General features: G+C 44.2%; 1 protein-coding gene across 1 annotated transcript; it reads right to left on the reverse strand.

Annotated features, from left to right (window-relative positions):
* Positions 1 to 24,495: 24,495 nt before the first annotated feature.
* Positions 24,496 to 78,430, reverse strand: skor2 (SKI family transcriptional corepressor 2). The gene is made up of 9 exons (XM_072252111.1): positions 78,368 to 78,430; positions 75,647 to 77,438; positions 74,924 to 74,990; positions 74,183 to 74,257; positions 72,133 to 72,198; positions 68,943 to 69,017; positions 66,940 to 67,007; positions 39,570 to 39,662; positions 24,496 to 24,860 (listed from the first exon to the last, which is right to left on the reverse strand). The coding sequence occupies exons 2-8, from the start codon at positions 77,399 to 77,401 to the stop codon at positions 39,600 to 39,602; spliced, it is 2,169 nt and encodes a 722-aa protein (XP_072108212.1). The 5' UTR covers positions 77,402 to 77,438; positions 78,368 to 78,430; the 3' UTR covers positions 24,496 to 24,860; positions 39,570 to 39,599.
* Between the last annotated feature and the right edge of the window lie 65,749 nt (positions 78,431 to 144,179).

The raw sequence follows: 144,179 nt of genomic DNA on the forward strand, positions 1-144,179 counted from the left end.
AAAGCTGGCAGCTATTGGTGAAACTGCCGGCCCAACACTTCTGTACCTTACAATAGAAAGTAAAACTCTGTTTTAAAACGAAACTGTGCCATGGGATGAATACACAGCATAGCAGAGTATCTGACTGACGATTTAAACTGAAACTAACTGCGTCACCAGGGGTCTACCCTCATATACCTGGTGAGAACAGGTCATCACGTGACCTCACATCGACAGGAAAATTACTCATGTGACCTCCGCAAGACCATTACATCATCCTCATAAGACGGTCACAAGATATCCATGAAGTATGTAACAAAAGGAAATTTATAGATCAGTTAGCCTGACCTCAGTGGGTGGAAAGATGCTAGGTTAATTGTTAAGGATGAGGTTATGGAGTACTTGGTGACACAGGACAAGATAGGACAAAGTCAGCATGGTTTCCTTCAGGGAAAATACAGCCTGATGAACCTGTTGGAATTCTTTGAGGAGATTACAAGTAGTACAGATAAAGGTGCCACACATGAGGCACACGAGGCAGTGGATTTTCAAAAGGCCTTTGACAAAATGCCACGCATGAGGGTGCTTAGCAAGTTAAGAGCCCATGGTATTACAGGAAATTTACTAACATAGTTAGAGCATTGTCTGATTGGTAGGAGGCAGGGAATGGGAATAAAAGGATCCTTTTCTGGTTGGCTGCCAGTGACTAGTGGTGTTCTGCAGTGACTGGTGTTGGGACCGCTTCTTTGTGTGCTGTATATAAATGATTTAGATGATGGAATAGATGGCTTTGCTGCCATGTTTGCAGATGATATGGAGATTGGTAGAGGGGCAGGTTGTGTCGAGGAAATAGGTAGGATGCAGAAGGACTTAGACAGATTAGGATAATGGGCAAGAAAGTGGAAAATAAAATACAATGTTGGAAAATGCATGGTCATACGCTTTGGTAGAAGAAAAGAATTGTGCAGTCTATTTTCTAAATGGGCAGAAAATCCAAAAATCAGAGATACAAAGCGACTTGGGAGTCCTTGTGCAGAATACCCTAAAGATTAGATTGCAGGTCGAGTCATTGGTGTGGAAAGCAAATGCAATGTTAGCATTCATTTCAAGAGGTCTAGAACAAAAGTGCAGGGACGTGACGCTGAGGCTTTATAAGGCCTCACCTTGTGTATAGTGAACAATTTTGGGCCCCTCATCTTAGAAAAGATGTGCTGGCATTGGAGAGGGTCCAGAGGAGGTTCACAAGGATGATTCCAGGAATGAAAGGGTTATCATATGAGGAACGTTTGTTGGCTCTGGGCTTGTAGGTGCTGTACTTTCAATGGATGATGGGAGATCTCATTGAAAGACGTGGTAAGGATTTTGTCATGGTTGGGGAGTCTAGGACAAGAGGGCACAGCCTCAGGATAGTGGGGCATCTGTCCTTTTAAAACAGAGACGTGGAGAAATTTCTTTAGCCAGAGGGTGGTGAATTTGTGGAATTTGTTACCACAGGCAGCTGTGGAGCCCAGATTGTTGGGTGCATTTAAGGCAGAGTTTGATAGGTTCTTGATTGGCCATGGTATCGAAGGTTACAGAGAGAAGGCCAGGAGTGGGGTTGAGGAAGGAAAAGGGATCAGCCATGATCGAATGGTGGAGCAGACTCGATGAGCCAAATTTCCTTATTCTGCACCAATGTCTTATGGTCTTGATGGGGGACAGTAGTGTATAGGGACTGAGCATCCAATGTGAAAATGAAGTGGTTAGGGTCAAAGAATTAAAAGTTGTTGCGGAGATTGAGAGCATGTGGCAGATGAAGCTGGGAATGGACTGAACCAAGGGGAGTGGAATGGAACTGAGATATGAGGAAACGAGTTCAGTGGGGCTTGAATAAGCAGGGACAATGGGCCTACCCGGACAGTCTGGTTTGTGGATGATGGGCAGGATGTAGAAATGGGCAGTACGGGGTAAGGGAACTATGAGTTTGGTGGCAGTGGGTGGGAACTCTCCAGAGTTGACGAGTCAGTGATGGTGTCAGAGACAGTTTTCTGATGGAGTGGAGAGGGAGCTACTTCAAGGGGCAGTATGAGGAGGTGCCTGTGGGTTGTCTCCTGGCCTCAGTAAGGTAGAGGTCAGTGCGCCACACTACAACAGCACCCCGTTTGTCTGCAGGTTTGATGGTGAGGTTGGGATTGGTGTGGAGAGAGTGGAGAGCAGACCGTTTGGAGAGGGTGAAGTTGGAACAGGAGAGAGGAGGTGCTGAAGTTGAGCTGGTTGATGTTTGCAATTTGAGCTGAAAAGATCCAGAGCAGGTAGAGGTCCAGAGCAGTGCAACCAAGAAGGGGAAGACGGTTGAGGATGACTGTTTATTCATCTCCATAGATGCTGTCTGACCTGCTGAGTTCCTCCAGTATTTTGTGTGTTTTGCTCTGGATTTCCAGAATCTACAGAATCTCTTGTGTTTATGATTTGCTGCTGCACCACAAAATCTCTTCAAGGGATGCCTACCCTGAAGAAGTTTAAATCTTTTCTTCGACAGGAGTTCAGTGAGACCCTCCCTCATTGCTCCCCCTCTGTGATCTCTGCTGCCCTCTGGCCCTTTGACCATCTGCTCACCCAGACCTGTTACCACAGCTGCACATCCTTCCTGGGACCTTGTCTTTTCTGTCGCCTTGTTCCACGTGGCTTTCAGGTCCCTTTTTTTGTCACCTTGTTCCGCATGGTTTCCAGATCCGCTTTCCGTCACCTTGTTCCACGTGGCTTCCAGATCCGCTTTCCGTCACCTTGTTCCGCGTGGCTTCCAGGTCCGCTTTCCGTCACCTTGTTCCGCATGGCTTCCAGGTCCGTTTTCAGGCTTCTCGCTTCAGACCCACTGAGGACCCCAGGTTGACATTCAATTTACGTGTCACCCCTTCCACCATGCGAAGGTAGCAGGTGGCCCTGTCTCGGTCCCTGCCACACTCCAATCCTCTCTTTCCTCCACCTATCATGGACCTCCCTGATATTTTCTCCTTTGCCCGATTCACGGTTTCAACCGCCAGTTTGTTTGCCTTCCTCACGTCCAGCAAGGATTGGAAGATCGCCCAACCCCAGACTGCAGATCCCTCTGCCTCCCACCTGGACCTCAATTCCATCAAGCACCCCCAGATTACGGATCTCATCGGCTCTATTCCTGGTCCTAATGTCTCTGGACACCACTATTGCCAACACCAGATCCAATGACCCCAAGCAGATCTGAAACTTGGACCACTGCCATCAGTGCTGGTTCCTACAACTCTGGACACTTTCAAACTGTGCAACCTTTAGCCTGGAGCTTGACCACTAGCACCTCCAGGCCGAGACTTCACACACTGCCACAGGACACCAATTCTACTCTTCCCCCACCACTTTCAGGACTGACCTTCAGCTCTTGGGTCCTCGGAACCTCCATCTTCCTCTCACTCCGCTCCCTGAACACCCCAATCTTCCTCTCCCCTCTCATCCCAGCTCTAATCCTTGCCTTTTTCTCTGACCTTTCCCCCTCTGAGGTAGAATGTTCTGCCCTCAGTAAGGGCCTCACCTTTGTGCCCCTTCGCCTGCACCTCAGTGAGTTCCACGCCCGCCACAATGGCAAACTCTTCTTCGTCGCCACCATCTCCAAGCCTACTCTTTGGCAAGGATTTCACACCCTGCGCTGATGACCCCTTCTCCTTTGATCTATTTGAATGTGTGTCTCTCACCTCTTTCTTTCCAATATTTGGGGAAGGCCATAGTGAATCTTCAGTCTTGCAAATGATCCCTTGCTGTACTTGGTCAATCCGGACTTATCACATTCCTGAAGTGATGTTCGCAGTTCTAATCATTGTTACCAATTAATTCTCTACCTATCTGCTCTAAATCCACCCTCTATGGTACTCCTTTGATAGGGGTCGAGCATGGCTGTTACGTCCAAGCTGTTTGCATGACATGCAACTCGGAGCAGGAGGGATAAAACACCTTTATCAAAGTGAGGTTCATGAGCGTGATCCTGGGAATGGAAGGGTTAATGCATGGCTCTGGGCCTATACTCTCTGGAGTTTAGAGTTTAGAGGCCACAGTTTAAGAATAAGGAGTAGGCCATTTAGAACGGAGTTGAGGAAAAACTTTTTCACCCAGAGAGTGGAGGATATATGGAATGCTCTGCCCCAGAAGGCTGTGGAGGCCAAGTCTCTGGATGCTTTCAAGAAAGAGATGGATAGAGCTCTTAAAGATAGTGGAATCAAAGGTTATGGGGATAAGGCAGGAACTGGATACTGATTGTGGATGATCAGCCATGATCACAGTGAATGGCGTTGCTGGCTCGAAGGGCCGAATGACCTACTCCTGCACCTATTGTCTATTGTCATAGTTAATGACATAGTTAATTCAGAAACAAAGGTTCTGAACTTAAAGAGGGGTAACTTTGAAGGTATGAGACATGAATTAGCTAAGATAGACTGGCAAATGACACTTAAAGGATTGACGGTGGATATGCAATGGCAAGCATTTAAAGATTGCATGGATGAACTACAACAATTGTTCATCCCAGTTTGGCAAAAGAATAAATCAAGGAAGGTAGTGCACCCGTGCCTGACAAGAGAAATTAGGGATAGTATCAATTCCAAAGAAGAAGCATACAAATTAGCCAGAAAAAGTGGCTCACCTGAGGACTGGGAGAAATTCAGAGTTCAGCAGAGGAGGATAAAGGGTTTAATTAGGAAGGGGAAAAAGATTATGAGAGAAAACTGGCAGGGAACATAAAAACTGCCTGTAAAAGCTTTTATAGATATGTAAAAAGGAAAAGACTAGTAAAGACAAATGTAGGTCCGCTACAGACAGAAACAGGTGAATTGATTATGGGGTGCAAGGACATGGCAGACCAATTGAATAATTACTTTGGTTCTGTCTTCACTAAGGAGGACATAAATAATCTTCCAGAAATAGTAGGGGACAGAGGGTCCAGTGAGATGGAGGAACGTAGCGACATACATGTTAGTAGGGAGGTAGTGTTAGGTAAATTGAAGGGATTAAAGGGAGATAAATCCCCAGGGCCAGATGGTTTGCATCCCAGAGTGCTTAAGGAAGTAGCCCAAGAAATAATGGATGCATTAGTGATAATTTTTCAAAACTCTTTAGATTCTGGACTAGTTCCTGAGGATTGGAGGGTGGCTAATGTAACCCCACTTTTTAAAAAAGGAGGGAGAGAGAAACCGGGGAATTATAGACCGGTTAGCCTAACGTCGGTGGTGGGGAAGCTGCTGGAGTCAGTTATCAAAGATGTGATAACAGCACATTTGGAAAGCGGTGAAATGATCGGACAAAGTCAGCATGGATTTGTGAAAGGAAAATCATGTCTGACGAATCTCATAGAATTTTTTGAGGATGTAACTAGTAGAGTGGATAGGGGAGAACCAGTGGATGTGGTATATTTGGATTTTCAGAAGGCTTTTGACAAGGTCCCACACAGGAGATTAGTGTGCAAACTTAAAGCACACGGTATTGGGGGTAAGGTATTGGTGTGGGTGGAGAGTTGGTTAGCAGACAGGAAGCAAATAGTGGGAATAAATGGGACCTTTTCAGAATGGCAGGCGGTGACTAGTGGGGTACCGCAAGGCTCAGTGCTGGGACCCCAGTTGTTTACAATATATATTAATGACTTGGATGAGGGAATTAAATGCAGCATCTCCAAGTTTGCGGATGACACGAAGCTGGGTGGCAGTGTTAGCTGTGAGGAGGATGCTAAGAGGATGCAGAGTGACTTGGATGGGTTGGGTGAGTGGGCAAATTCATGGCAGATGCAACTTAATGTGGGTAAATGTGAAGTTATCCACTTTGGTGGCAAAAATAGGAAAACAGATTATTATCTGAATGGTGGCCGATTAGGAAAAGGGGAGGTGCAACGAGACCTGGGTGTCATTATACACCAGTCATTGAAAGTGGGCATGCAGGTGCAGCAGGCGGTGAAAAAGGCGAATGGTATGCTGGCATTTATAGCGAGAGGATTCGAGTACAGGAGCAGGGAGGTACTACTGCAGTTGTACAAGACCTTGGTGAGACCACACCTGGAGTATTGTGTGCAGTTTTGGTCCCCTAATCTGAGGAAAGACATCCTTGCCATAGAGGGAGTACAAAGAAGGTTCACCAGATTGATTCCTGGGATGGCAGGACTTTCATATGAAGAAAGACTGGATGAACTGGGCTTATACTCATTGGAATTTAGAAGATTGAGGGAGGATCTGATTGAAACGTATAAAATCCTAAAGGGATTGGACAGGCTAGATGCAGGAAGATTGTTCCCGATGTTGGGGAAGTCCAGAACGAGGGGTCACAGTTTGAGGATAAAGGGGAAGCCTTTTAGGACTGAGATTAGGAAAAACTTCTTCACACAGAGAGTGGTGAATCTGTGGAATTCTCTGCCACAGGAAACAGTTGAGGCCAGTTCATTGGCTATATTTAAGAGGGAGTTAGATATGGCCCTTGTGGCTACGGGGATCAGGGGTTATGGAGGGAAGGCTGGTGCAGGGTTCTGAGTTGGATGATCAGCCATGATCATAATAAATGGCGGTGCAGGCTCGAAGGGCCGAATGGCCTACTCCTGCACCTATTTTCTATGTTTCTATGTCTATAATTGGGGGGGGGGGGTGTGGATCTCATGAAACCTATTGAATTATTGAAAGGCCTAGATAGAGTGGATGCGGGGAAGATTTCCCCCACATCTGGAATCTGGAGTTTATTGCCCTAGACGGCTGTGAATGCCAAGTCATTGGGTATACTTAAAGCAGAGGTTGATAGGTTCTTCATTAGCAACCTACAGGGAGAAAGAATGAATGAACAAATGAAATTTATTTTGGTCAGTACAAATATAACAAAAAGCATCATTTTCAACGATGATTTCATAAGACAAAATTACAACGAAAAAAACAGATACTCTTTAAAACAGACCGAAAAGGTGTAGGCTGAAGCTACAGCTTATTATGCCTACCTCTCTTACTTATTCAACATATTTGGTGTCAATCATCACATCAAAACAAAAAATTTCATAATCTTTTAACACAAAATCCAATTCCAAGTATCATTTATTTACATTACTCCCATTCATTTTAAATCATGTATTTTATATTTGTTCATTAAATTAAATGGAGTTGAGAGGAATAATAAGTCAACCATGATGGAATGTCAGAGCAAACTCGATGGGCCAAATGGCCTAATTCTGCTCCCTATGTCTTATGGCCTATTTCTTATTGTAACTCGTTGTGATTTTATGTGCTGAACTGTACTACTGCTTCAAACCAGCAGATTTCACGTCGGAGTGTAAATCCATGACAATTAACCTGATCCAGGCTGGCTGCTGAGCCAACTCGAAGCGGTCACATAGAAAGCTGGATTAAAGGAGGAGAGGGTGTCATTACTGGTCAGTACTCAGGCAGGAGAACTCGTCACTGAGGCGTTATAGATGGAACTGAGGAATAAGTAACGTATGACCATGTTAGGCATTATGTTAATAGGATATTATAGATCATACATTAATGGGATTATATTATAGATCAGCCAACAATCCATGGGATTAGAGGAGCAAATTTTTAGAGAGATCACGGACTGTTGCAAGAAAGATAAGATTGTGATAGTTGGCGATTTTAACATTCCATATATTAATTGGGAATCCTGCACTGTAAAAGGACTAGATGGGATAGAGTTTGTCAAATATATTTAGGAAAATTTCCTTAATCAGTATGTAGGAGGGGTGATTGATAAGTTTGTGGCCTAACATAGAAGGAGTCAATTTTAGAAAACCTAGCACATTTATTTTCCAACATGATCCCCTCCTACATTTACACACTTAGTCCAGCCTTCGTGGAGCATACAGATCCCTTCTTTGTAGAAGTCGGTATCTTGAACCTCCAGAAAATGTCCATAGCAGGGGTGATTGATACATTTGTGGCCTAAGGTAGAAGGAGATGAGTTATACAGCTTGTTACATGCACATGCAGTTCAACTCTGAGTGATTATGCAGAAAGTTTGAAATTAATAACTCATCTCCTTCTACCTTAGGCCATAAAATTATCAATCACCCTGATCTCAAAAAATGTTAAACTTTTTAGTTTAATTTATCAAAATTATTTATTTAAACCTTCATTAAGTGATCCTACATTTCTCCTTTGGAGGAATAAAGGAGTTTATTCTTGTATGGATCTGTTCCAAGATGGCCGATTGATGTCTTTTGAGAAATTAGTAACTAAATACTCTCTCTCATATTCACATTTCCTGCAATATCTTCAGGTCAGATGCTTCTTACAAGAATATTTAAGTAATTTCCCCATATATATATATATATATATATATATATATATATATATATATATATATATATATATATAGGATTCTGACCTGTTAGATATTATTTTAAAAATGACCCCTTTAGTGAAAGGTTTTATTGGGAACATTTATAATTTATTGTTACAACAGCACAATTACCCTTCACTTAAGATTAAGCAAGATTGGGAGAGAGAGCTTAACATGACCTTGATAACCGAGGATTGGTTGCGAATTTTGAAGTTGGTTAACTCCTCTTCGATCTGCGTCAGTCACTCTTTAATTCAATTTAAAATTGTACATCATTACTGTTTGACAAAGGAGAGACTGTCTAAAATGTCTCCAAATATTCATAGTCAGTGATAGATGTAAAACTGAGACAGCTATATTGACACATGTTTTGGTCGTGCTCTGTATTGAAACAGTTTTGGAAATCTATTTTCTCTACAATTTCTAAAGTTTTAAAAATTAATTTACAACCTAATATATTGACAGTTTTGTTTGGTATAATCCCTCAATATATTCATGGTATTTCTCTATCAGACCAACGTGCAATTGCATTCATTACATTATTGGCCGGAAGGGCTATTTTGTTGAAACGAAAAGATGTCTCTGCTCCCACTTTGATACAATGGTTCTCTCAGGTGATGTTATGTCTTAGTTTGGAGAAAATCAGAAGTTGAACTTTTGATCCTCGATTTGATTTTGAGAAAAGGTGGGGTTCATTTGCCTGCTACTATCATCTGATTTGAGTTAATTAATATGGCTTCCTTCTGATTTTTGTTTAAATGGATTTGAGTTGGCAGATTGATGTTTCTCTTTTTTGGAAGCTTGTATGATGTATAGCTCTGGGGTTGTGCTCCCAATGGGGTTTTTTTTTCCAGCAACACACATCAAAGTTGCTGGTGAACACAGCAGGCCAGGGAGCATCTCTAGGAAGAGGTACAGTCGACGTTTTGGGCTGAGACCCTTCGTCAGGACTAACTGAAGGGTAGCTGTTTCTTCAGTTAGTCCTGACGAAGGGTCTCGGCCCAAAACGTCGACCGTACCTCTACCTAGAGATGCTGCCTGGCCTGCTGCGTTCACCAGCAACTTTGATGTGTATTGCTTGAATTTCCAGCATCTGCAGATTTCCTCGTGTTAGGGTTTCTTTTCCTCTTAGTTAGTAGGGGTTCTTTTCTTTCTTTCAAAAAAATATTCAACACTTTATTTTTCTTAGTATTGATATATCACTTAGCTTTGTTAATCAGTTATTTGCCAATTTAATTCTTTGTACATATTGACTTGATTACCTTAATGTATTTTTTGTTGATCTTTAATATTAATAAAAAAGACTTTAAAAATGCAATGAAATCAATCACCCTGATGCATTATCAACTGATGAGTTATTAACTTCAAACTTTCTACAAAATCACTCGAGTTGAACTGCATGTGCATGTAACGAGAGCCGTATAACTTATCTCCTTCTACCTTAACCACAAATGTATCAATCACCCCTGCTGTAGACACCTTCTGGAGGTCCAAGATCCGTATGCTCCACAACTGCTGGACTAAGTGTGTAAATGTAGGAGGGGACTATGTTGAAAAATAAATGTGCTAGGTTTTCTAAAATTGACTCCTTCTACCTTAGGCCACAAACTTATCAATCACCCCTCGTAGAAGTCCCAACTAGGGAGAATGTGATACTAGGTCTCCTATCAGGGAGTGAACAGGGCAGGTGACAGATGTTTGTGTGGGTGAACACTTTGCATCTGGTGATCATAATGCCATTAGTTTCAAAGTAAATATGGAAAATGTCCTCAGGTTGAGATCCTGAATTGGAGAAAGGCTGGTTTTGTTAGCACCAGAAGGGATCTGACAAGTGTATATTGGAACAGGCTGTTTTCTGGCAAAGGTGTACTTGATAAATTTCATGACATATGCCAATGATACTAACCCTGGTTCTGACTTGGCAAGTGGGAGCCTTCAAAAGTGAAATTTTGAGAGCACAGACTTTGTATGTTCCTCTCAGAATAAAAAGGCAAGGACAACAAGTTTAGGGAACTTCCATTTCTGAGAGATATTGAGGTCCTGGATAAGACCAGAAAGGAGATGCATTGCAGGTAAAGGCAGGTAGTTTACAGAGTGTTTATGTAGTACAAGAAATGCAAGGGAACACTTAAGGAAACCGGGAGGCTAAAAGGAGGCATGAGGCTGGTCCAGTTGACAAGGTGAAGGAAAATCGTAAGGGCTTCTACAGCTAGTGAGAAGATAGAGGATTGGAAAACTTTTGAAAACTTGCAGAAGGAAACTATAAAGGTCATTATGAAGGAAAAGATGAATTATGAAAGGAAGCTGGTGACTAATATCAAAGATACCAAAAGCTTTTTAAAATATATAAAGGATAAAAGCGAGTTGAGGGTAGATATAAGACCAATACAAAATGACACTGGAGATATTGTAATGAGACACGCAGAGGAACTGAATGCATATTTTGCACCAGTCTTCACAGTGGAAGACACCTGCAGTATATCGGACATTCAAGAGTCTCAGGGAAGTGAAATTTGTGCAGTGAAAATTACAGCTGGGAAGGTGCTCAGGAAGCTTAATGGTCTGAGGGTGGATAAATCTCCTGGACCTGATAGGATGCACCCCCAGGTTCTGAAGGAAGTAGCTGGAAAGATTGCAGAGGGATTGTAAATGATCTTTCAAGAATCAATAGATTCTGGCATTGTACAGGATGACTGGAAAATTGCAAATGTTACTCCGCTGTTTAAGAAGGGTGGGAGGCAGCAGAAAGGAAACTATTGACCTATTAGCCTGACCTCAGTAGTTGGGAAGTTGTTGGAATTGATTGTTAGGGATGAGATTACAGAATACCTGGAATCACATGACAAGATAGGCCAAAGCCAGCATGGTTTCCTGAAAGGAAAATCCTACCTGACTAGCCTACTGCAATTCTTTGAGGAAATTACAAGCAGGGTAGACAAAGGAGATGCAGTAGACGTGGTGTACGTGGATTTTCAGAAGGCCTTTGACAAGGTGCCGCACATGAGGCTGCTTAGCAAGATAAGAGCCCATGGATTTATAGAGAAGTTACTAGCATGCGTGGAGCATTGGCTGATCAGCAGAAAACAGTGGGAATAATTCTATTCTATTCTGGCTGGCTGCCGGTTACCAGTGGAGTTCCACAGGGGTCAGTGTTGGGACCGCTGCTTTTTACAATTTACATCAATGATTTGGACTGCAGTATTAATGGTTTTGTGGCTAAATTTGCCAATGATACAAAGATAGGTGGAGGAGCAGGTAGTACTGAGAAAACAGAGAGCCTGCAGAGAGACTTAGATAGTTTAGGGGAATGGGCAAAGAAGTGGAAATTGAAATACAATGTTGGAAAGTGTATGGTCATGCACTTTGGTGGAATAAACAAACAGAGAGACTATTATTTAGGTGGGGAGAGAATTCAAAATGCAGAGATGCAAAGGGACTTGGGAGTCCTTGTGCAAGATACCCTAAAGGTTAACCAGCAAGTTGAGTCGGTTGTGAAGGCGGCAAATGCAATGTTGGCATTCATTTCTAGAGGTATAGAATACATGAGCAGGGGTGTGATGTTGAGGCTCTACAAGGCCCTCATGAGAACACAGAGTATTGTGTGTAGTTTTGGGCTCCTTATTTTAGAAAGGATATACTGACTTTGGAGAGGGTTCAAAGAAGATTCACAAGAATGATTCCAGGAATGAAAGGGTTACCATATGAGGAGCATCTGGCAGCTGTTGGACTGTGTTCCCTGGAGTTCAGGAGAATGAGGGGGTTCTCAGAAAAACATTCCAAATGTTAAAAGCCCTGAACAGATTAGGCTCAGGTCAGTTAGGCCCTTGAGTACAGAGCTAGGACTCCTCCTTACAGCACAGGGCCAGGACCTTTCCTAGGGTGCAAGGCCAGGATGCTTTCACCAGGCCAGGATGCTTACTGAGACACAGGGCCAGGATGACTGTCAAGGTAAACCACTGAGGAAACTATTAGGGATTCAGATGGAGGGGTAGGGAACAGTACAGCATCAGGGTTAACAGCAAAGACAGCCTAGCTTACCCAGAGGAAAGGACAGATCCAATCATAGGGTAATGGCAAGGACAACCTGACTTACCCGACAGAGGCAGGGACAGGAAGGGAGCTCAATCCAGAGTGGCTCCAAGTCTCAGGGCAGCCAGCAACCTTGGCTGGCTACAGAAACAGCTAAATCCATAACACAATGACTGCTCCAACTAGAGACAAGGCTCCATGAAGCAGTGGTCCTCCAACCAGGCCTAGAGATCACAAAGGGCTGGTCTAGCCTTCCACCAGCAGGTTACTCCAAGAGGATACTGACAAGACAAACCAGCACCCACACTCGAACCCAGGGCCACTTATACTCCCAGCCCCAAGACAAGCATCAGGTGCATATGATTAAGCCCAACTGAAACAAGGGACAGCCGGAAGACCCGGAGTCCACGGACCGGACCGTGAACTGGAACACAGACTTCACGGACTGGACCATGACACAAAGATAGACAGGTTCTTGATTAGCCAGGGCATCAAAGGGTATGGGGAGAAGGCAGGGGAGTGGGGATGACTAGAAGAATTGGATCAGCCGATGACTGAATGTCAGAGCAGAGACGATGGGCTGAATGGCCTACTTCTGCTCCTTTGGTCTTATATATTAAAGAGCAAAAGGATTGCAAGGGACAAAATTGGATTAGAGATTGGCTTTATGGGAGAAGCCAGAGAGTGCCTCTCTGACTGGAGGCCTGTGACTAGTGGTGTGGAGTAGGGATCAGTGCTGGGTCCACTGTTGTTTGTCACCTATATCAATGATCTGGATGACAATGGGATGGTGAATAGGCAGTTCGTGCAGAGCACCCCTGTGGCCAGTCCCCTCAATAGGTATACTGTTTTGGATACTGTGGTGGGTGATGCCCTCCCAGGGGAATGTCACGGAGATCAGTTTACTGGCACTGGACATGGGTGTGAGGGGCAGAAGGGAAAGAGGGAGAAGAGGGGAGCTGTGGTGATAGAGGACTCAATAGACAGGAGATTCTGTGGATGTGAACAGAGCACCCGGATGGTATGTTGCCTCCCAGTGCCAGGGTCAGGGATGTTTCAGATCGTGTCCACAACATTTTGGAGAGGGAGGGGAGCAGTTGGATGTTTTGGTACCAATGACATAGGAAGGAAAAGAGGCCCTGAAGAAAGAATTTAGAGAGTTAGGTAGAAAGCTGAGAAGCAGGACATCCCAGGTAGTAATTTCTGGATTGCTGCCTGTGCAATGTGCCAGTGAGGGTAGAAACAGGATGATTTGGCAGAGTAACATGTGGCTGAGAAGCTGGTCCAGGGGGCAGGGCTTCAGGTTCTTGGATCATTGAGATCCCTTCTGGGGAAGTATGATCTGTACAAAGGGATAGGTTGAACTTGAACCCGATGGTGCCCATTATTTCCATGGACAGGTTTGTTAGAGCCATTGGGGAGGGTTTAAAATAATTTGTCGGGGGGTGGGAACGTGAGTGAAGGGACTCAGGATACGACAGATTGTTAAAAAGCAAAGATAGCGTGCAGTCAGACTGTCAGAAAGGGCAGGCAGATGATAGGACAAAACTGCAGCCATCAGGGTGAGGGTCAGTGCATTAGGGATGCAGAATCAAAAAGGGTAGCAAATACAGTACTCAAAGTCTTATATCACAATGCACAGATTATAGAAATAAGGTGGATGATCTTGTTGCACTATTACAGATTGTCAGGGATGATGTTGTGGTCGTCACAGAATCATGGCTGAAGGATGGTTGTAGTTGGGAGCTGGATGTCCAACTGCAGGAACCATAAAGTTGTGATAGTAGGTGATTTTAATTTTCCACATATTGATTGGGTCTCCCATACTGTTAAAAGTCTAGACAGGTTAGAGTTTGTAAAGTGTGTTCAGGAAAGTTTTCTATATCAATATATAGAGGTACCAACTAGAGAATGCAATATTTGATCTCCTATTAGGAAACGAGTTAGGGCAGGTGATGGAAGTGTGTGTAAGGGGAACACTTTGGTTCCAGTGATCATGACACCATTAGTTTCAACTTGATCATGGATAAAGATAGATCTGGTCCTCAGGTTGAGGTTCTAAACTGGAAGGCGGCCAAATTTGAAGAAATTTGGCTTTCTTCCAAAGCGTGGATTGGGGCAGGTTGTTCTCTGGCAAAGATGTGATTGGTAGGTGGGAAGCCTTCAAAGGAGAAATTTTGAGAGTGCAGAGTTTGTATGCTCCTGTCAGGATTAAAGGCAAAGTGAATAAGAATGAGGAACCTTGGTCCTCAAGGGATATTGCAACTCTGATAAAGAGAGAGATGTATGAAATGTATAGGAAACAGGGAGCAAATAAGGTGCTTGAGTACATTTGTATAAAAAGTGCAAAAAAAACTTAAGAAATCAAGAGGGCTAAAAGAAGCCACAAGGTTGCTTTGGCAGTCAGGGTCAAGGATAATCCAAAGAGCTTCTACAGGTATATTAAGAGCAAAAGGATAGTAAGGTATAAAATTGGTCCTCTTGAGGGTCAGAATGGTTGGCTATGTATGGAACCAAAAGAAATGGGGGAGATCTTAAATGGGTTTTTTTAGCATCTGTATTTACTAAGGAAACTGGCATGGAGTCAATGGAAATAAGGCAAACAAGTAGTGAGATCATGGAACCTATACAGATTGAGAAAGAACCGGTGCTTGCTACCTTGAGGCAAATCAGAGTAGATAAATCCCCAGGACCTGACAGGGTATTCTCTTGGACCTTGAAGGAGACAAGTGTTGAAATTGCAGGGGCCCTGGCAGAAATATTTAAAATGTATCTATGGGTGAGCTGCCAGAAGATTGGAGGATAGCTCATGTTGTTCCATTGTTTAAAAAAAGGCTCTAAAAGTAATCCAGGAAATTATAGGCCAGTAAGTTTCATGGCGGTATCATAATGGGGGTGTTGGAAACAGACCCAAATGAAAGACACAGACACTGAAGTCCAAGGAACAGGACTTGACTAGAGTAGGGACGAGACAGGATATAGACAAGGAGCAGGGACAGGAACGCAGACTTGGGCTCAGACCTGGACAAGACAGGGAACCCAGACAAGGAACTATGCACTAGGAGCCTGGGCTCCGAGCCAGAGACTGGACAAAGACCCAGAACCTGGTTCTTGCCTCAGGCTCAGGCCCCAGAACCAGGCAAGGACATAACATGACTACAGGACAGGACATAGCTGGGGTCTGGAGGCTTGGGGCTACAGGCTTGGCTCTAGAGGCTTGCAGGCTGCAGGCTGGGGTCTTGGCATGCAGAGGCCAATAACTCAGAGGCTGGAGCTCAGAGACAGACTGGGACCTGTACATCAACATAGAGCCAGGACTCATCTTTAACACAACACTAACATGAGACTGGACAGAACATAGACATTGAGCCACAACTTATCCTTAGACAAGCCAGGACTTTATCTCCACACCAAGGTGGAACAGGTCCCTCCATCAGGTAATAGCAGAACAGCCAGGCTTACCCAACAGAGGTGAGGACAAGACAAGACAGTTCCCTCAGCAGGGCAACAGCAGAACAGCCTGACTCACCCCACAGAGGCGAGGCCAAGAAGGGACAAACACCAAAGAACAACAGATAGTTCCATCTCTGCATCAGGGTTACTCCAAGTCACAGTTACAGCCAGCAATCTAGGCTGGCTATGGGAACTGCCAGATCCCTACCTAGCTCAGAGTGGCTAACAGCCACTCAACTGGCCCAGGAAACAGCCAAATCCATACTGCAAAGACAGCAAGGCTCCATGAAGCAATGGTTCTCTAACACAGCCTAAAGATGGCAAGTGGCCACTCTAGCCTTCCACCAGCAGGTTGCTCTCAGGGGATCTTGACAAAACAAACTAACAGCTCACACTCAACCCCAAGGCTACTTATATTCCAAGCCTCAAGATGGGAATCAGGTGCCTATGATTAACTCAACCAAAACAAGGGACAGCTGGAAGACCAGGAGTCCTGAGTCCATGGACCGGACCATGAACCGGAATGCGGACTTCATGGACCGGACCATGACAGTCAATAGAAGGTATATTATTGGAAGGAGTACTAAAAGATAGGATCTACAAGTATTTGGATAGACAGGGACTTATTAGGGAGAGTCAACCTGGCTTTGTGTGTGGTAGGTCATGTTTAACAAATCTATTAGAGTTTTTCACGGAGGTTACCAGGAAAGTGGATGAAGGGAAGGCAGTGGATGTTGTCTACATGGACTTCAGTAAGGCCTTTGACAAAGTCTCGCATGGGAGGTTAGTTAGGAAGATTCAGTCGCTAGGTATACATGGAGAGGTAGTAAATTGGATTAGACATTGGCTCAACGGAAGAAGCCAGAGAGTGGTAGTGGAGGATTGCTTCTCAGAGTGGAGGCCTGTGACTAGTGGTGTGTCACAGGGATCAGTGCTGGGTCCATTGTTATTTGTCATCTATATCAATGATCTGGATGATAATGTGGTAAATTGGATCAGCAAATTTGCTGATGATACAAAGATTGGAGGTGGAGTGGACAGTGAGGAAGTTTTTCAAAGCTTGCAGAGGGATTTGGACCAGCTGGAAAAATGGGCTGAAAAATGGCAGACAAGTGTGCGGTATTGCACTTTGGAAGGACAAACCAAGGTAGAACATATAAGGTAAGTGGTAAGGCACTGAGGAGTGCAGTAGAACAGAGGGATCTGGGAATACAGATACAAAATTCCCTAAAAGTGTCGTCACAGGTAGATAGGGTCGTAAAGAGAGCTTTTGGTACATTGGCCTTTATTAATCAAAGTATTGAGTATAAGAGCTGGAATGTTATGGTGAGGTTGTATAAGGCATTGGTGAGGCCGAATCTGGAGTATTGTGTTCAGTTTTGGTCACCAAATTACAGGAAGGATATTAATAAGGTTGAAAGAGTGCAGAGAAGGTTTACAAGGATGTTGCCGGGACTTGAGAAACTCAGTTACAGAGAAAGGTTGAATAGGTTAGGACTTTATTCCCTGGAGTGTAAAAGAATGAGGGGAGATTTGATAGAGGTATATAAAATTATGATGGGTATACATACAGTGAATGCAAGCAGGTTTTTTCTACTGAGGCAAGGGGAGAAAAAAACCAGAGGACATGGGTTAAGGGTGAAGGGGGAAAAGTTTTAAGGGAACATTGGGGGGGCTTCTTCACAGAGGGAGTGGTGGGAGTGTGGAATAAGCTGCCAGATAAAGCGGTAAATATGGGCTCACTTTTAACACTTAAGAAAATCTTGGACAGGTACATGGATGAGAGGTCTATGGAGGGATATGGTCCAGGTGCAGGTCAGTGGGACTAGGCAGAAAATGGTTCGGCACAGCCAAGAAGGGCCAAAAGGCCTGTTTCTGTGCTGTAATGTTCTTTGGTTCTATAGTTATATGTTGTATTGGAGGAATAGGAAGGTAGGCAGATGGGGTGGTGTGGCTCTGCTGGTAAAGAATGGCATCAAATCATTAGAAAGATGTGACATAGGAGCAGAAGATGTTGAATCCCTGTGGGCTGAGTTAAACTGCAAGGGTAAATCGACCCTGATGGCAGTTATATACAGGCCTCCTAATAGTAGCTGGGGTGTGGACCACAGATTACAATGGGAAATAGAAAAGGCATATCAAATGGGCAATGTTATGATAGTCATGAGAGATCTTAACATGCAGGTAGATTGGGAAAATCAGGTTGGTAATGAATCTCAAGAAATTGAGTTTGTTGAATGTCTACATGATGGCTTTTTAGAGCAGTTTGGCATCTAGTCTACTAGGGGATCAGCTATACTGGATTGGGTGTTATGTAATGAACCAGAGGTGATTAGGGAGCTTAAGGTAAAGGAACCCTTAGGAGAAAGTGATCACAATACTAGTGAGTTCAACTTGAAATTTGATAGGAAGAAAGTAAAGTCTGATGTAGCAGTATTTTAGTGGAGTAAAGGAAATTACAGTGGTATGAGAGAGGAATTAGCCAATGTAAAACGGAAGGAGATGCTGGCAGGGATGACAGCAGAGTAGCAATGGCGTGAGCTTCTGAGAAAAATGGGAGGGTGCGGGAATAATGTTTCAAAAATGAAGAAATACTCAAGTGGCAAAATAGTACGACTGTGGCTGACAAGGAAAGTCAAAGCTAATGTAAAAGTAAAAGAGAGGGCATACAACAAAGTAAAAAATAGCGGGAAGGTAGAGGATTGTGAAGCTTTTAAAAACCTACAGAAAGCGATGTTAAGAATCATTAGGAGGGAAAAGATGAAATATGAAAGCAAGCTAGCAAACAATATCAAGATGGAAAGAAAAACTATTTACAAAAATATAAAAGAGAAATGAAATTGGATATAGGACTGCTAAAAATGAGGCCAGGGAAATGATAATGGGCACCAAGGAGTTCACAGCTGAACTAAATGAGTATTTTGCATCAGTCTTCACTGTGGAAGACACTAGCAGTGTGCCAGGTGTTGAAGGGTGTGAGGGAAGAGAAGTGGGTGCAGTTACTATTACAAGAGAGCAGGTGCTCAGAAAACTGAAAGACCTAAAGCTCCATAAGTCACCTGGTCAGATGAACTGCACCCTAAGGTTCCGAAAGAGGTAGCGGTAGAGGTTGTGGTATTAGTAATAATTCTTCAAAAATCATTAAACTCTAGCATGGTTCAGGAGGACTCAAAAATTGCAAATGGCACTCCACTCTTTAGGAAAGGAGGGAGGCAGCAGAAAGGAAATTATAGACCAGTTCCTGACCTCAGTAGTTTGGAAGGTACTGAAGACCACTATTCAGGATGGGGGTTTGGGGTATTTGGAGGTCCATGATAAAATAGGCCAAAGTCAGCAAGGTTTCTAAAGGGGGTGCAGTGGATGTATATTTGGATTTTCAGAAGGTCTTTGACAAGGTGCCACACATGAGGTTGCTTACCAAGTTAAGAGTCCATAGTATTACTGGAAAGTTACTAAAATGGTTAGAGCATTGACTTTTTGGTAGAGGCAGCGAGTGGGAATAAAAGGATCCTTTCCTGGTTGGCTGCCAGTGACTAGTGGTGTTCCACAGGGGTCGGTGTTGGGACCATTTCTTTTTATGCCGTATTTAGATGATGAAATAGATTGCTTTGTTTCCAAATTTGCAGATGATAAGAAGATTGGTAGGTTGGGGAGGTAGTGTTGAGGAAACAGGAACAGAAGGACTTAGACAGATTTGGAGAATGGTCAAGAAAGTGGCAAACAAAATGCAATGTTGGAAAATACATGGTCATGCACTTTGGTGGAAGAAATAAATCTGCAGACTATTTTCTAAATGGGGAGAAAATCCAGGAATCTGAGATGCTGAGGGACTTGGGGGTCCTTGTGCAGAACAGCCTGAAGGTTAACTTGCAGATTGAGTTGGTGGTGAGGAAGGCAAATGTAATTTAGCATTCATTTCACGAGGTCTAGAATATGAGAGCAGGGATGTGATACTGAGGCTTTATTAAGCACTGGTGAGGCCTCACTTTGAGTATTGTAAACAATTTTGGGCTCCTTATCTAGGAAAAGATGTGCTGGCATCGGAGAGTGTCCAGAGGAGGTTCACAAGGATGATTCCAGGAATAAAAGGGTTATCATACGAGGAATGTTTGATGGCTATGGGTCAGTACTCACTGGAATTTAGAAGGATGAGGAAGGATCTCATTGAAACCTTTTGAATGTTGAAAGGCCTAGACAGAGTAGATGTCTAAAGGATGTTTCTCATGTTGGGGGAGTCTAGGACGAGCGGGCACAGCCTCAGTGTAGAGGGACATCCATTTAAAACAGAGATGCAGAGAAGTTTCTTTAGCCAGAGGGTAGTGAATTTGTGGAATTTGTTACCATAGGCAGCGGTGGAGCCCAGATCATTGGGGTCTTGATTGGCTGTGGCATCAAAGTTTATGGGGAGAAGGCCAGGGAGTGGGGCTGAGGAGGGAAGAAAGGATCAGCAGTGATTGAATGGCGGAGCAGATTTGATGGGCCAAATTGCTTAAATCTACTTCTATGTTTTATGGTCTTATAATGTGGTTAACTGGATCAGCAAATTTATGGATGACACCAAGACTGGGGGTGTAGTGGACAGTGAGGAAGGCTATCAGAGCTTGCAGCAGGATCTGCATCAGCTGGAAAAATGGGCTGAAAATTAGATTAGATTAGATTAGATTCAATTTATTGTCATTGTGCCGAGTACAGATACAAAGCCAATAAAATGCAATTAGCATCTGACCAGAAATGCAAAGAGTAGTGTTACTTACAAAATAATTGCGAATAAAAAGTGCAACAGCACACAAATATAAAAGTACTGAGACAGTACAATAAGGATGCAATACTGCTTAGCGCTGTGATGTGAGGTTCAGCAGGGTCACAGCCTCAGGGAAGAAGCTCTTCCTGTGCCTGCTGGTGCAGGAATGGAGGCTCCTGTAGCGCCTACCGGATGGGAGGAGAGTAAAAAGTCCATGGTTAGGGTGAGATGCATCCTTGATAATGCTTTTCGCCCTGTCCAGGCAGCGTTTATGGTAGATGTTCTCAATGGTGGGCAATTGGGTGCCGATAATCTGCTGGGCAGTTTTCACCACACGCTGGAGTGCTTTGCGGTCTGATACGGGACAATTGCCATACCACACTGAGATGCAGTTGGTTAGTATGCTCTCAATGGTACAGCAGTAAAAGTTCGTCAGTATCCTGGGACAGAGTTGAGCTTTCTTGATGCTCCGCAGGAAATAAAGGCGCTGTTGCACCTTTTTGATCAGGATGGAGGAGTTCAGGGACCAGGTGAGATCCTCGGAAATGTGGACGCCAAGGAATTTGAAGCTTGATACATGCTCCACTACAGCTCCGTTGATGTAGATGGGGACGTGAGTGTGGCTCCTAGCATGCCTGAAGTCCACGATGATCTCCTTGGTCTTCTGGGTGTTAAGGGCCAAGTTGTTGTTGGCACACCATGCGGCCAGGTGCTGGACTTCGTCCCTGTAGGCCGTCTCATCATCCCTTCTGATCAGGCCAACCACCATGGTGTCATCTGCGAACTTGATTATGGAGTTAGAACAATGTACAGGAATGCAGTCATAGGTGAAAAGGGAGTACAGGAGAGGGCTCAGCACACAGCCTTGAGGCACGCCGGTGTTCAGGGTGATAGTGGAGGAGGAGAGGTTGTCTAACTTAACTGATTGGTGTCGGTTAGTCAGAAAGTCCAAGGTCCAATTGCAGAGGGACGAGCTCATACCAAGCTGGCGAAGTTTGGCGATCAGCTTGGAGGGGATCACAGTATTGAATGCCGAACTAAAGTCAATGAACAGCATTCTGACGTAAGAGTTGGGGCTGTCCAACTCTTGACGTGGAATTTAGTGCAGAGTGTGAAGTTTTGCACCAACCAGGGTAGGTCTTACAGAATGAGCAGTAGGGCAATGAGGAGTGTGGCAGAATAGAAGGATCTGGGAATTCAGATCCATAATTCCTTGAAAATGGCTTCACATGTAACTAGGGTCATCAAGAAAGTCTCTGGCATGTTGGCCTTCATAAATCAAAGTACTGAGTATGGGAGTTGGGATGTTATGTTGAAGTTGTGTAAGAAAACGGTGAAGCCTAATTTGTGGTCACCTGCCTACAAGAAAGGTATCAATAAGATTGAAAGTGTACAGAGAAAATTTACAAGGCCGTTGCTGGGACCGGAGGACCTGAGTTACAAGGAAGGGTTAAATAGGTTCGGATTTTATACCCTGGAACATGGAAAATTGAGGAGAGTTTTGATAGGGGTATACATCATTAATGACTTTATACCCTGGAATAGATGGTTGAGAGGGGTTTGGAGGGCAATGTCCTGGTGTGGGTTGATGGGACTAGGCACAGTAATTGCTCAGCACAGTGAAAATGGGCTGAAGGGCCTGTCTCTGTGCTGTGCTGTTCCATGCTGTCATTCTGTGTATGTTCAGCCAGAATCGAATGGTAGAGCAGACTTAATGGGCCAAATGGCCTAATTGTGCTCCAATAGTCCATGGCCTATGATCTTCCATAATTTACTGAGTCTAAGTCACGAAGAAACTCCAGCAGGTAATAAACCAGAACAGATCCGAGACAGCTGACCGAAAACAACAAGGAAGCAGTAATCACAACTGTCAATTGTGAGATTGAAAAAGATATAAATATTGTCATGAGAAAAATAATAACCATGATGAAAATCAATAAGGAAACAAAAGCTTGAACTTCAGAAGATAAAAGTGAGAAAAATATGGAACTAGAGCAAAGATGAATACATTTGAATTGATAATAACCGCTGGGCGATACGGGAGGGTAGCTGTTTACGGGACACTATTACAGTTTATGCTGTCAGAGTTCCGAGTTCAATTCTAATGTCATCCGTTAGGAGCTTGTACGTCCTCCCTGTGACTGTGTGGGCTTCCTCGCACTGTCCAGATCAGTATGTTAATTGGCCATTGTAAATTGTTCTGTGGTTACATGAGGAATAAATTGCTGGGTTGCTGCCAGTACAACCCGTAGGCCAGGTACAGGAGTGTATCTCTAAATAAAACTTTAAAAATTAATTTTTAAAGCCGAGATCAGAGTTCATGGTAAGTACGGTATACCTTCATTAAAATTCTGGGCGTAATTTGTTGGCGGCAGAATGTGTGGCCCCCATTTTCTGATGTACATACGATAAATAAATCTGAATCAAAAAAATAATGAGGTGGGAATGGTGAACCCTCTGTGCTTAATGAGTGTTAAAAGTGTGTGCAAGGTGAAAGGTGTGCACATTATTTGGAAAAGTATACCAAACGTGTATTTTGAATGCAGACGGGAGGGCTATGGTCTGGTGCAGGTCCACGGAATTTGGCAGATTAATAGTTTGGCATGGGTTAGATGGGCCAAAGGGCCTGTTTCTGTGCTGTCCTGCTCTATGACTCTCTGACACTGTGCAGGAAAGGAATTGAATAAACAAAATACAGTTGGAAAGGTGATGTGGATATGGATTGAAACTATCAAATGCTGTATCAAGAAATAACTACTGTATGTATTCCTTTAATAACTTACTTATTGAACACTTTCATACAGATAATGTAGTTCAATGTGTTTTAGAGTGAGATAAAAGTACAAATATGAAAATAAAATTAAAAAATTAAAATAAACATAAAAATAAAAGACAAAATGTTAGTTTAAAGCAAGAAGCTGGTGCTGTAGAGTGTCAACTGAGTCTGCATCCCTTACAGTTTTAGGTATTGAGTTCCACCTGGGTTCTCCATCAATTGTCTTTGGAGGGAGATGGTTTAAGTTGAAGAGACCAGCAGGGGACCTGAGAGCTCGAGCAGGACTAAAAAAACAAAATTGCTTCTGTGATGTACAACACTCCGAACCCAGGCCATCAAGAACTTTAAAAACAGGTAAGAGAACTTTAAAATCATTTCTAAAAGATTCAGGAGCACAAGCAATATCGGAATAATTAAAATGGATAAACAAAAGTTGATTGATAATAAATAGATAACCTGCTTCTTACACACAGATACCATTAGAAAGATACAAACTGAGGAATCTATACAATCATCCCATTTTCTAAGGGTTGCATGTAGGATGGTGACTTTTCTCATTAATATTTACAATTTACAGTAGGTACATCATTTTTACAGAAGCAGAATTACCGATGTATTTCACTTCTACATCCCGAGACAATGCACTGCCTTCACTACAGTGACTGGTATTTCCATAGGTTTTATTTACATTCCAAATTAATTAGGCAGTTGCACAGTCAAGATTTAAATACATTTTAATAATAACAGTAATATTAAATACACCCAATATTTAGAGCCAAAATATCTGAAGTGATAGAGGATACTCTTATTTAACCATTAATAAATTAAACAGGCAAAAGCAAAAGAATTGGATTCAAGATGTTTCTTTCCTACGTTTTCGAATTGTGGAGCCGACTCGATGGGCCAATGGCCTAATTTTGTTCCTAAATCATATGGACTTATCAAACAGTGTTTCTGTTGCTCGTTTCCTTCTTGGGCCCAATCCAGTTCTGATACACAAAACAAGAGTTCAGTTTACAGGATTTTTCCCAGAGGATTGTACAATGAATCAGGCAATCGTCTTTCTGGTCTGCACTCGTGCACACACGCACGTATACATGGTACGTCATTCATCCATAAGGTTCACAGACTCTTCAACGAGTTTACCATCTCCTCAAGTAGATCAATAATCTCTTAACAGTGGTTTAACAATCTTCCTCAGAGTGATGCCAACAGTCTTCCGTGTATTGTTGTCAGTAACCACTGCTAGTACCCTTAAAACAGACGTGACAATTTTCTTAAAATGGGCTCACCTTCTTTCTTTACATGAGAAAAAATATCTAAATGTAAGCACCATTGACGTGAAACCAGTTACAGCGGGTTCTCCTTGCTACTAACAGACTTTGAACTATTGGGAATCATTGGTTGAGTATCTTTCATTGAGTTTGAAAATGCAGATTAAGTCTCATTTCCAGTGCTTTGTCAGGTTGCTGTTCCGATGTTGAGCATTTGTACCTGCAACCTTGCCCAGTGGCTACAGCTTACACCATTCAAGAGTCAAGATTCAAGGTTGTTTGATGTCATTTCCTGCACACAAGCATAAAGGAGAATGAAATAATTGTTATTCCAGATCCAACTCAGCACAAAAAAACCCACAATAAAATAAAGAACACAATAATGGGTTAATATGAAAGGGTTAACATATGGGGAGCGGTTTGATGACTCTGGGCTTGTACTCACTGGAGTTTAGAAGAATGAGGGAGGATCTCATTGAAACCAGCCAAATATTAAAAGGTCTGGATAGACTGGACGTGGAGAGAGAATGCTTCCTGTAGTGGGGGAGTCTAGGACTTGAGGACACAGTGGCACTGACAAGCTCCTGCAGCCCGGACCTGGAACACCTGTCGGTGAAGTGTCGTCCCTACTATCTGCCACGGGAATTCACCTCGGTCATACTGACAGAGTGTAGCCAAGTTTCCATCAAACTCAATATATAAGTTTGCTGATGACACAACAATTGTAGGCCATATCTCGGGTAATGATGAGTTTGAGTACAGAGAGGAAATTAAGAACCTGGTGGCATGGTGCGAAGACGATAACCTATCCCTCAACATCAGCAAGGTGAAGGAATTGGTTGTTGACTTCAGAAGGAGTAGCGGACTGCACGACCCAACTTACATCGGTGGTGCGCAAGTGGAACAGGTCAAAAGCTTTAAGTTCCTCGGGGTCAATATCACAAATGACCTGACGTCGTCCAACCAAGCAGAGTTCACTGCCAACAAGGCCCACCAGCGCCTTTACTTCCTGAGAAAACTAAAGAAATTTGGCCTGTCCCTTAAAACCCTCACTAATTTTTATAGATGCACCGTAGAGAGCATTCTTCTAGGGTGCATCACAACCTGGTATGGAAGTTGTCCTGTCCAAGACTGGAAGAAGCTGCAGAAGATCGTGAACACAGCGCAGCACATCACACAAACCAATCTTCCGTCCTTGGACTCACTTTACACGGCACGCTGTTGGAGCAGTGCTGCCAGGATAATCAAGGATACGACCCACTCAGCCAACACACTTTTCGGCCCTCTTCCTTCTGGGAGAAGGCTCAGGAGCTTGAAGACTCATACGGCTAGATTTGGGAACAGCTTCTTTCCAACTGTGATAAGACTGCTGAACGGATCCTGACCCAGATCTGGGCCGTAACCTCCAAATATCCGGACCTGCCTCTCGGTTTTTTTGCACTACCTTATTTTCCATTTTCTATTTTCTATTTATAATTTAAATTTTTAATATTTACTAATGTTTACTATTTTTAATATGTTTAATACTTAATATTTGTAATTCAGGGAGCGGGAAGCGCAGAATCAAATATCGCTGTGATGATTGTACGTTCTAGTATCAATTGTTTGGCGACAATAAAGTATAAAGTATACAGTATAAAGAATAGAGGGACGTCCATTTAGACAGAGATGAGGAAACATTTCTTTAGCCAGAGGGTGACGAATCTGTGGAATTCATTGCCACAGATGGTTGTGCAGACCAAGTCATTGGGTATAGCTGAAGGAGAGGATGATAAGTTCTTAATTAGTCTGGGTGTTAATGATTGCAGGGAGAAGACAAAAGAATGGGGTTGAGAGGGATAATAAATCAGACATAATAGAATGAGGAGCAGACTCAATGGTTGAATGGCCTAATTCTGTTCCTAGATCTAATATTATTAATTATTAATAAATAACAACAGCTTCTTACCTCATCTCCTCACATGCCTATCACCTCCCCCAGGTCCCCTTCCGCTTCCCCTTTTCCCACGGTCTTCTCTTCTCTTCTATCAGCTTTCCTCGTCTCCCGCCCTTTACCTTTGCCACCCACCTGCTCTCACCTATCACTTTCCAGCTGTCCTCCTGCCTCTCCCCACACCTTCAGGTTCTGATGCCTTCCCCCTTCCTTTCCAGTCCTGAAGAAGGGTCTTGGCCAAAACATCAACAGTTTATTTATTTCCATAGATGCTGCCTGTCCTGCTGAGTTCCTCCGGAATTTTGTGTGTGTTGCTCTGGATTTCCAGAATCTGCAGAATTTCTTGTATTATTTAAAAACACAATAAATATAAATAGGTAAGATAGCTTATATACACAGATTGATTGTATGTCCATAAAGTGACACTAGGCACAGGAGTGTCAGTACATAAGGTGACAGACTGGAAATGATAAAGTAGTGGTGATTGGGGATGTGGAGGGGTGGGTTAGTGGGTGGAGGTGTTGATCAGCCTCACTGCATGGGGAAGGAACTGTTTTTGAGTCCGGTGGTCCTGGTGTGGATGCCGTGTAGCCTCCTCCCTGATGGGAGTGGGACACACAGTCCATAAGCAGGGTGGGTGGGATCCTTCATGATGTTACTGGTCCTTTTCCAGAACCTTTCTGTATTTATGTCCTTGATAGTGAGTAGGCTGGTGCTGGTGATGTGTAGGACAGTTCTGAATACCAATTCAATGAATAGTTCTGTCATTAAGAGGAATAGATAGAATGGACAGCCAGCACCTCTTCCCCAGGGCACCACTGCTCAGCACAAGAGGACGTGGCTTTAAGGTAAGGGGTGGGAATTTCAAGGGGGATATTAGAGGAAGGTTTTTTACTCAGCGAGTGGTTGGTGTGTGGAATGCACTGCCTGAGTCAGTGGTGGAGGCAGATACACTAGTGAAGTTTAAGAGCCTACTAGACAGGTATATGGAGGAATTTAAGGTGGGGGATTATATGGGAGGCAGGGTTTGAGGGTTGGCACAACATTGTGGGCCGAAGGGCCTGTACTGTGCTGTACTATTCTATGTTCTATATGCTACAGCAAAAGCAAAACAAAGAGTAGACATAGAATAAGAGAACACTGGTTTATAATGGAACAAAACTGCCCTAGTGAAGAGAGTGATCAGTCAACTTCCAGTAGCTATTGAGTTCTGCTCTGTTATTTACACAGAATAACTAATGGATGTTTCATTGACGTTACAGACTGACGGTGACATTTTCCTACACAACAGTGATTACTAAACTTCAGAAAAAATTATGGTATGGATTGTTTTAGTAAACATCTCCTTTACACTAGCAGTGTACCAGAGGTTTGTCACTGTCAGGGAGTAGGAGTGAGTGCCATTGTTATTACAAAGGAAAAAGTGCAAGGCAGACTCAAAGGTCTTAAGGTGGATAAGTCACCTGATCCAGATGGACTACATCCCAGAGTCCTGAGAGAGGTTGCTGAAGAGATAACGGATGCATTGGTCATGATCTTTCAATCTTGGTCTGGAAAATTACAAATGTCTCTCCAAGGGAGGAAGGTAAAAGAAAGGAAATTATAGGCCAATTTGCCTAACCTCAGTGGTTGGGGAAGTGCTGGAGTCTATTATTAAGGATGAGGTTTCAGGTACTTGGAGACTAACGATAAAATAAGTCAAAGTCAACATGATTTCTGTAAAGGGAAATCTTGCCTGACAAATCCCGTTAGAGTTCAGAGCAGTGGGACTTGGGATTCCTCGTACAGGGTTTCCTAAAGGTTAACTTGCAGGCTGAGTCGCTGGTAAGGAAGGTAAATGCAATGTTAGTGTTCATTGCAAGAGGAATAGAATATAAAAACAAGGATTAAGTGTTAAGGCTTTATAAAGCACTGTTGAGGCCTCAGTTGTATTGTGAGCGGTTTTGGGCCCTTTATCTAAGAAAGGATGCGCTGTCATTGGAGAGAGTCCAGAGGAGGTTCATAAGAATGATTCCGGGAATGAAAGAGATCACGTATCAGGAACCTTTGATGGCTCTGGCCCTGTACTTGTTGGAGTTTAGAAGAATGAGGACGATCTCATTGAAACTTATCAAATATTGAAAGGTCTGGATAGATTGGATGTTGAGGGAATGTTTCCTGTATTGGGGGAATCCAGTACCAGAGAGCAAACCTCAGGATTGAGGGATGTCCATTTAGATGAGATATGAAGAAAAAATTCTTTCACCAGTGGGTGGTGAATCTGTGGAATTCTTTGCCACAGACAGATGTGGAGGCCACGTTATTGAGTATATTTACAGCAGAGGTTGATAGGTTCTTGATTAGTCAGGGTGTCAAAAGTTACAGGGAAAAGGGAGGAAAATTGGATTGAGAGAGATAATAAATCAGCCATGATGGAATGGTGAAGCAGACTCGATGGGCAGGATGGCCTAGTTCTGCTCCTAGGTATTATGGCTTTTACATTGGCAACCAACTCTATTATGCATCTCCGTTACATTGGTTAAACATTCTAGTACGCATATCCATTACAGCCCACCAATTCTAGCACACATCTCCTTTACATTGGTTAGCCATTCAAGCATGCATCTCTTTACATTGGCGACCAATTCTAACACTCATCTCCATTACATTGGCTATGAATTCCAGTACACATTTTCTACATGCTGGCTACTAATATAGAACACATCTCCTTTACATTGGCTACCAATTCTAGTACACATCTCCTATATGCTGGTTTCTAATTCTAGTACACATCGCCTTTATGTTGGTTGTCAGTTCTAGCGTGCATCTCCGATACATTGACTACAAATTCTCGTATGCATTTTGAATGTTGCCCACCAATTCTAGTACACATCTCCATTATGTTGGATATGAATTCTAGAATGCACCTCCTTACATTGGCTAATACACATTCCACTATGTTGGCTATCAATTCTAGAAAACATCTCCATTAAATTGGTTACCAATTCTAGAACACATCTCTGTTACATTCACTATCAATTCTAGTACACACCTCCTTTACATTGGCTGTCAATTCAAGTATGCACCTTTATGCTAACCACCATTTCTAGTACACATTTTCTTTACATTGGCGACCAATTCTGGAATGTACCTCGTTTACGTTTCCTGCCAGTTTCAGTACATATCTCCTTTACATTGGCTATCAATACTGGTACACATCTCCTTTAAGCTGGCTGCCAGTTCCAGTACACATCTCCTTTACATTGGCTACCTATTCTAGTACACAACACCTTTAAACTGACTGCCTATTCTAGAACACACCACATTTAAGCTGGCTACCAGTTCTAGTACACATCTTCTTTACGCTGGCTACCTTTTCTAGAACACATCTTGTTTACATTGTCTACCAATTCTGCACATAACTCCTTTACACTGTCTACCAATTCTAGTGCACATTTTTTTACATTGGCTACTAATTCTAGTACACACCTTCCTTATGTTGGCTATCAATATTAGTTTAGCCCAAGGAGGGAGGGATAGAAGCTGATTTGTGAGATGGGATTTTCTGCTTTCTGAAACATGTAGACTCAGAAAGTTAGCACCCTTCACGTGTGATCTACAGTGCAAACTGGATATTAATCTCTCTCATCACAAATACCAGGAAGGGTGTGGTAAATTCAAGGACATAATGTTATTAGTGCTCAAACCTGGCTCACGAGATGTATCTAACTGAAGACAAAGTGTGAGTGGGGAAGTAAAGGGGTTGTAACCTGGCTCTTGCCTCTCATTTTAAGGGATTATTTCTAGGGGGCTCCAATGCCCAGCAAGTGGACAAGTGTCTTATGTAGTCTCTTTTACCATAGACAGTAACTTGCATTTCTATAGCACCTCTGGAACACTAAATGTATGGCATAGTTGCATAGTGGCTGGAGTGATGCTTTACAATGCCAGCAAACGGGCTTCAGTTCCTGCCACTGTCTATAAGGACAACACAAAATAATCTGCAGATGCTGTAAAAGATCAAAGCAACACTTTCAGTACGCTGGATGATCTCAGCAGGTTGGGCAGCATCAGTCAGAAATGATGAGTCGACGTTTCGGGCCGGAGCCCTTCGTCAGGACTGAGGAATGAAAGATGGGGAAGGATTTGAAGAATGCTTGTAGCGTCAGTTGAAAAACCAGTAATTTGAAAGACAAAGGGGTGGGGGAGGGGAAGCAATGACATCATAGCCCTGAAAACAATGGGTGGTAGAAGAAGGAGGCTGAACCATGAGGGAGCTGGGGGAGGGGTAGAGTGAAATAGGGATAGGGGAAGGGAGGGGAAGGGAATTACCGGAAGTCTATGTTCATACCAAGGGGCTGGAGACTACCTAGATGGTATATGAGGTGTTGCTCCTCCAACCTGAGTTTAGCCTCATCATGGCAGTAGAGGAGGCCATGTATGAATATATATGAATGGGAATGGGAAGCAGAGTTGAAGTGGGTGGCTACCGGGAGATCCGGTCTGTTGTGGCGGACGGAGTGGAGGTGCTCGACGAAGCGGTCCCCTAATCTGCGTCGGGTTTCGCCGATGTAGAGGAGGCCGCACCGGGAGCACCGGATGCAATAGATGACCCCAACAGACTCACAAGTGAAGTGTTGCCTCACCTGGAAGGACTGCTTGGGGCCCTGAATAGTTGCAAGAGAGGAGGTGTAGGGACAGGTGTAGCACTTACGCTTACAGGAATAAGTGCCGGGTGGGAGATCCGTGGGGAGGGATGTGTGGATCAGGGAGTCGCAGAGGGACCGATCCCTGCGGAAAGCGGAGAGGGGTGGAGAGGGAAAGGTGTGCTTAGTGGTGGGGTCCTGTTGAAGGTGGCAGAAGTTGTGGAGGATAATGTGCTGGATCCGGAGGCTGGTGGGGTGGTAGGTGAGGACAAGGGGAACTCTGTCCCTGTTGTGGTTGCGGGAGGATGGGGTGAGGGCCGAAGTGCGGGAAATGGAGGAGATGCTGGTGAGGGCATCATTGATGACGGCAGAAGGGAAACCACGATCCTTAAAGAAAGATGACATTTGAGATGTCCTGGAAAGGAAAGCCTCATCCTTGGAGCAGATGCGGCGGAGACGGAGGAACTGGGAATAGGGAATGGCATTTTTGCATGTGACGGGGTGGGAAGAGGTATAGTCGAGGTAGTTATGACAGTCAGTGGGATTGTAGAAGATGTCAGTGGACAGTCTGTCTCCAGAGATGGAGACTGAGGCATCGAGAAAGGGGACAGAAGCGTCCGAGATAGAGTAAGCGAATTTGAGGGCTGGGTGACTACACCTCATATGACTACATTGGTGCTGCTTCCTGCACCCATGCTGAGCTCGTCAATTTCATCGACTTTACTTCAAACTTCCACCCAGCCCTCAAATTCACTTACTCTATCTCGGGTACAGAATCTTTATGTTCCTGTTAGCTTAAAAAGAAAGGTTAAAAGTTTGAGAGAGCCATGGTTTTCAAGGGATATTGGAAACTTGGTTTGGAAAAAGAGAGATACCTACAATAAATATAGGCAGCATGGAGTAAATAAGGTGCTCGAGGAATATAAAGAATGTAAAAAGAATCTTAAGAAAGAAATTAGAAAAGCTAAATGAAGATTCGAGGTTGTTTTGGCAAGTAAGGTGAAAATAAATCCCAAGGGTTTCTACCATTATATTAATAGCAAAAGGATAGTGAGGGATAAAATTGGTCCCTTAAAGAATCAGAGTGGATGGCTATGTGAGGAGCCAAAAAAGTTGGGGAGATTCTGAATAATTTCTTTTCTTTGGTATTCACTAAGGAGAAGGATATTGAATTGTGTAAGATAAGGGAGACAGATAGGGAAGTTATGGAAACTATGATGATTAAAGAAGAGGAAGTACTGGCGCTTTTAAGGATTATAAAAGTGGATAAGTCTCCGGGTCCTAACAGGATATTCACTAGGACCTTGAGGGAAGTTAGTGTGGAAATAGCAGGGGCTCTGACAGAAATATTTCAAATGTCATTCGAAATGGGGATGGTGCCGGAGGATTGGCATATTGCTCATGTGGTTCCATTGTTTAAAAAGGGTTCTAAGAGTAAACCTAGCAATTATCAGCCTGTGAGTTTGACGTCAGTGGTGGGTAAATTGATGGAAAGTATTCTTAGAGATGGTGCTTATAATTATCTGGATAGACAGGGTCTGATTGGGAACAGTCAACATGGATTTGTGCGTGGAAGGTCATGCTTGACAAACCTTCTTGAATTTTTTGAAGAGGTATTAGGAAAGTTGACGAGGGTAAAGTGGTGGATGTTGTCTATATGGACTTCAGTAAGGCCTTTGACAAGGTTCCACACAGAAGATTAGTTAGGAAGGTTCAATCGTTAGGTATTAATATTGAAGTAGTAAAATAGATTCAGCAGTGGCTGGATGGGAGATGCCAGAGAGTAGTGGTGGATAACTGTTTGTTAGATTGGAGGCCGGTGACTAGTTGTGTGCCTCAGGGATCTGTACTGGGTCCAATGTTGTTTGTCATATACATTAACGATCTGGATGATGGGATGGTAAATTGGATTAGTAAGTATGCAGATGATACTAAGGTAGGTGGAGTTGTGTTTCACGAAGTAGGTTTTCAAAGCTTGCAGAGAGATTTAGGCCAGTTAGAAGAGTGGGCTGAAAGATGGCAGATGGTGTTTAATGCTGATAAATGTGAGGTGCTACATTTTGGTAGGACTAATCAAAATAGGACATACATGGTAAATGGTAGGGCATTGAAGAATGCAGTACAACAGAGGGATCTAGCAATAATGGTGCACAGTTCCCTGAAGGTGGAATCTCATGTGGATAGGGTGGTGAAGAAAGCTTTTGGTATGCTGACCTTTATAAATCAGAACATTGAGTATAGGAGTTGGGATGTAATGTTGAAATTGTACAAGGCATTGGTAAGGCCAAACTTGGAGTATTGTGTACAGTTCTGGTCACCAAATTATAGGAAAGATGTCAACAAAATAGAGAGAGTACAGAGAAGATATACTAGAATGTTATCTGCGTTTCATCACCTAAGTTACAGAGAAAGGTTGAACAAGTTGGGTCTTTATTCTTTGGAGCGTAGAAGGTTGAGGGGAGACTTGATAGAGGTATTTAAAATTATGAGGGAGATAGATAGAATTGACGTGATTAGACTTTTTCCACAGAGAGTGGGGGAAGATTCAAACGAGGACATGAGTTGAGAGCTAAAGGGCAAAAGTTTAGGGGTAAATTGAGGGGAAACTTCTTTACTCAGAGAGTGGTAGCTGTGTGGAACGAGCTTCCAGCAGAAGTGGTTGAGGCAGGTTCAATGTTGTCGTTTAAAGTTAAATTGGATAGATATATGGACAGGAAAGGAATGGAGGGTTATGGGCTGAGTGCAGGTTGGTGGGACTAGGTGAGAGTAAGAGTTCGGCACGGACTAGAAGGGCCGAGATGGCCTGTTTCCGTGCCGTAATTGTTATATGGTTATATGGTTAATAAATCAGCCATAATGGAATGGTGGAGCAGCCTTGATGGGCCGAATGGCCTAATTCTACACCTATGTCTTATGTATTTCCACATCCCAAAGACGTATGGGTCAGGGTTAGTAAGTTGTGTACCTGCTATGCTGGCAACACTTGCGGGCTGACCCAGCACAACTTTGGATAGTTGGTCATTGACACAAACGACACATTTCATTCTATGTTTCAATCTTTCGATGAACGTACCTGTCACTAAAGCAGCTAACCTTTACATAACTTGAAGTTACTGAGCAGGTGCTTAATCAGGTGGAAGAGGAACAGAGACAAATTTAGTTTCTGGGTGATCAGAGTCCAAAACACAGGCTTTAACACTTTCAGAACCAGAGTCAGGTTTAACCCTAACCCTACTGCATTTTTAAGGAATATATGCTGAAGGCCATACATGAGGCTGCTAACTAGATAAGAACCCATGGGGTTACAGGAAAGATTCAGCATGGATGAAACGGTAGTTAATTGGCAGGAGCAAAGAGTGGGATAAAGGGGGCCTTTTCTGGTTGGCTGCCAATGACTAGTAGTGTCCCATGGGAGTCTGTGTTGGGACTGACTCTTTTTATGTTATATGCCAATGACTTGGATGACAGAATTGATGGCTTTGTGGCCAATTTCACAGATGATACAAAGATAGCTGGAGAGGCAGACAGTGTCAAGGAAACAGGGAATCTGCCGAAGGACTTAGATGGATTGGAAGAATGGGCAAGGAAGTGGCTGATGGAATGCAGTGTTGGGAAATGTATGGCCATGCACTTTCGTAGAAGGAATAAAGGTGTAGACCATTTTCTAAACAGGGCAAAAACTCAAAAATCAGAGACAAAGAGACTTGAGAGTTCTCGTTCAAAGCAGACTCTTTGGGCCAAATTGTCATATTCTGGATATGGACAGTGTTCCAAAGATTAGCTCCTTGGTGGTGTGAGGATGCGAATTCAAACAGAGCATGATGCAGCACGGACTGAAGAAACACCAGAGTTTGCTGGCACTGTTGGACTGGAGCACAGTCACAATGGTTGGGTATTCAAGTTACACAATGGCAGCTGGGAAACAATTTCAAGTATTTAAATAAATGAGGTGATGTGTGACGGGCAATGGTGTGAAACCCAGGAAAGGATCTGCATTCATCACTACAGACCCTCACCATCTGTGACATGCCTTTTCATTATGACCATTGGGGAATACCCTGACTCAGTATTTCAGGAACAGCTTCTTCCACTCCACCATCTTATTTCTGAATGGTCCACACAATCGATGAACCGCTCTATTGAACTTCTTTTGCATTATTTCTTTATTTTTGTAAACTATAATAATTTGCTTGGACCAGGCCCTCATGTTGTGGTGTTGCCTGTTGTAGCTGCCCAGGAGAGCTGGGTGTCTGTGCAGGTTTGGGAGTTGGCCCCTCCTGTTGGTGCTACCCTCCAGTGTTTGCTCGGTACTGCTCTCCAGTGTTTGCTTGGTACTGCCCTCCAGTATTTGCTCGGTACTGCCTTCCTGTGTTTGCTCGGTACTGCCTTCCTGTGTTTGCTCGGTACTGCCCTCCAGTGTTTGCTCGGTACTGCCTTCCTGTGTTTGCTCGGTACTGCCCTCCCGTGTTTGCTCGGTACTGCCCTCCAGTATTTGCTCGGTACTGCCTTCCTGTGTTTGCTCGGTACTGCCTTCCTGTGTTTGCTCGGTACTGCCCTCCAGTGTTTGCTCGGCACTGCCTTCCTGTGTTTGCTCGGTACTGCCTTCCTATGTTTGCTCGGTACTGCCCTCCAGTGTTTGCTCAGTACCGCTCTCCGGTGTTTGCTCGGTACTGCTCTCCAGTGTTTGCTCGGTACTGCCCTCCAGTGTTTGCTCAGTACCGCTCTCCGGTGTTTGCTCGGTACTGCCCTCCAGTGTTTGCTCGGTACTGCCCTCCAGTGTTTGCTTAATGGAAGACCAGCTGCATCAGACCAATATCCCATGCATAATTAATTGACACACCATAACACTCAGGGACTTGGGCTCTCTCTATATATATCATGTGCGTTGAACGACAATTAAACGAACTTATTTTTATGTCTTTGCACAGAACAGCTGCTGCAAAACAACAAATTTCATGTCAGTGATCATAAAGCTGACTCTGATTCTGCCTTTGAGCATCACTGTGGGTGTGGTTACACAGAAACAAAAAACCTACAGCACAATACAGGCCCTTGGGTCCACAAGGTTGTGCCGAACATGTCCCTACCTTAGAAATTACTAGGGTTACCTATAGCCCTCTATTTTTCTAAGCTCCATGTACCTATCCAAAAGTCTCTTAAAAGACTTTGTCGTATCCACCTCCACCACCATTGCCAGCAGCCCATTGCACGCACTCACCACTCTCTGAGTAAAAAACTTACCCCTGACATCTCCTCTGTACCTACTCCCCAGCACCTTAAACCTGTGTCCTCTTGTCACAACCATTTCAGCCCTGGGAAAAAACCTCTGACTATCCACACGATCAATCCTCTCATCATCTTATACACCTCTATCAGGTCACCTCTCATCCTCCATCGCTCCAAGGAGAAAAGGCCGAGTTCATTCAACCTATTCTCATAAGGCATGCTCCCCAATCCAGGCAACATCCTTGTAAATCTCCTCTGCACCCTTTCTATGGCTTCCACATCCTTCCTGTAGTGAGGTGACCAGAACTGAGCACAGTGCTCCAAGTGGGGTCTGACTAGGGTCTGATACAGCTGCAACATTACCTCTCGGCTCCTAAATTTAATTCCACAATTGATGAAGGCCAATACACTGTATGCCTTCTTAACCACAGAGTCAACCTGCGCAGCTGCTTTGAGTGTCCTATGGACTCGGACCCCAAGATCCCTCTGATTCTCCACACTGCCAAGAGTCTTAACATTAATGCTATATTCTGCCATCATATTTGACCTACCAAAATGAACCCCCTCACACTTACCTGGGTTGAACTCCATCTGCCACTTCTCAGCCCAGTTTTGCATCCTATCAATGTCCCGCTGTAACCTCTGACAGCCCTCCACATGACCCCAACACCGCCAACCTTTGTGTCATCAGCAAACTTACTAACCCATCCCTCTACTTCCTCATCCAGGTTATTTATAAAAATCACAAAGAGTAAGGGTCCCAGAACAGATCCCTGAGGCACTCCACTGGTGACTGACCTCCATGCAGAATATGACCCGTCTACAACCACTCTTTGCCTTCTGTGGGCAAGCCAGTTCTGGATCCACAAAGCAATGTCCCCTTGGATCCCATGCCTCTTTACTTTCTCAATAAGCCTTGCATGGGGTACCTTATCAAACACCTTGCTGAAATCCATATACACTACATCTACTGCTCTTCCTTCATCAATGTGTTTAGTCACATCCTCTAAAAATTCTTTCAGGCTTGTAAGGCATGACCTGCCCTTGACAAAGCCATGCTGACTACTCCTAATCAGATTGTGTCTCTCCAAATGTTCATAAATCCTACCTCTCAGGATCTTCTCCATCAACTTACCAACCACTGAGGTAAGACTCACTGGTCTATAATTTCTTGGGCTATCTCTACTCTCTTTCTTGAATAAAGGAACAACATTCGCAACCCTCCAATCCTCCGGAACCTCTCCCGTCCCCGTTGATGATGCAAGAATCATCGTCAGAGTCTCAGCAATCTCCTCCCTCGCCTCCCACAGTAGCCTGGGGTACATCTCATCCGGTCCTGGCGACTTATCCAACTTGAACACTTTCCAAAAGCTCCAGCACATCCTCTTTCTTAATATCTACATGCTCAAGCTTTTCAGTCTGGTGCAAGTCATCACTACAATCACTAAGATCCTTTTCCATAGTGAATACTGAAGTAAAGTATTCATTAAGTACCTTTGCTATTTCCTCTGGTTCCATACACACATTCCCACTGTCACACTTGATAGGTCCTACTCTTTCACATCTTATCCTCTTCCTCTTCACATAGTTATAGAATGCCTTGGGGTTTTCTTTAATCCTGTTCGCCAAGGCCTTCTCATGGCCCCATCTGGCTCTCCTAATTTCCTTCTTAAGCTCCTTCCTTTTAGCCTTATAATCTTCTAGATCTCTAACATTACTTAGCTCTCTGAACCTTTTGTAACCTTTTCTTTTCTTCTTGACTAGATTTATTACAGCCTTTGTACACCACAGTTCCTGTACCCTACCATAACTTCCCTGTCTCATTGGAATGTACCTATGCAGAACTCCACACAAATATCTCCTGAATATTTGCCATATTTCTTCCGTACTTTTCCTTGAGAACGTCTGTTTCCAATTTAAGCCTCCAGTTTCCTGCCTGATAGCCTCATCATTCCCCTTGCTCCAATTAAATGCTTTTCTAACTTGTCTGTTCCTATCTCTCTCCAATGCAATTGTAAAGGAGACAGAATTATGATCACTATCTCCAAAATGCTCTCCCACTGAGAGATCTGACACCAGACCAGGTTCATTTCCCAATACCAGATCAAGTACAGTCTCTCCTCTTGTAGGCTTATCTACACATTGTGTCAAGAAACGTTCCTGAACACACCTAACAAACTCCATCCCATCTAAACCCCTTGCTCTAGGGAGATGCCACTTGATATTTTGGGAAATTAAAATCTCCCATCACGACAACTCTGTAATTATTACACCTTTCCAGGATCTGTTTCCCTATCTGCTCCTCAATATTCCTGTTATTATTGGGTGGTCTATAAAAAACACCCAGTAGAGTTATTGACCCCTTCCTGTTCCTAACCTCCACCCACAGAGACTCCATAGACAATCCCTCCATGGCATCCACCTTTTCTGCAGCCGTGACACTCTCTCTGATCAACAGTGCCACGACGCCACCTCTCTTGCCTCCCTCCCTGTCCTTTCTCAAACATCTGAAGCCTGGCACTTGAGTTTTTGTTTTGTCACCACTACTGGTCAATGGTGAAACTGACCCATCCTCTCCCACTGGCGACCCAAATACATCCACCACACTGCACGTCAATGGCAACATCTCTGTCTCCGTGACAACTGATTTGGCTGACAATGAAAGCGGGTTTCCTGTGGCATGTTACCATAGCGATTAGCCCAACGCATTACAGTGCCAGCGACTTGGGTTCAATTCTCAGTGCTGCCTGTAAGGAGTTTGTACATTCTCCCCATGTCAGTGTGAAGTTCCTCCAGGTGCTCTGGTTTCCTTCCACAGTCCAAAGGCACACGGACTAGGGTTTGGAAATTGTAGACATGCCACTGCAGAAGAATGGTGAGCTTGCAGGCTGTCCTTGCACTGTATTGGTTGTTGACACAAAACAACAAGTTTCGCTGTTCGTTTCGATGCGTATGTAACAAATAATTCCAATTGCTTTAAAGATTCTCTTTAAAATGATAAAAAATGAGGGAAGTGCATATTGAAGGAATCATTCAGTCTGAGGCATCTGAATGTATTAGTGTGTTAGTATAGGCTTCATTGTGGCCGAGGCATCCCTCACTTTGGGAATTGTGTTGATAGTTTGAGGGCTGCCAATGCCCCAACCCTCCGACAGTTAAAGGTAACTGCCGTGGCAATGATTCTCGGTAAAATCTCATCCTCTCATTCTGTACTGACCTGAAACTTCTCTCCAGTTCATTGGATCATTTAACTTTTATTCATCTGCGTGCCGAGCCTCTCCTTCCTCATCAGAGTTGCTGCATAGGGAATCTGGAAGACGGGGAAAGAGAGGGGATGAGTGAGACATAAAATGAGGAAATTGGTGACACTTAGAGCGAATTGTGGGCTAATTTGGAGCATTGTGTGCAGTTCATGTCACCTACCTACTGGAATGATGTCAATAACCCCATAAGACCATAAGATATAGGAGTAGAATTAGGCCATTGACCCATCGAGTCTGCTCCGCCATTTAATCATGGCTGATCCCTTTTTCCTCCCTCCTCAGCCCCACTTCCCAGAGGATAAAATGTAGGAGCAGTTCGTGGCGGTGTAAAAGAGCTTTGACCAGTGGCCAGGGTTGATTAGTAAGAGCAAATTAAAGGAAGGTAGGGGAAGGAGCAGCGGTCATCGTCGCGATTGGACATAGAGTGGTGACCTTAAGGCTTTAGCTCTTCCAGGTATCAGTGAGGAGAGGCTTCACTCGGAGGAAACAAAGGAAAGAAAAGCTCAAGTTTCCAGGCAGGATAGTGCAATGCTCCTCCTGTGACAATGAACACGCAGAGAGACCTCTAGTGTCCCTGATGACCACAACTGTGAGAAGTGGATCCAAATGCAGCTTCTAACAAACCGCATTAAGGAGCTGGAGCTGGAAACAGGTGAACACGAGATCATTCGGGTGGCTAAATGGGTGATAGATAGGACATACAGAAAAAACAAACGAGAAAATCTGCAAAAGCTGGAAATCCAAAGCAACATACAAAATGCTGGAGGAACTCAGCAGGCCAGGCAACATCTATGGAAAAGAGTACAGTTGACATTTTGGGCCAAGACCCTTCAGCAGGAGCTAGCCAATAATATTAAAAAGGATACCAAATGTTTCTTCAGATACATTAAGTGTAAATGAGAGGTGAGAGTGGATATTAGACCGCTGGAAAATGATGCTAGAGAGGTATACTTTATACTTTATTGTCGCCAAACAATTGATACTAGAATGTACAATCATCACAGCGATATTTGATTCTGCGCTGGATTACAAATATTGAATATTAAAAATAGTAAAAATTAGTAAATATTAAAAATTTAAATTACAAATCATAAATAGAAAAATGGAAAGTAAAGTAGTGCAAAAAAACCAAGAGGCAGGTCCGGATATTTGGAGGGTACGGCCCAGATCCGGGTCAGGATCCGTTCAGCAGTTTTATCACAGTTGGAAAGAAGTTGTTCCCAAATCTGGCCGTATGAGTCTTCAAGTTCCTGAGGCTTCTCCCAGAGGGAAGAGGGACGAAAGTGTGTTGGCTGGGTGGGTCGTGTCATTGATTATCCTGGCAGCACTGCTCCGACAGCGTGCGGTGTAAAGTGAGTCCAAGGACAGAAGATTGGTTTGTGTGATGTGCTGTGCCGTGTTCACGATCTTCTGCAGCTTCTTCCAGTCTTGGACAGGACAACTTCCATACCAGGTTGTGATGCACCCTAGAAGAATGCTTTCTACGGTGCATCTACAAAAATTAGTGAGGGGTTTAGGAGACAGGGGTCTCGGCCTGAAACGTCGACTGCACCTCTTCCTAGAGATGCTGCCTGGCCTGCTGCGTTCACCAGCAACTTTGATGTGTGTTGCCAAAATTTTTTGGTTTTCTCAGGAAGTAAAGGCGCTGGTGGGCCTTCTTGGCAGTGAACTCTGCTTGGCTGGACCAAGTCAGGTCATTTGTGATATTGACCCCGAGGAACTTAAAGCTTTTGACTTGGTCCACTTGCACACCACCGATGAAAATTGGGTCATGCGGGCCGCTACTCCTTCTGAAGTCAACAACCAATTCCTTCATCTTGCTGACGTTGAGGGATAGGTTATTGTCTTTGCACCATGCCACCAGGTTCTTAATTTCCTCTCTGTACTCAAACTCATCATTGCCCAAGATATGGCCTACAATTGTTGTGTCATCAGCAAACTTATATATTGAGTTCGATGGAAACTTGGCTACACAATCATGGGTGTACAGTGAGTACAGCAGGGGGCTGAGTACACAGCCTTGTGGGGCACCGGTGCTCAGAGTGATTGTAGAGGAGAGCTTGTCCCCTATTTTTACAGCCTGGGTCCTGTCTGTGAGGAAGTTGACGATCCAGCTGCACATCTGAGTACTTAGGCCCAAGTTCTGGAGCTTAGGAATCAGTTTATTTGGAATGATGGTATTAAAGACAGAGCCTTACGTATACATCTTTATTCTCCAGGTGTTCTAAGGAGGAATGTAGGGCCAGAGAGATGGCATCTGCCATTGACCTGTTGCTCCGGTAGGCGAATTGCAAAGCGTCGAGGCTGACCGGTAGGCTGTGGTTGATGTGTGCCATAACCAATCTCTCGAAGCACTTCATAGCAATTGATGTCAGAGCCACAGATCGATAGTCATTCAGGCATGCCACCTTGCTCTTCTTCGGCACTGGGATTATCGTTGCCTTCTTAAAACATGAGGGGATCTTAGACAGAAGCAAGGAGCAGCTGAAGATGTCAGCAAACACTCCAGCTAGCTCGCTTGCACAGGCCCGGAGAACCTGTCCTGGGACGCCATCTGGGCCTGTCACCTTCCTTGGATTTATCTTCAGGAAAGTCCTTCTAACGTCCTCCCCGGTGACGATGAATCTCGATGCCACCAAGTCTGGTTCATCCTAGAGGGAGCGGGACGCTCCTCTTCTGTTCGAATCTTGCGTAGAGTATGTTAAGTTCGTCAGGAAGAGAAACACCACAGTTATTGATATTCCCAGCCTTTTCTTTGCACCCTGTGACCTCATTTAGACCCTGCCATAGTCTACTGGCATCCCTCTGGTTAGCCTGGGCTTCCAACTTGCCTCGATATTGCCTCTTGGCGCCCTTAATGACTTTCCGGAGTTCACGCCTGGATTCCGTGTAGCGACTGGTATCCCCGGACCTAAAAGCCGCAGCTGTAGCCTTTAAAAGGGATTTGACCTCATAATTCATCTAAGATTTCCGGTTAGGGAATACCCGGATCGTCTTGTGAGACACACAGTCCTCTGTGCATTTCCAAATAAAGTCCGTGACAGCTGAGGCATACTCATCGAGGTTAGCTGCTGAGTCCTTGAAAACTAACCAGTCTACCGATTCAAAGCAGTCACGGAGGACCTCATCCGTTTCCTCCAGATGAGTAATGGGGGACATCACTGTGGAATTAACTAGCAGTATGGTGGAAGTTCCAGGTGTCAGGGGTCATGAAGAGTGTGAAGTTACATTACTAGAGAGAAGGTTCTTGGGAAACTGAAAGGTCTGAAGGTGGATAAGTCACCTGGACCAGATGGTGTACACAAAAGAGATCTGAAAGAGATGGCTGAAGAGATTGTTGAGTCATTAATAATAATCTGATAAAATCTCCTGATTTAAAAATAGTAAAAATTAGTAAATATTAAAAGGTGTGACTGCGAGTGAAACGGGTAGTGGGATCCAAGAGACAGTGCTGGAGGAGCCTCAGCGAGCCTAACTGGGGCACTGTAGTTCAGGGAGCCATTCAAAAGGGAGGAAGAAGAGAAATGCAGTGGTAATTGGGGGATAGTATAGTCAGGGGAATAGACAGAATTCTCTGTCGTGAGAATAGAGCGTCGTGAAGGCTGTGTTGCCCGCCTGGTGCCTGGGTTCAGGACATCTTATCTGACCTGCAGAGAAATTTTCAGTGGGAGGGGTAAGATCCAGTTGTCGTGGTCCATGTGGGTACCAATGACATAGGTAGAACAAGGAAAGAGGTTCTGCTGAGGGAATTTGAGCAGCTAGGGACTAAATTAGAAAGCAGAAACAAAAAGGTAGTAATCTCTGGATTCATGGGAAACTGGCACCAGTATTGGGGGAGGAGGGAGCTGTACCATTGGGAAGGGCTCCACCTGAACCGTGATGGGACCTGGATCTGAGTGAATTGCGTAACTAGGGCTGTGGATAGGGCTTTAAACTAAATAGTAGGGGGCTGGGTTCAATAGATTGGAGAAGTATGGATAAAATAAAAAAGAAAGTGTGGATAAAGATAAAGAAACAACAAAAGATAGAAAAGAGAAAAGTAAGAGTGGAGTGAAGAAAAGTCACGTGCAAAAGAATAAAAGATTACAAGATTTTAAAAGCACAATGTGTGTAAGGGCACTTTATTTGCCCGTAGTATTCGAAACAAGGTCAGTGAACTTGTGGCACAAATCACTGTAAAGACCTATGATTTAGTGGTCATTACAGAAACATGGTTGCAGGGTAGAGATGATTGGAAACTAAATTTAAGGATATCAGGTAATACAGAAGAATAAGCAGGAAGGTAAGGGAGGTGGGGTAGCGCTCTTGATTAAAGATGAGACCAGGGTGATAGTGAGAGATGATATAAGATCCAAGGAGCAGGATTCTGAATCCATCTGGGTAGAGATTAGGAATAGTAAAGGGAAAAAAAATCACAGGTGGGAGTTGTCTATCGGCCACCGAATAATAACATTACAGGGACACAAGCAATAAACAGAGAAATAGCTGAGGCATGTAAGAATGGAACAGCAGTTATCATGGGGGACTTTAACTTGCACGTAGATTGGGTGAATCAAGTTGGTCGAGGCAGTCTTGAGGAGGACTTCATAGAATGCATCCATGATGGCTTTCCTGAACAGCATGTTACTAAACCTACAAGGGAATGTGTTATCTTAGATCTGGTCCTGTGAAATGTGGCAGGTAAAATTAGTGATCTTGTAGTTAGGGATCCTCTTGGAAAGAGTGATCAAAATATGATTGAATTTCTCTTACAAATGGAGGGTGCAATTGTTCAATCTAAAACGAAGTGTATTATGCCTAAACAATGGAGACTACAATTGGATGAGGGAGGATTTGGCTAGTGTAGACTGAGAACACAGGCTATATGGTGGGACAGTTGAGGAACAGTGGAAGGCTTTCAAAGAGATTTTTCAACAAAAGTATATTCCATTTAAAAGCAAGGACAGTAAGGGTGGGGAGAGCCAGCCTTGGATAACTAAGGAAATAAAAGAACTAAAAGCTCATGCATAAAAAATCACCAACAGTAGTGGGGAAATGAAGATTGGGGAAACTTTAAAAAGCAACCAAGTACCACTAAGCATGCAATAAAGAAAGGGAAGCTAGATTATGAAAATAAACTAGCACAAAATATAAAAAATAGAAGTGGAAAAGGGTGGCTAAAGTGAATGTAGGTCTCTTGGAGGATGAGAAGGGGGGATTGATATTGGGTAATGAGGAAATAACTGAGGCTTTGAATGACTATTTTGTGTCAGTCTTCACGGTGGAGCACAAACCTAAGACGACGAAGAGAGATATTATGGATGCGGTGGGAGGTGAGGACCTTGATACAATAGCTATCACTAAAGAGGTAGTGCTGAGCAAACTTATGGGCCTGAAGATAGATAAATCCCCTGGTCCTGATGGAATGTATCCCAGGGTACTGAGAGAAACGGCAGAAGTTATAGGAGAGGCTTTGGTGACGATTTACCAAAATTCTCTGGACTCTGGACAGGTCCCAGCAGATTGGAAGACGGTGAATGTCACGCCACTGTTCAAAAAGGGATGTAGGTAAAAGACAGGTAACTATAGGCCAGTTAGTTTAACACCTGTATTTGGGAAATACTTGAAGCAACCCTTAATAGTTTCTTTTTTATTTGTTATTATTGTTTCTTTTTTATTTTGTTTGTATTTGCACAGATTGTTGTCTTTTGCACACTGGTTGTTTATCTGTCCAGTTGGGTGCAGTCTTTCATTGACTTTATTCTGGTTCTTGGATTTACTGTGAACGCCTGCAAGAAAATGAATCTTGGGGCACATGGTAACATATATGTACTTTGATACTAAATTTACTTTGAACTTGGAACTTTGAGGTAGGCACGTGGATGATAGAAAAATGGAGGGCTATGTGGGAGGGAAGGGTTAGATTGATCTTAGCGTAGGTGGAAGGATTGTTACAACTTTGGGCTGTGCTGTAGTGATCTATGTAAACAAGTTATGATGGTGGTGCCTAATTTGGTTCCCCGGTGATGAAGTCATTCTGAAGAATTGCCACTGCTGTAATGCGGGCGGTTACCGGGTCTGTAGGGTATGTGATTTTGAGGTGAAAAACAGATGAAGCTGATCTGAATCTTTCCCATCCATCACCACCCAGCAGCTGGTAAGTACCTCACTGCCAAAGTCAAAGTCAAGTTTATTATCAGATGCACAAATACACGTGTGCGCAAGTGTAATGAAAACCCTCCTTGCAGCAGTGTGACTGGCATATCTCAAAGTATATTTATTGTCAAAGTATGTATATGTCACCATATACAACCGTATATATCTATATCTTATTGCATTCCACAGTTTTTACTGTCATGTATTGCAATGTACTGCTGCCACAAAACAAATTTCATGACACGCAGAATGCCAGTGATACTAAACCCGACTCTGATTCTGAAATACAATAGAATTTATGAAAAACTACGCTTATACAAAGGCTAACAGACAACCAATGTACAGAGGAGAAATTGTACAAATAAAAAAATACATTAATAATGTCAAGTACACAATGTTCATAGAAAAATTATGAATTACACATAAAATATCCATGTTTTCACATGGAAGGACACAATCAGAGCATCCACTGCAGTATAAGGTGGTCAGATTGTTCCTGCGCGGGGGAGTAATTAGAGTTAAGCAGGTGGGGTCAGGGGTCATAAACATTTCCCCACTCTGGCCTCTAACCTCTTCTCTTTCCTCACCTGCCTGTCACCTCCCCCTGGTGTCTCCTCCTCCTTCCCTTTCTCCCATGGCTCACTCTCCTCTCTGATCAGATTCTTTCCTCTCCAGCCTTTTACCTTTCCCATCTATCACCCCCCAGATTCTTACCTCAAACCTTTCCCCCACCCAGCTGGCTTCACCTATCACCTGCCAGCTTGTCCTCTTCCCCCTTCCCCTACCTGCTTATTTTGACATCTTCCCTCTTCCTGTCCAGTCCTGACGAAGGGCGTCAGCCCGAAACATTGACGCTTTCTTTCTCTCCACCGATGCTGCCTGACCTGCTGAGTTCCTCCAGTATCTGGTGTGGTGAAGAGTCAGATGGGCGAGCGGATACAAACAACTAATACAACAATATCCTGTGCACCTCTCTCCAGGAAACAAAATCTGGCAGATGGGCAGGTGGCCAGATTTTTAAAAAAGGTGGGGTTTCCGTACATGTTTTATCCATGGCTGCAAACATTCAATTCACGTTAATTACTCTTTAATAAAATCTGTGAACATAGAACATTGAAGTACAGCACAGGACTACGCCCTTCGGCTCACAATGTCGTGCTAAACCATTTAAATTTGTAATCAAATGGCTAACTAAACTAATCTTTTCTGGCCACACAATATCCATACCCTTGCTTTTCACTCATATTCATCTGCCTATCTAAACATCTCATTAAAGTCTCTAATGTATCTGCCTCTACCAGCACCCCAGGCAGCCACCACTCTCTGTGTGAAAACCTATCCCTCACATCTCCAGTGAAGTAACCATCATTACCGCAGTGGTGTTTAGGCTGGGGCCCAAGCTACTTCCAAGGCTGTATGGTGAAACTCGGGTGTACCAATAATAAAGAGATTGGCACTTCACGGGAAACGTTGAAAGGGCTGTGAGATCTCTTGTGTCCTAATGAACTTCCACATCTGAACCAGTAAGAATTAACTGGACTCCCAGTCTGGCTGTGTGAAAATTGGGATGCTTCTCAAAGTTCAAAGTAAGTTTATTATCCAACTACATATGAGATTCATTTTCTTGCAGGCCTTTACAGAAAAAAAGAGGAACACAAGGAATAGAGCTTATGAAAAACTGCATAAATAGACAAAGCCTGAAGCATTGTTGAGGATCCCTACCACCCACCCCACAATCTCTCTGACCCACTACCATCAGGAAGGAGGTACAGGAGCATCAGGACTGGGACTGTCAGACTGGGTAACAGCTTCTTCCCTCAGGCTGTGAGACTAATGTATACTTTGTCACTACAGAGAGCTGTTCACTCTTTACTTGTGCTGTGTGCTACATACATTTTGAATTATATTCTATTAATTTACTTATGGTAATATTTTGGTTTAAGTCTGTGTGTGATACATGTTTTGTGGGTGCACTGTGGTCCAGAGGAACATTGTTTCGTTTGGTTGGATATGTATACAGTCAGATGACAATAAACTTGAATTTGAATTTAAAGACTGACAAACATATGTGGAAAATAAGGAAAACTGTGCAAATAATAAACAACACTGAGAACTTGAGTTGTCAAGTCCTTGGAAGTGAGTCTGTAGCTTGTGGGATGAGCTCAGTGTTGAGTGAGTGAGGTTGAGAAAGTGAGTCTGTAGTTTGTGGGATGAGAGTGTTGAGTGAGTGAGGTTTTCCACACTGGTTTATTTATTTATTTAGAGAGACAGCAGGGAACAGGCCTTTCCGGCCCAATGAGCCACACGATCCACCAATCCCCGGATTTAAACCTCGCCCAATCTTAGCACAATGCACAATGACCAATTAACCTGCTAACTGGTACGTCTTTGGACTGTGGGAGGGAACTGGAGCGCCCGGAGAAAACCCTCGTATTCCACGGGGAGGATGTACAGACTCATTACAGAGGACTTTGGGATTGAACTCTGAACACCAATGCCCTGAGCTGTAATAGTGTCACAATAAGTTGTAACAGCATTGCACAACAAATTAGAAGGAAATGGTTTTAATTCCACTGTCCTGACAATCAACACTGATGTGTACAACAAGCTAAAAGGAACACAAATGAACTCACTAACATAATACATTTGAAAAGCCATAACGCCAGAAGAAATAGGAGCAGAATTAGGCCATTCAGCCCATCAACTTTGCTCTACCATTTCATCATGGCTGATCCATTTCCCTCTCACCCCAATCTGCCATCTTCTACCCATATCCCTTCATGTCCTGACTAATCAAGAGTCTATCAACCTCTGCCTTAAATATACCCAATGAATTGACCTCCACAGCTGCCTGTGGCAATGAATTCCAAAGATTCACTCCCCTCCTCATCTCTGTTCTAAAATGACTCCCCTCTATTCTGAGGCTGTGCTCTCTGGTCTTAGACTCTCCCACTACAGGGAACATCCTCTCCACATCCATTCTATTGAGGCCTTTCAACATTCAATAGATTTCAATGGGGTCGCCCCTCATTCTTCTAAACTCCAGTGACTACAGGTCCAGAGCCATCACATGCTCCTCATATGTTAACCTTTTCATTCCTGGAATTAATCTCATAAACTTCCACTGGACCCTCCCAAATACCAGCGACATCCTTTCTTCAGATAAAGGCCCAAAACTGCTCACAATAGTCCAAGCGTGGTTTGGCCAGTGCCTCAGTAACGTTACACACAATTTCTTAATGTTTTCATCCCAATGCTACACACTAATGTGCTTAGACAAAGTTTACTTTTACATCTCTAGAATTCCAACTGTACAAAAGACTAGAAAATATAAACCAAGAGAATCATAGCTGCATCCAACCTTATGAATAAAGATATTATACTTAGATACATTATGAACATTTAAGAAACTCTTAGATGGGCAGACAGACACCAGAAAAGTGGAGGGCTATGTAGGAGAGAAGGGGTAGGTTGATTTTAGAGTAGGTTAAAGGGTTAGCATTATATCATGGGCCGAAGGGCCTGTACTGCTCTACGTTCTATTATGAAAACAAAGTTTTAAATGCTGATCAATTTTCCTGGTTAATGGCAAATTTAAAATCTGACAACATCGAAACATCTTTCAGAAACCAGAGTAACACACACAAAATGCTGGAGGAATCCAGAAAATTAAGCAGCACCTACAGAGGCTAATAAAGAGGCGACATTTTGGGCTGAGCTCCTTCATCTGGACTGGAAAGGAAGGGAGAGGAGGCCAGAATAAGAAGGTGGTGGCATCGACTGTTTATTCATTTCCATAGACGCTGCCTGACCTGCTGAGTTCCTCCAGCATTTTGTGTGTGTTGCTCTGGATTTCCAGCATCTGTAGAATCTCTTGTGGACCAGATGAACTATATCCTAGAGTCCTGAGAGAGGTTGCCAAAAGATAACGGGTGCATTGATCATGATCATTCAAGAATCACTTGATTCTATCATGGTCCCAAATGACAGGAAAGTTGCAAATGTCACTCCACCCTATAAGAAGGGAGGAAGGCAAAAGAAGGTAAATTATAGGCCTCATGCAAGACTCCCAGAAGATTAATTTACAGGCTGAGTCTGTGGTAAAAAAAGGCAAATGCAATGTTGGCATTTATTTCAAGGGCAATAGAATATAAAAACAAGGAGTTAATGCTGAGGCTTTATAAGACACTTAGAGTATCGTCAAAAGTTCTGTGCCCCATATTTCAGAAAGGATGTGTTCTCCTTGGCCAGAGTCCAGAGGAGGTTCATGAGGATGATTCCAGGAATGAAGGGGTTAACATATGAGGAGTGTTTGGCAGCTTTGGGTCTGTACTCACTGGAATTTAGAAGAATGCAGGGGGATCTCATTGAAACCTACCAAATGTTGAAAGGACTAGAAAGGATGGATGTGGAGAGGATGTTTCCTATGTCAGGGGTATCCAGAACTAGAGGGCACAGCCTCAAAACTGATGGGCAACCTTTTAGAGCAGAGGTAAGGAGGAATTTTTTTTAGCCAGAGTAGTAAACCTGAGGAACACTCTGCCACAGACTGAGGAGGATACCAAGTCCATGGGTATATTTAAGAGGAAGTTCATAGGTTCCTGATCAGTCTGGGCATCAAAGGATATGCCGAGAAGGCAAGTGTGTGGGGTTGATGGGATCCGGGATCAGCCGTGATGGAATGGGGGAGCAGACTCAATGGGCTGAATGGTCTAATTCTGCTCCTCTGTTTTATGGAAACCAAACATGTGTTTTCAGGGCCAGAGGTTGTACTCAAATGGCTAAATATTCTGATGTGGGAACTGTGCTGCTGAACGTTATTGTCATTCATGTGAGAAAAGGTTTATTATGCCAGAAGTTACAAGAAGGGCTGCATTTTAATGTCCTCAACATCATCCTCCCCAGCCACAAGGAAACCAGCCTCCCCAGCAACAGGGACACCTTCAAAAGGCAATGCCTCAAAAAGGCAGCATCCATCATTAACGACCCCATCACCCAGGACATGCCCTCTTTTCATTGCTACCATCAGGGAGGTACAGGAGCCTGAAGGCACACACTCAGTGATTCAGGAACAGCCTCTTCCCCTCTGACATCAGATTTCTGAATGGACAATGAACCCATGAACACCACATCACTATTTTTCCCTCTTTTTGCGCCACTTACTTAATTTATTTTTAGACACATTTATTACAGTTTTTATTGTTATGTATTGCATTACACTGCTGCCGCAAAACAACAAATTTCACAACCTAAGCCAGTGCTGTTAAACCTGATTCAGATTCACTATTTGGCAAATCACCCATCCTCGCACGGTAACTGTTATCTGGGTAGATGTTGATAGAAGTACTGCCCATAAGCTATTGCACTTCATTTTCATTTTTAAATCTTTTTTATTAATTATTATTGAAAATCAACAAAAAACATTAAAGTAATCAAGTCAACATGTCAATAAGTACAATAAGAATTAAATTATCAAATAACTGATTAACAAAGCTAAAAAATATATATCAATAATAATAAGAAAAAACATAATGTTAAAACTATTTTTTTGGGGAAAAAAAGAAGGAAAAAAGAACCCCTACTAACTAAAGCAAAAAAAACTCTACAAACAAAAAAAAATGAAAAAAACAATTGGGAGCACAACCCTGGAGCTATACGCCATACAAGCTTCCATAAAAGAAAAACATCAACTTGCCAACCAAATCCATTTAAACAAGAATCAGAAGGGGACCACCTTAATTAACTCCAATCAAACGATAGTAGCGGGCAAAAGAACCCCACCTTTTCTCAAGTCAAACCGAGGATCAAAAGTTCGACTCCTGATTTTCTCCAAACTAAGACTTAACATCACCTGAGAGAACCATTGTATCAAAGTGGGAGCAGAGGCATCTTTCCATTTTAATAAAATAGCCCTTCTGGCCAATAATGTAACAAATGCAATTACATGTTGGTCTGTTATAGAAATACCATGAATATATTGAGGGATTTTACCAAACAAAACTGTCAATTTATTAGGTTGTAAATTAATTTTTAAAGCTTTAGAAATTGTAGAGAAAACAGATGTCCAAAACTGTTTCAATACAGAACACGACCAAAACATATGTATCAATATAGCCGTCTCAGTTTTACATCTATCACACTGACTATCAGGGTCTGGTCAGGGAGAGTGAGGAGTTGATAGAGAGGAGTTGCAGGCAGGTGGTCATGCCGGGGCCACGGGAGGCAGACAAGTGGGTCACGGTTAGGAGGGGGAAGGGGAAGAGTCAGGTAATAGGGAGTACCCCGATGGCTGTACCCCTTAACAATAGGTACTCCTGTTTGAGTACTGTTGGAGGGGACAGCTTACCCGGGGGAAGTGACAGTGGCCATGCCTCCGGCACAGAGTCTGGCCCTGTAGCTCAGAAGGGTAGGGCAAGGAAGAGGAGGGCAGTTGTGATAGGGGACTCGATAGTAAGGGGGTCAGATAGGCGATTCTGTGGACGCAGTCCAGAGACCTGGATGGTAGTCTGCCTCCCTGGTGCCAGGGTCCGGGATATTTCTGATCGTGTCCAAGATATCCTGAAGTGGGAGGGTGAGGAGCCAGAGGTCGTGGTACATATAGCTACCAATGACATAGGTAGGAAAAGGAATGAGGTCCTGAAAGGAGAATATAGGGAGCTAGGAAGGGAGTTGAGAAAAAGGACCGCAAAGGTAGTAATCTCGGGATTACTGCCTGTGCCACGCGACAGTGAGAGTAGGAATGCGATGAGGTGGAGGATAAATGCGTGGCTGAGGGATTGGAGCAGGGGGCAGGGATTCAAGTTTTTGGATCATTGGGACCTCTTTTCGCGCAGGCATGACCTGTACAAAAATGACGGGTTACACTTGAATCCTAGGGGGACCAATATCCTGGCAGGGAGATTAGCGAGGGCTACTGAGGTGACTTTAAACTAGAATGGTTGGGGGGTGGGAATCAAATTAAAGAGGCTAGGCGTGAGGAGGTTAGTTCACAACAGGGGGATGGGAACCAGTGCAGAGAGACGGGGGTGTAAAGTGAGGGTAGAAGCAAGAAGTACTAAGGAGAAGAGTAAAAGTGGCAGGCCGACAAATCCAGGGCAAGCATTAAAAAGGGCCACTTTTCAACATAATTGTATAAGGGCTAAGAGAGTTGTAAAAGAGCGCCTGAAGGCTTTGTGTGTCAATGCAAGGAGCATTCGTAATAAGGTGGATGAATTGAAAGTGCAGATTGTTATTAATGATTATGATATAGTTGGGATCACAGAGACATGGCTCCAGGGTGACCAGGGATGGGAGCTCAACATTCAGGGATATTCAATATTCAGGAGGGATAGACATGAAGGGAGGGGAGGTGGGGTGGCATTGCTGGTTAAAGAAGAGACTAACGCAATAGAAAGGAAGGACATAAGCCGGGAAGATGTGGAATCGATATGGGTAGAGCTGCATAACACTAAGGGGCAGAAGACGCTGGTGGGAGTTGTGTACAGGCCACCTAACAGTAGTAGTGAGGTCAGAGATGGTATTAAACAGGAAATTAGAAATGTGTGCAATAAAGGAACAGCAGTTATAATGGGTGACTTCAATCTACATGTAGATTGGGTGAACCAAATTGGTAAAGGTGCTGAGGAAGAGGATTTCTTGGAATGTATGCGGGATGGTTTTTTGAACCAACATGTCGAGGAACCAACTACAGAGCAGGCTATTCTGGACTGGGTTTTGAGCAATGAGGAAGGGTTAATTAGCAATCTTGTCGTGAGAGGCCCTTTGGGTAAGAGTGACCATAATATGGTGGAATTCTTCATTAAGATGGAGAGTGACATAGTTAATTCAGAAACAAAGGTTCTGAACTTAAAGAGGGGTAACTTTGAATGTATGAAATGTGAATTAGCTAAGATAGACTGGCAAATGACACTTAAAGGATTGACGGTGGATATGCAATGGCAAGCATTTAAAGGTTGCACGGATGAACTACAACAATTGTTCATCCCAGTTTGGCAAAAGAATAAATCAAGGAAGGCAGTGCACCCGTGGCTGACAAGAGAAATTAGGGATAGTATCAATTCCAAAGAAGCAGCATACAAATTAGCCAGAGAAAGTGGCTCACCTGAGGACTGGGAGAAATTCAGAGTTCAGCAGAGGAGGACAAAGGGCTTAATTAGGAAGGGGAAAAAAGATTATGAGAGAAAACTGGCAGGGAACATAAAAACTGACTGTAAAAGCTTTTATAGGTATGTAAAAAGGAAAAGACTGGTAAAGACAAATGTAGGTCCCCTACAGACAGAAACAGGTGAATTGATTGTGGGGACCAAGGACATGGCAGACCAATTGAATAATTACTTTGGTTCTGTCTTCACTAAGGAGGACATAAATAATCTTCCAGAAATAGTAGGGGACAGAGGGTCCAGTGAGATGGAGGAACTGAGCGAAATACTTGTTAGTGGGGAAGTGGTGTTAGGTAAATTGAAGGGATTGAAGGCAGATAAATCCCCAGGGCCAGATGGTTGGCATCCTAGAGTGCTTAAGGAAGTAGCCCAAGAAATAGTGGATGCATTAGTGATAATTTTTCAAAACTCGTTAGATTCTGGACTAGTTCCTGAGGATTGGAGGGTGGCTAATGTAACCCCACTTTTTAAAAAAGGAGGGAGAGAGAAACCGGGGAATTATAGACCGGTTAGCCTAACGTCGGTGGTGGGGAAACTGCTGGAGTCAGTTATCAAAGATGTGATAACAGCACATTTGGAAAGCGGTGAAATCATCGGACAAAGTCAGCATGGATTTGTGAAGGGAAAATCATGTCTGACGAATCTCATTGAATTTTTTGAGGATGTAACTAGTAGAGTGGATAGGGGAGAACCAGTGGATGTGGTATATTTGGATTTTCAAAAGGCTTTTGACAAGGTCCCACACAGGAGATTAGTGTGCAAACTTAAAGCACATGGTATTGGGGGTAAGGTATTGATGTGGATGGAGAATTGGTTAGCAGACAGGAAGCAAAGAGTGGGAATAAACGGGACCTTTTCAGAATGGCAGGCGGTGACTAGTGGGGTACCGCAAGGCTCAGTGCTGGGACCCCAGTTGTTTACAATATATATTAATGACTTGGATGAGGGAATTAAATGCAGCATCTCCAAGTTTGCGGATGACACGAAGCTGGGTGGCAGTGTTAGCTGTGAGGAGGATGCTAAGAGGATGCAGAGTGACTTGGATAGGTTGGGTGAGTGGGCAAATTCATGGCAAATGCAATTTAATGTGGATAAATGTGAAGTTATCCACTTTGGTAGCAAAAATAGGAAAACAGATTATTATCTGAATGGTGGCCGATTAGGAAAAGGGGAGGTGCAACGAGACCTGGGTGTCATTATACACCAGTCATTGAAAGTGGGCATGCAGGTACAGCAGGCGGTGAAAAAGGCGAATGGTATGCTGGCATTTATAGCGAGAGGATTCGAGTACAGGAGCAGAGAGGTACTACTGCAGTTGTACAAGGCCTTGGTGAGACCACACCTGGAGTATTGTGTGCAGTTTTGGTCCCCTAATCTGAGGAAAGACATCCTTGCCATAGAGGGAGTACAAAGAAGGTTCACCAGATTGATTCCTGGGATGGCAGGACTTTCATATGAAGAAAGACTGGATGAACTGGGCTTGTACTCGTTGGAATTTAGAAGATTGAGGGGGGATCTGATTGAAACGTATAAGATCCTAAAGGGATTGGACAGGCTAGATGCAGGAAGATTATTCCCGATGTTGGGGAAGTCCAGAACTAGGGGCCACAGTTTGAGGATAGAGGGGAAGCCTTTTAGGACCGAGATTAGGAAAAACTTCTTCACACAGAGAGTGCTGAATCTGTGGAATTCTCTGCCACAGGAAACAGTTGAGGCCAGTTCATTGGCTATATTTAAGAGGGAGTTAGATATGGCCCTTGTGGCTACGGGGGTCAGGGGGTATGGAGGGAAGGCTGGGGCGGGGTCCTGAGTTGGATGATCAGCCATGATCATAATAAATGGTGGTGCAGGCTCGAAGGGCCGAATGGCCTACTCCTACACCTATTTTCTACGTTTCTACGTTTCTATCAACATTAGGAAATATTTTAGACAGTCTCTCCTCTGTCAAATAGTAACAATATACAATTTTAAATTGAATTAGAGAGTGACTGGCACAAATCAAAGAAGAGTTAACTAACTTCAAAATTCGCAACCAATCCTCTGTTATCAAGGTCATGTTAGGATCTCTTTCCCAATCTTGCTTAATCTTAAGTAAAGGATAATTGTACTGTTGTAATAGTAAATTATAAATTTTCCCAATAAAACCTTTCACTAAAGGATTCATTTTTAAAATAATATCTAACAGGTCAGAATCTTTTATATATGGAAAATTACTTAAATATTGTAAGAAATGTCTGACGTGAAGATATTGCTATTGCACTTCCATAATGAGAGACAAACAGAAAGGTGAGATTCTCAGGATAACACCAAAATCAGTGTTTAACAAGTTCACAAGGTAGCAGAGAACTCCTGCTTCCAATACTGACCGTAAAGGTCTTCAGGGTGTGATGAATATCTTTTAAAGCTAGAAATGTACTGCTACATCTTCACTAGTGACTATAATCCTGACAGCAGAGTACAGAACTGAAGGTGTGCTATACCATTTTGATACATTCAATGGCTACTTTATTAAACCATAAGACCATAGACAAAGGAGCAGAAGTCGGCCGTTCGGCCCATTGAGTCTGCTCCGCCATTTTATCATGAGCTGATCCATTCTCCCATTTAGTCCCACTCGCCTGCCTTCTCACCATAACCTTTGATGCCCTGGCTACTCAGATACCTATCAATCTCTGCCTTAAATACACCCAATGACGGCCTCCACTGCTGCCCATGGCAACAAATTCCATAGATTCACCACCCTCTGACTAAAAAAATTTCTTCACATTTCTGTTCTGAATGGGCGCCCTTCAATCCTTAAGTCATGCCCTCTCGTACTAGACTCCCCCATCATGGGAAACAACTTTGTCACATCCACTCTGTCCATGCCTTTCAACATTTGAAATGTTTCTATGAGGTCTCCCCTCATTCTTCTAAACTCCAAGGAATACAGTCCAACAGCGGACAAACGTTCCTCATATGTTAAACCTCTCATTCCCGGAATCATTCTAGTGAATCTTCTCCTTACCCTCTCCAACGTCAGCACATCCTTTCTTAAATAAGGAGACCAAAACTGCCCACGGTACTCTAAGTGAGGCCTCACCAGCGCTTTATAGAGCCTCAACATCACATCCCTGCTCCTATACTCTATTCCTCTAGAAATGAATGCCAACATTGCATTCGCCTTCTTCACCACCGACTCAACCTGGAGGTTAACCTTAAGGGTATCCTGTACGAGGACTCCCAAGTCCCGTTGCATCTCAGAACTTTGAATTCTCTCCCCATTTAAGTAATAGTCTGCCCGTTTATTTCTTCTGCCAAAGTGCATAACCATACACTTTCCAACATTGTATTTCATTTGCCACTTCTTTGCCCATTCTTCCAATCTATCCAAGTCTCTCTGCAGACTCTCTGTTTCCTCAGCACTACCGGCCCCTCCACCTATCTTCGTATCGTCAGTAAACTTAGCCACAAAGCCATCTATTCCATAATCCAAATCGTTGATGTACAATGTAAAAAGAAGCGGCCCCAACATGGACCCCTGTGGAAAACCACTGGTAACCGGCAGCCAACCACAATAAGATCCCTTTATTCCCACTCTCTATTTCCTGCCAAACAGCCAACGCTCTATCCATGTATGTAACTTTCCCGTAATTCCATGGGCTCTCATCTTGTTAAGTAGCCTCATGTGTGGCACCTTGTCAAAGGCCTTCTGAAAATCCAAATATACAACATCTACTGCATCTCCTGTACACCTGCATATCTAATCAGCCAATCATGTGGCAGCAACTCAATGCATAAAAACATGCAGACGTGGTCAGGAAGTTCAGTTGTTGTTCAGACCAAACATCAGAATGGGGAAGAAATGTGATCTAAGTGACTTTGACTGTGGAATGACTGTTGATGCCAGACGGGGTGGTTTGAGTATCTCAGACACTGCTGACCCCCTGGGATTTTCACGCACAAAAGTCTCTAGTGGTTACAGAGAACGTGCAAAAATCAAAAAGCATCCTGTGAGTGGCAGTTCTGTGGGCAAAATTGCCTTGTTAATGAGAGAAGAATGGTCAGACTGGTTCAAGCTGACGGGAAGGCGACAGTAACTCAAGTAACCACATGTTACGACAGTGGTGTGCAGAAGAGCATCTCTGAATACACAACATGTCGAAGCTTGAAGTGGATGGGCTACAGCAGCAGAAGACCATGAACATACACTCAGCACCCATTTTATTATGTACAGTGGGTAACTAACAAAGTGGCCACTGAATGTATATAATGTATAGGATGAAATAGACCATAAGGCCATAAAACCATAAGATATAGCAGCAGAAGTAGGCCATTCAGCCCATCGAGTCTGCTCCGCCATTCAATCATGGGCTGATCCAATTCTTCCAGTCATCCCCACTCCCCTGTCTTCTTCCCATACTTGTCTCATCTCAGTTATGTTCATCATATCACAGCAGGTTTAATCAGGTGGCCATGACCTGGGTTTTTAGTTAGACACACAGCATGGTATCAAGGCCTTCCAGCTCAACAAACACGTGCTGCCCAACCACACCCAGTGGCCTACTAACCTCGATGTCTTTGGGATCTTAGGAAGCCGGAATGCCCAGAGGAATCCAACATGGGGAGAACGTGCAAACTCCTAGCAGGCAGCTAACCACCATGTTACCATACAACCCAGTTTATCGCCTCAGTCTGAAAGTGGTTAACATACGAGGAGTGTCAAATGGCTCTAGGCCTGTACTCGCTGGAATGAAGGAGAATCTCATTGAAACTGGTCAAATATTGAAAGTCCCAGATAGAGAGGATGTGGAGAGGATGTTTTCCGTGGCGAGGGAGCCGCGGATCAGAAGGCACATCCTCAGAATAGACAGACATCCATCTGGATTTGGGATGAGGAGGAATTTCTTTAGCCAGAGTGGTAAATCTGTGGAATTCATTGCCACAGCCGACTATGCAGGCCAAATTATTCAGTGTATTTAAAAACAAACAAGAGAAAATCTGCAGATGCTGGAAATCCAAGCAACACACACAAAATGCTGGAAGAACTCAGCAGGCAAGACAGCATCTGTGGAAAAGAGTAAAGTCAACGTTTTGGGCCGAGGCCCTTCTCAGCCCGAAACATTGACCGTACTCTTTTCCATAAATGCTACCTGGCCTGCTGAGTTCCTCCGGCATTTTGTCTGTGTTGAGTGTATTTAAAGTGGAGTTTGGTAGGCTCTTGATTAGTCAGGGCGTCGATGGTTATGGGGAGAAGGCAGGAAAATGGGGTTGAGAGAGAAAGATATCAGCTATGATGGAATGGTGGAGAAGACTCGATGGGCTGAATGGCCTGATTCTGTTCTTATGCTTCTTGCTCAATGGCTCGTCAGTGTGTTTCTCCCTCTTCTTCCTATTCAGACTTTCAAGACTCCTTGGGTTAGTGAGAACTGGACTTGCATCTTACCTAAAAAACTGATTCATATCTCCAAAAATGTATCTATTTGCTCAGTTACAGGAAAATACAAAAGGAAATACTCATAAGGATGAGGCAGAATACTGGTCTAGATGGCCCGAAGGGCCTGCTTTCATGTTGTTGTGCTCTACGAGTCTATAAGTCATTACGCAGTTCTTTCAGCATCTGTGGCTTTGACAAATTTCTATAGATACACAGTGGAGACTGTCTTAACTGGAGATTATTCTAAATGTACTTCCAGCATTCTGTGTGGTTTGCTTTGGATCTCCAGCATCTATAGAATTTCTCACTGGCTGCCTCACAGCCGGTTGGGAACACACCAATGCCCGAGAGTGGAAAATCTGATAAGCAGTAGTGGACATGGCCCAGCTCATCACATTCTCTGCCGTAGTGCTCTAAAGTAGTGGACACCTCTGTAACTCCCTCTGCAACCGGATCCTCGGCTTCCTAACCAGAAGACCACAATTTACAGGTTGAGTCTGTGGTAAGGAAGGCAAATGCAGTGTTGGTATTTATTTCAAGGGGAATAGAATATAAAAGCAAGGATATAATGCTGAGGCTTTATAAGACACTAGTCAGGCTGCACTTAGAGTATTGTCAACAGTTCTCGACCACTTATCTCAGAAAGGATCGGAGAAACTCCAGAGGAGGTTCATGAGGATGATTCTGGGAATGAAGGGGTTAACATATGAGGAGCGTTTGGCAGCTTTGGGCCTGTACTCACTGGAATTTAGAAGAATGCATGGGGATCTCATTGAAACCTATCGAACGTTGAAAGGACCAGATAGGGTGGATGTGGAGAGGATGTTTCCTTTGGTGGGGGTGTCCAGAACTAGAAGGTGTTGCCTCAAAATTGAGCGGCAACTCTTTGGTACAGAGGTAAGGATGAACTGTTTTAGCCAGAGAGCAGTAAATGTGTGGAATGCTCTGCCACAGACTTAGGTGGAGGCCAAGTCCGTGGGTATATTTAAGGAGGAAGTTCATAGTTTCTTGATCGGTCAGGGCATCAAAGGATATGGCGAGAAGGCAGGTGTATGAGATTGAGTGAGATCCGGGATCAGCCATGATGGAATGGCGGAGCAGACTCGATGGGCTGCCAAACGCTCCTCATATGTTAACCCCTTCATTCCCAGAATCATCCTTGTGAACCTCCTCTGGACTCTCTCCAATGACAACACATCCTTTCTGAGATATGGGGCCCAAAACTGTTGACAATACTCCAAGTGTGGCTTGACTACTGTCTTATAAAGGCTCAGCATTATCTCCTTGCTTTTATACTCTATTCCCCTTGAAATAAATACCAACTTACGTTTGCCTTCTTTACCACAGACTCAAGCTGTAAATTAACCTGGGAATCTTACACGAGGACTCCTAAGTCCCTCTGCATCTCTGATGTTTGAACCTTCTCCCCATTTAGATAATAGCCTGCAGTATTGTTCCTTTTACTAAAATGCATGATCATACATTTCCCAACACTATATTCCATCTGTCACTTTTTGCCGTTTCTTTCAATTTGTCTAAGTCCTGCTGCAATCGCATTGCTTCCTCAGCACTACCTACCCCTCCACCTATCTTCATATCATCCGCAAACTTTGTCTCAAGGCCATCAATTCCACTATCCAAGTCATTGATTAACAATGTAAAGAGCTGCAGTCCCAATACTGATTCTTAGCCATTCCTCTATCCATGCCAGTATCTTTCCTGTAATGCCATGGGAATTTATCTTGTTAAGCAGCCCGCGTGTGTGGCACCTTATCAAATGTCTTCTGAAAATCCAAGTAAATGACATCCACTGCATCGTCTTTATCCACTCTGCTTGTTACTCCTCAAAAACTCTAATAAATTTGTCAGGCAAGTTTTCCCTTTACAGAAACCATGCTGACTTTGACTTATTTTATCATTAGTCTCTAAGTACCTCGAACCTCATCCTTAATAATGGACTCCAACACTCTCCCACCACTGAGGTTAGGCTAACTGGTCTATAATTTCCTTTCTTTTGCCTTCCTCCCTTCTTAAAGAGTGGAGAGACATCTGCAATTTTTCAGTCCTCTGAAACCAAGCCAGAATCAAGTGATTCTTGAAAGATCATGACCAATGCGTCTGTTATCTCTTCATCAACCTCTCTCAGGACTCAGATGTAGTCCATCTGCTCCAGGCGACTGACCCACTTTAAGACCTTTGAGCTTTCCTCGCACTTCTTCCCTTGTAATAGCAATGGCACTCACTCCTGCTCCCTGACACTCACGGACCTCTGGCACACTGCTAGTGTCTTCCACAGTGAAGACTGATGCAAAGTACTTATTCAGTTCATCTGCCATTATTTTCTCCCCATTACTACCTCACCAGCATCATTTTCCAGTGGTCCAATATCAACTTCCACCTCCCTTTTACTCCTTATACAATAGTATGCTGCTTTATATTATTTGCTAATTTTCCCTCATATTTCATCATTTCCCTTCTTATGGCTTCTACAGCTGTCTTTTTTTGGGTTTTAAAAGCTTCTCAATCATCCAACTTCCCACTCACATTTGCTACCTTATATGCCCTTTCCTTGGCTTTTATGCAGTCCTTAACTTCCTTTGTCAGCCACGTTTGCCTACCCCTGCCATTTGACAACTTCTTCCTTGTGGGACATACCTATCCTACGGCTTGTGAACTATTCCCAGAAACTTCAGCCATCTCTGTTCAGTCGTCATCCCCGCCAGTATCCTCCAGTCCTCCTGGGCAAGCTCCTCTCTCATGCCTCTGTAATTCCCTTTATTCCATTGCGATACTGATACATGTGAGTTATGCTTCTCCCTCTCAAAATGCAGTATGAATTCAAACATATTATGATCACCGCCTCCTAAGAGTTCCTTTGCATTAAGATCCCGAATAAGATCTGGGTTATTACACAACACCCAATCTATGATAGCCTTTCCCCAAGTAGGATCAAACACAAGCTGCTCTAAAAATCCATCTCATAGGCATTCAACAAATTCCCTCTCTCGCGATCTGACCCCAACCTGATTTTCCCAACCCCCTTGCATATTGAGGTCCCCCATTACAATTGTGACATTACCCTTATTCCAGCTGCCTTTGCAATCTGAACCCCATATCTTTCTACTATTTGGAGGCTTATATATGATTCCCATAATGTTTTTTCACCCTTGCAGTTTCTTAACTCCACCCACAAAGATTCAACATTCTCTGACCCTATATCACCTCTATTCTAAAGATATAATTCCATCTCTTACCAGCAGAGCCACACCACTGCCTATGTCTTCTGCCTGTCCTTTCAATACAAAGTATATCCTTTGATGTTAAACTCCTGCGCACTCAGCGATTCGGGAACAGCTTCTTCCTCTCTGTCATTCAATATCCAAATGGACATTGAATTCATGAACATCACCACTCTTTGAAAAATTCTGATTTTCCACAACTCTTCCACACGTGCTAGCGAGGGCAAGAATAGTAGGATCAGGCAGATGAATGCGTGGCTGAGAGACTGGTGCTGGGGGCAGGGCTTCAGATTCTTGGATCATTGGGATTTCGTCTGGGGGAAGTATGACCTGTTCAAAAAGGACAGGTTACACCTGAACCCGAAGGGGACCAATATCCTGGCAGGAAGGTTTAATAGAGCTGTTAGGGAGGGTTTAAACTAATTTGGCAGGGGGATGGGAACTGGAATGACAGAGTGGAGGAAGGGGAAAACAGAAATAAATCCAAGATAGTGAGCAGTAAAGATGTCAGGAAAGACAAGCAGGTGATGGGGCAAATTTACAGCCATTGGGATGAGTTGCAGTGCAATAAAGTTGTAGTGCAATCAAAGCAAAAAGTACTAAATACTGGTCTTAAGGTGTTGTACTTAAATGCACGCAGCATAAGGAATAAGTTGGATGATCTTGTCGTACAGCTACAGATTGGCAGGTATGATGTTGTAGCCATCACTGAGACCTGGCTAAAGGATGCATGTCTCTGGGAGCTGAACGTCCAAGGATACACGGTGTATCGGAAGGATAAGTAGGTAGGCAGAGAGGGTGGTGTGGCTTTATTAGTAAGAAATGATATTAATCAGTAGAAAGAGGTGATATAGGATTGGAAGGTGCAGAGTCTTCATGGGTTGAACTAAAAAATTTCAGGGGTAAAAGGACCCTGATGGCAGTTATATACAGGCCTCCAAACAGCTGCAGTGAAGTGGACTACAAATTACAACAGGAAATAGAAAAGGCTTGTCAGAAGGGCAGTGTTATGATAATTGTGGGGGATTTTAACGTGCGAGTGGATTGGGAAAATTAAGTCGGCACTGGATCTCCAGAGAGAGAATTTGTAGAATGTCTGCGAGATGGCTTTTCAGAACAGCTTGTTGTTGAGCCCACTAGGGGATCGGCTGTACTGGATTGGGTATTGTGTAATGAACCGGAGGTGATTAGAGGGATTGAGGTGAAGGAACCCTTAGGAGACAGTGAGCATAACATGATTGAGTTCACTGTGAAATTTGACAAAGAGAAGCCGAAATTCCATGTATCAGTATTTCAGTGGAGTAAAGGAAATTACAGTGGCATGAGAGAGGAATTGGCCAAAGTTGACTGGAAAGGGACACTAGTGGGAAGGACGGCAGAGAGCAGTGGCTGGAGTTTATGCGAGAAGTGAGGAAGGTGCAAGACAGATATATTCCAAAAAAGAAGAAATTTTTGAATGGAAAAAGGATGCAATCGTGGCTGACAAGAGAAGTCAAAGCCAAAGTTAAAGCAAAGGAGAGGGCATACGATGAAGCAAAAATTAGTTGGAAGTCAGAGAATTGGGAAGTTTTTAAAAGCTAACAAAAGGAAACTAAGAAGATCATTAAGACGGAAAAGGTGAACTATGAAAGGAAGCTAGCAAATAATATCGAAGAGGATATTAAAAGCTTTTTCAAGTATATAAAGAGTAAAAGACAGGTGAGAGTAGATACAGAACTGATAGAAAATGATGCTGGAGAAATTGTAATGGGAGATAAGGAGATGGTGGAGGAACTGAACGAGTATTTTGCATCAGTCTTCACTGAGGAAGACATCAGCAGTATACCGGATACTCAAGGGTGGCAGGGAAGAGAAGTGTGCACAGTCACAATTACAACATAGAAAGTACTCAGGAAGCTGAATAGTCTAAAGGTAGATAAATCTCCTGGTCCAGATGGAATGCACCCTCATGTTCTGAAGGAAGTAGCTGTGGAGATTGCGGAGGCATTAGCAATGATCTTTCAAAAGCCGATAGATTCTGGCATGGTTCCGGAGGACTGGAAGATTGCACATGTCACTCCGCTATTTAAGAAGGCGGCAAGGAAGGAAAAAAGAAATTATAGACCTGTTTGCTTGATATCAGTGGTTGGGAAGTTGTTGGAGTCGATTGTCAAGGCTGAGGTTACGGAGGCATATGACAAGATAGGCAGAACTCAGCATGGTTTCCTTAAAGGAAAATCCTGCCTGACAAACCTATTACAATTTTTTGAGGAAATTACAAGTAGGCTAGACAAGGGCAATGCAGTGGATGTTGTATATTTGGATTTTCAGAAGGCCTTTGACAAGGTGCCACACATGAGGCTGCTTGACAAGAGCCCATGGAATTACGGGAAAGTTACATACGTGGATAGAGTGTTGGCTGATTGGCAGGAAACAGAGCGTGGGAATTAAGGGATCCTATTCTGGTTGGCTGCCAGTTACCAGTGGTGTTCCACAGGGGTCCGTGTTGGGGCCGCTTTTTTTTACTTTTTACATCAACGATTTGGATTATAGAATCGATGGCTTTGTGGCTTAGTTTGCTGATGATACAAAGATAGGTGGAGGGGCCGGTAGTGCTGAGGAAACAGAGAGTCTGCAGAGAGACTTGGATAGATTGGAAAAATGGGCAAAGAAGTGGCAAATGAAATACTATGTTAGAAAGTGTATGGTTATGCACCTTGGCAGAAGAAATAAACGGACAGACTATTATTTAAATGGGGAGAGAATTCAAAGTTCCGAGATGCAACGGGACTTGGGAGTCCTCGTGCAGGATACCCTTAAGGTTAACCTCCAGGTTGAGTCGGTGGTGAAGAAGGCGAATGCAATGTTGGCATTCATTTCTAGAGGAATAGAGTATAGGAGCATGGATGAGATGTTGAGGCTCCATAAAGCGCTGGTAAAACCTCATTTAGAGTACTGTGGGCAGTTTTGGTCTCCTTATTTAAGAAAGGATGTGCTGATGTTGGAGAGGGTAAGGAGAAGATTCACTAGAATGATTCCGGGAATGAGAGGGTTAACATATGAGGAACGTTTGTCCGCTCTTGGACTGTATTCCTTGGAGTTCAGAAGAATGAGGGGAGACCTCATAGAAACATTTCGAATGTTGAAAGGCATGGACAGAGTGGATGTGGCAAAGTTGTTTCCCATGATGGTGGAGTCTAGTACGAGAGGGCATGACTTAAGGATTGAAGGGTGCCCATTCAGAACAGAAATGCAAAGAAATTTTTTTTGGCAAAGGGTGGTGAATCTATGGAATTTGTTGCCACGGGTGGCAGTGGAGGCCAAGTCATTCGGTGTATTTAAGGCAGAGATTGATAGGTATCTGAGTAGCCAGGGCACCAAAGGTTATGGTGAGAAGGCGGGGGAGTGGGACTAAATGGGAGAATGGATCAGCTCATGATAAAATGGCAGAGCAGACACGATGGGCCAAATGGCTGACTTCTGCTCCTTTGTCTTATGGTCTTAAGGTCTAACTTACAGTACCTTAATTTAACTATTTTATATAGATACAGTATATATCGTTTATCATGTATTGCATTGTACTGCAGCTGCAAAGTTTATAAATTTTATGGCATATGCTCGTGAATTTAAAGCTGATTCTGATTCTGAAATGGACAAGTCTATCACATCCTGTGCTGTTGTGCTCCATGACTGTGAGTCTGTGAGTCTGAACGGTGAGTGTGTGAATTAATGCAGGAGGGCAACAATCACAGGACACAGATTTTCTCTTCAACGGGAGTTCAGTGAGGCCCCCTCAATGATCTCTGCCGCCCCCGACCCCTGACTCTTCGACCACATGCTCACCCAGACTCGCTACCACACCCACACCTTCTAGCTACTCTCCTTCTCTCCCCAGCTTCTTATTCTGTCATCCTCCCCTTCCCTTTCCAGTCCTGATGGAGGTCCTTGGCCCACAATGTCAACTGTTCATTCCTCTCCGTAGATGCTGCCTGACCTGTTAAGTTCCTCCAGCATTTCTGTGTGTGTTGTTATAGTGTAATGTCCTTTTTCAGACTCAATGGACCAAAAGGCCCAAGGCCTTGATGGACTGAATGGCCTATTTCTGCTCCTATATATGGTTGTATTGTCTGTTCCTTTCAGTCCAGATGAAAGAATGTCTCACAGCCTCACTGATGCTATCCCTCTGCTTGCAAAACTAGTAAGAACCAGATTTGTACCTTATCTAAAATACTGATGGATACCTCCAGAAAGGTGTCTACTTGCTCAATTACAGGTAAGTACCAAACAGAATATCATAAGCTAGTGATGAACGGTTGCAGGAAGATCACAAGTGGCAAAACATCAAGGTTACTCGCCAAGGGCACATAGTGAAACAGGTAGTAAAGCTTCAGCTCACCATCTGAAGTTGTTGAACCATTTCTTCCCGATACGCCAGCTCTCGCTTCATTTGGTCCTGGAAGTTATCTGATGAACAGGTAGACAGAAAATGCAAAATCATGGTTCAGATACACCCCGGACTCATGCACATGATTGTAATAACCTCTCCATGTTTGCTACATCACAAGTCTTGGTTCTAATCATAATGTATCATTTCTTAATGCATGCATTACTAAATGACAATAAAAGAGGACTACGTCTTCATAATCTAATCCCATAAAACCATATTGTCCATCATTTCTTCCATTCAACATTTGAAAATATATCCTTACGCACAAAAAAACTAAAACCTATCATTCTCTACTCAGTGGCCACTTTATTAAGTAAAACTGCTCATTAATGCAAATATCTAATCAGCCAATTATCTAGCAGCAACTCAATGCATAAAAGCACGCAGACATGGTCAAGAGGTTCAGTTGTTCAGACCAAACATCAGAATGGGGAAGAAATATGATCTAAGTGACTTTGACTGTGGAATGATTGCTGGTGCCAGATGGGGTGGGTTGAGTATCTCAGAAATTGCTGATCTCCTGGGATTTTCACGCATAACAGTCTCTAGAATTTACAGAGAATAGTTTGAAAATCAAAAAAAAGTGAGTGGCAGTTCTGTGGGTGAAAATGCCTTGTTACTGAGAGAGTTCAGAGAAGAATGGCCAGACTGGTTCAAGCTGACAGGTAGGCAACAGTAACTCAAACAACCACACATTACAACAGTGGTGTGCAAAAGAGCATCTCTGAATGCACAACATGTCGAACCTTGAAGTGGATGGGCTACAGCAGCAGAAGACCATGAACATACGCCCGGTGGCCACTTTATTGGGTACAGGAGATATCTGCCATGTGGCCACTGAGTGTATTTCTACGCCTTTCAAATACTATGACATGCCTATCATTACACAGAAACAGTAGACATTGCAACCCTATTACCAACGCTGATCATGCATGGGTGGGCACCACGGTGTGTACAATTGCAGGAAACAGCTGAGAAACACATTTTCAGAAGGGAACACATGTTATTTCAGTACAAAGGAAATGTACAAAGGTGTTGCAGGGACTTGAGGACCTGAGTTATAGGAAAGATTGAAAAGGTTCGGACTTTATTCTCTGGAGTGTGGAACAAGGAGAGATGTAAGGTCTGGGAATACAGATCCATAATTCATTGAAAGTGGTGTCACAGGTAGATAGGGTCATAAACGAAGCTTTTGCCATTTTGGGCTTCATCAATCCATGTATTCAGTACAGGATTTGGGATGTTTTGTTGCAATTGTATAAGGCACTGATGAGGCCTAATTTAGAGTATTATGTGCAGTTCCGGTCACCTACAGGAAAGATATACTGTAAGTAAGATTAAAGCAGTGTTGAGAAAATTCACTAGGATGTTGCTGGGGCTTGATGACCTGAGTTACAGGGAACAGTTGAATAAGTTAGGACTTTATTACCTCAAGTGAAGGACAATAAGGGGAGATTTGATAGAGGTAGACAAAATTATGAGAGGTACAGATAGGGTAAAGATAAGCACGCTTTTCCCACTGGGGTTGGGTGAAGCTAGAGCTACAGACCATGGGTTAGGGGTGAAAGGTGAAATATTTAAGGGGAACATGAGGGGAAATTTCTTCACTCAGAGGGTGGTGCGAGTGTGGAATGAGCTGCTAGCGGAATGGCGGATATAGGTTCAATGTCAACATTTAGATAGGTACGTGGATGAGAGGGGTATGGAAGGTTATGGTCCAGGCGCAGGTTGATGGGATTAGAACGGTCTCTTTCCGTGCTGTAGTGCTCTATAACCCTGTGACTCTACCAATGTACATTTTTAATGTATGTGTCACAGTTATATAATGAGTTGGACTGCAGTATTCCGCCTAGTCCAGACCCCTGTGAAACAACCCAACTTAACACACTAAACCGAATGCAAGAGAAGGGAAAAGAATCATTTCTTACTGACAACAGTGAAAGGTGCGTTACCCTTTAACGCCTGGAACTCTTGCTCTAACCTCCGCCTCAGATCGATCTGTTCCAACAAAACTTTCTGAAGTTCTTCTAGACAAAATAAACATAAATTTGATGTAACGATAAGTAAAAGAACCAGAACCGCTGAGGTTCAGTAACAGCTTCATCCCCCAGGCTGTTAGGTTGGTTAACACTCCACTCCCCACTCCCCACACCCCCACACCCCTCACCCTACTTCCCACACCCCGCTCTCCAGCTCAGAGACACACTCTCATCCTGCACTGGTCACGTTCGATCTTTTATCGGTGCTGTGTCACGTTTATATGACCGCTCGCTTATTATAATAGTGTCAGTAACTATTGTCTTATTGTCTTACATAAATATGCAGCTCACACCAGATGGTGCAGTGCTCCCACCATACCAGACAATGATGCAGCCAGTTAGAATGCCCTCCATGGTGCATCTGTGGAAATTTGCAAGTGTCTTTGGTGACATACCAAATCTCCTCAAACTCCTATTGAAGTATAGCTGCTGGTGTGCCTTGTTTGCAATTGCATCAGTATGTTGGGCCCAGGGTAGATCCGCAGAGATGTTGACACCCAGGAACTGGAAACTGCTCATTCTTTCTACTTCTGATTCCCGAGTAGGGAATGTTGTGTGTGTTCCTTCACCTTACCTTTCCTGAAGTCCACAATCAATCCCTTGGTCTTACTGACGTTGAGTGAAAGATTGTTGCTGTGACACCACTCATCCAACTCATCTGCCTTGCTCCTGTACGCCTCCTTGTTCACATCAGAAATCCTGCCTACAATAGTTGTGTTGTTGGCAAATTTGTGGATGGTGTTTGAGCTGTGTCTAGCTCCAGAGTGGCGAGTGTGTTGTAGAATACTGGGCTGAAGACACATGCTTGAGGAGCACCACTGTTGATTGTCAGTGAGGTGGAGACATTGTCTCTGATCTGCACAGATTGCGGTCTCTTGGTGAGGAAGTCAAAGATGCAGTTGCAGAGGGAGATACAGAGGCCCGGGTTTTGGAGCTTGTTCATTAGACTGTGCTGAATGCTGAACTGGAGTCAATACACACCAGCCTGCCATGAGTATTACTATTGTCCGGGTGATCCAAGGCCAAGTGGAGAGCCGTGTGTGTGTGCTTTCAGAATCAGAATCAGCTTTAATATCACTGCCATATCTTGTGAAATTTGTTGGTTTGCTGCAGCAGGACATTGTAATATATAATTATAATAATCTATGAATTACAATAAGAAATATACTTTTAAAAATTTAATTAAACTGGTGGAAAAAGAGAGCAAAAAAACTCTGCACCTTTGCCCTAGAGGAAAAGTGTTTCTTTAAGCTGTATAAATGTATGGTTGAATGAGAATAAACACGAACTTGAAGTTCAAGTTTATTGTCATCTGCCTGTACACATGTACAACTGAGTGAACCAATGTTTCTCCACACAAATCATAGATATTACACAGCACATAAACTGAAATATTCCCATAAATAAGTTAATAAAAATATAATTCAAAGTGTATGTAGTGTGCTGCATAGGTAAACAGTAAACAGCTGTAAACATGATATTGTCTGTTGTTGATATCAATTTTGCACAACCATCCCCATCTTCCCACCAATCAGAAGCTGTCATTGTAATTCGCAAACGTACGCTTCGAACGTAATAAATAGGAGGTCAATCCTTTTCCTCTGCAGATTTATCTTTTGCATTTTCTATTCTCTCTGCTCTTTGCAAATGCATTAGGTGTTCATACATTTGCTCAGCGGATGTAAGATAGGTCAGTCACAGCTGCTATACATCTCACCACTTCCTTCATTCCTACCTAAACCTTCAGGCCATGAACCCCTAACCTTTGATTCCCTTCTTAGTTGTCACCAATATCTGCCTGATGTCTTTAATTTTGCTTACACCTCTGGTGTCAGTGCAGGTTCAGGTTTCGTAGTTCTCACCAACAGGTCTGCACAGTTAGCTCTCGCCCATAGCAAATTAAAACGGTCAAACATAGGAGCAGAATTAGGCCATTCAGCCCATTGAGTCAGCTCCAGCATTTCATCATGGCTCATTTACTATCCCTCTCAACCCCATTCTCCTGCCTTCCCCCTGTAACCTTTGACACCCTGATTATTGAAGAATTTATCAACCTCCACTGTTAAAAACAATTTTAATTTATCCCAATAATTAACCAAGTTATCTAGACAATTCTGTGATTGAGTACTTTGCAACTCTGGGACACTGTGATTACCGTTGGACAATGGGTTCTAGTGGAAACATTAGTGGGACACATGGCCGTTCTCAATGACGGAATATTTTTTGCATCAGGATGGTAAACTTCAAATGAACTCCCAGCAAATATTCCCTAATGATATAGATATTTAGGGAATATTTACAACATGGTTGCATCACAGCCTGGTATGGAAACACCAAAATGCCCTTGAACAGAAAAATCTAAAAAGTAGTGGATATGGCCTTGACCTTCATAGGTAAGACCCTCCCACTACTGAGCACACCTACATGGAGTATTGTTGCTGGAAAGCAGCATCCATCATCAGGGACTCCCACCATCCGACCATGATTGCTTCTCACTGCTGCCATCAGGAAGGAGGTACAGGAGCCTCAGTTCTCACACCACCAGGTTCAGGAACAGTTATTATCCCTCAACCATCAGGATCTTGAACCGGAGGGGATAACTTCACTCACCACAACACTGAACTGTTCCCTCAACCTATGGACTCACTTTCAAGGGCTCTTCATCTCATGATCTTGACATTTATTGCTTGTTAGTTATTATTATTTGCTTTATTTTTGTATTTGCACAGTTTCTTATCTTTTGCTCACTGGTTGTTTGTCCATCCTGTACAGTCCTTCACTGATTCTGTTGTGTTTCTTGTATTTACAAGGAAATGAATCTCGGGGTTGTATATGGTGACATATATGTACCTTGATAATACATTTACTTTGAACTTTGACATAACCTGTGACACAGCAATCCCTGGCAATTACATCTGGTATTGATACAGGGTATTACACACACTATAAAATGCAGGATATTCTTAGATAAATACTATGTGCGTGTGTGTGTGTGTGTGTGTGTGTGTGTGTGTGTGTGTGTGTGTGTGTGTGTGTGTGTGTGTGTGTGTGTGTGTGTGTATGTGTGTGTGTGTGAGATCACACATTTATTGGACATCTTTACCTTTCTCCATATTTGCCACATCTGTTTTGATTGAAACTCGAGCTGTCGTTTCTTGTTCGTGGTCAACTGTCAAATAAACACATAACACATAGCCTGGGAACTTTTTCTAAAACAAGAAATAAACAGATAACGCTGAAAATACTCTGCAGATCGGGCGGCGTCCGGGATGAACAGAGAAACAGAGTCTAAGTTTCTGACGTAAGGATTTTGCCGAGGGATCTTCAACCGGAAATTTAACCGTTTAACAGAGACCGCTTCTCTCCCGTTTTAAAAGTCAGATTTCCAGCATCTGCGGGATCTTATTTTATTCGGTTTGCAAACCAAGGTCGCACTTTTTGGAATGTGAGGCTTAAAACCGAAATTGCGTTTTTTTTTAAACATCCGTCTGGTAGAACTGTTCCATTAAAGCGTTAATTGCGTTTATCCACTCGCAGGTGTAAAATAAAATAGATATCCTACATGATCAATTTATCAAGTAAACCGCTGTTTTAAATAAAATGGGTTGTGATGCGGATATGTGAGCGACTCCTCCCCCTAATAAGAGCAAAAAGCTTGTGTATTTTTTTTTGTGTGATCATTCTGAACCCTCGATTCTTTCATCTGACAGGCAAATTTGCAGACATTGCCCCGGGACAGCAGCCTCGTTTGACAGTCAATTAACCGTGAATCGACAATGCCAAACGAGTTTGCATTACATAAATGGCAAATTAGATTCTTTTTTTCTTTCTCCCCTACAACAGATACCTCCCCGGCTCAGTGGCATCAGAACTTCTAATCACGTCCTTTGCTGTCTTAGGTAAAGCCCTTGGCGACATTTAGCAATACGAAAAGGTGGATTCATTTAATTTGTTTAAGATAATAAAGGGGTTTTTGTAATGTACTGTATGCGAGGCTCATTATGAAGTAGATGATATGAATGTTGATGGCTGTCATAAAATACCTTTATTATCTCTGCTGACAAATAGTAAAATCCAACGAGCTTCGTATAACAATTCTTCTGAAGGAGACGATTATGACATTATTTTACTTATTGTAAAATATTACTTTCTTAAGGGTGTTCATTTGATTTTCTTCTTTTCAATCTATTCTAATGTACCGTTGGTATGCGCGGCGTTATAATTACATCTGATGATCCGGCGATTTCGCTTGTCCTTATTGTAAACTCGGATCAATTTAGTTAATCTCGGTTCGTTTGCAATCTTATCCTTTGAGCATCGTAAAACCATAAGACCATAGTAGCAGAATTAGGCCATTCAGCCCATCGAGTCTGCGGCACCATTCCATCATGGCTGATTTATTATCCCACTCAACGCCATTCTCCCGCCTTCTGCACGTAACCTTGGACGCCCTGACTAATCAAGAACCTATAAATCTCTGCTTTAAATATACCCAATGGCTTGGCCTCCACGACCGTCTGTGGCAATGAATCCCATAGATTTACTACCCTCAGGCTAAAGAAATTCCTCCTCATCTCTGTTCTGAATGGATGTCCCTCCATTCTGTCCTCTGGTCCTAGACTCCCCCAGCAAAGGAAACATCCTCTCCACATCCACTCTATCTGTGTCCTCTAGTCCTAGACTCCCCCACTATAGGATACATCCTCCCCACATCTGTGCCCTCTGGTCTTGGACTCCCCCAGCAAAGGAAACATCTTCTCCACGTCCACTCTATCTGTGTCCTCTGATCCTAGACTCCCCCACTATAGGAAACATCCTCTCCACATCCAGTCTATCTATGCCCTCTGGTCCTGGACTCCCCCAGCAAAGAAGACATCCTCTCCACATCCACTCTATCTGTGTCCTCTGATCCTAGACTCCCCCACTATAGGAAACATCCTCTCCACATCCAGTCTATCTGTGTCCTCTGGTCCTGGACTCCCCCAGCAAAGAAGACATCCTCCCCACGTCCACTCTATCGATATCTTTCAATATTCGTTATTTTATCGTTCTCAGTATTCCTTTTGAATTTGATATTTGCAGAACAATTTCGGGAATTTATTACCCCTTAGTTGTTTTAACATGAAATCTAGTTATTGCCTGGTCTCACTCACCTCTCGGTTCCCGCCAGAATCCTAGCCCCGGGCTGTCGGGTTCGTCCGCAACAGCGTCTTGATGTTTCGTCTCATCTGGAACACGGAGTAAACGTTAACATAGCGCAGAGACGGAAATAAAGGGGTGAGAAGAATTAACCACTTAAACAAGACTAGATCGAAAACGAAACCTAGGGGAAGTTCAAAGTCTATTTATCATCAAAGCACACGCTTGTCATCATATACAACCCCGAAGCTCGTTTTCTTGCGGGCATTCAGGGTTAATACAAGAAACACAATAGAATCAATGAAAAGCCGCACGTCACAAGACGGACAAATAATTTTCCGACACAGTCGGGGTTGCTGATTCTGAAGTAAAATAGGAACAGAGATGCTGATAAAGAACAGAGAACGCTAAAAACATGGAGACGCAAATTAATATAAAGAATTTTTGATTAAACTTTCGTTCCACGCTTCCGCTTTGAAAATGGAACAAGATGTTTCGCTGTTCCAAGGTTTCAGAATCAGGTTTAATATCACTGACATTTGTCCTGAAATATGATGTTCTGCGGCAGCACTCCAATGCAATACATAAAAATAAAAAACTATTCTACAATCAGAAATATATATTAAAATTAAGTAGTGCAGAATAATAATAAAAAACTACATTACAATAAGAAATCCACATATTTAAATTAAATTAAGTTACAAAGAGAGCATGTAATTTTCATGATTTATTTAAACAAACTATTCTTCACTTACTAGGAAAATTGCCTTCGCTCTTTTTCGAAAAGAGTGAATGTTTTTTGCCCCCATTTTTAAGTGCCTGCTGCGAAATAACCAAACGAAAGGAGTATTAGCCTGGTCTGAAACTGACAGAACGCCACGGTTAATTAGACAGGAAATCGTGGCGTTAACCTCTCTCTGTTCGTTGCAGTTGCAGCGAAGACGACACTAATGAATAATTATTAAAATTCCCAGGAAAGAGATAACATATACCTTTTGCAAAAGGCAAATTAAACGGACACGATCTGTGCAGTCACAGATACTACACAGTGAATCGAGTTGTGGAATAGAATTTGGATTTCTTGGAGATGATCGTCGTTCGCCGCACCTCTCGTGTATATTTTAAAACCATAAGGCATAGGAGTAGAACTAGTTCAGTCGAGCCATCACGGCTGATTTATTATCCTTCGCAACCCCACTTCTCTGCCTTCTCCCCGTAATCTTTGACGTCCTGACTAATCAAAAACCTCATCAACCTCTGCTTTAAATATACTGAATGGCCTGGCCTCCAAAGCCGTCTACGGCAATGAATTCCAGATTCACCTCCATCTGGCTAAAGAGGTTTCTCCTCATCTTTACTCGAAATGAACGCCCCTCTACTCTGAGGCTGTGCCCTCGAGACCGAGACTCCCCTCACTATTTTAGCCCAAAGCCGTGTTCAAGTAATAACGAGGTAAATAGATGAAATTTGATATTTACATCTTTGTAACTCGGCTCCTCCAATGGCGTTGGGTCGCAGGGTGTGGAGGCCCTTTTATTGGCTGGGTCTTTAGTCGCCTCCGTGGCTGCCTCTAATTTGGAGGTGGGAGAAGTGGTCTTGTCCTTGCTGTCTGCGGCCCGGCTGTCCTGTTGTAGACCGCTCTGGGGGAAATGGCCGGGGCCGGGGGCGGTGGCGCCCTCCTGCCCGTCCCCAGAGAGCTTGCTGGTCTCCACGTCCACCTCCGGTTCCTCCTCGCTCTCCACGCTGTCGCTGTGGTAACTGCAGCTGGTTCCCGGGGAAGGGTGTCGCTCCGACCCGAAGTCCTCCGGGTTGCCGGGCAGTTTGGTTTTGACCACGGGCCTGAAGGCCGACAGGTAGTTCTGCTTCCTGGCCGTGAATGTAGACACGTCTAACAGTTTCACCCTGCCACTGTCGGCCGCCAGCCTATGTTCTGGCGTGCCGCGATGGCTTAAGCTATCGCCATCAAACAAGCTGTCCCTGGGACTCGCCAGGCCCCCACCTTCGTTCTGGTCGGAGAGATCAAGGAAAGCTTGCCTCAAATTCGGGGAATCTCCGGCTGATGTGATCGAGCTGGGCTGGGGCTGGAGGTAGGTTGGCACCGGGATGCCGCCGGCCGCCCTCGGGGGCCAGAACATACAGAGCGGCGGATAAAAGGCGTCCTTTCTACCGGGCCAAAGAAGGCCCGAAAGCCCGTTTGGCTTCTGCCCGCCGGAGAGAGCATCTCCGTCCTCCTTCTTCTGACACAGGCCAAAGGCAGGGAATGTATAAGGGCTGGGGAAGAGGGAGGCCGCCGGGAATTTCTGCAGCATCCCAAATCCTTTGCTGGGGACCGGGATCACTGGATAACTCCGCAGGGCTTTCCGCGAGGAGATGCCGCTTCTCTCTTCGTCGTCCTCGGTGAACCTGGTCCTCTTTTGGGAGAGATCCGGGGACATCATGTGAGTGATCACGCTGCTGACCGCCTTCTCCGAGCCCAGGGCGCCGCAGTGTCCGGGCAAAGCTCTCTTCCGGCTGCCCCCGTTAAACATGGCTTTAACGTCTTCCCAGGCGTAGGTCAGGTCTTGCGGGGGGCTTTTATCGGTCAGCTTAAGGTGCCGCCTCCACGAGTTGAAGTTGGCCGCGTCGGGCTGGGTGTACTTGGCGTCTGGTGTGCGGTGAGAGTGGAAGATGAACTTGTTTGGGGAGAAGTACATATTGCAATAGGAGCACTTGATGCACTTGGCCCTAGAACTGTTATAACGGGCGGGGACGAAGCTACCCCTACTGCCCCAAGCACACTCATGGCTGACATCAAAGGCGAAGTTATCGGGGAGTTTCGGGGGCCTGTTCTCACCTAGAAAGGACTTGCACAGTCTCTCGGCCTCCCTCTTGGTGATCATCCCGCATCTCCTCGACGAGATGGGCATGGCGCCGGCCCTGCGCAGGATCTCCAATTGGACGGGCGTGCACTGGACGCAGGTTATCCCCAGGGCCACCCGCCGGTTGTGGATCTCGTTGTAGCTGTAGTTCTTCAGCAGCGTGTTGGAGATCTGGGCCAAGCACAGCCTCTCTTGGTTGTCGATGATGAGCGACACGATAGGCACCCCGTACAGTATGACCTGCCCCACTTGGTTGGGTTTCATGGGCATGTGAGGGGACCTCTGCTGGCTTAGCGGATCTTGCTCAAAGGAACCGGCCGGACCTGTGAGTGCAACTTCCGTGGATCCAGGCAGGGGCGTAGAGGTGTTTTCCATAGTGGCGACGATGATCAACCAGAGCCTCTCCTTGTACCTGCGATAACAGAACATCATTAACACAGAACCGCGACCGTCTCAGCTTGCGGTTACATCAATATTACAACACACCTTGTAATAGGTAGCATCGATCATAGTGTGGCTCCTGGCGAAGGTACTTAACACAACGAGCGACTCAATGCAGACGCGTTGCTAACAAAATTGCAACATCTTTTTATATTAATCAATATTTTGTATCGGCTTGTCAAGAACTGATAAATAGTTTTCTGATCTAATGTAATCTCATCATTATTATTATTAATGTTTCATAAATTACCAAACATAAAAAGTGATCTTAACACAAAACGTCTCCGTTTCTCGTCCGATTCATTAATTAAAAGAGGCAGGAACTCGTTCCGATTCGACACAGCGCATCCCGTCTCCAAATGATGACCGGCGCGATCGTTTTTTTTTAAACAGCCCCTTTAAGGACACGGATAGTCATAAGCAAATGATCGCCGCAAGGAAGCGAGTCGGCGCTCACACTTAATGAGAGAACCGCGCTGCGAGGTAGCCGGTGAATCGAAAAGGGCGACGTGTCCACTTGGAGGGTCCGGAAGCTGGAAGCGAAAGGTGCCGCAGAAGGGAAGGTACCGAGACAGCAGATCTGAGAGGGGGAGAGAGGAGGGAGGAGAAAGAGTGAGTGAGAGAGAGAGAGAGAGAGAAAGAACGATAGAGATAAATAGAGAGACGGAGAGATAGACAGGTAGAGACAGATAACAAAAATACATTTGTAGAGTTTACAAGGAAATAAAGCGGAGTGCAGGAAATGGATTGGCGATAATATGGTGGTTACTTGGCCTGATGGGTTCATAATCAAACATAACGAACAGAAAATAGAAACCCCGTTTTCTCCTTCCAGTTAGATTCATTAACCATTTACTATTTACAATTAGTATACATATTATATTTTTAAATACACGTTACCTTCGTTAAAAATATGCAGATTGCCTGTCACACGAACATCGTGGCCTCAGCTGCGATTGCCCCCGACCTCCCTTTAACCCCGCTCACGCCTTTGCAAATCCTGGCGTGTTCGGCCGCTGTTTCGAGGCGCATCCCCGAAGCGGCGGCAGTCGGGGGGCTGTTGTGGACCGTGCGGGAGCGAAGAGTTTAAAGCGTTGCAGGGAGCGCCTCGGCTGAGTGTTTCAGTATGAACTCTCAGTCCTGCCGCCCAACAGCAATTATCACAGCTGCTAACGTCACTCCCTGACTGACACTGGATAAATGGTCTTTGCAAGTACCTAATAAATTCACAGACTCCCAAACGTCAGGCTTCAGGCTACGGAGTTTACCTTTACAACGTTCCATACAGCACAGAAACACCCAATTGAGTTCAGTTTACTTAACACCTTCTCCATATCATTAGAAGGCCAACTCGGATTATTAAAGTATAACCAATATGAAATCTACACCCATTAGCCGAGAATTATCTCAACCGTGCGATAAATAACGCGCGTTGTTATATATTATACACATTATAATTTACCCTCATTATGGACAGTAATTTGAATGCGTTTGCCCTGCATGTCAAGATCGTCTTTATCTTTTCGTGTTTATTTACAAGAAATACGCGCTTTTACGAAACTAATTTGAAAAATTATAGGCGAAAATATCAGACCTCAATCATCTGATGCCGAGACCAGGACACTATAACATTTAGCGAGGCAGAGTAAACCGACTTAGACACGTTTCTTATCGCGTTTGGACTGAAATACTGCAGTTTATACTCGATATTTAACAACCTTCGTAAATATATATTGCCATAAAAGATTGGGAACTCTCCTTCTCCGTAGCATGCTCGTCCGTACATTCGTCCCAGTTATTTAATGGCATTTAGTGCGCGGTACTGTATAAGGTATGTTACAGTGAAGAGATAGATTGTACATTTTACATTTGCTGTTATCGCAAAACAGTACTATATATTACGCTCATTGCGGACATTAATTTATTTGCATTTTTCTTAAATGTCAAGGTTTTCTTTATCTATCTAACCATCTGTCAGTCTGTCTGTCTAGCTATCTCAAGATTCAAGATTCTTTAATGTCATTTCCAGGACACAAGTGTAAAGGAGAATTAAATAATTGTTACTCTGGATCCGATGTAGCCCAAAAGAAACCACAACAAGAGAAAGAACACAATAATAATAATAAAAGACACAATAAATATAAGATAATTTATACACACAGATTGATTGTATGTCCATAAAGTGACGCTCGGCACAGGAGTGTCCGTACATACGGTGACTCTGACAGGAAATGATAAAGTCGTGGCGCTAGATGGACGGACGGACAGATAGACAGATGTTGTCCTGTGATAGGACTTGTTTAACCAACGTGAAAGCCTTTGGGTAAGTGGAGAGTTTAGATACACGTTCGTTTTGAGTTAGTTCCCCAATAGGTACAAACAATGTTCTGGACTTTAGTAGCTCTTTTATAGCCGCGAACGGTCAAGAACACCACCCTGCGCCTAATTCGTGTCAGGGCATAGTCAAATCAAACAGGTTATTCCATAGGAAGAAAACTGTGTAGAGAAATGCAGGAACGTTAGGAAAGCCCCGATATTCCGGAAAGTGATCGCGCTATTAAAGTGTCGGCGAGCAGAGGCTAGTCTAACCGCGAACAGTCGAATAGCGAGGGAGCAAATGAGCGGGATCCATGGACGATGAAAAAGACTCGCGGCTCACTATGGCCGGGGGTTCGGGACAGCCGCAGGAATAATCACAGAATTATGTTATGCAAACAGACCTGAAAAGGAAACGTAAGTAAACTTTATCTAAATCTGAAAAGTTGTATCTCAACATTCACCAAATCTCATCCAAGCGCTGTGGAAAACCGGTGTAATTTCGCGAGACTGGTTATAAGACTGGGAAGGTATTTGCTTGTCAGGCATTCAGATCACCATCCGTCGGCTTCGGCCCTCTATATCTACAATTTATTAGTTTCTTTTTTAAAGGGAGGCCGCCCAGAACCCCGGACCAACACAAGCGTTTACACCCGAGGATCCTTCCCGTACGGACTGAGTTCAAACGGCATCCCGCCTTACAGGACACATATTTTATTTCATCTCCCTGCCAATATTAAGCTCTGACCTGAAGGAAAGCCATGTTGTATGTTTAGACCGAAAAAAATATATATCTAGCCGTTAACTTTCGACGCCTCTGCCAAGTTCAGATTCAGTTTATTCCCATCCAACCTGACCGATGTATATCGCCAAACGAAACAGCGTCCTCAGGGACCCAGCTGTCCCTATAACTCAGACACACAAAATAGAAAGTAATATTATCACCAGTAAATTAACAAATAATAAGGCGCATATACACGATACCAGTTAAAAAATAAACGGTATATCAGCACTGGCGCTTCATACGTGACGAGACCTGGGCGATGTCAGCGTGTTCAGTAGTCTTACGGCCTGGGGGTAGAATCTTAGGGCCAGTACTTTTGCGGAGAGGTTCCGTCGCTTGTACTACAAACAAATTTCGCGTTGTACGCATTACCTTAAGCAGTGAAAGCGATAATTGAAAAATGTAAGGGGCACATAGTAAATCTAAATTATGCCGATGGTGGAGCGAGTGTTAGTCATCTCTCCAGCAGTGTCAGATAATTTAAACTGTATTCATATGAAGTATTTAAGGAATATAATCTCGTCAAATGTTTCGCTGTTGATATAAACTATTTAAATAGGGTTAGAAACAGATCCCGCAATCTTTATTTGTCGGATTATGGTTGTCCATCTGACGATCGGAAATTTAACAGCGAGCATCCACGTGCATTCCAAAGAGACGCCAGATTTTAGAGGGGAGAAGGCTTATTGGAAGAGAGTCCCAGAGGCGAATAGGGAGAAAGAAAAGGGTGAGCTGACCACCAGCAAAGAACGCGGTAATTAATAATCAGGAATTCAGGCTTGTTAAAATCCCTTTGTCTTTTCGCTGCTTTCGGATAGTTTACGTTGTGATATTAGTAACACTTGTCATTAGGTGTAACTAACGTTACTAATAACGCAGGGGTATGAAACTGCAATATTAGTTTTATTCAAATACGGTAATAACGATTAAAATCAACTGTAATACTCTCGACTGTTGCACCAAACACAATCTCATACCCAATTTTTCAGATTTATTTATTTTTCCAGGGTCAGGTTTAGATAGATGGTGATGTCAGGGTAAGGCTATCTGAACGACCCTTTCAGCGTGCTGTTAAACAGAGCACATTGCGGAATATTATTTTCTCTCTGTTAAGTAAATGCTGATTCTAGCAGATCTCTCTCGCTTCGCTGTATCTCTCAAATGTTCCCGACCAGATCCGAAACGCTGTAAACGTTTGCTTTTTACCCCCACCTGTTCGCCACCATCTAATGAAATCGAAGCCAATGAGACAGATTTGCAAATCGAAGTCAGTTTGGTAGAGTGGGAATAATTAATGGATGGAGCTCTAATTATTGCCTCCTCTTTAATTATTCAAATGTCTTCGCTTTCTCATCGTCGTCACTAGCAAAACTCCGCTTGCCAGTCTCTCCGAGTTCCGCTGTCCCACATACAGAAGGTGCTCGCTTGCGCCGTACACTCTTTAACCCTTTTATGTCCGCGAACTATGTTTTCAATCATGGATCAATATATATGGTCATATACAATTACATGTATGAGAAATTTGCTGTTCAGAGTTCAAAATAAATTCTTCATCAAAATACATATATGTCACCTAATACAACCCAAAGATTTATTTTCTTGCAGGCATTCATGGTAGAACAAACAAATACAATAAATCAATGAAAAACTGCATACAAAGACTGACAGTCAATGTGCAAAAGTAGACAGATTGTTGAACAAGTAATTAATAAATACATTGATAAACAAACAAACAAACAAATAAACAGCTAACTAACTAAATAACTAACATCGAGAACATGAGTTGTAAAGTCCTTGAAAGTGAATCTGTAGGTTGTGGAGTCGGTCAGTGTTAGGGTGAGTGAAGTTATCCACGCTGGTTCAGGAGCCTGATGGTTGAGGGGTGATAACTGCCCCTGAACCTGGTGTTGTGTGACCTAAGATCTGCGTTGGCGCGACATGCAACTTTTCAACAATTATAAAGAATAAAAAAAACATATAAAATCAAGTTGGATGTGAAAGAATGGATATGGAATAAGATGTGTATAAATACATCAATATCAATGTGGTTGGAATAGCCGGCATTTCTGTGCTGGCGAAAAGGAAACGGAAACAGGGAAGTTTCTAAAGCAGTAATTTAAAGTATTCACCCCATGCATGCTAGTGACATTATGAAGGATCCCACCCACCCTGCTCATGGACTGTTTGTCCCACTCCCATCAGGGAGGAGGCTACATAGCATCCACACCAGGACCGTCACAGACCAGGTGAGGAGGGCGAGTATATGATGGCAGATGATAGAGGATCAGGTGAGGGGGGAGGGGATGGTGTGAGTATATGACAGCAGATGATAGAGGACCAGGTGAGGTGAGGGGAGGGCGAGTATATGATGGCAGATGATAGGTGAGACCAGGTGAGGGGGAGGGGATGGTGTGAGAAGCTGGTAAAGGGTTGGAGAAGAAGGAATCTGATTGAAGAGAGTGGACTCTGGGAGAAAGGGAAGGTGGAGAGGTACCGGGGGAGGTGATGGGTGGGAAAGGTAAAGGGCTGGAGAAGAAGGAATCTGATAGAGAGAGTGGACCCTGGGAGGAGGGGAAGGAGGAAGGGAATCATCGGGAGGTGATGAACAGGTGACGTTAAGAGAAGGCGTGCGATGATAACCGAATGGGAAATGGAAAATGAGAGAAAATATTTTCTATTTAGCTTCTGTTATTAATTGGAATGAACGACGATCTTTTCAATGGAGAAGAGTAAACAGTAGACATTTCAGACCGACACCGCTCATCAGGCCTGACGCTGACGAATCTGTGATACAATTTTCATAATTATCTTCTGCACCCTACGCAAGACATTGATGATCTTCCGAAAACGTAACACGGAAAATGGAACACAACGCTGTGTTTTATAAACGTTGATTTTGTATAGCTTGACAACCTCTTGCATGATCTTCAGAGTGTTTGTATAATCACGTCTGATGATGATTTTATTTCAGTCCGACACAGATTTACTGATCACGTGCACATCGAAGCGTGCAGTGAGATGCGTGGTTTATGTTATCACAACCCCGGGGTGTGCCGAGGGCAGCCCACAAGTGCGTCTACATGTCCGGCAAAACAACACAGAACTCGGCAAGCAACGAAACAACAATCTCCACTATTCTGAGTTGTCAAATATTAAATCTGTGAAATAAATATCTAAATCCGAGTCATTAATACGTATTCAAAAGAGCGCTCGTGCCATGACCAACTTCCCTCCGAAAATCAAATCCTCGCCTCTAACATTACCTTTACGCTGCGCATCCACACAATCACAGTCCAGTGAATCGGACCGGGCATTATGTATACTAATTAATTTTCAGCAGCATTTTACTCATTTATTTACAGATAAAGAGCGGAACAGCCCCTTTCGGCCCTGCAGGCCGCGCCGCCCAGCAACCCACCAATTTAATCCCAGCCTAATCACGGGACAAGTTACAATGACCAATTAACCTACTAACCGGTGCATCTTTGGACTGTGGGAGGAAACCGGAGCATCCGGAGGAAACCCACGTGCACACGGGAAGGACGTACACACTTTCCTGCAGAGGATGCTGAAATTGAACCAGACCCCAAGCCCCCCAGCTGCAGCAGCGTCGCGCCGGGCCGCGCTAACGGCTACGGTACTGTGACGCTTCTCTGTAACATATCTACAGATGCCGCACCTACTGCATGTACTAGAATTATTCCAGATGGGCAACTGAACACCATTAAATGGAAATGGAATGTTTATGGTTTCTAAATTTAGAAGTAATCTGACAAATTAAACTCAATAACTTTTGCCCGCGGTGCAGAGCCAGAACTTACACCATGGTTCAGTAGAGGGCCTTCAGCCCACTATAGCGTGCCGACTTTTTAACCCACTCTAAGATCAACCTAACCCTTCTCTCCCACGCAACTCTCTATATTCTATCATCTAAGAGTTTCTTAAAAGTCCCTAATGTATCTGCCTCTACCACCAGCCTGGCTGCACGTTCCGCACACCCACCACTCTGTGTAAAATATCTGCCTCTGATATTCCCCCTAGACTTTCCTCTAATCATCTCCAAAATTATGCTCCCTCGTATTAGCGATTTCTGCCTGGGAAAATGTCTCTGGTTCTCTACTCTGGTTATCTATGCCTCTTATTATCTTATACATCTCTATCAAATCACCTCTCATCCTCCTTTGCTCCAAAGAGAAAAGGTCTAGCTCACTCAACCTTTCTCCATGAAACATACTCTCTAATCCAGGCAGCATTCTGGTAAATCACCTCTGCACCCTCACTCTGAATGGACATTGAAACTATCAACATTCCCTCAGTATTTTTCTTTTTTCCCCCATTACTTTATTAATTTGATTATATATATTTACTATTATTAGTTATAAAACTAATTTATAGTTTTTTATTACGTATTATGTATTGCGAAGTACTAACTACTGGGCAAAATAACAAATTTCACGACATTTGCTAGTGATATTAAACCTGGTTTTGGTTCTGATTCAGAACGGACGCAATTGGGATACGCAAAGAGGTGGTGCTGAGCGCACTGGTGGCCTGAAGATAGAGAAGTCCCCGGTCCTGATGGACCACCCAGGGTACTGACAGAAATGGCGGAAGTTAGAGTAGAGACTTTGGTGATGATTTGCCAAAGTTCTCTGGACTCTGGACGGGTCCCGCACAAGTGGAAGACGGCGAATGTCACACCACTGTTCAAAAAAGGATGTAAGCAAAAGGCAGGTAACTATAGGCCAGTTAGTTTAACATCTGTAGTTGAGGAAAATGCTTGAAGCTATCATTAAAGAAGAAATAACGAGGCATCTGGAAAGAAATGGATCCATCAGGCAGACACAGCATGGGTTCAGCAAAGGCAGGTCCTGTTTGACAAACTTACTGGAGTTCTTTGAGGATATAACGAACGCAGTGGGTAGAGGGGAACAGATGGACGTTATTTCCTTGGATTTCCAGAAGGCGTTCGATAAGGTGCCACATTAAAGCCTTATCCATAAGATAAGGATGCATAGAGTTGGGAGTGATGTATTAGCATGGATAGGGGATTGGTTAACCAATAGAAAGTAGAGAGTTGGGATACATGGGTGTTACTCTGGTTGGCAATCAGTGGTGACTGGTGTGCCGCAGGGGTTGGTGCTGGGTCCGTAACTGATCACGATATACATTAATGATCTGGAAGAGGGGACTGAGTGTAGTGTATCTAAATTTGCCGATGATACTAAATTGAGTGGAAAAGCAAATTGTGCAGAAGATATGGAGAGTCTGCAGAGAGATATAGATAGGTTAAGTGAGTGGGCAAGGGTTTAGCAGATGGAGTACAATGTTGGTAAATGTGAATTCATCCATTTTGAAAGGAAAAATGGAAGATCAGATTATTATTTAAATGGTAAAAAATTGCAGCATGCTGCTGTGCAGAGGGACTTGGGAGCTTGTGCATGAATCACAGAAGGTTGGTTTGCAGGTACAACAGGCAATCAAGAAGGCAAATGGAATGTTGGTCTTCGTTGCTAGAGGGATTGAATTTAAGAGCAGGGAGGTTATGCTGCAACTGTACAGGGTACTGGTGAGGCCGCACCTGGAGTACTGCGTGCAGTTCTGGTCTCCTTACTTGAGGAAGGATATACTGGCTTTGGAAATGGTGCAGAGGAGGTTCACCAGGTTGATTCCAGGGATGAGGGGTTTAGACTATGAGGAGAGATTGAGTCGCCTGGGACTGTATTCACTGGAATTCAGAAGAATTAGAGGAGATCTTGCAGAAACATATAAAATTATGAAAGGGATAGATAAGATAGAGGCAGGAAAGTTGTTTCCACTGGTAGGTGAGACTAGAACTAGGGGACTTAGTCTCAAGATTCGGGAGAGTAGATTTAGGACGGAGATGAGGAGGAACTGCTTTTCCCAGAGGTTGGTGAATCTGTGGAATTCTCTGCTCAATAAAGCAATGGACGCTGCCTCAGTAAGTATATTTAAGACAAGGTTGGATAGATTTTTGCATAGTAGGGGAATTAAGGGTTATGGGGAAAAGGCAGATAGGTGGAGATGAATCCATGGTCAGATCAGCCATGATCTTATTGAATGACGCGACAGGCTCGACAGGCCAGATGGCCGACTCCTGCTTCTATTTCATATGGGTTCTTATGTCCCAAGTATGGTCTAAATAGAATTTTATTTTCCTGGGGTGGTCTCTGAGAATGGAAGGCGACTTGTTCTCAGTCATGTGGACCGCAGACTCTGCCGCAGGTGGGACAGACTCTCCCACAGGTGTGATGGTTGGACAGGTGGGGCAGGTGGTACTAGGTGAGGCTGGAGGGTGCCGTCCCACTGAAGACCCCGAGGGTCCCGGGACCATCCTGACTAGTCCTCCTCTCCATTATCAACGGCCTTGCTTCAGTTCAGAATCAAATTCGTCCTTGTGGCTGCCTGTAGGAGGTCGAGGTTGTACGTAGTATACATACATTGAAAATAAATTTCCTTTGGACTCCGAACTTTGAATCAAGTTTATGATCACTGACATAAGATCATAAGACACAGGAGCAGAACTAGACCTCTCAACCCTTCGAGTCTGCTTCAGCATTTCACTCTTCTCAACCTCGTTCTCATGGCTTCTCCCTGACTGATCAAGAACCTGTCAAGCTCCACTTTAAATATACTCAAATGACCTGACCTCCACAGCTGTCAGTTGCAATGAATTCCACAGGTTCACCACCGTCCGACTAAAAAAAACTCCTCCCCTCCTCATCTCTGTTCTAAAGGGAGGTCCCTCTTTTTTATACATGCCATGAATTTGTTGTGTATTTTTGGCAGCAGTACAGGGCAAGACATAAAAATTACTGTAAGTTACAGAAATAAATATTGCAAAAGACAGCGTGTTCACAGGTTCATGGGCAGTTCAGAAAACTAATGACAGAGGGAAAGAAAACAGTTCTCAAAGCGCTCAGTGTCGGACTTCGGTCTCCTGTACCTCCATACGAGACGGTGATGCAACCACTCAGGATGGATTCCACGGTGTCTTCGCAAGAGTATTTGGTGATATACCAAATCTTCTAAACTCCTAAGCGTGCCTTCTTCATGGTCCCAGGATCGATCGATCGTCTAAGATATTGAATTTAAAGGCGCGAACCCTTTTCAGTGCTGACGCCTCAGTGAGGGCTGATGCGGGCTCTCCTGACGTCCGCAGGCAGTTCCTTCACCTTGCTGATGTGTGCAGCATTGCAAGACCGCTGCGGGCAAACTGTCCCATTTTGTGACGAGTTAGAGATGACACTTGGAGATCACGGGTTGAAGAAACTCTCTTCACCCTGTAGTGTGTGTGTGGGGGGGGGGGGGGGTAGGCGGGGTGTAAGTTTCTATCTGCGGGACTGGGTCAAAAGTTAGGCACGGGTACGTTTAGTATTTAGCCACAAACCGGGCGGTTATATTCGGGTGAATATATTTAAATGACAATTCGAATACAGGGAGCCGAACTGCAGTGGGGAGTGCTCCAGGTCTCCGTGACAGCGTTGTGGGATCGTGCATGCGTTCCCAAGTGTGTCTGTGTCTGTGTGTGTTTGTATGTGTGTGTCTATGTGTCTGTGTGTATTTGTATGTGTGTTTCAGTGTGTGTGTGTGTGTTTGTACGTGTGTGTTTCTGTGTGTCTGTGTGTTTGTACGTGTGTGTGTGTGTTTGTATGTGTGTGTTTGTACGTGTGTGCTTCTGTATGTGTGTCTGTTTGGGGGTGGTGGTGTTAAGGGTGGCTGAGGAAGATGGCTTCTCCGAGGATGGTCACCTTGTGGTAGTGGAGAGTCACATGAGTTCCTGAGATCCCGGGAGCGATGTCGCCCGGAGCTGAGCTCCTGGTCGGGTCACCCATGGCGTTACTAGAACAGAGAACATAGAACAGTACAGCACGAGAACGGCCTTTCGGCCCACAATGAGGTGCCGAACAAATTAAATCAGTAATCAAATAGCGAACTAAATTAATCTCTTCTGCCATCACAATTTTCCTCAACACTTGTCTACACTATTAAGGATTTTGCCCTGAACCGTGAACCGTGTACTGTAAGGTCAAGGGTGAGCTTCCAGACAAAGAGCGATCCAACCAAGACGTCAGCGGTGGAAATGGCGGAAGATGATGACACGTCACAACAGTAGTGAAGACGGAGGAAGATGGCACGTCACAACAGTAGTGAAGATGGAGGAAGATGATGATACGTCACCAGTAGTGACGACGGAGGAAGATGATGACACATCACAACAGTAGTGAAAACGGCAGAAGATGACATCACAACAGTAGTGAAGATGGAGGAAGATGATGACGTGGCGACCAGCAAGTGGCGAAGGGGGCAGGATTGTGCTCTGGAACTCCTCAGGGAATGTGGATCCCAGATCAGCCTCTACAGTCATCTGAAGCCCCACCAATAGGCAACCCCTCCGGCGAACATCGTACTCGACTGGAGTGATCGCTCTAATACTACTAAAGACGATGGGGGTGGGCGTGGGTTGGAAGGGAGAGAGTGTTGAAGGGACGGCGATATCTCTGCCCTGTGCTACCCGCAATGCCCACGTTTCACTGGCACTGAATGACAGCGGGAGGAAGGGGCTAATTTACTCGCCACATGGTCGTATTACCAAAGGCTGTTCTGCTACAGCATCAAGATGAGGACTGTCCCACACATAGTGACCATCTTTAGTTGAAAAATCCAACAATGGAAGTCGTATGTTGCAGAAGGGAGCGGGCCTGCAGCGCACAGGGGAGGTTTAAGCTCGTTTTAAATAGGGCCGTCGCGGGACAGGTGCAAAACCCTTCCAGGTTTATTCCAAGTTGTGAAGAAGTATCTTCCGCACATCCGGGGGAGTCTCCTGACTAAATGCATCCGGCCTGAATCCTGACAGCCGCTTGGTGTTTTACGGATTAATCTGAAACGCTATTACGTTCAAGTTCAAATTGTCATTCAACTATACATGAATACAAACAAAACAGTGTTATAACGGACCAAAATGCAACACATGATACCAACAATTACCCACAACTCAAAGTACTGTACACACAGCACATATCAGAGAGCAGGAAACATGCAGTCACACAAAAAAAGATACAATAGAGCCCAAGTCGCTGAGTGACGCCCGGTAAGTTAACGGTGCATGGGTGTTATCGGCAAGAACAAGCAGATCTCAGCTGTCCGCAGAAGAGCGTACGCAAGCACACAAGTGACACTCTCGTTTCATCCGCCGGTTATACGGTGGATAATTCAACCACGGTATAACCGGCGTAACCTCTGAGTACCTCTGATATATTAACGGTCAGTTCCAGACAGTTCAACTTGAAGTTCACGTATAACTGTCATTCAAACATACACATTCAAGGTTCACGATCGTTCAGTGTCATGTCCTGCACAGAAATGCAAATCCAAATTTAAAAAATTGTTGGTTCGGGTCCGGTACAGCACATTGAAACACAAAAGATAAAGAACACTAATAATAATAATAAAACAATAAATATGAATACATAACTTATATACACATTGATTGTATGTCGATAAAGTCACACAGGAGTGTCTGTGCATAAGGAAATGATAAAGTAGTGGGGGCTGGGGGTGGGTTAGTGGGTGGAGGTGTTGATCAGCCTCACTGCTCGGAGAAGGGAACCGTTTTAGAGTCTGTTGGTCCTGGCGTGGACGCTACGGAGCCTCCAGCCTGATGGGAGCCGGACAGACAGTTCAGGAGCAGCTAAACTAAACGGCGTTTCTCCGGCTGTTAGGTGCGGAACTCAGAACCTGGTCAGAGACATCACACAGCTCGATAGCACAACAAGTGTATCAGTCCAAGCTGACTCCCTCTTCACCCATCCCATTTTCCCTGCTCATCACACAGACACGTGCAAAGTAGGAGCGACTGTCGGCTATTCGGCCCCTTGAGCCTGCTTCTCCGTTCAACAAGACTGGAAGCTCACGCGCCGTTCCCCCGCCCTTCTCTCATACGTCTCCAGTTGCTCAATACCCACAAATCTTCCGCCAGCAGTGCCCGAGTAGCAGGCTTCCGGCGGGGACGATGCCACAGGTTTGTCTCCTGCCCTGTCCTGAACACCTTAGTCCTTATTCTGGGAGAGCGAGACCGGGTTCACGGCTCCGCGGACAGAAAAAACAGCCTCCTGACGTTCATCCTGTCGAGATCTGGTTCGAGTGGGGACTGTGGGGTAAAGTGTGGCTGGGCGAATTATAAGACCATAAGACCCAGGAGCGGAATTCAGCCATTCGGTCCATCGAGTCTGCTCTGCTATTCCACCATGTTTGATTTACTATCCCTCTCAACCCCATTTTCCTGCTTTCTCCCTCTAATCTTTGATGCCCTCACTAATCAAGAACCTATCAACCTGCACTTTAAATCTACCCAATGACTTGGCCGCCACAGCTGTCAGTGGCAATGATTTCTCCAGATTTACCACCCTTTAGCTAAAGAAATTCCTCGTCATCTCTGTTCTAAATTGCCACCCCTCTATTCCGAGTCCGTGCGCTCTGGTCCTAGACTCGCCTACTATGGTCAGATGTCCAGTCAGCAGAGCGGCGGACGGAGTTGAGCACTGGCCTCTCATTCAGTCCAGAGCAGGGCTCGCTGCAGGGTCTCTCTGTCTGAAAACCAGCTACTAGATATAGAAACCATAGAAACTACAGCACAGAAACAGGCCTTTTGGCCCTTCTTGGCTGTGCCGAACCATTTTCTGCCTAGTCCCACTGACCTGCAATAGAAACCATAGATATCTAGGGAAACATGATCGTGCGTCTACAGATTGGGGAATCCGGGGAGATCGTCCTGTCTGATATTTGACCTCACTCGGAGCGCGTTCCATCACAAAGGCACCGCGATGTCCTAATCTCCGGGATCTAACACAGCCAACAAGAAATTCTCCGCCAAATCCCTGCTTTTATCCGATTCTCAGGCCGAACGCAAAATATATTAAACTTACTTCCTCTTTGGTTGTCAACCCACTCCTGCAAAAAAATCCGCTTCCTCCCCTAACGCGCGGTGGGAACGGCGATCACCCATTCGTTCTGTGATCACAGTCAGCTTTTATCTCCTTGCTGTCGTTCGTCCGGAGGGATCAGTTTGAATGAGTAGAAATCGGGGCTGTATTCGACATCTTTTGGGCGTTAAACTGGGCTCATCTCTCACTCCCATCTCCCCGGACCTCCTCTGCCTCGTAGCGACGATATGACGGCTCTAGACGTTCCGGAGTTTGGAGCTCAATTCCGGCGCCGTCCATCAGGAGTCTGGTTAGTAGGTTACCTGATCATTACTGGGTCAGGTTTAAATCGAGGTTGCTGGTGCGGCGTGGTTCGAAGGGCCAAATCTGCATCTTATCAATAAATAAATAATCAAAAATTCTTCCCAAGTCTGGCTTGCTTCGGTCCACGTGTGCAAGTTGCCCCCACCGTGAACTGGCAACTCACACCTCCCACTTCCACCGCGGGAGGGTAAACCCGGCCACGCCTGTCCTCCGCCCAAAAGTTCTTTAATCTCTCTCACTCTCTGTGCGTTCGAAGCTCTTTAAACCCAACTGCTAATTCCCGATCCGTGCGAGTCTCCCAGTCTCCAGGGAAGGGTATCAGCTCTGGGGAAGGGGCTTGTCATGTCCATTCTGGGGCAGCTCGCTCACCGGCCGCTCCTCTCTCACCTGTGGCTCCAAGTAGACGCTTACGTGCGGTAACGGTCACACCCTTTGATAATAAATTGACTTCGAACCCCGGTACACGACTTGGGCAGGCGGGCCCGATTCCCCGGTGAGGCAGTCCTACCTAGCACGCGAAGTCGGCTCTGGTGGACTGGGCGGATGAGACCTACAGCGAGAATAAAGGGCCAGGAAGACGGTCCCTGCAGCGCTCCGTGGAGAACGAAGGTGACGACGCACAGAAGTAGTCATGGCTATCCACTGCAAACAAGGAAAACCCCGGTGGTGACGACCACTCGTACCTCTGCACCCGGACTTCCGAGGTCGGGAGAGTGAAACGTCTCTTCCACTTTAAAGACTCCCCCTCACAGTTTTCCTGTCACGGCCGGAGACAGCGGAGAATCCCCACTAAAGCATTGTTGTACATTTTGCCCGAAAACCCGCAATAAGCATGCGGTGTGGATAGAACATACCCAGGGCGGTGTAGCTGTGTAGTTGATGCCTATTACTGTGTCTCCTCAAATCAAAACCGGCTCCTACGTGTCACTAAACCAGCCACACTACTTTCAATGTTTCAACCATTTGTCAAAAAGAAACTCAAAACAAACGCTGACGTCCCGTTCCCACAGTCCAAAGACGGACCGTTAGGAGGTCATTGTAAATTGTCCCGTGATGATGCTGGGGTTAAATCGGCGTGTTTATGGGCGGAGGGGCGCGAAGGGACGGAATGGCCTAAGTCGCGCGGCATCTCTGACTAAAAATAAATAAAATTTATCGAGAGAAGAGAATCGCTTCACATCATTTCAGCCGAGAGCGGAGCCCCAGTTTAAGCCGAGCACTCTCTTTGGGAAGGATGTTTCCGCACTCAGAATCCGGGGGGGGGGGGGGTCGAGGATTCACTCTGTGGGCCCGTCTCCCAACATTAAATACAAGTACCACCGCTATCAAGCAGGCTTGGCTGAGATACACAGCAAGCAAACTTGCGCACACAAGCCCGTAGATGTATTTAAGAATTTCAATACCACGCGTAAGGCAGGGTTAAAGACGGGAATTAATTAGAAAAACTCCCACGTGAAATCATAGATTTTCGATATTAATTTACCGCTCTTCAAATAGTGTTCAGTAGGTAATGTCCGACAGAAATATATCTGAATAACATACGCGACAATAGGGGACAATAATTCTAATCACTGTGTGGCCGGTATTGGCCTCAATGTGCTCAACAATGCGGCTCCACGGAGCAAAATCCCCCTCTTTACCCCTGGAACGAAAATCCAATTAACAAAGTGAGGTGTGGTGGAGAATTGTGCCGGTCTCTCACTCAGAGAGAGGAGGGAGTCTGATCGGCGTTGCTGGCAGATCTGGTTACTGACAGAGGCGAAGGTCCCAGCTCTCGTATCCCGCAGTTCATTTGCAACAGTTCGCAGCCGCTTTTGTCTCAGGGTCTTTTGGTAACCGATAGAATCTGAATCAGATTTAATATCACCGGCATATGTCGTGAAATTAGTTATTTTGCGGCAGCGGTACATTACAACACATAATAAAAGTATAAATTACTGTAGGTGTATATAATAATTCAACCCTCCAAGTGGACCACGACCTTGCGTGCCTCAATGTTGGCTGGAGTCAGAGCCTTGTGCTTCGGCTCTTGGTAGGGTCACCCATGCCGAACAGGTCGAAGAGTAGAAACTAGACTAAGAGTGGCCCGCCGGTCCTCCAGGATTAGGGATTCCGCTCAGGGTTAACAATCCTGACTAGTCAAAAAAATTGTTACAGAAACAGCAATGAAGAATCCTTAACAGCCAAGGACAGACTGAGATGAAGAAGCCCTACTGCTGCCCGAAACGCCTGCGGCGCCACGCGAAATTAATCCATAATAAAAACAATAAATAGCACAAAAAAGATAGGGAACACAGTGTTGCATACACAAGGTGCTGGAGGAACTCAGCAGATCAGGCAGTATCTACGGAAATGAACAAACACTCGGCGTTTCGGGCCGAGACCCTTCATCAGAACTGGAAAGGAAGGGGGAACACGCCAGAACAATAAGGTCGGGGAGGGGGAAGGAGAATAAGTAGAAAGTGATAGCTGCCGCCGGGTGGCTGGAGAGGAAAGCAACCGATTGGAAAGGAGACTGGACCATGCGAGAAAGGGAAGGAGGAGGGGCACCAAGGGGAGGTGATAGGCAGGTGAGGAGAGGAGGTGAGGGGTTACAGTGAGGAATCGAAGAATAGGGGAGGGGGAGAGGAAAATACCGGAAGGAGAGATCGATATTCATGCCATCAGGTTGGAGGCTACCTGAGGTGATGCTCCTCCAACCTGGACATGACTGATAATTTATCACTTTATCCCAAAGACTTGGTGCCCACTGCCGTCTGTAGTAATGAATTCCACAGATCCACCATCCTCTGGCTAAAAAAATTCCTCATCTCTGTTCTAAATGGACGTCCCTCTAGTCTGAGGCTGTGCCCTCTGGTCCCAGACTCCCACGCTAAATATCTTCTCCACATTCACTCTATCTTGGCCTTTCAATTTTCTTTAAGTTTCAATTAGATTCCCTCCCCACCCCGCATTCTTCTAAACTCCAGTGAGTACAGACTCAGAGCCATCAAACGCATCGGAATTTCAAGCAACACACTTCAAAGTTGCTGGTGAACGCAGCAGGACAGGCAGCATCTCTAGGAAGAGGTACAGTCGACGTTTCAGGCCGAGACCCTTCGTCAGGACTAACTGAAAGAAGAGTGAGTAAGCGATTTGAAATAACCCTTTCATTCCCGGAATCGTTCTCGTGATCCTCCTCTGGACCCTCTCCAATACCAGCACACCATTCCTTAGATAAAGGGCCCAAAACTGCTCACAATACGCCAAGTGTGCTCTGCACATAAAGCTCTTTAGAGACCAGGAAAAACGTTTCGCGTCGGTGAAACACGCTGGAGAACGGAAATGCGAATGCGTACATGGACCATCCCCGGCACTCCGGGGTTCATTTCGTTCAAAACCAGTGAAGAGAGGTGGGGGAGAAAGGGGGGGGGGGAGAGGAAAGGAAAAGAGAGGGGAGGGAGAGAAGGAGGGAGGGGGAGAGAGAGACAGAGAGAGAGAGGGAGGGTGGAGAGAGGTACGGAGAGAGGGAGGGAGGGAGAGGGAGAGGAAGATGATGGAGATGGAGATAGAGATGCATAGAGATAGAGAGAAAGAGAGAGAATATGAGAGGGGAAGAGGAACAGAGAGGGGAGGGAGAGAAGGAGTGAGGGAGAGAGAGAGATGGAGGGACGGAGAGAGGAAGATGATGGAGATGGAGATAGAGATGCATAGAGATAGAGAGAGAGAGAGTGGAGATAATCCTCTCTGCTCGCGCCGGCTATTACAGAGCAGGTCGCGGTTATAAGCGCCATTGGTGCAATATGGTAATTTTTTAAAATACCGGATGAGAGTAAAACAGATTTAGAATAGAACTGTTTATATTAGATAGATTTTTTGTTCCTTTGGTAGGATACGACCCAGGATGATTCATAATAAACCCCTCAAATACCCTTCATCCATCGTGACTCGTGATGTTACACAATCGCGAGGAAGCTGGGTGAGACTTAAAGAATTGTCGTGTGATTTCACGCTAACCGCATGTTAAGATCCAGACCCCGCTTTTAACTAGACGTTGAATTTCGCCCATAATCTTTAGGAACGCAGTGCCACCTTCCCACAGGCGTGGTATGGAAACACCAACGTCCTTGAACGAAATAAAACTACAGAAAATGATAGATACAGCGCAGTCCACCACGAGTAGAACCCTCCCCACCATTGAGCACATCCACATCGAGCGCTGTCGCGAGAAAACAGCATCCACCATCGACTCCCTCTCCCACCACCCAGCCTCCAGGCCATGCTCTCTTCTCACTGCTGCCATCAGGAAAAGGGTACAGGAGCCTCAGGACCCACAGCATCAAGTTCAGGAACAGTTATTACCCCTCAACTATCAGACTCTTGAACCAGGGGGGATAACTTCACTCATCCCAAAACTGAACTGTTCACACAACCAGCGGCCTCACTTTCAAGGACTTTTTATCCCATGTTCTCGATATTTATTACTTATTTCTTACTATTATTATGATTTTTTTTTGTATTTGATCCATTTATTGTCTTTTCAACATTTGCTGTTTGTCCGTCTCTGTCATGTGCAGTGTTTCATTGATTCTTTTGGGGTTCTATCTATTTACTATGAATACCCGCAAGACAACGAATCTCAGAGTTGCATATGGAAACATATATGCAATTTGACAATAAATTTACTTGGAACTTTTAACGTCCACAGAGTCCCCCTTTCCTCTTTCCATTATCCCCGCTGCCTCATCTCTGACAGTAGAAGTTAAAGTAACCAATTCTAACTTTATATTCCTACTTTCTCCCTCCTGGTGATGGAGGAGACGCTGGAGTTGTTTTCTCTGAACGGACCTGTGTATTTTTATGCTCTGGACTCGACTGGCCGGCTCTATGAGGACACAGGGGAGTAGAAGGGCTTCATGCAAGCGTGTAAAGGGCTCCAGTCGCTTGGACAGGGGACAGACTGAAGATATGATGGTAGTATTGCACAGTATTGCAGGGGGCGTCTGTGATAACAAGGTGTGGTAAACAGCGTTTAAACAGAGCTTAATAACAGTCAGTATTACACTGACCCTTCAAGTCAGTATTTTAGTAGATACACCTTTGGCAGCAATTACAGCCTTTATCAGCTTTCTCTAAAGCTGATAGATCTCTATCAACTTTGCACATCTGGACTCTGCAATTCTCCCCCACTCTTCTTCACAAACTTGTCAGATACCTGTGTATTTTTACTACAATCAATTGAAACACCTTGACTGTGCACAGGTCTCCACAGGCAGATCTCCATTTAACTAATTATGGGACTTCTAAAACCACCTGGCTGCACCAGTGATAATCTGGTGTGTCATATTAAAGGGGGTTGAATACTATGCAATCAATTAATTTGTGTTGTATATTTGGAATTAATTTAGATCGCTGTAGAGATCTGTTTTCACTTTGACACGAAAGAGTCTTCTTCTGTTGATCAGTGCCAAAAAAGGCAAATCAAATCCACTCTGATTCAACATTGTAAAACAATAAAACATGAAAACGTTCGGGGGGGGGGGGTGTTTATACTGTATACGTTGGTAATAATTTTACTTTGAATTTTGAGGTAATTAGAGGGCAACTGCAGTTCGTCAGCACCACGGACAGCAGTTTCAACTGTTGCCAGCAATGGATGCTTGACTTAACATTCATGCTTGTTCAATGTTATTTCCGGTATATAAGTGTACAGGAGAAATAGTTGTTACTTTGGATCTGATTCAGAACAAAACACACACACACACACACACACACACACACACACACACACACACACACGAGATAAATAACACAAAAATTATTTAAAATAACATTAAAAATAAATATGTAAGATAGCTTCTATACACAGATTGTATGTCTATAAAGTGTTGCTAGGCACAGAAGTGTCTGTACATAAGGTAACTCTAAAGTAGTGGTGGTTGAGGGTGTAGAGGGGTGGGTTAGTTGTTGGGGGTGTGGAGGGGTGGGTTAGTGGTCGGGGGTGTGGAGGGGTGGGTTAGTGGTTGGAGGTTGGGGGTGTGGAGGGGTGAGTTAGTGGATGGTGGTGTCGATCAGGCCTACTGCTTAGGTCTGTTTTTGAGTCTGATGTTTCTGTCATGGATGCAGTATTGCCTCCTCCCTGATGAGAAGGGGACAAGCAGTGTGTGACATTACCAGCCCTTTTCTGTACACATGTTCTTAACAGCGGATCGGCGGCTGCTGGTGATGCGTTGGGCAGTTCTGCCTACCCACTGATTTCAATGTCTCCATGTGCGATGTTGTTTTTCCTCCATCACACTTTAATTTCTTTAAGTTCCAGAAATTTATCTCCCTTTCCTCCTCCTTTCGTTTTCTATTCTCTATTCAGGTTACTCTCTCACCCCTTGCAGCGGGATATGAACCAGCTGGAAAAATGGGCTGAAAAATGGCAGATGGAATTTAATGCAACAAGTGCGAGGTGTTGCAATTTGGGGGAACTAACTAGCGTAGGTCTTACACGGTGAGCAAGGTTGGTGGTAGAACAGAGGCATCTTAGAATACATAGAACACAGAAACATAGAAAATATACAGCACATTGTTGTGCCAACCGTGTAACCTACTCTAGAAGCTGCCTAGAATTTCCCTACTGCATAGCCCTCTGTTTTTCTAAGCTCCATGTGCCTGTCTGAGAGTCTCTTAAAAGACCCTATTGTATCTGCCTCTACCATCATTGCTGGCAGTGCATTCCACGTACCCATCACTCTCTGTGTGAAAAACCTGCCTCTGACATCCCCTTTGTACCGACTACCAAGCATCTTAAAACTGTGCCCCCTCATGTTAGCCATTTCAGCCCTGGGAAAAAGCCTCTGACTATCCACACGATCAATGCCTCTCATCATCTTATACACCTCTATCAGGTCACCTCTCATCCTCCATCGCTCCAAGGAGAAAAGGCCAAGTACACTCAACCTACCGCCTTATGAAAACAGGTTGAATGAACTCGGCCATTTCTCCTTGGAGCGATGGAGGATGAGAGGTGACCTGATAGAGGTGTATAAGATGATGAGAGGCATTGATCGTGTGGATAGTCAGAGGCTTTTTCCCAGGGCTGAAATGGCTGCCACAACAGGGCACAGTTTTAAGGTGCTTGGGAGTAGGTACAGAGGAGACGTCAGGGGTAGGGTTTTTATACAGAGAGTGGTGAGTGCATGGAATGGGCTGCCGGCAATGGTGGTGGAGGCGGAAATGATAGGGTCTTTTAAGAGACTTTTGGATAGATACATGGAGCTTAGAAAAATAGAGGGCTATGGGTAACCCTAGTAATTTCTAAGGTAGGGACATGTTCAGCACAACTTTGTGGCCAAAGGGCCTGTATTGTGCTGTAGGTTTTCTATTCTATTCTATGTTTTTCTATTTTTCTATTCTCATAAGGTATGATCTCTAATCCAGGTAACATCCTTGTAAATCTCCTCTGCACTCTCTCTATAGCATCCACATCCTTCCTGTAATGAGGTGACCAGAACTGAGCAGAGTATTCCAAGTGGGAGTGTTGATACAGATCCATAATTACAATACAGATCTATAATTCCTTGAAAGTGACATCACAGGTAGATACGGTCATAAAAAGAGATTTTGGCACATTGGCCTTCATGAATCAAAATATTGAGTGCAGGAGTTGGGATGCTATTTAGAAGTTGTATAAGATGTTGGTGAGGCTGAATTTGGAGTATTGTGTGCATGTTTTGGTCACCTAACTACAGGAAAGATGTAAATAAGATTGAAAGAGTGCAGAGAAAATTTACAAGGATGTTGCTGCAATTTGGGGACCTGTGTTATAGGAAAAGGTTGAATTGGGCAGGACTTTACTCCCTGGAGTGAACGAGAATGAGGAGAGATTCGATAAGGGTATACAAAATTATGAGGGGTATAGATAGGGTCAATGTAAGCAGGCTTTTTCCCACTGAGTTTGGGTGAGACTAGAACTGGAGACCATACATTATGGGTGAAAGGTGAAATATTTAAGGGGAACATGTAGAGGAACATAGAGGGCTGTACAGGTGTGGAATGAGCTGCTTGCTGAAGTGGTGGCTATGGGCTCGGCTGCAACATTTAAGAGAAGTTTTGGTAAGTACATGAATGGGAATAGTATGGAGGGTTCTGGCCCAGGTGCAGGTAGATAGGACTAAAGGGAAGCTAGCCCATTTCAAAAGGGCTGGGGAGGGATGAAGTTAGAGCTGGCGAGTGATAGGTGGATCCAGATGACAGGTGATAGGCAGTTGAGGGAGTGAAGAGCATGGGAATGAGGTAAGAATCTGGGAAGTGATAGATGGAAGTGGCAAAAGGCTGACCTAGATGGAAAATGATAGGAGAGGACAGTAGACCATGAAAAGAAAGGAAGGAGGTGACAAGGGAAAGGAGTGTGTGGGTAATGGATAGATCGAGAGGACAGTGAAGGGGAAAGGTTAGGGTGATGGGGCCAGCAGGTTAAGGGGAAATTGGGGGGTGGAGGAGAGTGGTTACCAGAAGTCAGAGAAATTGATGCTCGTGCCATCAAGTTGGAGATTACCTGGATAGAATATGAAATGCTGTTCTCTAATCTCTTCCAGCCTCAACGTGGCAGAAGAGGAGGCTGTGTTCATACAAGAGAGTGAGGGAATGGGAAGTGGAATTAAAATTAAAATAATCAAGGATACCTCCCGCCCCATCATGCTTGTTTCTCCCGTCTCCTATTGGCCTGGAGATACTAAAGTCCATGAACCATCAGACTCACAGACTGCTTCTATTCTGCTGTTTTCAACTCTTGAATGGACCTCAGATGTTGAAGATACGTTCTTGATCTCCCAGTCCGCAACATCGTGGCCTTGCTTTTTATTTCACAAGCTAGAGAATCTGCAGATGCTGGAAATCCAAGCAACACACACAAAATACTGAAGGAACTCAGCAGGCCAGGCAGCACCTATGGAAAAAAGTACAGTCAACATTTCAGACCAAGACCCTTTGGCTTTTAATTTGTTTGCCGTGCTTTCTTCATAATGACACGTAAATGCTGGATCCAGGACAAATCTTCTGAAATGGTAACAGCGATGAATTTAAAGTTGCTGTTCCTCCCCACCCCTGATCCATGTATGAATTCTTGCTCATGGACCTCCTGTTCCCTTCTCCTGAAGTCAATAATCAGCTCCTTAGCCTTGCTGACATTGACAGATATGGCAGTTATTTCCCATGGTAGGGGATTCTAGGATGAGAGGGCATGACTTCAGGATTGAAAGACGTCCATTTAGAGCAGAGATGCGGAGAAATTACTTTAGTCAGAAGGTGGTAAATCTGTGGAATTTGTTGCCACGAGCGGCTGTGGAGGACAAGTCAGTGGGTGTATTTAAGGCAGAGATAGATAGGTTCTTGATTAGCCAGGGCATCAAAGGCTATGGGGAGAAAACAGGGGAGTGGGGATGACTGGAAGAATTGGATCAGCCCATGATTGAATGGCGGAGCAGACTCGATGGGGCGAATGGCCTACTTCTGCTCCTATATCTTATGATCTTATGACTGAGAGATAGAGTCACACAAACAAATGTTGATATAGACCAAGTCCCTGAGGGTCACGTCCTGTGTCCTGCAGACTGATGGTGCAGGGGACATTGTTGCCAAGAACAAGCCTGCAGTCCGATCATGATGCACGAGTGGAGCTGCAGTCGAACTCAGTTCAGCTTGTCCTCCCCCTCTGCCAATGAAAACTGGAGCACAGCACTGGCAGGAGCGGCCTGCAATCAACGTTCGGGCCGAGACCCTTCCATAGTCATAGTCATAGCCATACTTTATTGATCCCGAGGGAAATTGGGTTTCGTTACAGTTGCACCAACCAAAAATAGAGATAAATATAGCAATATAAACCCATAAATAATTAAATAATAATATGTAAATTATGCCAGATGGAAATAAGTCTAGGACCAGCCTATTGGCTCAGGGTGTCTGACCCTCCAAGGGAGGAGTTGTAAAGTTTGATGGCCACAGGCAGGAATGACTTCCTATGACGCTCTGTGTTGCATCCCAGAGGAATGAGTCTCTGGCTGAATGTACTCCTGTGCCCAACCAGTACATTATGCAGTGGATGGGAGACATTGACCAAGATGGCATGCAACTTAGACAGCATCCTCTTTTCAGACACCACTGTCAGAGAGTCCAGTTCCATCCCCATAACATCACTGGCCTTACGAATGAGTTACGTTCTCGGGACGTTCCGGGCCGGGACCCCTCCGTGGGACGTTCCGGGACGTGACCCTTTGTCGGGATGTTCCGGGCCGGGACCCCTCCTCGGGACTTTCTGGGCCCGGACCCCTCCCCGGGACGTTCCGGGCCGGGACCCTTCCTCGGGACATTCCGGGACGTGACCTTCCGTTGGGATGTTCCGGGACGTGACCCTCTGTCAGGACGTTCCGGGCCGGGACTCCTCCTCGGGACTTTCCGGGCCGGGACTCCTCCCCGGGACTTTCCGGGCCGAGACCCCTCCCCGGGACATTCTGGGACGTGACCCCTTGTCGGGACGTTCCAGGACATGACCCTTCTTTGGGATGTTTCGGGCCGGGACCCTCCGTCAGGAAGTTCTGGTATGAGACCCCTCGTCGGGACGTTCCAGGCCGAAACCTTCGTCGGGACTAGGAAGGAAAACGAGGACAAGCTAGAATGTGGGAGGTGAGGCCAGGTGGGTGGGAAAGGTAAAGGGCTGGATAAGAATGAACCTGATAGGAGACAAGAGTGAAACATGGGGGAGGGGATGAAGGAGGGGCACCAGACAGAGGTTATAGGTAGGTGAGGAGAAGGGAAAGAGGCCTGAGTGAAGAATAGAAGGGGGGGGCGCGGTGGGAAAGAAAATAAAAACAGAGGAAAAAATGAATGTTCATGTTGTCAGGTTGGAATCTACCTAGATGGAAACGAGATGTTGCTCCTCCACCCTGAGAGTGGCCTCATCGTAGCAGTAGAGAGGGCGTGGACCAACATATGGGACGGGAACGGAATGGGAATTAAAATGGCTGGCTATGGGGAAATTCACAAACCCAGCTGCCACCTGCATCTACCTATCACTTGTCAGCTCCTGCCTCACACTCTCCCACCATACGAGGAGATGAGGAGTGATTTCCTTAGCCAGAGAGTGGTGAATCTGTGGAATTCTTTGCCACAGGCAGCTGAGGAGGCCAAGTCTTTATGTATATTTAAGGCAGAGGTTGATTGATTCTTGAAGGCATGAGGGATACAGAGGAAAGCAGGAGACTGGGGCAAAGAGGAAAATTGGATCCGCCATGATGAAATGGCAGAGCAGACTCGATAGGCCCAATGGCCTAATTCTGCTCCTATATCTTATACTGTATACCAGTGATCTCCTCTCCATGCTCTTCGCTCTCAGTCCTGGTGCTGGATCTCATTCTGAATCACCAACCATTCATCTGCCTCCACGAATGCTGCCTGACTGGCTGAGTTCCTCAGGCAGCGGTTTTTTTTTGCTGAAGATATATGCTGCTTTTGAGAAAAAAATAACATGATTCAGCAAAAAATAAATCTTGTACTGAAAATTCTTGCAGTCATAGAGCACTATAGTACAGAAACAGGCTCTTTGACTCATCCAGTTCATGTTGAACTATTAACCTATGACCTCTCCTTGTGGTCCCATCCACCCTCAGTGGAAAAAGCCTGCTTGCATTTACCCTACATACCCCTTTCGTGATTTTGTGCACCTCTACTCTACCAAGGGTGTAACTTATGGCGAATGAGCGAAACTTCTTAAAGTAGGTGTAAAGATGAGCAGATTGTATGGCTAGTGCAGGGAGTGATAACGTGGGAGGGTAGAGTTGGCAGCTGGAACTGAAATGGAACGGTACTCCACACCCACTCACTGAGTGACCCAGATCCCTTCTGAACAGGGAAGCAGGTTCTCATTTATTGAGATTCTGTGATGCACTCCACATTTCCACTTGACTGCTCCTCTCTACCGTGCATGTCTTCTGCCTTCTGCTCAGAAACACTTTGATCTGCTCTCCTGGGAACAGGCTATCCAACTAATGTACAGACATGGGACTTGGCAGGTTCTGAGGTAAAGGAATTATTTCAGCTCTTGAAGCACCAGAGGCGAGTCTCTCCCTTAAGGATTTCAGCACGGAATTTGAATTAGGTATCAGTGACAACCTTAAAAGGCTGACACATTTCTGGTGTGTAATGCTAATATACTTTAGAACACGGGTGGCACAGAGGTGTAGTGGTTAGCGCTATGTTATCATAGCTCGGGGCATCGGAGTTTGAAGTTCAATCCCGGCATCCTCTGGAAGGAGTCTGTACATTCCTTCCTGTGGAATGTGTGGGTTTCCTCTGAGTGCTCCAGTTTCCTCCCACAGTCCAAAGACGTACTGGTTAGTATGTTAATTGGTCACTGTCAATTGTCCCGTGATTAGGCTGGGGCTAAATTGAGGATTGCCGTTTTGCCCTGTATCTCCAAACAAATAAATAATGGAGAACAGTATGAAACATTGCAGGCTCTTTGGCCTGCAATGTTGTGCCAGCCTTTTAACCAATTCCAAGATCAATCTATCCCTTCCGTCCCACATAAGTCTCCATTTTTCTATCATCCATGTGTCTATCTAAGAGTTCTTTAAATGTCCCTGATGTATCTCCCTCAACCACCCACCCCAGCAGCACATTTCACACACACCCATCACTCTCTGTGTAAAAAAACAACTTAACTTCAAAATCCCCTTCATACTTCTCTCCCATCACCTTAAAATTATGCCCCACCCTGGGAAAAAGTCTCTGGCTGTCCACTTGATCCGTGGTATGACTCTTATCATCTTGTACACCTCTATCAAATCACCTCTCACTCAGCCTATTCCCATAAGACTTGCTCTCCAGTCCAGCGGCATCCTGGTAAATCTCCTCTGCACCCTCTCATCACCTTAGAAACGTCTGTCAAGTTATCACTCATCGAGCATTGGACATAAAACAATACACACAGGAACAGGCCTTTCGGCCCACAATGTTGTGCTGACCCAATTGAACTTAGACACTGAATTCTTTGTGTCTGAACATAGTGCATATCTACACAAATACTTCAATGCTGATTTCCATTCCCATTCTGACGTGTTTCTGTGGCCACCCTCAGGCTCGAGAACAACACTTACATTCTGTCTGGGTACCCTCCAACCTGATGGTGTGAATATCGATTTCTCCTTCCAGGGAACAAATTCCACCCCCCACCTTTATCCCCCACTCTGACCTTTCACTTCTCACCTGCCTATTACTTCTCCCTGCGTTCCCTCCTCCTTCTCCTATTGTCCACTCGCCTCTTCTATCTTTCTCTTTCAGCCCTTGATCTTTCACCTATCACTTTCCAGCTAGCCTCTTTCCCCTCCTCCTTTCTTTTTAATCTGGCATCTTCCCCCCTTCCTTCTCAGACCTGAAGAAGGGTCTCGGCCTGAAACGTCGACTGTTTACTCTGTTCCATAGATGCTGCCTGACCTGCTGAGTTCCTCCAGCATCTTGTGTGTGTAAACAGACAGTATCTTTTTCCCACGGTTGTAATGTCTAATACCAAAGGGCAAGTGTTTATGGTGAGAGGGTGTAATTTCAAAGGAGGTGTGAGGAGTAAATTTTTTTCACAGAGAGTGGTGGATTCTGGGATGGTGGTAAAGGCAGATACATTAGAGACTTTTAAGAGATGGTTTAGACAGACACATGAATGTGAGGAGAATGGAAGGATATAGATTTTGTGTAGGCAGAGGAGATTGGTTCAGTTGGCCATTTGATTACTAATTTAATTGGATTGGCACAACATTGTGGGCCGAAGGGCCTGTTTCTGTGTGTACTGTTCCATATTCTCGTACTCAAAAAAATAGGTCTCAGTTAAAGATTCCATGGGAAAATGGAAGTGCACAGAATTAGGAGACATAAGATAACGAAAGATGAAGCAGCAGGAAGAGAGCACGGGGAATGGGATAGGAGTCAAGATAAGAATCACAGTTGTTATCTTTGACATATGTCGTGAAATTTGTTGTTTTGTGGCAGCAGTACAGAGCAATACATAATAATAGTCCAAATTACCATAAAACATAAATAAAGAATTAAGTTTTAAAAAGTAGTGCAAAAATAGAGAAGTCGTGCTCACGAGTTCATTGTCCATTCAACATTCTGATGTTGGAGGGGAAGGAGCTGTTTCTGAAACGTTGAGTGTGTGTCTTCAGGCTCCTGTACCTCCTCCCTGATGGTAGCAATGAGAAGAGGGCATGTCCTGGGTGATGGGGGTCCTTAATAATGACTAATTTATTAAAGATTAATGAATACCCTGCCACCACTGAGGTCTTGTCACAAGGACAGTGAGCCATTTACTATTCACTGGTGCTGGGCACTACATGCATGTTGGATTATATTTTAACTTATTTATGATAATATTTAGTTTTATGCTCTGTGTGTGATATATATTTTGTGGGTGCATCACAGTCCAGAAGAATGTTGTTTTGCTTGGTTGTATAAATGTACAGTCAGATGACAATAATCTTGAATTTGATGGATGCCACCAGCTTTTGAAAATGCCCCTGGCTTTGGAGCAGATGAAGACCAACTATTTAGTCCAGAGAGCCTCAGGACATGGCTGAACGCTGGAAAGTTTGTCATAGACTGAGGACCTCGAGAAATTGGGTGTGCTGTCTCTAGAACTCTCTCTCTGGAAATTAGGTGATTACTTACTGGAGTTCTCATTGAAACCTATCGAATATTGGATGGCCTAGACACAGTGGACATTGAAAGGATGTTTCCAATGGGGGGGGGGGATCTAGGACCAGAGAATTGGGGGACATCTAATTAGAACAGAAGAGGAGGAATTTCTTTGCCACAGATGGTTGTAGAGGCCAAGTCATTGAGTATATTTAAAACAGAGATTCATAGAGTCATTGAATACTTCTGCACAGAAACAGACCCTTCAGCCCATCTAGACCATGCTGGACTATTATGATCCAGGTGGAGGCCCAGGACCATCGCCCTCCATACCCCTCCCATCCATGTACCTCTCCAAATGTCTCTTAAATGTTGAAGTCAAGCCTGCAACCATGCTTGTCTTGCATACAGTTCATACTGTCTTTGATGATGCAATAGTAATTACCATTGCTGGGCAATAACTTCACAGAGCAGTCTTGATGGGCTGAATGGCCTAATTCTGTTCCTATGTCTTATGGTAATGCAAACAATTACTCGACAAGATGATTCCTTGAGCTGGAGGGGTGGGTGGGGTAGTGTGGATAAGCTTAGCTACCAAGCCCAGCGGATGATTTTCTGCTGACGGAAGAAGTGGCAAGGGTGGGTTACTGGTGCCTTACAACCAGTTGTTCCGGGCAGATGGGGCTCATCAACCGTGGTTGGCAGCTCATCGAGGAGAAGGAAGACTCTCACCTCAGACCTCTGCTGCCTTGCGGCTATACCCACTCATGGGGAAAGCTTTGGGAGTAAACCCCGAGGAAAAATCCAGAGCTGAAGTCCCTAGGCATCGAGTTCAGTGCTGACTGGAAACTCCTGTGTGTCGCTGGTGCCAAACTATATCAGACTCTGCTGTCCTTTTAGATTCATCTGCTGCGAGGAGAAGGGATCCTGTTGCGCGGGTCATAGCTTGCTCTCCCTAGCGTACTGCCTTAACTGGCACATCACAACAAGGATGTAACATCCAACCCGAACCAATGGAGGCCTCGAGTGGTTGAGCTCACTAGAGAAAAGTCAATTCTAGATTGAGTGTTGAGTAATGAACCAGATTTGATGAGGGAGCTTAAGGTAAAGGAACCCTTTAGAGCCAGTGATTGTAATATTTTATAGTCTTACTCCTTCATCATCCAGACCTGCACCTTGTGTATAGTGGTACTCTTTGTCAAAGTGGGTAATGTAAGCTACCTCAACGTTTGCTAAACTTGCTAATTATCTTGCTAATGCAAGCAAGATAAAAACAGAAAAGAATGGAAAAAGGAACAGAATTAGCATTTCAAATGGAAGACCATTCCTTCCGCAGATGTAGCCTGACCTGCTGAGAGCATCCAGCATTTCTTGCTTTTACTCCAGATTTTGACGAACTTCGTTTTTTAACCGTTTCCATTAATAGTTGAAGAGCCCCAGACAAACCCCTGACAACAGCACTGAAACTATGCTGACTCTCATTCTTACATCTTGCAGTCTCTAGGGGTTGATGATGAGGGGGAGTTTTGGAGGTCACATGATAACATTAATTTGCAATACACCTCAATTTGCTGACTTCAGAAAATCTTGTTCTAATTCAGGATTTAATCACTAATTGCAAGCATCTCAGGAACACCCTCAAGCAGCGAGTTTCATAATACTTAAGTAGAACAAATTATCAATTAAGAATGCCAGTCCTGAATGTAGATCTCTCTGGGCTTTGGAGCAGCATCGGCAACACTGGGGTTGAGGCAAACCATAAATCCATAAAACGCAGGAGCAGAATTAGGCCATTCAGCCCATCGAGTCTGCTCCGCCATTCCATCAAAGCTGATCCCAGATCCCACTCAACCCCATACACCTGCTTTCTTTCCATATCCTTTGATGCCCCGACCAATCAACTTCCGCCCTAAACATACACACAGAATTGGCCTCCACCAAAGTCTGTGGCAGAGCAATCCACAGATTCAGTACTCTCTGGCAAAAACGATTCCTCCTAACCTCTGTTCTGAAAGGTCACCTCTTAATTTTGAGGCTGTGCCCTGTAGTTCTGGATACCCCCGACATAGGAAACATCCTCTCCACATTCACCTTATCTAGTCCTTTCAACATTCAGTAGGTTTCAATGAGATCCCCCCACATTCTTCTAAATTCCAGTGAGTACAGGCCCAAGGCTGCCAAATGCTCTCCATATGTTAACCTCTTCATTCCCAGAGCATCCCCATGAATCTCCTCTGGACTCTCTCCAATGACAACACATCCTTCCTGAGACGTGAGGCACAAAACTGTTGACAATACTCTGTGTGGCCTGACTAGTGTCTTATAAAACCTCCGCATTATCTCCTTGCTTATATTCTTTTTATACTTTATACTTTATTGTCGCCAAACAATTGATACTAGAACGTATAATCATCACAGCGATATTTGATTCTGCGCTTCCCGCTCTCTGAATTACAAATATTAAATATCAAAAATAGTAAAAATTAGTAAATATAAAAATTTAAATTATAGTTCATAAATAGAAAATAGAAAAATGGAAAGTAAGGTAGTGCAAAAAAACCGAGAGGCAGGTCCGGATATTTGGAGGGTACGGCCCAGATCCGGGTCAGGATCCGTTCAGCAGTTTTATCACAGTTGGAAAGAAGCTGTTCCCAAATCTGGCCATATGAGTCTTCAAGCTCCTGAGCCTTCTCCCGGAGGGAAGAGGGACGAAAAGTGTGTTGTCTGGGTGGGTCGTGTCCTTGATTATCCTGGCTGCACTGCTCCGACAGCATGCGGTGTAAAGTGAGTCCAAGGACGGAAGATTGGTTTGTGTGATATGCTGGGCCGTGTTCACGATCTTCTGCAGCTTCTTTCGGTCTTGGACAGGACAACTTCCATACCAGGTTCTATTCCCCTTGCAATAAATGCCAACATTGCACTTGCCTTCTTTACCACAGACTCAACCTGTAAATTAACCTTCAGGGAGTCTTGCATGAGGACTCCTAAGTCCCTCTGCACCTCTGGTTTTTGAACCTTCTCCCTATTTAGATAATAGTCCACACTATTGTTACTTTTACCCAATGTATTATCATACATTTCCCAACACTGTATTCCATTTGCCATTTTTTTGCCCATTCTTCCAATTTGTCCAAGACCTACTGCAATCACATTGTTTCCTCAGCACTACCTACCCCTCCACAAACTTTGCCACAAAGCCATCAATTCCATTATCTAAATCATTGACAAACAATGTGAAAAACAACAATCTCAATACTGACCCTGAAGAACACCTCTAGTCACTGGTGGCCAATTAGAAGAGGTGCCTTTTATTCCCACTTGCTGCCTCCTGCCTGTCAGCTATTCCTCTAGCCATGGCAGTATCTTTCCTGTTACACCAAAGGATTTTATCTTGTTAAGCAACTTTATGTGTGGCACCTTATCAAACACTTTCTGAAAATCCAAGTAAATGACATCCACTGCCTCTCCTTTGTCCACCCTGCTTGTTACTTCCTCGAAGAACTCTAACAGATTTGTCAGGGAAGATTTCCCTTCATATAGACCATGCTGACACTGACTTATTTTATCATTAGTCTCCAAGTACCCCAAAACCTCATCCTTAATAATAGACTCCAACACTTTCCCAACCACTGAGGTTAGGCTAACTGGCCTATAATTTCTTTTCTTTTGCCATCCTCCCTTCTTAAAGAGTGGAGTGATATTGCAATTTTCCAGTCCTCCGGGACCATGTCAGAATCAAGTGATTCTTGAAAGATCATGACCAACTCATCCATTATCTCTTCAGCAACCTCTCTCAGGACTCTGTGATGTAGTCCATCTGGTCCAGGTGACTTATCATCTTAAGACCTTTGAATTTGCCTAGAACTTTTTCCTTTGTAATACAATGGCACTCACTCCTGCTCCCTGACACTCAAGGACCTCTGGCACACTACTAATGTCTTCCACAGTGAAGACTGATGCAAAGTACTTGTTAAGATGTAATTCCATCTCTTACCAACACAGTCACACCACCGCCTATGCTTTTGCGTCTGTCCTTTCGATACAGAGTATATCCTTTGATGTTAGACTCCCAACTATGGCCTTCTTTCAGCCACAACTCAGTGATGCCCACAATGTCATACCGACCGATCTCTAATTGCAGCACGAGTTCATCCACCTTATTCCGAACGCTACGCACATTTAAATACAGCACCTTCAGTCCTGCATTCTTCGCCCTTTTGAATTTTGCCTCTGTGGTACAATTTAGCTCTTTGCTCTGTCTGCATTTTTACCCAATTATTGGCTTGTCCACCATTACGTTCATATTACATAATTACATCATCTACTTGTAAACCTGCTGGCTCATCCTCAGCTCGATCATACTGGTTCCTATCTCCCTGCCATATTAGTTTAAACCACTCCCAACAGCTCTAGTAAACATGCCTGCAAAAATATTGGTCCCCCTCGGATTTAAGTGCAACCTGTCCCTTTTGCACAGGTCACACCTGTCCCAGAAGAGGTCCCAATTATCCAAAAATCTGAATCCTTGCCCTCTGTTCCAATTCTTCAGCAACGCATTTATCCACCACCTCATTCTATTCCTGTCCTGCAAAATGATTTCGGCCCGAAATATCAACTTTACTCTTTTCCATAGATGCTGCCAGGCCTGCTGAGCTCCTCCAGCATTTTGTGTGTGTTGCTCGGATTTCCAGCATCTGCAGTTTTTACCTTGTCTCTATTCCTATCCTCACTGTTGGTGGCATAGGCAGCAATCCTGAGATTACTACCCTTGAGATCCTGCTTCTCAACTTCCTTCCTAACCCCTTGTATTCTGCTTTCAGGACCTCCTCCCTTTTTCTACCTATGTTGTTGGTACCAATATGTACCATGACTTCTGGCTGCTCACCCTCCCTTTTCAGGATATTGTGGATGTGTTCAGAAACATCATGGACCCTGGCGCCTGGGAGGCAAACTACCATCCCTCTTTCTTTTTCGCATTGACTGAATCCCTTATCTTTCCCCCTAACTATAGAGTCCGCTCTTACCGCGGGCATCCTCTTCTGTTACGTACTCCTCTGAGCCTCAAGGCCATCCTCAGTGTCACAGGCATGACCACTGTTGCTTCCCCCAGGTAGACTCCCCCACCCAACCCAAGAGCACTCAAAATGGAGTACTTATTGCTGAGGAGGACGGCCACAGGGGTGCTTTCCATTATCTGATGTTCCCCCTTCCCTCTCCTGACAGTCACCCATTTATCTGTCTCCTGTAGCCTTGGGGTGACTACCTCTCTGCAGCTCCTGTCTATCACTTCTTCACTGTCCCTAACAAGCTGAGGGTCATCGAGCTGCACCTCCAGTTCCCTAATATGGTCTCGAAAGAGCTGCAGATCGATGCACCCGGTGCAGATGTGGCCATCAGGGAGGCTGGTAGTCTCCCGGAAATTCCAAATCTGACACCCAGAACAGAACACTCCGCCTTTCCAGCATGGCTGATTTATTTTCCCTCTCAACCCCATTCTCCTGCCTTCTCCCTGTAACCCGACTAATCAAGAACCTATCAGTTGCCACTTTAAATCTTTAAATGTACTCAATGACTTGGTCTCCTTGGCCTTCTGTGGTAATGAATTCCATAGTTTCACTACTCTGGCTGAAGAAATTCCTCATCAACTCCATTCTAAATGGACGTCCCTCTATTCGGAGGCTCTGCCCTCTGGTCCTAGACTCCCCCACCACAGGAAACATTCTCTGCACCTGAGGCCTTTCAATATTCAATAGGTTTCACATTCTTCTGAACTCCAGTGAGTACGGGTCCAGAACCATCCAACGCTCCTCATACATTAACCCTTTCATTCCCAAAATCATTCTCATGAACCTCCTCTGGACCCTCTCCAATGCCAGCACCTCCCAGTCAGCATGGTTTCGTGCATGGTAGATCATGTCTAATCAATCTTGTACAGTCTTTAAGAGGAAGTTACCAGGAAAGTGGATGAAGGCAAGGCAGTGGATGTTGTCAATGTGGACTTTAAAAGGGAATTTGACAAGGTCCCGCATGGGAGGCTGGTCAGGAAGGTTCAGTCACTCAGCATTCAGGATGAGGTGGTAAATTGGATTAGACACCAGAGAGTGGTAATAGAGGGTTGCCTCTCTGACTGGAGGCCTGTGACCAGTGGAGTGCTGCAGGGATCAGTGCTGGGCCCTTTGTTGTTCATCATCTGTATCAATGATCTGGATGACAATGTGATAGGGCGGAGATTGGGAGGGATAATGGCCCCTAACTGCAACTCCTCTGCTTGCATCTTCAGAAACAGCTCTACCTCCACCTCTAATATCTTTATTTTTCCCTTTCAGGGTTCTTTTGAAGACCCTGACCTGGAGGTACACGTAGGCTTCGGTTCTTTGCGGGAATGGGACCCGTTCTCGGGGTTCCACGACTGGCCGTTATTCAACATGCCAAGGGTTTGGCTTGAGAGTCTCACTCATGTTTGGAAGCCTAAGATCTCAGGGCTCTGGAGACGGGCGGATTGAGGGTCGGTATCATGGCAGGAGACTCATGTGTTGTTGGGGAGGCCGGAAACTCTTTTGCTGTGGGCCCGAAGACCCGAGGTCTTTGCGATCTTCGGACACAGAGCTCGGAAAAAGTGATGAGATGGACTTTTAACATGGTAAACCAGCAGGCTGTTGCTATGTCTCCCACTCACTGTGAAAATGGGGGGAAGCCTCTCTCTCCCTTATTATGGTGGTTTGTCGAATGTCAGATGAAATACAAAGCCTTTGGGGTAACTTTGGTCTGTGTCTTTGCTATTGCTTAGCACATGCTTGGGCTCAGTGATGGTACTGATGTGCTTTTTTGCTGGAGGGGGGAGAGGGGATCAGAGATCGTTGCTTGCTGCTGTTTATGCTTGGGAGAGGGAGTTGGGGGGTACTTTGGAGTTCTCACGTTTAACTGTCATTCATTCTGTTTTCGTGGATGTTTGCGAAGAAAAAGCATTTCGGGATGTATATTGTGTACATTTCTCTGACATTAAATTCGACCTTTGAACCTTCGAACTAGATCAGCAAATTTGTGGATGACACCATGATTGGGGTTGTAGTGGACAGTGAGGAAGGCAATCATGGCTTGCAGAGGGATCTGCATCAGCTGGAAAAATGGGCTGAAAAATGGCAGATGGAATTTAATGCGGATAAGTGCGAGGTTTAGCACTTTGGTAGGACCAACCAGGGTAGGCCTTACACAGTGAACAGTCGGGCGCTGAGGAGTGTGGGAGAACAAAGGAATCTGGGAATACAGGTCCATCATTCCTTGAAAGTGGTGCCACAGGTAGATAGAATTATAAAGAAAGCTCTTGCCACATTGGCTTTCATAAACCAATGTATAGAGTACAGGAGATGGGATGTTATGTTGAAGTTGTACAAGAGGCTTAATTTGGAATATTGTGTGCAGTTTTGGTTACCTACCTACACGAAAGATGTAAATAAGATTGAAAAAGTACCGAGAAAATTTACAATGATGTTGCAGGGTCTGGAGGACCTGAGTTATAAGGAAAAATTGAATAGTTTAGGACTTTATTCCTTGGAATGTAGAAGATTGAAAAGAGGTTTGACGGAGGTATACAAAATTATGAGGGGTATAGATAGGGTAAATGCAAGCAGGCTTTTTCCACTGAGGTTGGGTGGGACTGCAACTAAAAGTCATGGGTTAAGGGTGGAAGGTGAGAAGTTTAAGGGGAACATGGGGGTGGAACTTCTTCACTCAGAAGGTGGTCAGAGTGTGGAATGAGCTGCCAGCACAACTGGTGCATCTGAGCTTGATTTCAACGTTTAAGAAAAGTTTGGATAGAAGGGATATGGAGGGCTATGGTCCTGGTGCAGGATGGCGGGAGTGGGCAATCTAAACCGTTCACCTGTGTACCCACCCCTAATGTACCCCTGTGTACCCACCCCTAAGGTACCCACCTGTGTACCCACCCCTAATGTACCTGTGTACCCACCCCTAATGTACCACCAACCCTGGCAGCACGTTCCACACATCCACCCCTAATATACCCCTCTGTGTACCCACCCCTAATGTACCCCCGTGTACCCACCCCTAATATACCCAGTGTCCCACCCCTAATGTACCCCTGTGTACCCACCCGTAATGTACCACCAACTCTGGCAGCATGTTCCGCACACCCACCCCTGTGTAGAAAACCTACCTCGGACAGCCCCTCTACACTGTCCTCCAATCACATTGAAAGCAAGGGTTGAGTGAGCTAGGGTTTTCCTCATTGGAACGAAGGAGGGTGAGAGGTGATTAGATCGAGAAGTGTGAGGTGATGAGAGGTAGTGACACAGGGACAGCCAGAAATATTTTCCCAGGGGAGGAATGGCTAATACGAGAGGTAGAATTTTAAGGTAACTGGAGGAAAGTATTGTGTGGTTGTAGAGGTAATTTTATTTATTTATTTATTTACAGAGAGTGGTGGGTAGGTGGAGACCTGCCAGAGGTGATGGTAGAGACAGATACGTCAGGGGCATTTAAATGACTTGTACAGTATATAGATGTATGGATGATAGAAAAATGGAGGGCTGTTTGGGAGGAAGGGGTTAGATTGATCTTAGAGTAGTCTCAATATTGTGGGCTGTATGTTCTATAAAAGAAGTCAGATACAGATTCAAGTTTATTCATTTATCACATGTAAATTGAAACATACAGAAAAATACGTAGTTTGTGTTAACAACCAGCACTTACTAAGTAGGACAAATAGTTCATGCATGGGGTGAGTGGGATCCTTCTTCATGCTGGGTGCCACGATAATGTAGCAGTTGGTTCCCAATTCAATTCCAACAGCATCTGTAAGGAATCCGTGCTTTCTCCTTGTAGAATATGTGGGATTTCCCTGGCTTCCTCCCACAGTCGAAAGATGCACCAGTTGGTAGGTTAATTATAAATTGTCCCCTGATTAAATCGGGTTAAATCGGGGGTTGCTGGGCAGCACGGCTCAAAGGGCCGCAAGAGTTTGTTCCGCGCTGTGTCTTGATAAACAAACAAACAAACAAACATCCAAGGATACGTGGGGTGGGGGTGGGGGGAGCAGCCCACAAGTGTCCTACATTCCGGTGCCAACATAACAATGTTGGGCAGAACAACACAGAACACAAGTAACAAGAGTGAAACAAGCCTCGTTCCTCCCTCCCACTTGCGTACATGCACAGTGCTCCCAGCCAGGCTGGGTGGCCCTGGTTTGACTGGTCCACCAGGCAAGGTGGAGCGGTCACCTCAGAAGTTCAAGATTCAAGATTCAAAAAACTTAATTGTCATTCTAACCGTACATCAGCTCTGCAGGGCAGAATGAGACAGCGTTTCTCAGGGGCAGTGCAATCATAACATAACAAATGCAACACTAAATAATAAACATAACAAAAAATAGTAAAACACAACAGCTACATGTCAGTTAAAATCAGTTATAAGTGTCCAGTGCAAGTTAAAAGTGTCCAAAGCAGAGTCAGATGGAGCAGCTATTTAGCAGTCTGACTGCCTGTGGGAGGAAGCTGTTTAGTAGTCTTGTGGTTTTAGTTTTGATGCTCCTGTAACGTTTCCCTGATGGCAGAAGAACAAATAGTTCATGGAGAGGGTGTGAGGGGTCTTTAATGATGTATCATGTCTTCTGGAGGCATCGACTCTGAAAGAGGTCTTGGACAGAAGGTAGGGAGACCCCAATAACCTTCTCTGCTCCCCTAACCACCCTCTGCAAGGCTTTTTTGTCAACAGCACTGCAGCTGGAGTACCAGGTTGTGATGCAAAAGGTCAGCACACTCAACCACACCTCTGTAGAACGTAGTTAAGATGTTAGTGGGGAGTGATGCTTGTTTAAGCTTCCTCAGAAAGTGCAATCTCTGCTGGGCCCATTTCACAATCCCAGTGGTGTTCCTGGACCAGGTGAGATTGTCCGAGATCTGCACCCCAAGGAACTTGATGTTTTCCACTCTCTCCACTGTGGAGCCGCCGATGCTGAGGGGTGTGTGCTCAGGCTGAGACCGTCTGAAATCGACGATCATCTCCTTGGTTTTGGTGACATTAAGCATCAAGTTGTTATCCCTGCACCAGCTCTCTAGGTGTTTGACCTCCTCCCTGTACATAGTTCCATCATTTTTGCTGATGAGTCCCACCACTGTGGTATCATCAGCAAATTTAATGATCAGGTTCTCCTTGAATCTGGCTGCATAGTCATGTGTTAGCAGTGTAAACAGCGATGGGCTAAGCACACAGCCTTGTGGGGATCCAGTGCTCAGTGTGATGGAGTCAGAGATGTTCCTGCCAATACGGACTGACTGTGGTCTCTCTGTCAAGAAATGAGTGTTAGAGATGTTACTTTTCACGGTGCACTGCTGTGTACAATTATAGGTGGTGGTTTCCATGGGACCGACTCACAGCGCCATGGTAACGATGCTATTACAGCTCGGGGTGTCGCAGTTCAGAGTTCAATCCTGGCCTCCTCTGTAAGGAGTCTCTGTACGTCCTCCCCGTGGAATGCGTGGATTTCCTCCGGGTGCTCCAGTTTCCTCCCACAGTCCAAACATGTACTGGCTGGCTAACTTAGGCTAGGGTTACATCAGAGGATGTGAGGCAATGAAGCTTGACGAGCTGGAAGGGCTGTTCCATACTGTATCTCAATAAATAAAATAGTCTTAGATACTTTTAATTTTCCTGGTATTCTCATTTCTCTAAATAAAAATCTCTGTGCACCTCTGACCTTGCAATTTTTCATAGAGCGTATACAATTATCGTACATCTATAATCTATGCTTTAAATATACCATTAAATTTGCATACAAGTTAATGGTTTCCTCGGGTATAAATATTTAATTTCTGTTTTGATAGCTATATATTGACATTAATCATGGGCTGCTCAAACCTAAATGAAGGAACTTCTGTACATTACAGCACAGTGCACTCAACACTTGCAATATGTCATCACCTGCTGTTACCCAGTCTGGTTCTCAAAGGAGGCCGGTTTCAAACATCGTTACTGACGTTAAATTCAGATCACCAGAAAACAGGAGCAGAACTAAGTGCAGGTACTGGTAAATCCTCCAAAAAAGAAAATGCTGCATCTGCAGCCCATTTAGTTCAGAAGAACGAGGGGGGGTCTCACTGAACCCTGCCGAATATTGAAAGGCCTGGATAGAGTGGATGTGGAGAGGATGTTTCCTATAGTGGGGGAAGGAGTCTAGGACCAGAGGGTGCAGCCTCAGAATAGAGGAGATCCCTTTACAACAGAGATAGGGTGGATAGAGGAGATCCCTTTACAACAGAGATAGGGTGGATAGAGGATGTCCCTTTACAAGAGAGATGAGGAGGAATTTCTCTAGTCAGAGGGAGGGGAATCTGGAATTCATTGCCACAGACATCTGTGGAGGCCAAGTCATTGGGTATATTTAAAGTGGAGGTTGAGAGTTTTTTGATTAGTCAGGGTGTCAAATGTTACAGGGAGAAGGCAGGAAAATGGGATTGAGAACGAAAATAAATTAGTAATGATGAAATGGTGGAGCAGACTTCACAGGCTGAATGGCCTAATTCTGCTCCTGTATCCTGTGGACATGATGCATGTTGTACATTACAGTATCTAATATACTTTATCTGCAACACAGCAGGTCAAGCACTCTGCGGGGTGAGGAAATAGGATTGATGCTTCGGGTCAGAGACACTTCACCATGACATCGAAAATTTCCTTCAGAACCTGAATCATAGGGAAAGGTTGAAACGGTTACGACTCTAATCCCTGGAGCGTAGGAGAATGAGGGAGATTTGACAGGCGTGTACAAAATAGGGGTATAGATAGGGTAAACATAAGTAGACCTTTTCCACTGAGTTTGGGTGAGATGACAACGACTGGAGTTCATGGGTTAAGGGTGAAAGGTGAAAGGTTTAAGGGGAACATGGGGGGAAATTCACTCAGAGGATGGTGAGAGTGTGGAACGAGTTGCCAGTGGATGTGGTGGATGCAGGGTGACTGGCACTAGGCAGAATAATAGTTCAGCATGGACTAGATGGACCAAATGGCCTGTTTCTGTGCTGAAACACTATCAGTCTAAGTGTGTTTAAGTTGCTGAGGGGGAAGGGAGAGGTTATGTCAGTGATAGCGTATGAACCAAAGTGTCAAGTAAACAATTCACCAATGGACGAAGTTGTCAGTAACACCGTGAAGGGTCCCACCCACCCTGCTCACGGACTGTCTGTCCCACTCCCATCAGGGAGGAGGCTACGTAGCATCCACACCAGGACCACCAGACTCAAAAACAGTTACTTTCCCCAAGCAGTAAGGCTGATCAACACCCCCACCCACTAACCCACCCCTCCACATCCCCAACCACCACTACTTTATCATTACCTGCCTGTCACCTTATGTACAGACACTCCTGTGCCTAGTGTCACTTTATGGACATACAATCAATCTGTGTATATAAGCTATTTTATGTATTTATACCTATTGTGGCTTTTTTATTATTGTGTTTTTTTGTGCTGCATCAGATCCAGAGAAATAATTCTCCTTTACACTTGCGTACTGGAAGTGACATTAAACAATCTTAAATCTTGAAAAGCCAGCATTACAGCACAGTACAGTGCCTTCGACCCACAATATGGTGTCACTTCATTAACTTGTCTTAAGACCAATCTAACCCTTCCCTCACACATAGCCCTCCATCATCCATGTGCCTACGCAAGAGTCTCTAAAATGTCCCTAGTGTACCTGTCCCTGTCACCATTGCTGACAGCCCATTCCATCTACCCACCACTTACTGTGTAACAAACTTACCTCTGACATCCCCACTACAGCTTCCTTCAATTACCTTAAAATCATGCCCCCTCATGTCAGCCACTTCCACCCTGGGAAAAGGTCTGTGGATGGCCACTCAATCTATGTCTCCTATCATCCTGTGCACCTCTATCAGGTCACCTGTAAGCCTCCATTGCTGCAAAGAGAAGAGGCTAGTTCACTCCGAGCTGGCCACAGCTCGCTCCCCAGACACCCTGACAGTTTACTCCTCTCCTTAGATGCTGCCTGAGCTGCCGAGCCCCTCCAGCGCTCTGTAATGTTTTACTATTAGCTGACTTATTTAGAGTGGGGCTTCCCAGGCTGGGGTCCACAGAGCCCTGGGTTAATGAGGGGTCCATGGAATAAAAAGCTTGGGAATCCTGAGTACAAAACGGGCCCTTCTGGCCCCTCAAGCTGCTCTACCCAGCAACCCACTGAGTTAACCCGAGCCTAGTCACGGGACAACCTACAACCGACTCATCTGTACTTCTTTGGACTGTGGGAGGAAACCAGAGCACCCGGAGGAAACTCACACGGTCACGGGAAGGACATACAAACTCCTTACTGAATTTACTCTGAACTCCGACGCCCCAAACTGTTGTGCTAACGGTGGTTCCCCCTGTACTACAGTGGCACTCCTGATTTAACTGATAAACAAATTATAATGAAGACTTTATGACCCAGCAGACGACTTCGTTATTGGACTTCCTCATCTCATCTGACATCTGGCCTCAAGGTGTTGCCACCACAGTAACATGATCTCATCTGGTGGCAGTCACAACACAACAGCCTGGAGTGGACCTTTCTGACATCCTGACTATCTAGGACACGCCTAGCGCGCGGCGCGGCACGGTGGTGCGGTAGTTAGCACGATGCTTTACAGCATCAGCGACCGGGGTTCAATTCCTGCCACTGCCGCTGTCTGTTCTCCCCGTGACCGCATGGGATTCCTCTGGGTGCTCCGGGTTTCGAAGGTGTACAGGTCAGGGTTAGTGAACTGTCAGCTTGCAATGTTGGCGCTGGAAGTGTGACAACCCTTGCGGGCTGCCCTCACGTATCCTCGGACTGTGTTGCTCATCGACACGTATGACACGTTTCACTGCAGGTTTCAATGTGCACGTGACAAATAAAGCTAAGCATTTGCAGACTTCAAATAAAGCTTACCTTTATCTCTATTCTTGTGCTCAAAGAAAATGAAATTAGAAACAAATGTTGTTGAAGGATTTAGTGTTTAATTCGTGCAGTTGGCAATCCATTTCTTAGTGCATAGTTGGTGGTTAGAAATAATGATCTTATTTAGACCATAAGACTACAAGACATAGGAGCAGAATTAGGCCATTTGGCCCATTGAGTTTGCTCCATCATTCAATTATGGCTGATTTATGATCCCTCTCAACCCCATTCTCCTGCCTTCTCCCCGTAACCTTTGACACCCTGACTAATCAAGAATCAACTTCTGCTTTAAGTATACTCAACGACATGTCCCCCACAGCTGTCCATGGCAATGAATTCCACAGGTGCATCAACCTCTGGTTAAAGAACTCCCTCTCATCTCTGTTCTAAATGGACGTCCCTCTATTCTGTGGTTGTTCCCTCTGGTCCGAGACTCCCCCACAATAGGAAACATCATTTCCATGTCCACCCTATCTTGCCTTTACAATATTCAATAGGATCCAATGAGAGTCCCACCTCATTCTTCTAAACTCCAGTGAGTACAGGCTCAGAGACATCAAACACAGCTCATACACGAATCCTTTCATTCCCAAAATCATTCTCGTGAACCTCCTCGGAACCCTCTCCAATGAAATCACATCCTTTCTTAGATAAGGGGCCCAAAACTGCTCACCGTATTCCAACCCTGACAGCTTGTTTTTGTGATTTGTAGCCCCGCTTTCGATCTACTTTCCAGGCAACTGGTAGCTTTCTTATCCTTACTATATCACACCCGCACATATCCTCAGTACATTTCTTCTTTCATTCTATCACCGTGACTGAGTCCAAATGCCTAACTTACTTCACAAGTCACTGCTCACTCCGAGTTGCAGAACGGAGTTGAGGAGAGCTGGCTACAATTTGTAAGAGAGAATAAAGAAAAGATCATGGAAGGCAGATTAGTAAATTATATTTAGTCAGGAAATCACTGTAAGAACGGTAAATAGTAAACAGAGGACAGTAAATTATGTTCTGAACGTTCATTAATTAGCTTTACAACATGGTTACAATTTGGATGGAATTATTGCAAATGTCCTCCTACATTAACCTCCCCGATCCTAGACTTAGAAAAATCAGAAAGAGCTTGTCAGTTCCTGCCACTCTTGAAGAGAATACTCTAGGGGGAAGTAATGACTCCTGTGGAATCCCATGAATTTAAAACATGGATAATTGGAATTCTTCCAAATGGCAAGAGGGATAGGGGATAATTACCCATGCTTTTGCAATTACAGGATTTAATGGCTTTTCCCCTCTCAGTGTGTTCTAACATCTCACATACCTAAACGTTATTACATTGGAAAGGGTTAACACACAGCTGATAAACGATCAGCAGGTCTGTAATCAAATTGATCAGGAGATGAGGCTCTGCAAGAAAGTGGCATGACTTGGAAGAACAGAGCAAAGACGCTATTAAACAAGACTGAAGGGAAATAGGTTCATGCGGGAGAGAATGGAGTTTGAGCCTCTGGCCATAACAAGCATATATAACAATTATATAGAATTCTATTAATCAGTAACACTGATAAGATGTCAGAAGCACAGAAAGCCACTGAGACTGTCAGTGAGTTAAGCTTAGATGGACAAATTCTATTTTTGTTTTTTCTCTCTGGGCAATGACAGCCTTCAATCTTTCCATTGGCTTTTCCCATTGAGATTGGGTGAGACTAGAACGAGAGGTCATGGGTGAAACATTTATTTATTTAGACATTCATCACGGAACAGACATTTCCAGCCAAATGAGCCGTGTCACCCAGCAATCTCACAATTTAACGTTAGCTTAAACACAGGACAATTTACAATGATCACTTAACCGACTGACCGGTACAACTTTGGACAGTGGGAGGAAACCGGAGCACCCGGAGGAAACCCATGCAGCCACTGGGAGAAGGTACAAACTCCTTACAGAGGACACTGGAACTGAACACTGAACTCCGACGCCCCGAGCTGCAATAATGTCGATCTAACCACAACACCATCATGATGCCCCCAAACAACACAGTTTATTTGGCCCCCAAACTGTATGTGATGCCAGGAAAGGTGAAATATTTCAGGGGAACATGAGGGAGAACTTCTTCACTCAGAGAACGTTGAGAGTGTGGAATGAGCTGCCAGTGGAAATAGTGGATGTGGGCTTGATTGTGACATTTAAGAGAAATTTGGGAAGGGTACGGAGGGGAAGGGTGTGGAGGGGGAGGGTACGGCGGGTTACGTATGGGTGCAGGTCGATGGGAGTAGGCAGAGTAATCGTTCAGCATGGACAATGTGGCCTGAAAAGCCCGTTCCTTTGCTATAGGGATCTGTGACTCCAACCTGTCCCCTCACTCACAGTTCCTGTAGGTAAACATAACGTACCCAGTGAAGGCACAACACTGGCTGTCATTTCATTTTCCTTCAAGTCAGGGTGGCCGTGTCTACAGATCTGCAAGTCCAAGTCCAGGCAATAGATCGGAGATTGGAACCTGGAGACGGCCAGACCAGGGGTTGGAGGACTCTGTGTGCGTCTGTGTGTGCATGCGCGTCCGCGCGTGCCTGTGCGTTTGTCTGGGTAGGGAAGGAGGATTGTTTTGATGTTGTTTTGTGTTGCTCTGAATGGGAATGTTATGCTGGTGCCAGAATGTCTGGTGACACTTGCGGGCTGCCATTAGCACATCCTTATGTTATGTTGGTTGTCAGCACAAACAGTGTGTTTCACTCGGTCGGTGTGCTTCACTGTACTCGGTGTATGTGTGAATCTGAATGTTATTGATCCATGTGCCTTATTCCTTACTGGTTTGTATCTGTTCCTCTGATTTATATCTGGGTCACAGAGAATGGTTGGAATGTTTACAGTAACAGTTTGATCTCCTGTCGCTGATTCAACCCAGCCTGACACTGACTGGAAAGGTCTACATTCAACCTCCAACCCAGCCAGCTGATCTCAGGCAAGATGGCAGCAACTCTGTAGGTCAGGCGGTATCTATGGAGAGGAATAAACGGTCAACATTTCGGACCAGGAGCCCTCATCAGAACTGAAAAGAAAGGGGAAAGATGACAGAATAAGAAAGTGGCAGAGGTTGGGCATGGCAAGTAGAGTCCGTTAAATATTTGGGCATCATTATGCCAAAAGATTTGTCAAAATTATCAGAATGCAACTATCAGCCTATATATAAAAAAATTAAGGAAGATATAACAAGATGGAACCTAATTCCTTTTCTTGGTCTCAGTTCAAGGATTGAATCTATTAAAATGAATATACTGCCCAGACTACTATATCTCCTTCAGACCCTACCAATAGAGATTAACCAAAATCAATTCAATGAATGGAACAAGTTGCTATCAAGATATATATGGCAAGGTAAAAGGCCTGGGGTTCATCTCAAAACTTTGCAATTAGCCAGGAAAAGGGGGGATGGGGCCTACCTTCTCTTAGAGATTATTATTTTGCAGCACAGTTGAGAGCCGTGATATGCTGATGCAACCCATCATATGACGCTCAATGGAAAAACATTGAGGAGAGGACACTTTCCATCCCCATACAGGCAATTTTGGCTGATAACAACCTACAAAGTTACATAAATAATATTGACAACCTGTGGGTGAAATGGACTCTTAAAATATGGAAAACTATTATAAAAGGATATAAACTAGAGGGAGATATTGCAATTCTTAAATGGTATGCCTATGACTCGGATTTTACGCTGAATAAACTGGATGCTAGATTTAAGGACTGGACAGCTAAAGGAATAACAGCTATTTGCAATATAATGAAAGAAGGAACACTGTTCAGTTTTGAAATGCTTAAAGAGAAACACTTATTAGAAAAACAAGACTTTTACCGGTATTTACAGATGCCACAGTATGTTAATAGGACGGTTAAAAATGTAACCAAGGCAAGTACATGTTTGATAGAGCTATTTAGAAAAGCATATAATTCAGACAACAGTACTAGAATCATTTCAAGTGTGTATAAGGGTTTGTCAAATCTTAAAACACATTCATCTTCATACATTAAAACAAAATAGGAGAAGGAAGCAGGGGTAATAATATCTGAGGAAGACTGGACAATAATATGGAGGTATCAATGGAAGTGTACCAGTTCACAGAAATGGAGGGAGTTCGGGTGGAAAAACTTGATAAGATTTTTTTTACACCCTCTCAGAAGTCTCATTATGATAGTAACCTCCCTGTTTGCTGGAGAAATTGTGGAAATCAAAATGCAAACTATTATCATATTTTCTGGGAATGCCCCATTATCAAAGACTATCGGAGTGGGATACATAATGCCCTACAAGACATCTTTAAATGTGAAATACTCTTAGAGAGTAAGTCCATATACTTTGGGTATATACGTCAAGAATGGTTGAAAGGAGATAAATATTTAATGAATATACTGCTGGTGGCCGGTAAAAAGACCCTTACCAGGAAATGGTTATCACAGGAGAGCCCAACTTTAAATGTATGGATGGAAATTACAATGGACATTTACAAAATGGAGAAGATAACAGCATCTGTTAATCATAAGTTGGAACAATTTGATTCATACTGGGAAAAATGGCTCAACGACATAACACCTCATAGGCCCGATTTTATTCGCACAAATCAATGAATATGTTGTAAAAAAAAGATCACTCCCTACTTTGTACATAATTTTCTTCTTTCAATTGTTCATTCTTTCCTCTCCTTTCTATAAGTGTATACCTCAGATAAATATTATGTGGAGATTTGTGACAAATATGACTATGATATATATGTACAGTATCTGAAATACATCTTATGGAAATGTTTGTTTGATTATGAACTTCAATAAAAAAATAAATTACAAAAAAAAAGTGGGAGAGGAGAGGAGCTTCTCCCAGCTTCTCACTTCTCCTCCCCCCACCCCTCCATCCCCACCCACTCAGCTTGACTCTTACCTGTCTCATCTATCACCTGCCAGCTTGTACCGTACTTCTCCATCACCCCCCGATACCTAACCGAACACATAAAAGAAGATTCTTGGCCTCACAAACTACCTAGTTATGACCTTGTACTTCGCCGTTTTCCTGCACTGCACACTTTCATAAGCTTTTCACTTTATTCTGCACTGTTATTGATTATCTTGTTCTAGCTCGGAGCTCTGTGCAATGATTCGATCTGTGTGAACAAAGTATCCTAACACTTCAAGTTTTTTGTCATTCAGCTGTACACATGTATACCACCAAACAAAACAATGTGCAGATAACTCACATACACAACACATGAAGTAGTATTATCACAAATAAATTAATAGTAAGGTGCATATGCAACAGCAGTTAGAAAGTAAACAGGATAATTAGTTAGTTTTTAAGTTGGTTTGTCATGTGTTTTCATGATATCATTCTGGAAAAACATTTTATCATTTCTTAATGCATGCATTACTAAATGACAATAAAAGGGGACTGCGTGTCCTCATAATCATAATAATAACACTACTGGTGCTTCATATGTGATGAGACTGGGTGTCGGCAGGGAATTCAGTAGTCTCACGGCCTGGGGGAAGAAGCTGTTTCCCATCCTAACAGTTAGACCATAAGATCATAAGATATAGGAGCAGAAGTAGGCCATTCGGCCCATCGAGTCTGCTCAGCCATTCAATCATGGGCAATCCAATTCTTCCAGTCATCTCCACTCCCCTGCCTTCTCCCCATAACCATTTGATGTCCTGGCTAATCAATAACCTATCTATCTCTGCCTGAAATACACCCAATGACTTGGCCTCCACAGCCGCTCGTGGCAACAAATTCCACAGATTTACCACCTTCTGACTAAAGTAATTTCTCCGCATCTCTGCTCTAAGTGGATGTCCTTCAACCCTGAAGTTATGTCCTCTTGTCCTAGAATCCCCTACCAGAGGAAATAACTTTGCCATATCTAATCTGTTCAGGCCTTTTAACATTCGGAATGTTTCTATGAGATCCCCCCTCATTCTCCTGAACTCCAGGGAATACAGCCCAAGAGCTGTCAGACGTTCCTCATACGGTAACCCTTTCATTCCTGGAATCATTCTCATGAATCTTCTCTGAACCCTCTCCAACGTCAATTAGTTCTTGTCCTAATGCTATGGTATGCCCTGCCTGATGGTCGGGGGTCAAGGAGACTGTGGGATAGATGGGTGACGCCAAGGGCCCCACGTACACATCGCTCCTGATAAATATCCCTGATGGGTGGAAGCGAGATGCTGATGAGCAATCCTCGTAATCGTTTGTACCATGTGACAATAACAAACCAATAAATAAATGTGAAGTAGACATGGGGTGGAGAGGGATTTCTGAAGATGGCCAAGTATAGGACCTTCCCACAGAGACTGGGGAATCCAATCCATGAGAGGGAGCATTCTGGATGGCCTTGGAAACCTTGAGTCCTTTCGAAAAGGAGCAAATAACTTCCCAGAGAAAACAGCTGATGAAATAAAACGGCATTGTGAAATGAAAATACTGATTTGCTCAATACTGTTGAAAGGTCTCTGACCATAAGGCCGTAAGACAAAGGTGCAGAATTAGGCCATTCAGCCCATCGAGCCTGCTCCGTCATTCCATTATGGCTGATTAATTCTTGATTAGTCAGGGTGTCAAAGGTTACAGGGAGAAGGCAGGAGAACGGGGTTGAGAGGGATAATAAATCAGCCATGATGGAATGGCAGAGCAGACTCAATAGGCTGAATGGCCTAATTCTGCTCCTATGTCTTATGGTCTTCATCATTTCTCTCAACTCCATTCCCCTACTTTCTCCTGGTAACCTTTGACGTCCTGACTATTCACAAACTTATCAACCTCCACTGTAAATATACTCAGCGAATTGGCCTCCAGATTGTGGCAATGAATTCCACAGATTCATCATCCTCTGACCAAAGAAATTCCTCATCTCTGTTTTAAATGGACAATCTTTTATTATGAGGCTCTGCCCTCTCGTTCTCAACTCACCCACTATAGGAAACTTCCTCTCCACATCTACTTTGATGAGTCCTTTCACTGTTCAGTAGGTTTCAATGCGATCTCGCCACATTCTCCTAAATTCCAGTGAGTACAGGCCCAGAGTCATCAAATGTTCCTTATCCGTTAACCTCTTCGTTCCTGGAATCTGACCTGAATCATTAACACATTGTTTTTCTTAAACACGAGATTCTGCGGCTGCTGGAAATCCAGAGCAACACACATAAAATGCAGGAGGAGCTCAACAGGTCAGTGAACATTGATGGAAACAGTCGACATTTTGGGCTGAGACCTTTCAGCAGGTCTCAGAAGTGTTGTTGCTTTGTTTCTGTCCCAATAGTTGCTGCCTGGTCTGCTGAGTTTTTCAGAGCTTTTTAAAATTTAATATTATTCATTTCAATAACTCTTTGTCCTTTCAACTCTAGTACATATGCCAAGTCTACTCAACCTCCAGCACACCCCTCAATGGCAGAGTTCCCTTTGCTGGCAAGTTCAGAGAAGCCGGGAGGCATGGGGGTGCCAGAGCAAGAGAGACAGACAGACGAACAGAGAGCGTGAGAGCAGGACAGACAGACAGATGGAGAGCATGGGATAGATGGACGGAGAGCGAGATGCATGGACAGACAGAGCGGGGCAGCAGATGGAGAGCGAGAAAGACAGACAGGTGGATGGAGAGCGGGAAAGGCAGACGGATGGAGAGTGATAGAAACGTACAGACGGACAGAGAGCGAGAGAGATAGAGTGAGGAAGACACACGAGACTGCGAATGCTGGAATCTGGAGGACAAACAAGGTATCAAAGGAACTCAGTGAGTCCTGAAGGGAAATGGACAGCTGAGGCAAACAGACAGGAAGTGAGTGGGTTGGCCAAATTGTCAGTTCCCGGGTCCAGGCAGCAGGCTGTCGAAGGCTCTGCCAAGCTGGTTACCTGCCCCTCTTCCAGGGTTGCTTCTGTATCCTGGAGAGGGGGCACGCAGTCCGTGAGGGCACAATGGGGACTTTCCGGGAATGATGGGGCTCCCAGGAGCTCGTGTGTGTTGTAGGTAGTTATAATAAGAATATTTTAATTTGAAACTGTAGATAGTTATGGTGCCTGATCATTGCATTGCATTTTGTTAGTGAAAATAACTGAAAGAGCTGGCTAGAATGAGAAAGCCATGTTGAAAGGGGTTGTCTGTGAACAGCTGCAGACTGGGGTTGGTTAAGTCCCATCACCTCTACCAGGGTACAGACCACCACCAGGAGCTTACCAGAGCCCTCCGTCCTGGGCCATTCGTTCACGTTGTCTCCAGGTAGAGCCCATCTTCTTGACATATCCTTTCTTCCCTGGGATGAGGTCTTTGGAACTTTTGTTGATGTTTACGTGGCTCTGGGTTTTTACCGGATGAGGTTGCCAGCCATGTGCCTGTTCCTCCTCCTTTCGCAGCCGAGCTTGAGACCGCCCGTGGCAGAATCTCTGTAAGATGTTGGTGATGTCTCACCAGAGTATTATGTGCAGTTTGGGTCACCTGGCGGAGATGCAGGTGGTGGGCTGCATTCTTATGAGTTACGATACTCAAGATCATAGAAAACCTAAAGTAATCAGAGCAGAAACACAAGAGATTCTGCAGATGCTGGAATTTCAGAGTAATAATGGGAGTGTGGCGGCTGTCACGATGCTATTACAGCCCCGGACGTTCTGGAGTTTGTAGTTCAGTTCCGTCCCTGTTTTGTACGGAGCTCCCCATGGAAGATGTGGGATTTCCCTGGGCACTCCACTTTCCTCCCATGATCCAGGGCCATATCAGGTAGGTTAATTTGTCTTTGTCAAATTGTCCCGTGATCGGGTTAGGGATGATTGGAGTTGTTGGGGTAGCAAAGCTTGGAGGGCCTATTCTGCACCGTATCACTAAGTAAATAAATTAAATCAACAAAATGCCAGAGCAGCTCCTGTGGAGATGAATAAACAGTCAATGTTCCAACTGTGTTTAGAAGTGCAAGGACAATGAAATAAGTGTACTCTGGATTTGACGCTACACAAACCACTGCGAATGATAATAAACACAACAATTAAAATACAATAAATACAAACACATAATATACCTTATACACACAGATTGATTGTATGTCCATAAAGTGACACTAGGCACAGGAGTGTCTGTACACAAGGTGACTGACAGGAAGTGATAAAGTAGTGGTGTTGGGTCAGTGGGTGGAGGTGTTGATCAGACTAACTGCTTGGGGAAAGCAACTGTTTTTGAGTCTGGTGGTCCTGGCGTGGATGCTACGTAGCCTCCTCCCTGAGTGGGACAAACAGTCCATGAGCAGGGTGGGTGGGATCCTTCATGATGTTACTGACCTTTTCTGACACCTTTCTGTATCTCTGTCCCTGATGGTGGGTAGACTGGTGCCGGTGATGTGACGGACAGTTTGACGACCCGCAGCTGAGCCTTTCTGTCCGTCGCTGTGCGGTTTCTGTACCCACGCAGTGATGCATCTTGTAGGGGTGCTCTCTACCGTGCACCTGTAGAGAGGAATAGAGGGAGGGACATGGAGAAGGTTTTGGGCTGGGACCCTTCGGCAGAACTCAGTAAATCAGTGTACGACTCAACCACTGCCTCACCAACTTGTATTGATATAGTTGCTCTAACGTAGTAAAATACTGCAAACCACTCAAGTGGGTACAAACCTGACAACGAAGGGTCTTAATATTGAGAACAGACTGTATTTCCTGAGGCAATTTTATCTTAGAACAGATAGATTTCGAATACGAAAGATACAGCTGCCTTGAGATTAGCAACAGCTCAAAGTAATTCAGAGCCAGCCGAGAGTGAGATATAATTCCAGTTCGGAAAAGAATCTGTCAGTCCAGAGACATTGTGTGATAGTTGGATCTGTGCCAAGACTGAAGGATGGTGAAAATCATTTTAAACTGGTATCATCTGATTCAGTATGTCTGCAGGGAGTTTGGATCTTGCTTTGGTTCAATGGAATTTATGCAGAATTTGTTCTGAATTTTAAACCATTTATTTATTATTTATTTAGAGATTCAATGTGGAACAGGCATTTGCGGCCCACCAACCCACCTGATTACAGGACAATCTACAATGACCAATTAACCTAGTAACCAGTCCAGCAGCGTTCTGCAGGAGGAAAGCCACGCGGTCACGGGGAAAACATACAAACTCCTTACAGATGGCACTGGTATTGCTTTGATGCCCCGAGCTGTAATTTTGCCACGCTAACCGCTACTTTACCATCATGCCACTGTAGGAGACAGTGTCTCAACGACAGACCAGAGTTAGACACGTCCAGTGAAGTTGCTCTGCAAGTTCCCCGAGTGATGAACAATTTTAGCATTTTACAGTCCTGAGTTGATTTTGCCCATAAATTAGAAAACACACAAATATCACTCAAAACAGTAGCCATGCCTCCACAGTATTGTAATGAAAGTTGTCAACAAATACAAGACCGATGAGAAGAAACAATTAGTAGAAGTGGACATAGAACAGAACACCACAGTACAGGCCCTTCAGCCCACAATGTTATGCTAACCTTCTAACACACACCAAGATCAATCTAAACTTTCCTTCCCACATAGCCCTTCACTTTCCTTTTAAACAGCTCTGGGTGCCTATTATAGGAAGGACACTGAGGCTCTGGAGAGGGCACAGAAGAGGTTTGCCAGAATTTTCGCTGGATTAGAGGGCATGAGGTTGGACAAAATTGGGTTGTCAGAGGCTGAGGGGAGATCTGATAGAGGTTATGAGAGGCCAAGAGTAGACAGACAGTATCTTTTTCCCAGGGTTGAAATGTCTAATGTCAGAGGGCATGCATTTAAGGTAAGGGGGAATAACTTCAGAGGAGATGTGAGGGTCACTCTTTTTTTTACACAGAGGGTGGTGGCTGAGGCAGAAACATTAGAGACTTTTAAGAGACGTTTATATAGGCAGATGAAGGCCAAGGAAATAATGGGATATGGACATTGTGTAGGCAGAAGAGATGGCCTCCATATTCTTCTATGGCAATAAATTCCACAGATTCACCTTCCTTTGGCTAGAGAAATTCCTTCTTATCGCCGTTCTAAAGAGACATGCTTCTACTCTGAAACTGTGCCCTCTGGTCCAAGACTAACTCACTATAGGAACCATTCTCTCCATATCCACTCTATCTAAGAGTTTTAATATTCTATAAGTTTCAGTGAAACCCTCCTAATTCTTCCAAACTCCAGCAAGTACAGGCCCAGAGCCATTAAGTGCTCCTCATACATTAACCCTTTCATTCTCAGGATCATTCTCATGAACCTCCTTTGGACTCTCCGATGCCAGCACATCCTTTCTGGATAAGGGGACGAAACTGCTCACAATACTCCAGGTAAAGTCTGACCCAGGCCTTGTCAAGCCTTTGCAATCTTTGGACTCCAAATGCTCCCCACTTCAGCTGGAGTGTCCTTGCTATTATCTACTTCTGAGATGCCACAAAACATAATTGACACATGAAAATTAACTTGTATTTAAAGCAGACAAAAGTAGATGAAAAGTAACAATTCTTATTATCTGGCAAGGCCAATGTAACTTCTGATTGGTGTAAAACAATTAATGGAGCCAGCTTGAAAAACTTCAAGAAACAGCTTTATGAAAGATCAACTCTTTTCGCCAGATACACTTACGTGTAATAGGAACTTGCTCCGGTGTCGCTCAGGACCCGACATAAAACATAAAACAACGCTCAATTGTTTTGCACCTTTCCTGAATCTTACACACGTCATCTCAGCCAGCTAAGAACTCTGGAATGGAATAATCTTAAAACAAACGGGTATTCCCCCTGTTTAAAACCGCCATAAAAATAAAAGTCATATTGGCACTTCACGGGACATGCCCTCTTCTCATTGCTACCATCAAGGAGGTAGTACAGGAGCCTGAACACCCACACGCATCGTTTTAGGCGCAGTTTACGACACACGCTTAAGAACAGAATTAGATGGCGACGCCACCCTTACCTGTCGCAGGTTGCTTTCGGCGAGCCTGTCCCGCTTTCCGCCCGGAGAAACGGCGTATCCCTTCCGGTAGCTAAGCGATCTCCCGGTGCAGTTTGAGAATCAGCCGGACTTGCCTGAAACTTTCCTGCATCGTTCACTCTCCCCGTGTCGGCTGTCGGTGGGGTGGGGGAGTTTTCTGGCGGGGCAGTTTGCTGGAACTAACTCTCCCCAGCGCAGAGTGTCAAATCGAGCCGAACCGAGGCGGAGCCGGAGCCGGGAGCCAAGTGCGCTGCCTGCCCCGAGAAACCCCACGGTCCAAACCACCGTCCTCAGAGCCGCGCCGACACCACACATCCTGCGAGAAACTACTCGCGGTCCCGGCGGCGGTGTCAGGGACCTCACCGGAGAGTGAGATGGGGCAACAGCTGGCCCCCGGGTCCTGGGTATAGCACTCGACCCGAAAACCGCAAGGGCGCTCTGCACCTGCGGTTTTTGTTGCGGTCACTGCTCAGAATCGGGAAAAGCCACAGAAAGTTGTAACGCGCGCACACAATGCTGGGGGAACTCAGCAGGCCAGGCAATATCTATGGAAAAGTTATATCATGGGCTCTGGCCTCCTCAGCATCGAGGACAGCTTCAAAAGGCGCATCATCTGTCATTAATGACCCCCACCACGCAGGACATGCCCTCCTCTCATCGCTACCACCAGGGAGGAGGTACAGGAGCCTGAAGACACGCACTCAGTGATGCAGGAACAGCTTCTTCCTCTCCGCCATCAGATATATAAATGGACACGAACACGACCTCTCTTTTTTTCCCTTCCCTCTCTTTTTGCTCAACTTATTAAATTTACATTTTAAATCTTTATTACTTATTGTAATTTATAATGCTTTATTATGTATTTCAACGTACTTCTTCCACGAAACGGAAAAAAACATGACGGACGCAAGTCGATGATATTGAACCCGATTCTGTTGCTGACGTTGTTAGTTGGGCGATCACTTCTCCCTCGATCCAATGTCCAGAATGTAACTAGTTTAAGAGTTCGTTTATGATTTTAACGAAAAAGGAAATGGTCCTGTTGGCAGCAGTCGCACACACATCATCAGCGCAAGAAAGCTCTCTAATTATCACCGCTTTTAACATTTCGGATTTAGAGCAGACGGTTACAGGCCCTTCGGCCCACGATGTTGTGCTGACCTTTTAGCCTGCTCCAAGCTCAAGAAATCAAAGTAAATGTATTATCAAAGTACATATATGTCACCATATAGAACCCCGAGATTCATTTTCTTGCGGGCATTCACAGTAAATGCTAAGAAACACAATGGAATCAGTGAAAAACAACACACAACAGGACGGACAAGCAATCAAAGTGCAAAGGACACAAAGCGTGCAAATTCAAAAATAAATAATAAATAAGCAATAAATATCGAGAACATGAGATGACTCCTTGAAAGTGAGTCCACAGGTTGAGGGAACAGTTCAGTGATGGGGTGAGGGAAATTATCCACTCTGGTTCAAGATCCTGATGGTTGAGGGGTAATAACTGTTCCTGCACCTGGTGGTGTGAGTCCTGAGGCTCCTGTACCTCCTTCCTGATGGTAGCAGTGAGAAGAGAGCATGACCTGGGTGATGGCCTCTAAATTCAATCTAACCCTTCCCTTCCACTTAGGCATCTATCTTTTTTAAACGATCCAAGTGCCTGTCCAACAGTTTCTTAGAAGTCCCTAATGTACTTGGCTCTATCACCAACTCTGGCAGGGCGTTCCACACACCCACCACTCTCTGTGTAATAAAAAAACCTGCCTCTGACATCCCTCCTTATACCTTCGTCCAATCACTTAAAATTTTGCCCCCTCGTACTTGCCATTTCCGCCCTGGAAAATTGTCTCAGACTGTCCACTTGATCTACACCTAAGCATTTTGTTCACTTCTCAGATTCATTTATTTACCACATCTTTGCAACTTTCTGGCCCAAGGCGTTTGATCCAAAGCATCACCTCTATGCATCGTATCATGTATATTAAGTATATTAAGAGCAAAAGGATTGTAAGGGATAAAATTGGTCCTCTTGAAGATCAGAGTGGTCGGCTATGTGCGGAACCAAAAGAAGTGGGGGAGATCTTAAATAGGTTTTTTGCATCTGTATTTACTAAGGAAACTGGCATGAAGTCTATGGAATTGAGGGAATCAAGTAGTGAGATCATGGAAACTGTACAGATTGAAAAGGAGGAGGTGCTTGCTGTCTTGAGGAAAATTAAAGTGGATAAATCCCCGGGACCTGACAGAGTGTTCCCTCGGACCTTGAAGTAGACTAGTGTTGAAATTGGGGGCCCTGGCAGAAATATTTAAAATGTCGCTGTCTACAGGTGAGGTGCCGGAGGATTGGAGAGTGGCTCATGTTGTTCCGTTGTTTAAAAAAGGATCGAAAAGTAATCTGGGAAATTATAGGCCAGTGAGTTTAACGTCGGTAGTAGGTAAGTTATTGGAGGGAGTACTAAGAGACAGAATCTACAAGCATTTGGATAGACAGGGACTTATTAGGGTGAGTCAACATGGCTTTGTGCGTGGTAAGTCATGTTTGACCAATCTATTGGAGTTTTTTGACGAGGTTACCAGGAAAGTGGATGAAGGGAAGGCAGTGGATATTGTCTACATGGATTTCAGTAAGGCCTTTGACAAGGTCCCGCATGGGAGGTTAGTTAGGAAAATTCAGTCGCTAGGTATACATGGAGAGGTGGTAAATTGGATTAGACATTGGCTCGATGGAAGAAGCCAAAGAGTGGTGGTAGGGAATTGCTTCTCTGAGTGGAGGCCTGTGACTAGTGGTGTGCCACAGGGATCAGTGCTGGGTCCATTGTTATTTGTCATCTATATCAATGATCTGGATGATAATGTGGTAAATTGGATCAGCAAATTTGCTGATGATACAAAGATTGGAGGTGTAGTGGACAGTGAGGAAGGTTTTCAGAGCCTGCAGAGGGACTTGGACCAGCTGGAAAAATGGGCTGAAAAATGGCAAATGGAGTTTAACACAGACAAGTGTGAGGTATTTCACGTTGGAAGGACAAACCAAGGTAGAACATACAGGGTTAATGGTAAGGCACTGAGGAGTGCAGTAGAACAGAGGGATCTGGGAATACAGATACAAAATTCCCTAAAAGTGGCGTCACAAGTAGATAGGTTCGTAAAGAGAGCTTTTGGGTCATTGGCCTTTATTAATCAAAGTATTGAGTATAAGAGCTGGAATGTTATGATGAGGTTGTATAAGGCATTGGTGAGGCCGAATCTGGAGTATTGTGTTCAGTTTTGGTCACCAAATTACAGGAAGGATATAAATAAGGTTGAAAGAGTGCAGAGAAGGTTTACAAGGATGGTCCCGGGACTTGAGAAACTCAGTTACAGAGGAAGGTTGAATAGGTTAGGACTTTATTCCCTGGAGCGTAGAAGAATGAAGGGTGATTTGATAGAGGTATATAAAATTATGATGGGAATAGATAGAGTGAATGCAAGCAGGCTTTTTCCACTGAGGCAAGGGGAGAAAAAAACCAGAGGACATTGGTTAAGAGTGAGGGGGGAAAGGTTTAAAGGGAACATTAGGGGGGGCTTCTTCACACAGAGAGTGGTGGGAGTATGGAATGAGCTGCCAAATGAGGTGGTAAATGTGGGTTCTTTTTTAACATTTAAGAATAAATTGGACAGATACATGGATGGGAGGTGTATGGAGGGATATGGTCCGTGTGCAGGTCAATGGGACTAGGCAGAAAATGGTTCGGCACAGCCAAGAAGGGCCAAAAGGCCTGTTTCTGTGCTGTAGTTTCTATGGTTCTATGGTTCTATCATCTCATCTTTTTGATATTTATTGCTTATTTATTTGTTATTATTATTTATTTTTTCTCAGCTCAAGCTGGTAAAACCTGAGGTACGGGCATAACCAAGCACACTCATTTCTCAATTGGTAGGAACTTTTGAACTATTCTAATGGTGTTTAGTATTGCGGCTTTCTGAAAATTTACATCAATATTACTGCATAGTCCTGACTCTCTAATGCTATTGTGTAGTGACTTTGGGATGATTCCAGTTGTAAATATTACATTGGGGACAATGTATACCCTATTCATGTTCCATAGTCTTTCAATTTTCTCTTTTAATTCAGTATATTTCTGGTATTTTTCACTTACTGATTTCTGTCTGTTATGTGTGTATGGAATGACAATGTCTATTAAATGAATTATTCTTGCTTGTTTGTTCTGTAATATTAGATCTGGGCAGTTATTATGGATCATCCTGTCTGTAATAATGGATCTGTCATAATATAATTTGTAGGGCTCTAGCTCTACAACTGAATCAGGCTTGTATTTATAGTAAGGTATAGTGTATTTTATGAGATTGTACTTTAAAACAAAATTTTGATTGTTGATGTTTGCAACTGATTGTGCCTGTGTAAGTAATCAGATTGAGTTAAACTGCTGCAGGATCCTGTAATGTGTTGGATTGTCTCTGGTTTCTCTTGGTATTTTCTGCATTAATCATCTTGAACTTGTTGGTCTTTTATTATGTATTTTTGATTTTTTTTGTGTTAATCACCTGGTCCTGTACTGCCTTCTGTTTCTGGGAGGAGGTCTCCAACTCTGAACCAGACATTTGATGCTTCCTTGTCGATATCTAGTCTGCTCAGATCATGGGGGTGTCTTCTATGAGGGGTCATGCTCTTTCATCGATTAACTTTTTTCTTCTACAGAGATCATTTTTCCGGTTTATGCTCCCAGTTAAGTTTAATGATATGTACTTATCAGGATTGCAGGATCTCGCATGGACTGTGGAATCCTGTTTTTGCTGGTGAAAGTATATCCTTAGATGTTTTACCTGCCTGTTGTGTAATTTTTTATGTCTGTTATTCCTCTTCCTCCTCTGTCCTAGGTAGTGTTAATCTAAATGCGCTCAAGTGTATATAGTGTTTTCTACAATTTGTCATTTCAGTTCTTTTTCCAGATTGGGTTCAGACCAAGATATTAAGCCAAAAGAATACATTAATATGAGTATAGCGAAAGTGTTTATTGTCTTTGTTATATTTTTACAATGAAGCTCTGTTTGGTAGATTTTCTGAAGCTTTGCAATACATTCTGTCGCAAGTTTTCCCATTATCACACGATGATCTATTTTCTTTGCGTGTGGATATCCCAGATACTTAAATGTTTTATATTCATCCATCAGTTGTATTGTATCCTGCTGCTCTGTTTTATATTCTACTGGCTCTATTGCAACTTTCTTTGTTTAATGATCTGCACTTCTCTGGTCCAAAATTCATGTTTAGATCTTTTGAAAATAGTTCTACAATTTGAATTAACTGCTTTAGCTTTACTGATGAGGGAGCATTTAATTTCAAATCATTCATGTATAGAAGGTGTGTCAAGGTAGGATTCGTTTGGTTGTCTCTGATTTGATACCTTATTTTTGTCCAATTTAGTAAATTAGAGAGCATGTTTAAAGCTAGATAGAACCATAGTGGGCTTAGCGATTTGCCCTGAAAAATGCCTCGGTTTACTTTGATGATGGTGGTTTTTCTTTTTTGGTTGTCAAAAGATAGGGTGATTACAATACAGCAATGCTTCATCAGATGTTGCAGGGATTTCACAAGTATTGGATGTACTTAATATATATAGATATATGTAACCGGGTGACCGTCGAATCTTATTCATTATTGTTAAAAGTGTACTTAGGCATCCATCCGGGTAATGCTAGAATAGTTGTCTGTGCCTTTAGGTGGAGACGGTGATGTCATTACGCACTGCAGAGGAAGCTGGTGGGGCTTTGGGATTAAGTTCCTCCCAGATATACTGGGCATGGTGAGGAAAGGTGAGTATTAACGACGATATCCATGTGAATTCGTTTATGTTTGTTGGCGAATCAAGAATATCAGTAATTTGACATGATTTACATGTGGATGATTTAGATTTTCACGAGTGAAGGCATCGGCGCTGGATAGTGTGGCTTGTGCAAAGTTCCTTACCGGCCAAGTAGGTCAGTCTTCCTGTAATCTAACTACCAGGCAATATCTTGTAAAAGTTGTGCCAAAGTGAACCTTTTGTCTAACTTCATTGTATCATGACTGATTGTGAATGTAACAGTGTAACGTGAATGTTTAGTCTCTGTTTGGAAGTTCAGCATGCATGTACTAAAAAGTAGTAGACATCTTAGATTAGATGTATTCGCTTACATTTTTGCTGCTATGTATAAGGTACAGAGTTAGTGGGATTCTAATTTTGTTTGTATAGTGTTCCTTCAGAATTGCCACTACCGTATTAGTTTTGCGTTATTTTTGTGAGGTTTGCTTTATGTATTTTTATACTGCAAACGCAATTCCGTCCATACACGAGGGTGTGGATCAAAAGTTAAACTGATATTGTAATGGCAGGAACTGGTTGTAAATTCATTCATTTTATTTTGAGACCCTAGTCCGGCACTAAATTATCTGAAACAGATAAAGGAATTAAAGTATTTGTTGTCCTGAGTGTGTCTTTTCCCCAGGCTACAAAGTATAGATATTAAGTAAGAACTTCTATTAACCATGAGTGTGGGACTGAGTCCAATGAGTTTTGGCAGTCAATATAACAACAAGAAAGATTTTTGCTTTTCTGCTGGTCATGATTTAGAATTAGAGAATCTATTATCAGTTGTTCTTTACATCCTTTCATCCCCTTATGGCATCATTTCTGTTCTTCTGTAATTATATTGTGGTTGTCTAAGTGATTGGTGATTAGTTGTGAGATGCACGGTTACATTTTAAATATACGGTGGTTTGTAAACATGTAATAGGACGATGTTTTGAAAGGTCATTTGAGATTTAGTTTTTATGTAAGAGAAACGTTTTACCTTAGAGACCCAGAGTCACAGAAATGTACAGCACAGGAACAAGCCCTTTGGCCCATCCATTCTGTGCCGAACCATTTAAACTGCCTCCCACTGACCTGCACCCTCCATGTACCTTTCCAAACATCTCTTAAACATTGAAATCAAAATCACATCTACCACTTCCACTGGCCACTGAGTGAAGAAGTTTTCCCTCAGATTCCCCTTAAGGATTTCACCTTTCACCTTTAACCCATGACCTCTAGTTGCAGTCACACCCAAACTCAGTGAGAAAAGCCTGCCTGCAATTACCCTATCTATACACCTCATAATTTTCTATACCTCTATCAAATCTCCTCTCAATCTTCCAAGTTCTAACCTATTCAATCTTTTCTTTATAACTCAGGTCCTCCAGTCCTATCAACATCCTTGTCAATTTTCTCTGCACTCTTTCAACCTTATTTACATCTGTCCTGTGGATAGGTGACCAAAACTTCACACAATGCTCGAAATTAGGCCTCACTAATGTCTTATACAACTTCAGCATAACACCCCATCTCCTGTATTCAAAGCTACCTAAAGCTTTTTTGACAACCCTATCTACCTGTGACACCACTTTTGATGAATTATGGACCTGTATTCTCAGATCCCTTTGTTCTACCACACTCCTCAGTTCCCTACCATACGCTGTGTAAGACCCACCCCCATTGGTCCTAGCAAAGTGCAACACCTTACACTTGTTTGCATTAAATTCTGTCTGCCATTTTTCAGCCCAGTTTTCCAACTGTCCACTGCAAGCTTTGATAGTCTTTCTCACTTTATATACGAGGGGTGATTGATAAGTTCATGGCCTAAGGTAGAAGGAGTCAGTTTTAGGAAACCTAGCACATTTATTTTTCAACATAGTCCCCTCCTACATTTACACACCTAGTCCAGCGGTTGTGGAGCAATATGGATCTTGGACCTCCAGAAAGTGTCCACAGCAGGGGTGATTGATAGGTTCGTGGCCTAAGGTAGAAGGAGATGAGTTATACAGCTCTCGTTACATGCACATGCAGGTCAACTCTTTGAGCGATTATGTAGAAAGTTTGAAGTTAATAACTCATCTCCTGTGCATCACAACACTCCTGATAAATATCTTTAATGGATGGAAGAGAGACCTTGATGATCCTTTCGGCAGTCCTTGCAACCCTTGGTTGGGTCTTACGGACAGATGCCTTACAATTCCTGTACCAGACAGTGAGACAGCTGGTCAGGACACTCCTGATGGTGCTCTTGTAAAAGTTGGTTAGAATGGAGGGGGGAACCTCATTCTCCTCATCCCAGTGGTAACTGTAAGTGTAGGACAAACAGACTTTTGGAAGTACCATGGCATTGAGGCCGGCTTCCTCCCCCCAAGGGACTCTGAAGATTCTCTAGGCTAAGACCAGTGTGGGAACTACAGACGTGCCCACCATTGGGCAGAGGAGTCAGGGTGAATAGTCATAGACCAATACAGCACAGGTACGGGCCCCTTGGCCAAGCATGGCACCCACCTACCCTGTCCCGAGAGCAAGGATATGATGCTGATTCTTTATAAGGCATTGGCCAGACTGCACCTGAGGTAGTGTGAGCAGTTTTGGGCCCCTGTCTAAGAAAAGATGTGCTGACATTGGAGAGAGTCCAGAGAAGGTTAATGAGAATTTTCCCTAGAATGAGGAGGAACATGTGATGGCTCTGGGCCTGTACTCAATGGAGTTTAGAAGAATGAGTGGGTTCTCACTGAAACCTATCAAATATTGAAAGGCCTGGATAGAGTGGATGTGGAGAGGATGTTTCCTAGAGTGGGGGAGTCTAGGACCAGAGGGCACATCCATTTAGAACAGAGATGAGGAGGAATTTCTTTAGCTAGAGGATGATGAATCTGTGGAATTCATTACCGTAGACAGCTTTGGAGGCCAAGTCATTGGGTATATTTAAAGTGAAAGTTGATAGGTTCTTGATTAGTCAGAGTGTCAAAGGTTATGGGGAGAAGACACGAAAATAAGATTGAGTAGGATAATAAATCAGCCATGATGGAACAGTGGAGCAGTCTTGATGGGCAGAATGGCCTAATTCTGCTCCTATGTCTTATGATCTAATTTCTTGACCCTGGTCCCATCCCCCCAAAGACATGCGCTCCATGTACCTACCTGTGTGTTTCTTACTGTACTTGTTTCAACCACTAATTACCAACTTAATAGTCACCTGGTCGCCAAATTGCTATCAGGGAGATGCTTCAAGTCCATCGCTACTAGGACTATACATCATCTCTAAAACTTCCTTCCTGTTTCTATCCAGCTTCTTAACAAAACTCAGACATAATACCCCAAACGTCCCTGCACAGCATCCATTGAATGGTCTATCCTGTTCTCCTTGTTCAGTTGATAGTTATTGAGTCTGTTGATATGATCATGTTTATTGAAGTTTGATTTTTAACATTTGCACATGTGACTCTCCTGCTAATTGCTGATTGCTCATGGCTATTTGCACTATTGTCTTGTAACCTGTTGGTTGCTGTCGTGTTGTCTGTTATGGTTTGTCCTGTGTCTTGTGCTTGGCCCCGAACCACAAGCAATTCTGGTACCTCACATTAAAGAGATTCTGATTCTGTCCGCTCGTTCCATTTACTCACCACACTCTGCATGAAGAACTTGTCTTTCAGGTTCATTTTGAATCTTTCCCATCTCGTCCTCAGCTCACGCTCCCTGGTTTCTGTCTCCCTTACCCTGGGGAAAAGACTGCTCCCATTCACCTTATCAATAGCCCTTATGAACCTCTCATGTTCGTACACTCTAAAGAATCACCTACGCTGGGTAACCTCTCCTTCTAACTTAGGCCCTCTAGACCACAAGACCCTAAGACATAAGAGCAGAATTAGGTCATCGAGTCCGCTCCGCCATTCCATCACGGCTGATTTATTTTCCCTCTCAACCCCATTCTCCTGCCTTCTCCCCGTAACCTTTAACACCGTGACTAATCAAGAACCTATCAACCTCTGTTTTATTTAAACCCGGGTTTCCCACCTTCTTTATGCCATGGACTCCTACCACTAACCAAGGGGTACGTGACCCCAGGTTGGGAACCCCTGATCTATATCCAATGACTTGGTCTGTGGCAATGGATTCCACAGGTTCACCACCCTCTGGCCAACGAGATTCCTCCTCATCTCTGGTTTGTTTATTTATTTATTCAGCTACATTGTGGAACAGGCCCTTCTGGTTCTTCGAACCACGCTGCGCAGCAATCCTCCAGTTTAATGCCAGCCTAATCGTGGGACAATTTACAATGACCAACCGGTAGGTGTTTGGAAAGCAACCACAGCACTGGTGGAAATGCAACGCGGTCACGGGGAGAATGTACAAACTCCTTACAGGCAGTGACGGGAATTGAACCCTGGTCACCTGTACTGCAAGGCTGTGTGAGAACCACTACACTACCATGCCTCCTATTTCTCTATTCTGAGGCTGTACCCTCTGGTCCTGGATTCTCCCACCTTTGAAAACATCTTCACCACATCCACTCTATTTAAGCCTTTCAATATTCGATTGGTTTCAATGAGATCCCCCCTCATTCTTCTAAACTCCAGCCAGTACAGGCCCAGAATCAATACACTAATACATTAATACTTTATTACTTTCATTAATACTTTCAGAATCATTCCTGTGAACCTGTACTCAGTGCTTTGATTTATGAAGGCCAATGTGCCAAAAGCTCTCTTGAAAGTGATGCCACTTTCAAGCAATTATGGATCTGTATTCCCACTCCACAGTGCCCGACTAGTCACTGTTAATGTCCCACGCTGGTTTGTTGTCTCTACATGTAAAACCTCACACTTGTCTGCATTCACTTCCATCTGCCATTTCTTCAGCGTATTTTTCCAGCTGGTTCACATTTCGCTGCAAGCTTTGATAGTCTTCCTCACTGTCCACTAGAACATTATTAGATCTTTCTTCTCATTGGCTGCAAAGAAAACATCAAGGATAACTCGCTCGGAATCTGAGTGTACATGAACACAAGTATCATCTTGTGTAGCTTGGTAACGCAGCTTGGATGACCTCAGTTCTACAGTATTGGTGGAACTGTTCTCCATTGATCACGTAGACTAGCTTCGCTCATTGAAGTTTGTTGGAGGTGAGGTATAGCAATACGGCAGGGAAATTTGAATCAAGTGTTTAGGAAATTCTTTCATGACTTTGCTTTCAGAATTCCATCTTCCCATTTTCTTTAGAACCTCAGAAGACGGTTTTCTTTGTGGATCACAGATAAAAATTCCTTCCACTGTAATACATCCAAACTGTTAACTTGCCATAACATATTCTGTGTGATAGTGTGTCATCTCTTGTCATGTTTACAATTAAGCATGCAAACTTACCCTACTGAAGAGAAGGAAAGTTTTACATTTAAGTTTTACGCAGCCATCTGTTTTCCCTCTGCAATAAATTTGCACAGTTATAGGCATTTAACCTTGTTGTGGTTTGGAGGCTTGTGTGCCTCTGTCACCTGGAGGCTATGTCGGCCAGAGTCAGGTCTTTATGCTGTGGCTCTTGGTAGGGGGTCACTCATGCCAAACAGGTCAAAGGATAGAGGCAAGACTAAAGGGGTCCACCAGACCTCCAGGTTCAGGGGTTTAACTCAGGGATAACAACCCTGACTGATTAAACAAAATTGTTACGGAAACAGCAATGAAGAATCCTTCTACATCTGAGTGAGATGGTATTCCTGAGTCTCCACCCGGGATTTGCATGGCTGACAGTAGTAAAAACCGAGATAAAGCTACTGACAAGATGAAGGAAGCCCTGAACACTCCCAGAGAAGGAGGACCTTCATTGCTGCCCTGAACGCCAGTGGTGTAATGAGTAGTAAGCAAGTAAGCAAAAGGCATTGAAGACCAACCCATGCACTACGTTCTGTTCCCTGTTACATTAACAGAAGACCTTAATTCAACACTCAAAGTAAATTCA

The sequence above is a fragment of the Mobula birostris genome, chromosome 3 (assembly GCF_030028105.1).
Source record: "Mobula birostris isolate sMobBir1 chromosome 3, sMobBir1.hap1, whole genome shotgun sequence".
NCBI lineage: Eukaryota > Metazoa > Chordata > Chondrichthyes > Myliobatiformes > Myliobatidae > Mobula > Mobula birostris.

Excerpts from the sequence above, each read along its gene's own strand:
- skor2 (XM_072252111.1), bottom strand. The coding sequence starts at position 77,401 with ATGGAAAACACCTCTACGCCCCTGCCTGGATCCACGGAAGTTGCACTC. Across the intron at positions 72,199-74,182 it reads ATTCTGGCGGGAACCGAGAG|TTGACCACGAACAAGAAACG; the intron begins GTGAGTGAGACC and ends TTTATTTGACAG. Across the intron at positions 39,663-66,939 it reads TGGTTCAACAACTTCAGATG|ATTCCCTATGCAGCAACTCT; the intron begins GTGAGCTGAAGC and ends CCCGTCTTCCAG.